The sequence below is a fragment of the Parasteatoda tepidariorum genome, chromosome 7, assembly GCF_982258835.1.
Source record: "Parasteatoda tepidariorum strain Cologne lab strain chromosome 7, Ptep-v5.0, whole genome shotgun sequence".
NCBI lineage: Eukaryota > Metazoa > Arthropoda > Arachnida > Araneae > Theridiidae > Parasteatoda > Parasteatoda tepidariorum.
Window position 1 is genome coordinate 48,998,272 of NC_141761.1, and position 144,179 is coordinate 49,142,450.

Here is a 144,179-nt window from a genome sequence, read left to right on the forward strand (position 1 = left end):
TTAAAGGAAAGTTGTATGATAATTATTTTAAAAACTAATTATACTAACATTTAAACTATAGTTTAAATTAGGGAAAACATCTTAAAATGTACTAAAATACATATGATGACCAAAATCATAACGATTGAAGTTATTAATTTGCCAATATTTTGGATTAGAGGAAAGATGAGGCAAAGAAATACGAACTACATTAAATAAAAGATGAAATTTGAAGTATGTTATCAAATTTTTATTAACAAAAGGTTCTTTTCCTGATAAATATATTTTAAAAGCAATTTTCTTTGATTAATAGTTATACTTAATGATTATTTAAAATGAACAAAAATTTATTTATTTTTCGTGAAAATATTGGCATTTTTGGAAGAAACAGTGATGAATGCTATGCAATTAATGGGGTTAGTGAGCGAAGCAAACAGGGATTGGAGTTTTCTAGCAAGGAAAACAATTATTTTAGCTTGAAAAAAAATCATGTTTTATTAATCGTTTACTGAAACTTTTTTTTAGAAAGTAAGGGAAGCAGAACGTTTATCATTGAAACATGCTAGTTTCATCTTGCAATTAAAATAGCGATAACAAAGCTGTAAGTTCTAGCGTTTCGAGAAAATTAACAAGGGAAAACTTAATGACACATTTTAATGATTGCAGCTGTTTTCAACGTTCCTCTTAAAATGAACTTATCAATGAATAAGCATTCCGACACCGAAAGTCTGTGCATGCATTTATCATCAATATCGACGCAAGATAATTATTATGTTTTAAAACATTTGTTATTACCGGGATCTAAATTATATAGTTAAACTTTCCAAGCTTTCGCACATAAAAGAGTGAAATACTTCAGAAAGTATTTTAACATTTTTTTCTTATTTTGATGTTTAATCACTTTGCGAAGCATTGGATTTTCGATTTCTAATGTATTAAACACGCGAAATTTGTGTGTCATTCTGATTTAGGAGTCATTTAGGATTAATTCTATTATTAGATTATCATTTTATTCATTTTTTCTAGGTGAACACTGCTTCTTTTTCACAATATTGTTGCAGAAATTACCATACCTATTCTAGCGTTAGTTTCAGTAATTTCATGAATTGTACCTAGTGAGTTGTAAGCTATCCTGCGAAGTTATGATAATTATATGCATCAGACTTTTTCGTAAAACTGATAGAAATCGTATCGTCAGGGCTTTAGTAATCAAAGGACGGAAAATCCACTGAGAAATATATATATTGAGAGTTTTCACTATAATATTAGAGCATATGAAAAAGCGTTTTTTTTTCAATTTGTTGCCAAATGGTCCAAACGGTTTTAACTTCTTCTTACTGCAAAATGTTTCACTATTGTTTGCATTGGTTTTATCGTTTTCTCTTATGAGTTTTAATTAAATTTATGAAGATTACTGTAATCATTTGGTTTTATGTTTTATTTCGGTTCTGTGATATGCTTAAATATTATTTCTTAAAAGATGTAGTGTGTTAATGAGGGCAAAAGTACATGTTGTAAAGTAATTAGGATTCGTTTTAAATGTTTTAGTACGCAACTATTCTTCGTATTCTTAATTTCAGTATTGAATAAAATTTATATTTACATTAATGATGTACACTGTTGATACCTTTCAACTAGTAGAAGAATATATACTGTAAATCGTTATTTAGCTTCCTTGTTTGTAGTAGATCATATGACAGAATGGAATAAGCAAGAGCAAATAAAATTTTGACAGAAACAGTTCTCACGAACAATGGAACTAAAATCTATGATAAAAGATATAGAATTAATAAGAACATTTCGTGTTTTAATCGAATGCACTATCTTAAAAAAGTTTTAAAGTGTTAACATAAATCCACGCATTCTATTCATAATTCAATATTTTTGGTTGAAATGAAGCATAAAAGCTCAACTTCAAAACTATAAATCACAAAGAATTATTTTTCATTTAAATTTCAAATATAATTGCACAGAAATAAGCAAAAATATGGCAGACACACTAAATTCTAATCTGTAGAGTGTAAGCTATTCAAATCTACTGTTTCAATGAACTGTTTCCTTTAAGTGTTCCTAGAAGGCCTGTTGAGCTAGATGATAAATAGTAGGGGGTGATAACGTCAGAATAGATTGTACTTTAGCATTATTGTTTATGCTGAGATGGAAATGTAAACTTGTAGTGTAGCTTGTGAGTATTAGATTAGAACATGATTTGCTTTTTTCATTATTTGCAAATAAATTATCTATGTTTTCTAGTATTTCTTTATAAAACTTGTCCGGTAAAATAACCCATCACATTAAAGTTAAAAGTATATATAATAGTTTTAAATATTTTTCTGAGAAGTAAATAGGTGATATCGCATTGAAATCTTAAATAGTCACCTAACTATATGCATAAACTCCTTCATTTTATGAGGCGACAGATTTATTTCATTGGGGCAATAATACTTATTTTTAGTTTTTTTAAGTAGTACTTAAAGTTTCACAATAGTAACGTCTATATCTAGATATGCACAGTAAGGAAGTCAATTTTATTAACATACAAAAAAATATAAATCACCTAATTTAGCGATTTTAAGGGTCATTCTGTTCAATGGGTCCCGTTAATAGCAACATTACCCTATTCAGTGTAATATATTTCCTGTTCATGAATGTTTACCTGTACAGGAAAATACATGACGTGAACAGGATTTTAAAAAGAGTCGCATTTATGTGTTCTATATCTTTAATAATATATATATATATATATATATATATATATATATATATATATATATATATATATATATATATATATATATATATATATATATATCCGGAAAGCAATTTAATTTATTTTCCATTAAAATATTGTGATATAATTTAAAGCTTTTTAAATTAAATAAATCTCTTGGTAGAACTATTTTTAATTATAATGATGTTAGCAAAAATTTAGGGAAAGTAAATATATCCAATTATGAATGTCATTGTAAACAAGAGAAATATTTTGATTTCGTTTATAAATATCATACTTAAACATATTATTATTAGTAGTTTGAATATTGTGGAAAACTTAGAGCTTAGGAATTTAATGACAAAAATTCTCAAAAACTAGACCCATTTACCCTATATCAATTAATAAAATTAAAAACACTTTCTTAATGATCTCGAAAACAAAATAAAATAATCTTTTGTTTAAAAATATCAAATAGATTCTCTTTACCTTTAGGTATGTTAGCAGAATGGAAATAGGCTGTTTATTATTACTTTAAAAACTTCAATAATGAGAAAAATTTATATTGCAGTAACAATTAAACACATTCTTCAAAAACTGGTCGATCAATTAAGCAGCAACAAAAACATTTTGTAATTACCCCCATAGACAAAGCTTACAGTAATTATGCTATATTTTGTAAAAAAAAAATTATCTGTTAAGCTTTTAAATACGCAGTTAAAAAATAGTAAAGATTTTAAGCTTAGTAATTTAAATAATAATATTATCATTAAAGAATTTTTTAATTTAAATAAGATGTTAAAAATTAAAATTAGAAATATGCAATTTTCTTACTTAATTATCAGTCCAAAACTTTATATAATTCCTGTAAAATTTAGAACAATCAGATGTGGGTCTAATAATTAAACTAAACAGGGCGACATTTCTTCAAACTTCTTAAATGAAATAAAAGACTGTTTTTCTCTAATAATCAACCGATTTTAGTATTTATAAAGCAAAATAAAATTAATTCTATTGCGACATTTGATTTCCAGGATCTCTTCAATAGCATTCATCTTTCTAAACTAAAAGATGCTATTTTGAGTTATTACTATGATTTTTAAAAAAAATCATAATTGTGATTTTTATTATTGAGAAATTCTAATTAGTTTTTTTTAAGTTATCTTTACAATATAAAATATATTTTTATTCAGATTGATGAAAAACCGCAAAGATCTAATTCTTCATCGCTCTTAGCTAACTTATTTTTACACTATTATGAAAAAAAATACACTAGTAATAAATTTGTTTTTCGATTTATTGATGATTTAATTATCTTTAATTTTCAAGATTACACAATTTTGTTAAATAATACTAACCTCGAGGATTTATTCTTGCTTTGTAATCATGGTGATAATATTAATTTCAATTTTTTGGATTTAAGTATTTAAAAAGAAGAAAATATCTGCTTTGTTGATTCTTACGATAAAAGAAATTATTTTAATATAACTAAACTAATTACTTAGAATTCCGATGTTTTAAACATTGTTTAAAATATTTTATTTCAATAATTTTTTCTTCTTCTCTTTCCATTAATATTTATTATTTACCATGTTTTCCCTATATTTTAAACACTTATTTTATGAGTTCTATGTGCTTACAGCTTATGCACAGGGAATGATTCCTCGTTTTTCTGTCTTTTCTTTTCATCCTTTATGTCTTTATTGTGCTACATATATATATATATATATATATATATATATATATATATATATATATATATATATATATATATATATATATATATATATATATATCATTACATTCCTAAGTTCTAAGTTTTCTATAATATGTTTAAGTATGATATATATAAACGAATTCAAAATATTTCTCTTCTTTACAGTGACATTCATAATAGGATTATTAATTTTCCTCAAATTTTTGCTAATATCATTATGATTAAAAATAGTTCTATCAGGAGATTTATTTAATTTAAAGCTTTAAATCATATCACAATATTTTAATGGAAAAGAAATTAAATTGCTTTCCGGATTTTAATATTTTTTCGTTTTTCTAAATAAATTCTTTTAAATATTTTTAAAAGCATTTCATTTTAATAATTTTTCCACTTCTTCTTTCAATAATCCTTTCATGTTTTCTCCATATTTTTGAAACTAATTTTATAAAACTTTTTAATTTTCTTAATTTTCTTCGTTTTTTTTCTTATCTTTTTATCCTTTTTGTGATATATATATATATATATATAATATTATACTATATCTGAAGGTTAGATTTATTAGAATTCAGATTTCTCTTATAACCTTATAACAATAGTTAAAGCAATAGAAAAAGAGTGTGTTATAAATATTTAAAAAGTATTTAATATTTTTGGCAGGCTAGAAACCCCAAATTGAGATTGAGCACATTAATTATTCAAATTAGTTCGAAAGTTTAATCTCAGAAGCATGGATCCAGGGAAGTATTTATAACCTAAAGCCTTAGTTTTATTCTAAAAATGCGATTAAAGATTCTTTCATTTGTAGGAAGATAAGGAATTTAGGAATTATGTTGACAACTAAAGGAGAAAATAATCGATCAGAGTTTTCCTGCTAATTACTATGTTCAGAGAACAATAGAGGACTGTTCCAGCAAAATGAATAAATTTTGTCTTTTTACCAAAATGTTCCGAACAAAGTTAGCGCTCTTATTCCATCTTTTACTTCATTCTAAGAACTCATTTACATTTCAAATAATAGCAAACCAAGATAACGGATTATTTGAAACTCAAATTGTTTAGAGTGCGTACAAACAATTCCTTAGAGACAGAAACAAATTTGAACTATAGTATACTTAGTAAAAAAAGAAACAAAATATCAGTTTGAATGTGATATGATAAATGATAGAGACAGGAGAGAATTTGAACTGTAGTGTATTCAATTAAAAAGGAGACAAATAAACAGTTAAATTTATGATTAAAAAAACAAATAAACATGTAACTATTAGTTTATATAGCTTTAGCTTTGAACTTCAAATCTTTATTTATATGCAAATATTAAATTTTGCAATAAGCTTCGTATCACAAAACAATATGTGTAAAAGGGGATTAGCACTGTTCTGGAAAATAAGCATATTTTATATGCATGCAGTATCATTTTTTTGTATAATAAGAGATACTTTTTAATGTGTTTAAATGCCTTGAATAAATCGACAAGCCTATGAATGTTTAGCAAAGATTACAAACTTTATTCTCTACTAAAAAAACACCTAAAAAGAACACCTTAAAATTATTTATATTTTCCCTTTAGAGTTAAGTTCAGTTAAGTTTACTTGTAAGTTCTTAGTTTTTTCTCAAGACCCAAAAAGGTTATATCACGTCTAACACTAGGCCTAGGTAAAAGTTGGTATTAAAAATTTTAAGAATCACCCATTGTCTTTAATTTGATCAATAAGATTTCGGTGTGGGTGTTAGCAAGTAGTTAAATGAGGTAATTCACAATTAAAATATTTGAATAATTAGATTAGAAAACTGGGTTAAGATGCGTTTGATGTTTGATGGTTAGCTGAAAATAGACAGGCTCTGGTTCATTTAAAAGATGGTGTCGATTATTGTGCATGGCCGATGAGTAGTCTGTTTATAATAACTTTTGGATGTATTTAGAGTTTAAAATAGGCAATACAAGGATTTATTTCGTGCAATTTGTTTCATTTTCTGTATTTCATTTTGTTTATAAATTGTCGGTGTTTACTTCCTCAGGGTTAAAAATAGGGCCTGTTAGAAATATTTTGAGTGGATTTTGTTAAGTAATCAGCATATTCAGTTCACGATATTCCAATATGTCTAAGGGTTTGGAAGAACAAAATTTTAACGCTTTTATCATTGAGATCGATTAAAAATTTTGCAATACGAATTGTCATTGAATGCAGTTCAGTGATATGATTTTCAATACTTCTAAGCAACTTCTAGAATCTGAATATCTGATCCAATTCCGATGATTTTGAATGGATATGTGCTCAAGAAAATAAATAGATGACGTGACATTCAGATCTGTGCTCGCAGAATGAAGTTTTTGAAAGGAAGATAATTAAAAATAAAATCCTAGTGAACAAAAACTATTATTTATCATCTTATTTCCAAAGTGTTACTTTTAATCATAGTCATTAATTTAAAATTTGTTTCTATAAGTCATTATGATGTTCAACTCGCATAATTAAAATCAATTTACTTTTTAATTTATAATTAAATTAAATTCTACTGATTTCCCTATTATTAGTTAAAATAACATAATATTTGAACTCAGAATGATTTAAGAGTTGTAATGTCAATTAAGTATTAATAAATAAATATAGCAATTCAAAAAACAATTAAAACGAATAAATCATTAGATTAAGAAACTTTATTTCAGTCACGGGAAAATTAAAAAATATTTCCAAAATTCGAGTAGAAATACTGCTGCAGTGTAATATTACACTGTTGACTGCAAATATTATAAAAACAATGTTTTCTGCTAAAAAATCATTTTACTGAATTAAGAGTACCGATAAAATGGCGACTTTGTTTCTGAAAACAGTCGTTATTTTGAAAACCTTGTTTTCAATTTTTTCTGGGTTAGCATAGCCATCTGTTTTATTCATCTGGGTTAGCAGAGCCCAACTCTCTAACTAATTTTGAAACTTAATGAGTGACTTATTAAACAAAATGCAACAAATCATGCATTTCAATCTCAGTCTGTCTTTCTATTGTTGATTTTTAAATAGTAGGTCATTTTTAAGATAACGATTACATACATAATATTTACTGGCGTTTTATTCCTTAACTTCATATTACTATAGCATTTTACAATATTACTATAGCATTTTTCAATACTTAAAAATTCAGATTACTCGTAGCCCGTCATGAACATGAGGTTTTTCTTTCTCCATTCTGCAATAGCAAAATGAAGAAAAAGAAAAAAAGTCATTGCTTTGTAAAATAATGATGAACAAAAGTTAGAACGTTGCAATAAATGTATGAATCTATAATTCATTAAAGACTCTTACAAAAAGGAAGTTTATAAATAGTTTTAATTCATTGTCCTAAACAACAAAAATTTATAGTTATTTCCTTATAGACATACGCATGTTAAAAAGTCAAACAGCCACTTATTAAGTCGTTTCCACGTTTAGAACCTTTAAAAAACGTTTCATTAAACGAAATTTCGACACACATTTCTAGTTATTTTTTATATGCAAACAGAAATCTCAGAAATATTAAATCAATGCATAATTGCTTTTGGATAAAAGTAGAAGTGTAATACTTTTACCCAAATTATGAACGAAGATATAAAGATCGATATTGCCTTTCCAGAACCTCAAGGGTGGCATTAGGATCTCTTTTCAACGTTCGCGCCAAGAGCTCTTCAGTAGAAACAGAGGTTATTATCTCTTCTCATCAACTCAGAAAAGAAGTCTCTTCTGAATGATATTTGTGCCCTTATGAAGATCTGAAAGTATGAGAATAATCTCATAGAAGCGATCATCATCAATCTGCATTATACGTAGGTTAATTACTTATTCGGAATAATTTCAAGACTCATATCTATCGGAATAATTTTAAGACTCATATCTATCGGAATAATTTCAAGACTATATAATCTCAAGACTCTTACAAGTAGAATATTAATTTGAAATATATGAAAAAAATGTAGTTTCTAAATTAATTGAAAATCTACAATGCGGAAATCTACTCTGCAATATTTTAGAGAATATTGAAAGGAAATTATTTAAAAACTCTAATTCAATATAAAACTTAAATTTTAAAATATTTCATATTACTTTTGTATTAATTATCTATTACTTGTTTACTACTATTTATTACTATTACTATTAGTATTGTATTACTATTTATGCCTTATCTATTACTTTTTTATCTAATTATTGATACTCTTTTGATTTTTGTCTAACTTTTTTTCAATTTAAAAACTGCAATTTGGTTATTATAAAAGAGAGATTCTATCTAAAAATTAGAAGAAACATATAGTTAGAGTGGAAAAAAAGTACCATAAATCTCAATATCTGCCTATGTCTTATTTTTTCACTTCCTAAATTAACTTAAAGCACAGGACATAAATGTAAAATTTGACACAAGCCAAAGTGCTTCGAATAGTCGTATAATTTTCCCTTCTTTTCTCCATGGATGTTCTCTATTCTATCACTTCTTTTAAAACATTTCATTTCTGTATTTGAAAAGTCTTATAAACATTACAAAAAATGAATCAAATTTTTTGATTTTGATGGCTAAAATATCTTTCTTCTTTTTATTCATTATGCATCAAATTAACTCTTTTGAAGGCCGTGGTAAGTATACTTACCACCACATTTTATCACTTTTAATTTAGGTTTCTATTTTTCAATAACTTCCGCTTTCTTGGAGTGAGTTTGAATAAAATTGGTAACCATTTGTCACTTTTGAAAAACGTATAAAAGTTATAAAATACATAATTCCCTTTGAAGTTTGTAGCATTTAAGGAATTTATTTTATAAATAGAAAAATAAAAGTCAAAAAGTTCCTAATAGGTCATGTTAAATATATTTACCACCAAAAAAGTGGCATTTTTACAAACTAAATGAGTTTTTTTTTAATATCAATTACTGTTCTTAAAACAATTTTAATTCCAAAAATACTTAAATTTACCTTTACTAGAAATAAAGGGCCCATTAAAGGGTTAAGCTTTTAAAAATAAGCAAAATAGTTCGATCTAATAACAACACCACTAAGAATTTACAACTACAAATCGTTCTTCTAATTTATAAGAATTCTTTAAAACAAGATGTAACACCTTAAAATAAAACTATATCTAATACATTAGAATGCTTTCTTTTCTTCCTATATTTATCTAATCGTAACTCCAAATATTTATATTTTCCTCGTAGCTTTGAAGAATATGTCCCGAAAATATTTTACAGACCATTAAATTATCTCTAATATTACTCTAAGAACACACTTACTCATAATTATTTGCTCTAAGTAAGTAGTTGAATCAAAAAATTACTACTGTGTTAGTTTTATAATATCTCTTTCTTACCATTTTAATCTGAGTTTTGATAATAAATAAAGAAAATTACTTATTTTATTCCAGAAGAAAGGTATTGCTAATACCAGATGATAAAATTAACACAATATTTTTTTTTAATTTCAAAACTGTATTTTAAAATAGTAAATAATAACAATAATAAGAAAATTAAATAAATTTAAGTTCATTTACTATGAGAAGTCTAGATAATTAAAGTATAACAGTTTGTTCAAGCTGACCTTCATTATATTAAACATGTTCAACATGACTTTCATTTAGTTAAATCATATCCAACTGAGACTTTACTGAGAAATATTACTCATGTTGAACTTTACATTCTTTTAGATTAAGCATGTTTACCTTGACCTTCATTAAAATGGAACTTGTTCAACATGAACTCAATAGATTACATTCAAATTCAAGTTCTTTTTAAGTTCAGACATTATTTTTGGTGAAATGCCACCCCTCCCCCCCCAAAAAAATTCAAAGTATAAAAAGCTCACAACCTTAGGAACTTAAAAAATTTAATGCAAATAAAAGAATCAACAAGTTGCTTTAAGCTGAAAAAAAAACTATTATATAGTTACTTTGTTGCTTCATACTAAGCAAATACATTGTTCCTTGGTAGCCTTTCTGCAAAAGAGAAACTGTATGAGCATAAATTTGCTTAATTGGATGCTACAATTAAGAAGTTAATTTAAATTTAAATAAGATATCATTGCTAGCATTATCAACAACAAATTTAATGTCGATGTCTTATAGATTATAAATCAACGTTTACTGCCAGTTTTGGTTTCTTCACTGACAACAGAAAGGCTCCTGTGTGTTTGTAAATAGTAAAGAAGCGCTGTCTTACAAACACAAACATATTTCAATTTTCCTGATTTAATGTTTGTTTGAATTTCTAAATTAAAATAAAGAAAATTTGGTTTTAGCTGCTTCAGGCGCTTTAATAGTTAATGCTTTAATAGTTAATTTACTTCTTTGTCTCTTTTTGCTGCTGTAAATTAGATTCATTTTCTGATTAAATATATTTAAACCGACAGAGTTTGCAAAAATTTTACATGGATCTCGAGCACTATGAGCATCACCTACACTCTTTCATGTTTGTTATCGAACTTTATTGAGGTTTTTTTAGAGTTATGAACTGACTTGTAAGTGGTAATTTAAATATTTGTTAAAAAAATTTTCCTTTAACGAGATTTGAAAGATTTGTTATAATTGATTAACATGGGTGTCAAATTTAACTAGTATTTTGTATTAACTTTATTGGAGTGGAACTTAAATTTAAAACAATAACCAAGATAGCTAAAATGTTTAAGAGATACACAGAAATATATTACTTTAAGGGATATGTTCAACGGAGGGGGATGTCAGTATTCCTTGATATCATAGCTTTTTTGTGATATCTCTTATCTCGAATTTATTTATTGTAAGAAAAAATTATCAGAATTTATTTCATCTCACAACCTGTTGAAGAATTGTTGATCGTTTTTTTTTCATTTATAATTTTTAATGTTAGCGTTTTTTCATTTTAGGAAAAAAAGGAAATATTAGTAAAATATTTAAGTTCGTTCACGTGAATAAAGTTTCTGATATCTAAGCCTTAAAAAGCTAAGAAAATGGAGGAAACTTATTATTAAGAAAATGCCAATTAATTTTTTCTATTTGCAAATTTTAAAATGTATGATCGAAAGTTTCATAAAAATAAAAATATAAAAATTCTCAAAATATTATCAATTGAAATCATACAAAGAGAAAAGAACTATTAATTTATTAAAAAAGATTAAAAACAAATTAATGAACTTGTGATTAAAAAAATATTTATTTAATGTTTTTTTTATATTACATATGAATTTTCATTTTGCATTTATTTTGCTGCTGTTTTTGCTGTCAAATACTGTCAAATGCTGCTTTTTTTATAAAGAAGAGTAAAAGTAGTAGAACTATTTAAATTAATTGTATGTTTTTAAATATGAGCTAGTTACACAACTATAAAATAAAAAGAATTAGTGCTTACTTTAAAATTAAAAAAGAGGAAAATTATTCTTGTACTTCTTTCAAGATATCAAAGTATGAGGATTTATTGAGTGAGGAATTAAAGATAAAGCAAATGCTTCAGATTTTTTATAATTCCAATTTTCATGCAATTCTAATATTTTCACACGGAAATATACTTTTTTTTTGCTTCACTGCGTATCTATGCAAAAAGCTGAAGATAAGCACTATTATCGTTGTATAAAAAATTTATCTGTTAAAAAAAATAATTCATTTCTCCATTCAAATTTTTTTTGGGGGAGAAACAATCACATACAAATCTAACTTTAATTTTTATTTATTTAAGTAGTGCAAGATAATGTTTCCAAGTCAAACTAACAAAATAATAGTCCATGTGAATAAAAAGTTACGTGGTTCAATGTACATTTTTTTGGTATTCTTTTGAATGTGTCTGTCTTATGATTACAATTGTTATGAAATACTTGTGAAAACCTATGTCAGTTATTTTCGTTGATTTTTATTAGATGAAATTTTTCAGTATATTGATCATTCAATACCAGCTTCCGTCATATATATATATATATATATATATATATATATATATATATATATATATATATATATATATATATATATATATATATATATATATATATATATATATATATATATATATATATATATATATATATATATATATATATATATATATATATATATATATATATATATATATATATATATATATATATATATATATATATATATATATATATATCATATATATATATATATATATATATATATATATATATATATATATATATATATAATTGTAAGCTTGAATATAGGTTCAGTTAGTCACTGTTTATTGCCTAGATATGACTGTATTGCTCCGGTGACTAGGAAAAAATATTGCACTTTTATTTACATTAATGAATAATTATATTAATGAATAGATGAATATAGTTATTTATAAATGAGATTGTGGCATATAGGGTCACTAAGTAAGGATAAAAGCTCGGGATAAAGATGCCTAAAAATGTTTTCCTCCAATATTTAGATCGTCTGCAGTCAGTTAATATGAGCTTAATGGAAATATCGACTAGATATTGGTACAGCTTGGCACAGGTTCGGCTTTCAGTAAAAGCATATGGGTGAAACGAGTATGACCAATGTATAACTTGTTAATAAAACTCTAAGTTCTGCGATCAACAGTCAATGTTTCACAGTTATCAAGATTAGGATAAATTCCATGCAATTAATTGTTTAGATTTGAATATAAAAATTATTAACGATAAAGTATTTTTATTCTGAACACTTTTAAACTTTTTTTTCTTCTAAAGAATGTATGCAAGTGAAGCATAAATTAAAAACTGCAAATCATAAAAATATATTAAGAAGGTGTGCTCAAACTTTTATAATTTTACCAGCATTATTCATTCTTTACAAGATATAGAAATAATGTTATAATAAATAATTTAAATGATTTAAACCATTAAGATTTTAAACAATTACAAAGCAAATTTATTATCGTAATTTACAGTTATTTTTCCTACTATAGTGTAAGTCTTGTTTTCTGGAAAACAATTACTAGAAAAAAATTTAAATTGTCATTACTAATCCCTAATTAAAAATGTAACTTTGCTATTAAATAGATGTCAGTAAGATACGTGACTTGAATTTCGAGAACTTCTATACTGCACTTTAAAAAAATTAAGAATATTCTCTTCTGTAACCAATTTAAATCCAGTTGAATACACCTACAAATTCATATTTAACGAAAGAAGTTTTTATTTCTTTTTTTAATAATATTATTTTTTAAAGAATATATTTTATTTTACTTACCAACACTTAACTCAAAGCTTCGTACACTCCAAAAAATTCGGGATAAAATTACGGTATAAAATACCTGCACTTAGGGTGCATTATCCGTAAAGTCTATTCTACTAAAAATCCAATTTTACCGTAATTGTTACTGTAATATGTATTGAATTAGAGCAATTCTGCGATACTACGATTATTACTACTGTAAAAATTATGGTATATCATATTTTTGTTCCTTAACATGTTCCGGTAAAAATAAATTTTACGTCAAAAAGCACCGGCACTCTGAGTGCGGGTACATTTTATAGAAATTAAAACTGGAATTTTTTACAGTGTATACTAACTTTTGCTGTGGAACCATCGATTCGTTAAGGTCACAGTTAAAATTAAAAATACTTTTCCATTAGGTTCTTAGAATTTATCAAAGTCTGTAAGTACATAAACTACTTATTTACGAGAATTACATATTTTATAAACAGATCATTTTATTAATAATGCGACTTTTTTAGATGAGCAACGTCGGATTTAACTTTTTTACATATTGTTGCTTTATGGCAAAGAAATGAAACAATAATGACAGAACTAAAAGTTTATAAAAAATAGTGAGGGACAGTGTCTTATAATTATCGTTTTACGCGTGTCTCATTGTTTGGCCAGCTCTGCTTACTACTGTTTAGAAACTGATTCTAACTCAATTTTGAAATGTATTTAATTTATTTTTTAATATTAATATAATTTCAATACAAGTTATTAAGCAGCACATTATGAAAATAATTCATATCTATTTATTTCAATCAAAATGTAAAGTGATTATTGGTGTCATAATCTTAAATTAAAAACAATTTAATTCTTTTCCATTCATAGTCATACATAAGGAAATTATATACAGCTAATATACACTTGTCAGACACACACACAAGAAAGTTAAGTTGACGCGCAATATATTTTAAAAAATTCTGGATAAAATGACGATATAAAGTACTAGTACTTAGGGTGTATCATTCGTAAAATCCATTTTACCGTAAAATTTCTTTTTTCAGTAAGATATTATACCGCAATTTTGATAGTAATATTTAGCTAGTTACGATGATTGAATATTTTTTGTTATATTTTATGTTCCGGTAAAAAGAGATTTTATGACAAAAATTACGGGCACAATGAGTGCCGGTGCTTTTTGCCGGAATTTGATCCGGAATTTTTTGCAGTGTTCTTAAAGTCTTCAGAACTAATAGAAGTTACATCGGCGTCATTTTGTGTGTTAGTTATTGTATTAAATATTGAAAACTGGTTATTAAATATTCAACGTTAGTTCATATAATAATTACCTTAGTGCAATCCTTTGAAAAAGTATTTCATCGTTTGGAAAATGAAATGCAGCAGCCGGAGGCCCCAGATATATGGTATATTTTTTCTTAACTTAATCTAACAAATGTCCCGGTATTCTCACTGAGTAACTTTCAAGGAAAGTCAATATCAATACTGGTTGGAGTAAAAGTTTGCCTATTTTTTTTTCCATTTTAACAACTCCGAAAATAAGAATTCTTCGGATCCCCGGAAATCGCATTGATTTTTTTTCCCACTCTTTTTTGACAAAAACTCTAGATTCCTGAGTCCTGAATGCAAAACAGGAATGAGAGAATCGGATTATTTATTATTTATTTGACCTCAGCTTTCATTATAAATTCTCACCACGTTTCACGACACTTCTAAATGCATTTGAGAAATTGAATAAGGAAATAAAGAATAAAAAACTTTGAAATTTCTCATTTTTCAATGTCTCCACTCAATGGTATTCCACACAAAATTTTAGAGACATGAATTTCTCAGCTTTAATCCAAAACAATAACTTCATAAAGAGGAAAAAAACAGATCAATATCTATCTAAAAAGAAAAGTTTTAAAATATTTATCCCAAAGTTATTTTAAGAGTTTCGTGGTTTACATCTCACGAAATTGTTTGACGTGTGTGAGTAACTTATTATGTAAATTTTAAAAATCTCAAACCCTTCTTTAGAACCATGGAACCTAAAGTTTTATTTAGAGATAGTAAAACTGAAATTTGTTTGAAAGTTGTCATATTTTAGGCGAGTAGTATGAACTTTTTTAAGAAAAAAATGTTTATGCTTACGCTTAAGTGCTTACTTATGCTGAAGTGCTGACTTTTCTTGGAAAATGACTTTAGAAAAATTATTTCTATCATAGATTTATAATAGATTGAATTGCCAACCTATTTTTTTTTTAAAATATGTTTTACTTTGAGGATTTTTAACACAGAAATATTCAATTGTACAAAAAAAAATACTTTAGCTATTAAATGAAAAGTTTTTGATAATGACATAAAAGCAAGCTAACTATCCCAACAATAAAATAATTTCGGTATAATAAAAATATTGAAAAAAAATGAAATTAAGAATGACATACAGATTCAAAACCCTAAAAAGGTATATCCCAAATTTCACCTAAGTTTTTGAAATTTTCACACCATTTATGAAAACAAATGTTATCAAAGGATTAAAATGTGAAAAAAGGAGAAATTTAGTTCACATTGACCTAATTTAATCATACTTAATCAAAATTGGTCTCTAAATATTTTAACTAAAATGCTCATTTGGGCCAGAAAAACCGTGACAATCATTTACTCGACATGCTATTCCATAGTTATTTCTCTATTTTACAATTATATATCAATAAATTAGAAAAAATAAATAAATAAAAAAATTATTAAAAAGCATGTTTTCTATCAAAATTACTTCAAACAAGAATTTAGAAACACTTCCCGCATGCGTAATGTCAGAGGTTTCAACTATGAAAGTTTTTGTTTTATAAATGAGGTTCAATTTAACCCTTTTTTACTTCCGTTGTCTTCGTAAAATGTTGAGGTACATTAAAGAAAATTCTTTAAATTAAGAATGATCTAGTTTGAATGACGGTCAATATGACGGTCAAATATGACGGTCAATTTGACAAATTGAATTTGATAGTGATGACCTGATTGATTTTCATTTTAAACAAATATTATTGAATAATAAAAGTGAATTAAATAAAATGTTTAATAGAACATATACTTAAAAGGATAATTTAATAGCAGCGAAAATAAAGCTATAACCCTTATTCCTGTATATAAAGTTTGATACTATTCAAAATACCTCTTCTAAGTTTTTACCAATAAAAAAGAAGAAAATCCGCCATATTTAACAAAGCTTTTCTTAAAGCCAGATAGAGAATAATTGTTTTGTTGCGATGTAACTTCAAATCATTACAAGGAGCAAACATTTCTGTTAAATTAACGTACTATGTGGTGTGACATTTTGGATAAAACAAAAACCAAAATTCTTGTAATGAAGACTACAATATACAATATTTAAACCATTCATTTGGTAATTTATCCGTTTATACAGAAATGGTTTAACTGGAAATTCCAGTTTTCATAGGAACAAGTTCTAATTACAACATATTTAATAAAATACAAAACTGTAATTGAAATTTTAACGAATAAATGGTTTTATGCTTTGTTCTAAAGTATCATAGTAAAGTTACAAATTTCACCACATTTACCGTATTTATCATATTTTATGAAACCATATTTTATTGTTAATTTATTACAATATATATTGCTAAATATTGGCAACATTTTACAATATTGGTACGTATTGTAAAATATTACCAAAGTGCTTCGGTAAAAAGTATCGACCTTTTTAGAGTTCCCATAGAGCCAAAATCATGGTTAATTTCCCAAATTCTGGCAGTTTTAACTATACTTTTTTATTCAGTGAAAATCGTTACAAATTCAATTAATATTTTAAAAATCATTAATAATAGTAATTAAATAAAAATACAAAAGTTAAATTACTCTTTTCTTAAACTTCAATACTTTAAGCATTGAAAACGAAAAATATTTTATATTATTTCAATAAATTTAAGAATCCTAAATAATTATTATTTCTTACAGTAAAGTTTAATCATGTTAAACTGTTAAAAAAAATAACTGAATAAGATGAGAATAAAGACTTAGCACAGAAAAAGTTGAAAACTGCAATTATTTGCTTCATAATTAAAAAAAATATAGCAAAATATTACAGAACTTTCATAACGCCTCTGTTCTTAATGTCTTTACTGCACCCACGGGCAAAAATACGAACGTTTATTACGTAGCTTAATGATTCACTTAATTAAAAAACTTACTTTTTTCGTTTTTCGTTCTTAATTATTTCTCTTTTAACTTAAAAAACGTTTTCGAGAAAAAAAAACCTTAAATAAGGAAAGATTAAACGAATTGTAGAAAATGGCCTCCAGAAAAGAAAAAAAAAACTAGCAGTTACCAAGAATTGATGAAATCACGACGTCTGTCTTTCGAAAACTTGCGATTAAATACATTCGGTGAGAAAAAAAGAAAAGAAAAAGAAGACACAGAAGACAGTCTGGCGGGAATGGGGCGTTGGTAGCGCCCCCGTCTTGCGCTGAAGAGAAGGGGCGACACAAGAGAAGCATTTCTCACCAACGGTGGACGTATTACTTTTCGTTGTCTGTGTGCGCCCCAGCTACCGTTAGAGTTGATGATTGTCTTTCCTTAATTATTGGGTAAGCTGATTTGAATATTAAGTTTGTGATTTAAAAAAAAGAAAATATATTTTTGTAGTTTATAATTTCAATATTATATTTATGCTGCCGTCAAAATAACATTTATTTTACTGTAAAAATAACTTAAAGTGTAACTTATGCTTCTTCTTTTATTTCTATTAGTAACACCACTATACAGTAAAGGCTACTGACAACTTTAAATTCATTTTTCATTTCACTAAAAATATTTGATGACATCATAAATTTCAACTTCTTCTTGGAAAAATAAATTACAAACAAATATAAATTATTCATAATTATCACACAATTTTCAATTTAAGTCGCTATAAATATTTCAATCTATGCATTGTTCTCGACAGTTTCTTTTAAGAAAATAATTGCGTAAGAAAATCTGATTATATTGTACTATATTATCGAATTTTTTTTTATGCTAAGAAATTCAATAAAATATAGATCAAGATATTAAAAAATGAAACACCGGTGTACCTGTAAAAAATAAACTCAATTTTCATTGTTTTAATAAAACTTTTGATAAAAATTGCAGTACTATCCAATGAATTCAATTTTAAATTTCACATTCCTTATGAACTTACATTCACTTTTTTTTAAGGTGTATTGACGCGGGTGTAATAAACCAAATTTATTTTCTGAAGAAAACGAAACTAGTAATAACCTAATTAAACGAAACGTAAATTATTAACTTTAATATTTTTATAAAAATATCGGAAATTTTATGTATTACTCAAGATTATTTAAATATCTTTGATATGAAGAATCAAAAAAAAAATGCATGTCACAAAAAATTATAGCTATTTTCACTGTTACATAAAAAGTCAAGGGAAATTTTCTCCTTGAAGTGAGTGATAGTAAAGTTAAGTAAACAAAAAATCTGATATACAGTAATTTTTACAGTAATAATTACAATGAAATCACTGAAACTCTTTAGTTAAATAAATAATACAGTAAAAAGTACAGTGTAATATTTTTTTCGGCAGAAATGTATTTTAAGATAAAATGGATTTTAACTATACATTAAGCTATATATCCCTTCCCCGAATCCTCCCTATTCCTTCACTATATATTCTTTCACACTTTTTTTGTCCTATAATACGAAATAAATATAATTCATGATACATTTAATGTTTTAAAATATCTCAGATTGAACCATTTTATATATTTACATGCATATGCTCGGTTTAAAATACGGATTGTAGAAAAAGAAAATATTGGCTGTACATAATAAATTTTATTTCAAAATACCCGAAAATATTTTTTTAAAAAATCATAAGATATAAATTCTGTAAGTCTTCGATATTGCTGTAAACAATATATTGAGCGTCGGAGCGCCATACATCACAAAGCAATTTCAACTATTTACTGTTATAATAACTGGACTTAATTACATGGATTTAAATTTCACCAAATTGGTTTAAACATTCATCTGTCACGCTCTTAAACAATTCGAGAAAATACCCTTCAATGGGCAAACATATCTAAGGAATAATCCATCCAGCTTATTCACTTCATCCGAGCAATTAAAATGATTTATTACGCATCGCATTCCAGTTGCAGAATGCGCATCAGAGACTGTTCCAGTTTCTGCATCTCCTAATACTAAATCTGTGATTCAGATGAGAATTGATGGACGGTATTTAGTGTGAAATTTCACGGAATGTAGCCTCATGCAAATAGAATCTTCCCTTAAAGGTCCTTGTCATTCCAACAAAGACTGCAATGTCTTTGGGTGTCACCATTTCAACAATGAACGCTGTATATAGCTGCTTCATATCAAGGTTTAATTCTAAAGCTTAGGATGAACTAGAAGGCCTAAACGTTTGCTAGTGATCATTTAGTTAATCCTACCATGCTCAGAGCAGCCAATTTTTATGTTTTTGCTAGTGATTGTAAAACGTATAACAACTATTATTATTTATTTACTATTTAATTCCTTAATCTCGCAGAATTTTGGTCCCGCAGTGGACTGATCGTTAAGACACGGTTCCCAGCAGATCACCGAAGTCAAGCATCACTGGCTACGGTCAGTGTGCGGGTGGGTGACCACTTTGATCAGTCTGCGTAGGGACCGAGGGTGTGCGGTATTGGTCCTCTCTGAACTGTGCTACCGTAAAGTGCTCGACTTCGCGCGCAGGTCGTCGGGCTACCGAAGCGGGGGTGCCACCCCCCCGCAGAGGATCAAAATTGTGATGGCATGTCTTCGGATCATCCTCCGGGATGTTTCCCAGACCGTCGCCAATAGTCCATTGTGCAGCTCTAGTGCGACGTAAATGAACAACAAGAACAAGAACTCGCAGAATTTTGAGCTCATTTGTAAATAAAGAAATTTGCTCTACCTCTCTCTTTGTATATATATTGTACTATACTGCATTTTATAATAAAATAAAGGCAAAAAGGATAAAACAAAGAGAAATTAACGAAGAAAATTAAGAAAAATAAAATTAATAAATCAATAATAATTAATTAATTTAATTAATAAGTAATTAATAGTATTTTATTAATATTTTCTTCTTTTCTTTTAAAAAATCTTTATATTTCTTTCCATGTTTTCTCTATATTTCTCCATATTCCTCTATATTGGTACACTGTGCCAGTTACCTTTATAATTTATTTGCATTTATTATATCTTGCGTTTTATTTAGGCTTTTATAATACGTTTTTAAAATAAAGAATATAGTTCTAACGATTTGATACGTGATGTGTAAAGTCACCGAGCAGGAATGAAAGGTCAGGATAAAAATTGCCATCGAGTTGACATTGTGAACAACTGGTGCGGCTTTCAGTAAGTTGTTATGACTAAAACGGAAATGACCGATAGTCGGCCTATTTGCTAAAACCTGGGTTTTACGATAAACGGCAATTGTTTTAAAGTTATCAGGAATAGGATAAATATCATGTAATTTGGTTTGTTATTGATTTTTGCATTCCATAATGTACCAAGGATTTACAAATTCAAAGGTCATAAGGGGTTAGGAAATTACTATTTAAAATTTTGAATTGTTTTAGCTATAGTATCGACTATAATTCTTCGAGTATGCTGACATGTGAAGGCAGTCATATTAAGAACACATAACGGAGCAATATATTTTTATCATTGAGTCCATATCAGCACACCATGAACAGTTAGTGAGGACTTTTAGAATGTTTAGCGAATGAGAGCATTTTTTTCCAATATAATTTATGTGTGATTCGACCGTTAGTTTGGAATTAAAAATCAGTTCCAGGAATTTCCTTTCATCAGCAACTGAAATGGCTTTATTATTTAGCGTAATTTAAGGCGGAAGATGTAGTTTTTGTCTACTGTAAGAATGAACACACATTAAGTTTTTTGGCGAAAAGAAAACATGAAACTATTTTCTCATTTGCTCATATTAAAATTTTATTCTCAAATAGTAGCATTTGTCATCAAATGTGTATAATATTTGTAGATCGTAATGAAATCCGAAAATAACCTTCAAAGAATTCACCATTTATTGTTGCAAAGATTTAATTTAGGAAAAATACCGTTCAATTTCAATATGAAAAGAGTATCATACTTAAAACACTTCTTCAAGGAGGGAACACCTTATTCCTCAGGAAAATTCCGTAAAATTCATCACATAAAGGAAATTTTTCTTAACCGTAAAATTTCTATTAGATAAAAGGTTTGATAAAATAAAATATATTGCCACCTAATCCACTGTTAATAACCTGTTACCTTCATGTTCTGTCATTAAACCACTCCATGTGAAGGAAAATGGAAGGCATATGTTGATTTTTTTAGAAAGACATAAAAGATACGTTTGAAGTTTCATTTAGTTGTCCATGGTGCTTCGACCATTACGAGAGTCATTTTAGTATTGAAAAAGAAGAATATGGATTTCAAGTAAAAACACAAGAAGCCGATTCATCATTTTTTCAAAAGTTTTCAAATACAGCTTGTAAAAGCAATAGGCCAGTAACTTATGTTTTCCGGATTTTATCAAGGTCTTAGAAAGGAAATCACATAGGCGGTTGGCCAGTTTTCTGAGAAAAGTCTTTCTATTCATATCCGATTTTTAACATGAAATTTTTTAATAAATGTTTCATATTTTTTTCCAATAATTTTACTGAATAAGCAATAAATCGATAGAAAAAATGTCAGAGAAAATTAAAATATTAAATCAGATATACCTTAAATATTAAATCGGAAAAAATGAAAATTCGGAAAAATATATATTCCCGTTTTCACCAGTTTCAATTGACACAAAAGTTTAAGAACAAATAAAAATGTTTGCACAAAAAAAAGAAAATATTTAATTTTAATAATTGATTTAATAAACCGTTTTTTACTCACAAGAACAAGCAGATTTATACAAAAAAAATTTATATTTTCTTGATCAATATACAACCTTGATGTTTTATTGGTTGAATATTGATCAATCTGTATATTGATCTTGGTATATTGATCAATATATATTGATCTTGGTTGCAGAATTGATCAGTACTGTTTTCCGTTCTCGTATACAGCTTGTAATACGATACATCACATACTCCAAGCATTTTCGATGGGCTTATATCAGAGCTAAGTGCAGGTAATTTTAAAATTGCTATATTTTTAAGTTCTAAGCCATTGATTTCATAACCATAGATTCATAAATACTAGCATTGTCTTCTTGAAAACACATTTCAGCCTTCTTAATATATCTCTGAACGGTACTAGATAGCTACTTTCTATGCTTTGAGAGTCAAATAAGTTTCCACGACCATTCTGAGTTTTCACTAACGTTAAACTTGTTTGTCCATTGAATTCGAAGAAACTCCAAATCGAAAGTAAAGATCCGCCATTTTGTCTGCTAAATATGTCGCTTCGTCCTTCTCTTAGATTATTCCAATAATAACAATTGTCTTCCAGAACAATAAATTACATTGTTTTTTCATCACTGAACTGCAACATTATAACATTTATAGCCGTATGACATGACTTAGCGGGTCCAATCTAGTCTCGCTTGTTTCTGATGCAATTTCAGACAAGGAATTCGACTCTTCTTCGCCTTCTGATGTACCCAGTGTCCTGAGTTTGTTGAGGAATGAGATCTTTTAAAAATATATATGATATTTGATGGCGTGAATGAATTTTGAAACAATATTTGATTTTTGATGCCTTGTGGGGATTTTATTATAGACTATGTCAACCTTCATCTATCAAAGGGTACCTCATGATAGAATCAAGTTAACATGTCTTATATACTAGTGAATTGGTATTTAATATTTATAGTGGTAGTTACGCCACATTACTCCCCTTCCAGAATTTTAACTGTGATAGAATTCGATGAACAATTACCACTAGTTGATTAATGCTGTTTATTTATTAATTTCAATTTTTGCTCATTATATATTTTTTTTTCTTCCAAGCATTTTGCTTGTTATTTTATTTTTTTTTAAATAGCTTTTTGCTATTTTTTCCCATCATTTTTTTATAGCTTTTCGCTATTATTATTTTTTTTCTAGCATTTCGCTCATTATTATTTATTAACCGGGAGACTTTATTTACTTCACCGGATTTCTTTTTCATTTCATTTTTTTTTTTTAGCAGTATATTTTTTTAAGCAAATCAACTGTTTAATGTGGATTCATCCATCAATATTGACAATTTCTTATCACGTCCGTAGGTCACCAATGTGGGGATTTTATTATAGACTATGTCAACCTTCATCTATCAAAAGGTACCTCATGATAGAAGCAAGTTAACATGTCTTATATACTAGTGAATTGGTATTTAATATTTATAGTGGTAGTTACTCCACAGCCTCTGTTAAACGAGTTTGGCTGGAAGCTGATTTTTCAATTTTTATATATTTTTAAAAGTTATCTTTCGTCACATTTCATATCATAATCGTGTTTTGTAGTTCTTACCATGGACTAAAACTCTGCATATATCACGTTTTGAGCGAGTTATATAAATTAAAATTCTCCTTGCGAATAAAATTTAAAAGTATCCTCAAGGATTCAAAAACCACTGCTGAAATGTAACAACTTTTAAACTTAGCGTTACGGGTTAAGTATCTGAATTTATCTACTTTTGGGACAAGTAAAATTTTAATTCCATTATTTGTTCTGTTTTAATTTTCAGCTATTGCTTTTCTTTTTCTTGAAATCTTGTCGTATCTGTTTATTACACTTATAGTAAAATGATTGAAGAAAAATTTGTATCATTTTGAAATTTCTAGAAAAATTTAGAAATGATTATGTGAATAATGTATTTCCATTTCTTATTTTAGTGTATAATTTTTTTAAAAATAATAAACTTAAAACAAATTTTCAAGGAATTCACCACACTTCTATGATAATTCCTTCTAATTTAATTCAAACTCTAAAAATTTATTTGCAAGTGTTTTAATTTTAATAGAAATAAGTATATCATTGATTCCGGGAAACCTTTGCATCACGTTGTGTCTACAAAACTACATAAATATCCGTATTGATTCCTTTTGCTGTCAGTTTCAATTCAGAAATAGCACCTTTAGCCCCTTTGGGGTAAAATAGCTTGAAATATGTAATGCTTGTTATATCGCGAACTAGTGTTCATTCATATTTAGATTTGAATGCTAAGGCAAGTTGAGTTGCTTTGTATCCTATCTCACACAAATTTAATACTCGGATTTTAGAAGATAGAAATTATGTTGCGTTTTGTTATGTTATAGTTATGATTTACTGGGTGAAATTCAATCTTGCAATTATTTTATGTGTGCAATGGTAACATATAGAATAAGTTCCAAAATATACAATACACATTGACAATATTATATTGGACCTTATATTCTTCACTAAAACTTAAATTTAAATAATTCCATTGATATTATATACAAGATAAACATTTGATATAGTTAAATTTTTTTGATGAAATACAAAATTATAATGTTTGAAATAAATATTTATTTTCACACAAAAGCAATTTATGAATAAGTGGGTTTAAATAACTAGTAATTTTTACTTTTCTTTTTTTTCTATTTTTAAAGCTGATTTAGAGATTAATAATGATTTATTATAGATATATGAATGATTGAAATTTAAAACTAATGTTGCTAATTCAAGCGTTTATAATAATTGTGTATTATATTGAAGTCTGAATTTGGGAACTTGAAGGTTTAATTTAACTTTTGATTGGAATTTTACATATACTGATATTTTTTAGGTTGAAACGTATACAAATTAAGTTGAAAGTGTAGAGTTTATTTGGAAATGTCATTAAAAAAGTATTTGTATTTATTTTAAATGCAATTACTAATTGCTTTTTAGTTTGTTAAAATGAATGAATCAGTTCGAGTTTTGGTTTTCACATTTGTGGATGGTTTTGCAACACGAACACTATGAGACAACAATTTTAAATCTTAAAGGAAAAGGAAAAAAATATATAGTTTCATATTTGATGCTTTGTCTGTGACATGAACATTTTTTTTTCTAATGGCAGGCACTGAATTTGAATCTTTGCCTATACTATGCCAGAATTGTTGCTCATTTCGCGTTACCCAGTAGGCACCTGTGAACCAAAGTCACGGAGGCGAGCAACATTGCCCACGCCACACTGCCGCAAACCCGTTTATAGGGTGGGCCACATTCACACATCACACGCACACACACAACAGAGGACAGCACAAAGGGAGAGAGAAACATCCATGCCCAGAGCGGGATTCGAACCCGCAGCCTATGGCTTCGCAGTCAGGCACGCTAACCGCTCGGCCACCAGGCCTGCTGCGACGTGAACATAATTGAGTGTAGAGTTTGCCGAAACAAGAGCAGTAATCGTTAAGCAAAGACAGCTTTATATTTTCAACAATCTTATGCTATGTTTGAAGCAAAAAAATTAATTAAATAGTTCATGGTAGTGATGCAAAAGCCAATAACGTTTAGGAAATATAATTGGTTTGGCGTGGGATCCGCATTTAATTAAAACGAAACTCAGAGTCGAGTGGATGAGTTTAGTAATTCCTCAACGGAAAGCGTTGGAAAATATAAGGTTCTTAATTGCTAGCTACATTGAAATGTCTTACGTACTGGTAGAGTATCTAAGACTCTAATTTGATAATTTCAAAATAATTATTGTCATTATTGTTGTTGTTGTTCTTACTTTACGTCGCACTAGAGCTGCACAATGGGCTATTGGCGACGGTCTGGGAAACATCCCGGAGGATGATCCGAAGACATGCCATCACAATTTTGATCCTCTGCGGAAGGGATGGCACCCCCGCTTCGGTAGCCCGACGACCTGCGCGCGAAGTCGAGCACTTTGCGGTAGCACAGTTTAACGAGGACCAATACCGCACACCCTCGGTCCCTACGCAGACTGATCCAAGTGGTCACCCACCCGCACACTGACCGTAGCTAGTGATGCTTGACTTCGGTGATCTGCTGGGAACCGTGTCTTAACGATCAGTCCACTGCGGGACTATTGTCATTACGACTTCTGTAGTTTTACTTCAAATATTTTTGAACTTTCACTCTTGCTACTGAAAGAAAAAATATTGCAAGTATAAGAAAGTTTTTTTTTTTTTGCCTTTTTCTTTTTTTATATACTGTCCAACGTTTTAAGCTTTCACTCAAAAATTTAAATTTTACTTTGAGCTCACACTCCAAAATGAACATCTGAAATAGACAATCTCAAATAGTTTAGTAGACTCTCTGGAGAGAATAGCGTGGTCGTCAATGTATAGAATTGCTAAAAAGAGGTTGAGATCTTTGACTGAACCAGAAACCTTTGGGCTCATAGCAGGTTCCTATAAAACCACCATGGTAAAAGTGAAGGTGAGCTAGGGAGCTTCATAAAACCGTAGTGAAAAAAGCGTATCGTTACGATTACCTTTTACAAAGCAGGTACCGTGAATTAAAACAACATAAGCAAGCTTCGCACACGAAATGTTTCTTCTTATATCATCAGGAGAAACTAATCTTTGGCAAAAAACGAGAATAATATTAAAATGCTTAAAATGTTATTGATTTTTCGATTACGTGCTTAATCTGCTTGTTTAAGGATGTGCACTTTATGTGATTTTACGGAAAATGTGGGTGGTTTTAAAAAAATAGAAATTGTCTGAAGGAATGTTAAAAATATTTTTATTTTTTAGTTTTTTGCTTCTTTAGATAATTTATATATATATATATATATATATATATATATATATATATATATATATATATATATATATATATATATATATATATAGTAGACAGACTCACAGTGATCTGCATTATGGAAAGCTGACCAAAATTTGAAAGGTTATTCATTTCTTTTCATCATTACTACATTTCGATGTTTATATTTATAGAACAATGTAATCACAAAAAATATGTTTTTTTTGTATATATATAAAAAAGAAACTTTTTTGTCAGCATGAACGAAGAAAAAACAACGAAGTTAACAAATTTGAAAGTTTTGACAGCAAAATTATTACTTGTCTTTTTTTTTAAAACTTATTAAAATATTATGTTTAGTTGTGTAAATTGTAAAATTGAAAAATGATGAGAGCAAATGAAAGTTTCAAAATTGTGTGAGGAAATTGTAAAGAAACGTTTATACAATGAAAATAAATTGGTTGCGCATATTTGCACGGAAAAAGTTAAAAGTCAAAATGTAAAACTATTCAGCGTGAGTTTTACTCGAACATTGCATTACTATCGGTAAACTCTGATACAGTTAACATATATTGGATTGACAGTGGTCTGAATCTAAAAACAGCGAAGAAAAAAGTTATTAAAATACCTATATAATTATATTGCCACAAAACACTTCTATTGGTTTTTTTCGATCTACGTAATAAGCTGACTTTAGATTTTTTCACAAATAGGAAAAAGGAAACAAAAATGAATTGGGAATTTTAACAACGACATTTTTGCTAAAAAGTATTACTTATTTATTTATTTTATGATTATTTTGTTTAAGTATTGTGTTTAACAATGCAGAAATGTAAGTAGCAAGTAAAAATTGCATTTTGCTTGCTCATATTGACAAGGATTTATTTTAATTTATGAATTTTTAGAAACTTCCCTATATTAAACAAAATGGTAAATATTGGGACTTAATTAAACATTATTCTTGTGCAGAAATGTAAATACAATAGCAAATAAAAATAATTTGCTGCTCATGAATACGCTGAAAAAATAAAAATAAAATGTTATATATATACTCAGTGTGTTTGACTCGAGTTGCACTTGTGCAGTTAAAACTTGTATATACAGTGATGAATATAGCGTGATGAATAGTTTCAGTAATTAGAAAGAAAATTTCAAGGAAGTTTCTCAAACATTTGTACCTGATATGCTTAAATCAATTACGGTTAACCCGATTTCTTAGGAAAGCTTAATTCAAAATAATATTTCACCCTCTTTTATTTATTTTTATGAAATTTGGTTTTGGTTTCACTAAATTAAAGAATAAATTTCAAAACTTTAGCCCTTTTTACTATTATCATACTTGATGACTTTAAAAATTATTAGTGACACGATATATCTATGTAGCACAATTTGTGAATAATGAAATTTCAATCTAGTGCGAATTGAAAAAGCTAATGAAAGATAATTCATTAGAAGCGGAGTAAGCTCTATACATTAAAATTATTATTTGTCAGTAAAAAAAAATGCCTTCAAATAGTGTAGATAGAACTAAAAATCTGTAAATTGTTTTTCAGCCCAACAAAATAATATTACGGTGGAGAAGATTTTATTATATATGCATAAAATGTATCGCAAAATTTATTGTTAATGCAATAAACAAAGTTATTCAAAAGTCTTGTTGTCATTCCAACTAATACATCTTAAGACTAAATGTGAGCATGAATGTTGAATGAATGTGTATATCTGAAAAATGTGTTTGGTTTACATTTTCGATAATTTACAAATAGAAAGTCAGATGTGACTAGAGAGATCCGAATTTAAATGCATTATTTATTAAGTTATTTATAATGCGCTTTGGTTGAAATACTAGTAATGGCGGTTATGGAATTAAATGGCCTTCCAGACGAGGAACCCAGATTTATCTCAAAGGCATAATAATAAATTTAATTAATTATGAATTATGATTTGGTTTGAATAAGAATAGGAAATCTAGATGAGGTGAAATATATATAAGTGCATTTAACGCTATAGATCCAAATTTATTATTTTGGTTCCTATTTGCAGGAATTTGTACAATTAGTAAAAAAAATTCAACAAACATAAACATTTGCGAACAAATATAGGATTTGAGTTAAAACGTACTATGACTACGTGGGATATTTTAAGATCGAAATAGTTAGTATTTGAGTTGAAAAACTTACATTTTAGGAGTTAATTTAGTTTTTTCTACCGAAAGAATTCCTGCCTTATACTGAGCGAAATATTATGAACCATCATAATCTTAAACCAAAAGTTAAAAGGGAAGGAAACTGCTAACAAACATAGGTAGGGGACATCTTGTATTCATCCATTTATTTATATTAGAACTATTAAATAATTATTATCATTTATGTGATAATTTTAATAAATAAATTACCGTAAAATACTCATTTTGGTTATAAATATTTAATTAATTATATCAATCTTTTGACAGCTATGTTTTCCTTTAAATTAAAGGTAATATAAATTATTTATTGTTAAAGTGAGTGACATCCATGATACTAAATTGTCTTCAAAATTGTTGGTAATATAAAATAATTATTACTAAATTGAGTAGCATTTAAATGAGTACGATATCTACTACCCTAATTTCTATTATAAACATACGAATAGATTGTTAATCGTATACAGTTATATACCTCAGTGGTGATTGCTTTTTCAAAAGAGGAATTCTATGTTCCTAATTGTCTCGTATAACTCAAATATTTACCAAAACGCTTACTCTTCATATGATTTCAGCTGCCAGAGTAAATATGTTTAAATGAACGTAAATATTTAATCATATTTTAAATCGTATTTCTTTATGTCTCTAAACCCACACACAAACAAGCCCTACATTACATTTAACTCAACTATGAGGGGAGATTTTATTTAAGCATCAATGTATTTAAAGCGAAGAGCTGATTTGGTTGTATAAACACTATGGAGCATTCAAAACTATTTATATTAGTTAAGCAATGTTTACGTAGATTAAATTAGAGTGCAATTAGAAAAAATGCGTTTTATGTTTGAATGAAACAGTGTTTTAAAGCGTAATTTTTTATCTGAACTGCATTGTGTTAAGATATCTACCGCCGTTGAACCACTCCATCATTATGAAAAGAACACTCTTGTTATCATTTTTAATGAAAAATTTAACGAAATGACGACTGTAAAAAAATGGTTTTCTTATAAATGCAAATACATGCTGCATTCGTTGTAAAACATTGCAACTAAAGAAGCATTTTTTTGGGAATGCACAATAGATTAACCCTAGATTTGTTATTGATAGGTAAAATATTGTATGAATTTAAATTCATACCATTGCAAAAGTTTTGATACGAAGTACTGCCGTTCAATTTCAGCGATCTATCTCAGATATTTATATGAATGTTTTAGTCACTAAAGAAAGATTATTTATTTACAGAAATAATTTTTGTTTATATGTGATTACTGAAAAAGACGCAATAGAAAGACCTATTTGCTGAGAAATGTATTATTTGAAAGTGACATAGCTATTGAAAATTTTTTAAACCGGATAAATATTTAATTATTTCTATTTTGATTGTTAATTTAATTAAAAATATCAACTTATATTAGTAGATTGGTCAATCTAGAGTTATGGCAGGTACAACAAGATTTATCATAGATTGTGAATGCAAGGCATTCAAGTTTATTCTATACGAGTTGTTTACAAAACGATTTTTTAACGAGTTGTTTCATAACATTACGTCGCGAACGTTTAAACTCTATATTTGATTTATTGATGCTAAATTTTTCAAATATTTTCAACAGATTAGATTAACTTTTCTTAAGGGAAAATATTGATGTGTTGCATTTAATTCTACATTTATGTTTCCTCTTGGGTTGAAAATTAGAAAGCAAGGATAAAAATATGCATTTTATATAAAATATTCCTGAAATTACAATTTTTATCAAAGCTATAATGTTTTGAATTTTTACTATCAATAATTTACGAATTTTGAATGCCAAAAATGAACTCGAAGCAGAGTATTAATACTTATTGCTTCACATAGTTTATGATAATATCTTAAATATATTTAAATTAAAATTTAATTTAATTTTATCATTTTTATTGATTACTATTTTTAAATAAAAATATTAAAAGAGACACAAAAAAGTTTAAAAGAACGAAAATCTTCTTATATAGTTGCTGTGTTTATGGTTTGGCAAAAGCGTCAGATTAACATTTCCTAGATAAGAGATTTACTGTCGCACGGGACACCAAAACAGAACAATAAAATGTTTAAAAAGTCCAAACGCTGTGATTACTTATTTTCCCTACTGTGCAGTTTTTACTCACTACGTCGGGCTGCTAAATTGAAACACGAAATGCAAATGGTCTTCATGCTAACAAAATTAAACTAATCAATAGTATTACAACTATGTCTAACAGAAAAATTGGGTTCGTGGACTAATTCTAGGAACGTAAATCCCCTCTGTGATTACTCTTCCCTTTTCAATTAATAAGTTAGTATTTTAATTTATACTATAATGCAATAAATTATTCAATTATCGAATGACTAAACAATGTTCAATCGAAATTCATAAAATGGTAAATTTTAATGGTTTGTTTGTTAATCTTGCGCAAATGTATTTTATTGGTTACAATTTACCTGCACAGAAAATCTAGATTTTCATTCTTTCGTGACGCAAATTGAAATCAAAAACTGAAAAGACATAATCATATACGAAAACCAAAATTTTTCTTTCTCTTCGAATGCGTTATGACACTTTTTTCGAACCCGCATTTGTACCAGAATAGATCCTGAAATACATTTGCATAAGATGAACAAACATCGAAAAAATACGAGAGTCCCGGTTTAAATCATTGCTTTTCCAGACCGTCATCAGAATATAACTGAAACTGTACAGCTGCATGCATCTGTGAGAGAAAGGAAAGAAACATTAAAAAACAAGTAAACAAGAAAGGCATGGAAAATAAATTTTTCAAAAAAATGCACTCATGCAGCCCTAGGCAATGGCATTTCTCCAAAAAGTGTTCAACAATAAATTGGAGGGAAAAAATGAAGATTGGAACTAAACTAAAATGAGTTTAGCATAAAAAAAATACCAATGCTAGGCAGTATATTTATATATTTTGAAAACTTATAAATCAAAATTTAATTCATCGTTCTTGCAAGTTTTTTGACCTCAATTTATTTTATTTCTTTTGTTTGCTTTAAATCATTTCAAAAATGCTTCTTTATGTAGGGACTATTTTTATTCGTAATATATATGGTTTGCAGCGCTTAAAATTATGATGCATGTTTGCTATTTTACTGCATAATTGCGTTGTTTTTTTACTTAAATTTTGTAAAATAAAGATCTCGTTAGGACTTAAATTTGCAATAAACAAATTAATTTTTCGTGGCAAAAATTGGACCACAAATTAAAATGATTCTCTCACCACAACAAATTTCATCTCTGTAGTTGCTTTTCAGAGGATTACAGATCAATGAATTGTATCCGCCCCCTTCATTTTAACTGTTAATAAATGTCGAATAAAATCCTGAATGATAATTTTTTTCTTTTTCGTCGTACTCCATGTACATTCTTCTACAACCCATGGTAATTTCAAATTTTTAAATCTTACGGATTTTGCGCAACAAAAGATAATGAAACGTGACAGAAAAAAGGGAGAAAAATTTCACAGAAAAGCACTTAAAATTGACGAATAACGACTTTCAAACGAATTAGAATTTCGAAAAAAAAAACTCTATATTAAGCTCAGAAACAAATATTGCGCCCCTTCACCATAGAAAATTTCAATTCTGTAGTTGTCTTAATATGGCCCGCAGAGCTGCCCGAATGGTATTTCTTATTTCAAATTTGACAATAACTAATTCTTGATCTAATTATCAACTTCCATCTTACTCACTGTACATTTTTTTTACAATCCATTATAATTTCAAGTCTTTAATCTTTTTAGTTTTGCGAAGAAAGAAAAAATACGATGTTAAGTTAAACATTCAAAACACAGGCGGAGTCTGGAACATTTCGACTTTTTTAATAAAGAGAGTAATTTCGCAAGTATAAACATGTACTAGGTTGTAATCTGTACTAACTAATATTTTCTTATGGAAACGAAATTATCAGTTGTTCAGTGCAAAGTTTACATATTTTAATCAATTTTTATTTGACGTATTATCAAAACAACTAAGATGAGCATGGAAGGATATTTTACAAAAAATTTTAAATTTTACAAGAAAAAAACAAAACAATACACGTTACGTATTTTGCTTAAAGTACTTGAATTTTGAGAAACTTTGTGTTATTTAGTTTCAAAATTTTGTGTTATTTAGCTTCAAAAATGATTGAAATAGTTGAGTTTTCGTGAAAGTTTTGAAATACCAAGCTGATATTATTATTTGCATAGCCAGTCACATTTGACAGATGCTCTACACCAGCATAGAGATTTCTTGCTAAGTATTGAAGAACCAATCATTGAAATGAATCAAAATTCAAACCTTACAATTTCGACAAGATTTTGTGTATTGATATTAAAAAATGTTTAATCTATTAAAAATGTACTAAAGTGTTGTCCAATTGTATTTTTTCAAGTTTTACGTCAATGATAATTCCGAAAGCTACATTCTACAATATTAAGAAATAGAGCTTTGGTAGGTCATAAGATAGAGCGTAAGCCTCCCACGATTTCGAATCCTTGCAAAATCTGGCTAATGCGAATTCCGCAGCCGGCTCGCACCGACCACAGAGCTGACATAAAAATATCCTCAATGGTAGATGTATCATGGGTTAAAGTCGCCTTTCCGTCAGGCCAACCATGGAATGTTTTCGTGGTTTTCCTCTCCATGTAACGCAAAGGTGAAACAGCTCCATTTAAAAGTCCTCCACTGGAGCAAATTTATCCCAATACTTGTGATCTTGGATTGGGTTCAAATTTACAAAGTTACGGGGTTGAAAATTGGTAGTCGCAAACTCAAAATTGGGTCTGTTGTTTAACGGCAGTCATAAAGCTAAATATTAAGAAATGAAGTCGTTGCGGTTCATGTTATAGAGCACTTACCTCCCTGTGAGGTCACCCAGGTTTAAATTCCAGTGGTGTCTGGATGATACGAATTCTGCTCCCGGCTCGCACTCACCACGGTGCTGCCTTCAAATACCCTCTGTGGTTGACGGTTCATTGATTAGAATCCTCTTGTCGTCGGGCTAACCGTGGATTTAATTTCCAGGTAAAGTAAATGCAGGTTGTTTCATCAAAAAGATCTCCACGAAGGCTAGTTTGTACCAATACGTAGTACCCTTGTCTTCTGGGCTTGAATTCAAAATTACACTGCTACTGAATTGAACATCAATAAACTCAGAATTGTGTCGTCTGCTCAGTACTGATTACAGAAAAATATTAAGAAATAAAATTTCATTTTAAGTTTTAAAAAAAAATCAAACATTTAATATCTTCACTACAATAAAAATATTAAAAAGTTATATTTCCTTTTTCTGTACTGATTACAGAAAAATATTAAGAAATAAAATTTCATTTTAAGTTTTAAAAAAAAATCAAACATTTAATATCTTCACTACAATAAAAATATTAAAAAGTTATATTTCCTTTTTCACTTTTTGAGGACATTAAAATCGATCCGACAAAATTTATAACTTTATACTCTAAAAGAAAAATTTCAAGAAGCTCTTATATTTGCATACTTATTATAATTTAAGATATATTTATTTAAACTACACATTTAAAATGTTTTGACAGATATTATTTTTTTAAAAATATTAATCAAATAATTAATTCCGATGTCTGATTAAAGTAAAGGAGAAGCAAAAAAATTTATCCTTGCATAAAACTGGGACGAAAAAATTTGAAAAGGAAGATATATCTTAGCCAACGAAGATAAATTTTAGCACTTAAATAAATTAGAAGACGAATTTCCGGGAGGGAAGTTTTTCCACATGTTTTCTCTGACAATTTGCATAATACATCTCTTCCGTTTATTTATTTATCCCGATTTATTTTTTTACATGCAAAGGTTCGTCTTTTGGAATTAAAAAAACTAATAATAATAATTCACCCAGTAACTGGTTAATTTTTTTTACAAATCAAATTATCCTTTTTCGCATTAAATCATAAATAGTCTCCTTCACAAATGAATGGTTATAGAATAAATTTCGTGTACAAGAATTATTGAAGTAACAAGATGTGAAATAGCAAATTTGTTTTGATATATTTTACCGTTATTTAAAAATACATGCTTGCAAAACATGTTAAATTGTTTCTTAAAAGCCAATTTATGCATCTTTATATCATAAAATAACAAAATTTGTCTACTGAACCTACAATTTCTTACACATGACTTTCTTAAAAAAAACTCTTAATTTATTTGAAATATAATAACAAAACTGTAAGAAATATTATATAATTACACAATATGTTCGTAGTTCATACTTTTATTTTTCACAAAAATAATTTAAATAGAGTTAGTGTGGTATTATATCGCACAAAAGTTACGATACTACTCATTCTTAAAATTTTAAATTTTTAGATAACGATTGTTAAACAATACAGGATAAAAAAAATCAAAAATGCACGAATAAAATATTTAAAAAAAAGGAATTAAATGAGAATTACTTTTTAATATTCCTTTCTTCTCAATATCATAAAAAAATCAATTAAAGTTTGTTTTTAAATACATCATTTCATTTCCCGCGTGCTTAACTTTTACGAGCTTGGATATCTTTTACTTTTCTTATTGATAACCACATTTATTTTTTTAACTCAGAGATTTAGTTTTTCATTCCATTGTAATAAAATTTGAACCTAGACATTCACATCGATGATCATTTCAGCTTTACCACCAAGCTTGTTTTTTCAAACTGTTATTTACTATTCGATAACTAAAAAAACACATTAAATAATTTTTGTTAAAAAAAGATGATTTAAAAAAAATGTAAAATGCTAATAATATTGCTTTGCAGTTCTATTTTTCTATTTTGCATTAATCATTTCAATTGCATAACATTTATTATGTTTTTTTAACATAAATTTAAATATAAACGTAAATTTAACTGATTAAAAGTAAACATAACTTATTAAACAACTAACTAAACCAAACTTTTTCACAGTTTGAAAAATGGAAAACTGTATTTAAAATTATTGTAAGGTTTATCATAAAATGTTATATAAAAAATTAATAGCATGCAATTACTTTACATTAAAATAAGGAAACAACGTTTTTATTTCAGATATTAATTTTTATTATAATTGAAATAAAAATGCTTATAATAACAGGCAATAATATTAGGAACGAGTTTAAAATAAATAATACATATAATTACCTTCAAACTAGGAATAAACAAATAATAAGTAAACTAAGCTATCATTCTTTTATAACTTTAGACTGATAACAGCCAAATAAATCTGTATCGTTTTTGTGTCTTGAAAATCATGTTCAATGAGAATGCCTGAAACGGACGTATTGAGATCTATCGTCTATTACTCTACTGAGATCTATCGGATCTATAGATAAATAATTTTCCTACAACAGGCTCTTAATTACTGAAACAATAATTTATAGGTTTTATTTTTTGTTTACAACCAAACCACTGCTGAAGCTGTCTTGTTTTTGCAATTATAGTTATTTAAACAAATTATATTTTATACCTTAATCATTAATTCAATTTTAGCTTAAATTAAAGTTCAGTCAAAGTTCAATATTTGATCTTACTACTATAAACTAATAAAATGTTATGGTTGTCAGCATTATTATTAAGTTTGCTTAGTAAAGAAACCAGTGTTCGAACTTACTTTTATAACACAGTCTAGTATTAACGTTCCTTTAGTTAACTAAAGTCAAGTAAAAGTTAGTCAATATAAAATAAAGTATAGTATATAGATATTACGAATTCGAATTTGTATAACATAGATTTATCAAGTGAAATTTTTATTGTAAGCTTAAAACTTTGGATATTTTATTCATCTTTCAAGTTGAATTCAAGATTAAAAAAATAATATATTGACATTTAGAATTACATTTTTTTAAAGTCTTCGTATTCTTCAGTTTCGATATTATTGAGAATAAAAGTTAAGATGAGAAGTGAAATTAATTTTTTCCTTATTTTCCGATAAAAAAAATTACCATTATTACTTGGATTCGAATTAAAGAAATCTTATTTAATTAGTCCTATGGCTGAGACAGAAGCAATTGATATTTTCTTCGCAAATTTTATCGATAGTTACATATTAATATCGATATTAATCTTCGCTTGAACACCAGAAGGCACCACATACACTTTCATAAGCTTCGCTCAGTTGAAGAAAGTTTTAGCTTATGCTAGAATCGATTACCACTTTTCGCACCGATGGCCAGTGTGTTGCCTATCGATTGCCAATCGTCTTCTTTTAAACTCAAGTAGCGTCGTTTTCCTTCCCTAATTATTACCATCGATCGCCCCATTCCATGAGCTGTTCATTTCCACTTCGGGAACTTTCGAATAAACCGAGAAAGAGCCTAAGCTAAAGTCAACAAACCATCTCTTTTTCAACCATTGCTGACTAGACGATAAATTACATACATCTCTTAGAAAAAAAGAAAAGTTTTGGTGAACTTTACATTGTGTGTGTGTTTTTTTTTCTGTTAAAAGAGATGGCAAAAAATATGAATTAAAACTGCCTTCATCTTTTTTATCTATTATCAGAAAGAATTTTATTTGAACTCTTTGATTTACAATTATAATCTTCCCTAGAGAAAAATAGATGGCCAAAAATTTCGGAAAGATGAACGTTAGCCGAAATTATTTTTTAATTGGAATTTTAAATACTGTATTTAAGTAGTCTGGGTAAATTTTTTTTAGTCCTTACATTATATATATATTTATATATATTGGAATGTTTTACCATTTATTAGGTAAATAATACTTGTTTTCGAATCTTTCGCGAAACATTTAAAAAATATGAAAATTAAGAGTTAAAACTTTAAATAACTTATTAATTATGTAAATATTAGCATTGTTCTTATCGAATAAAACTGAAAATATCAAAACCTTAATTTATTTTCTAAAAGTTTTGCTATTGACATTTAAAAAATGTATAATTTTGAAATTTCATATTTTTGCAATAATTAAATTATTTTTCAGCACTTTAAGTAATGAAACACTTCTATTCAAGTAAAGAATCGGTTCAATCTGTGCTGCATATAAATGATGCTGAACAAAGTTAAAAGAGTTCAAATAATACCACACACACAGAAGAGCATTTTTGTTTGTGTGGCATAATTTTTTCAATTATAACGTTGATTCGTTTTATTGAACTCTCTACATTTTCAAAATTCTTTGTGCCTCATAATTGAAAAACCTTCAAAAACTTAACGCTAAATTTATTTACTTTTTCAAAGGTTTGAAACAGTCTATCTATATTAAAACACTGATGCGCATATAAGAACAAATGCGCAGTTAAATAATTGAGTACTTGCACCTTGAGAGGAAATGAAGTGATTATGCCTAACCATGTTAGTTATATCGAATTTAAATTGATACTTGTAAGCTACTTCACGCGTGTGTGGCGAATCTGGTTAGCTTCTGGCAACGCCATGTACATTGGCAAATGCCTTAATTTACCTACGATGATGTCACGTGTAGATGTCCATTTAAAGACAATACTTTTTCACGTTGACAACAAAGGTCTGAAAAAGGAAATATTAAGAAAACGCTACACGAGGGAAGCTTTTCAGAGCAAATTCTGTTTCACCTCCAAAACTAATTTAAGATACAGAAAAAAGTTAGTTCTGACAAACATTGAATACGCCATGGCGTTTGAATTGCTGAAAAATAAAATTAAAAATGCAAGGAAATTATTGTAAGAGAACTTTCCCAATATGTAATCCTAAGTTAAGCTTTCAGATTTTGTTTCCATTTTGATATTTTGAAAATTTCTGTACTTACAGTCGGACTTCTATATAACGAACTACCATTTTGCAAATTTCTCTATTTTGCGAATTTTATCGGGACCAAGAACATTTTGGAAATTGTTTCTTAAAATAACTTCCAAATAGCGAAGTGAATTTTCTATTTAACGAACTTTTCTTTGAGATCCACTTTCCCTATTTCCCAAAATATTTCAGAACATTTTAAACTTGTTAACGCATTTTATGGGGGAAATAACCTTGAATTGAATTTCGAAGCCACTTAACTTTTAGAGAAAGCAGTAAAATCACTTTCCCTTTTTGTTCGCATTTCAAGCGACAAAATTGAAGGATTTTATCAGTAGCAATTAAACTTAAGAAAGCATGCGGCAATGTATGTTTAAAATTACTTTTATAATAAATGCAGCTACAATTTTATGCATAAATTCAGCTTTTTTTAGTTGAAAAGGCAACTAGCATGATTGTGTAACACTAGATAATGTTTTACTCTCTTCTTGCTTTCCATGCAGATTTCTTTTACGATTAAGATTTATAAAATAAATAGCAGATACTACTTTACAATATAAAGATGTATCCATTGCTATTTTAATTATGTCTTGTGTTTATGAATTTGAAACCTGTTTTGTGTCGTTTAAGTATTTCAAAAGATGATTTTCTATTTAACGAATTTCCCATATAACGAACTTACTATCAGGATTTAGCGACTTCGTTAAATAGAGGTCGGACTGTATTTATGGAGGTGAAAAAGAATTCATGCTGAAAACTTTCTCTCATGATATAGCGTCTTCTTAAGCGAGCGGTTGCACATGAGCGCTGAACACACATATTTACGAATTTCTGTATGACAAAAATATTGTTTCCCAAATGAGCAATGGAATAATAACCTGTTTTGATATTTACAAAATTAAAATTATGTATAAAAGGTTATTTTAAATTTGTAAAAGATTATTCTTTTCTCATATTTGGTGAAAAGAATCTTCTAAGGATCTAGAAAAGTTGCCTTGTGTGATTTCGCTGTTTTCCTCCCCCTTCGGCTCTGTACATTTAGTGAGATAAGGTATAACTGAAATTAACATTGTAAGAGGTCTAATTTATTTTTTTACTTTAAGTCAAAGTGATTCATTGTTTAATGATCTAAGCCATAAGTTCCGCAGAAAAGCAAATAATCTGTTTATATTTAAAAAAAATGTGTTAAACTTTATTTCAATTTTAACAATCTTCAGTTGATAATTTATAGTTAAGATAATTTATAGTGATTTAGTTAATTCATCACGAAGTTAGTGGAATTCATACTAATCAGTATATTAATCAGTGAGCTCATACTGAAGCCACAAGGACGTACACAATATAAGCTAACAGATTTGCAAACGTTCGTTGTATGGCATTATTTATTTTAGTTCAATACTGGTAAGTTGGAAAATGAATCTAATAGTTTGAGCAATAAATTAAAATTAAATGTAAAATTTTAATAGTAGCTCGCGGTGGAATTGAAAGGTTATTGCAATATCAAAGTAAGCCCATAATCATGAATAGTTGGTGAAAGCTATCTATTCAAAAAGTTAATAAATTTACGTAGTTTTACTTCATACTGCTTGCAAGGCAAAAGAATATTAATTGTACATTAATCAAGGCAGTTATGAAATCGATTGTCAAAAATTTAACAAATTGGAAAAAAATGAATTTATTTTGTTACTAGTATGAGTTCCTGAATTGTTGATGTCTATTCTGATGTTTAAAACATGCGAATGTACAAGGTGATTATAATTATGATTATAAGGTGATTATAAGTCACTGATCAGAATGGCATCAAATTTGAAGGGGATATTATTGTAAAAGGGAAAAAGCGTACTGTTACAAAATAAGCTTATTTTTCATCTAACAAAGTTTTTTGGAATTCTCTGAATGGGAAGAAAATTATTTTCAGATAAGATTTTTTTCTCCATAAAATGATGAAATGCACTTGATTGCTTACGCATCAACCTTTCTACTTTTCTGCAGATATAATTATAATGTTCTTGTCATTTAAGTCAAAATGTACTAATTTTCCAAATAGTGAATATACATAAATGTATGGTATTGCTAAAATTAGTATAAATATGGTGTATACAGACTCCAAACACAAACGGAATATCAGGTTAACTATCAAAGAAGCTGTTTCACTTGTTTACAATCAGCACAGCTAAAAGGATTTTTATTAGTATTACCTCAATTATGATTTGCAAAGTTCTTTAGTAGTTGCGAGTTTCTATCCTTTGAAGAAAATGCTAGAATTAACAATACTACACTATTTATTTTAAAGTTAATACGATATTTTATTTATAGGGGTGATGAAATCTACATATAACAATAAATTATTATTTGCTCTTAACCTTTTTGGAGGAAATTTAAAAGTGCTGTCTTTGAAGTTTTAAAAGTATTTTAATGAGCTATAGCTATAAATCCAAACAAACAATCCATAATCTAAAAAAGATAATGTTTTAGTGTCCCTTTTCCATTGAACTATCGTGACGTTTAGCTCCTAAAGCAAAATGCATATTAGTTTTTCTTAAAAATGGTCTACGAAAGTGACTTTGGCAAATTTTTTTAATTGAAAAGTTTTCTTGTCTTTTAGGTACTGCTCAAAACTTCAAACCTACTGAGTTGAAGTTTTATATTTAAGAAAATTTCAAAAGTGCTAATAACTAGATTAAAAAACATTTACTTAAAAAAAAACAAGTGTTATAAGAGTCTGTTTTAATTTAAAATTCCACATTTAAATTACTACATTATTCTTAAAAGTCAAAACTTAGTTTTTAATTTTAAAATGTAAGATACTTTCCTTCAGCATTTAAAAATGGCAACACTTTATAAATAATTTGAAGATACTGGAATTAATCCGAAGACATGTTTGACCATCCATAAAAGTCTTAGGAAACACTTTTCAATATTTGAAAATATACTTTATCTTCCTCTTAAATCCCTAATATTTTCTTTTAGCTTACGAAATCCGCAGAGATATGTTGCCACACATTCTTTATACAGTAAAAGGTAAAGGCGATCAATGTTCTAAAAATGAAATTGTAGCTTTTTTTATTATTTTAAAGCTAAATTTTTTTCCTTGAAAATGAGTTTTAGAATGCGCTGAACTTTATTTTTAAATCTTTAAACCGAATTTTTTTCTCTATAGAATGCTTTTTTTGGCGGAAGACTTTTATTCCAATGTAAGAAAACTTTTGCTTCTTTGAAAATAAAATAAAATATGTTTTACTTAAGCCGATGCGAATTTTAAAGAACATTATGCTAAGCTTAATATTTGCTTTCAAATATTTCTGTAAGTGTTTAAATACTATTTTTTTAAATAATTTTATGTGTTTATTTTATTTGAGAATGCTTCGTATTAAAATAATCTATTTTCCGTGTTTGTAAACAGTAAAAAATTTTATTGTATCTTAACACCAAAATGGTGTAATAAAACACCATTTATAACACTTGGTTACTGGTGCTTCAATATAGCAGGATAACGGCCTGTTTCATTACTTGGTGCAAAGTAGTTGCCCCAATTTTCATATTCAGCAACGCTAGAATTTACAGCTTCAGTAAGATTAGATACACATAAGAGTCGGTAAAGTTATTTTTATGATATTATGTAAAGTACGTATCATTAATATAGGTTGTATATATATGCACTAATTTGTAAAATAAAATTAGTTCATTAATCCAAAACGCGCGCATAGCAAAGAGAATATTAAGACGAATATGAACTAGGGTTAACAAAACCGAAGCGGATTAAAATTATATAATCCAAAATAACTTAAAACAGTTCACAATGATTTTAAAAAAATATTTATGTCTATATTACGCAACTTAACGTATACTTACGTAATTTAATAGCAAACTTTTATCTCTGTTCGCAGTAAACATTTTTAATCTCCAAGCCAAAAATGGTGGCAACTACTTTACAATTGTATTTACTTTTGAATCTAGTGTTTCACTTCAACAATGATATTTTTGAGGTATAAAGTGGCATCCTCTATTTTTTGTTACTCAGTAACATTAAAATAATTCATAATTATTATAATAATTCATAATTCATAATTATAGTAAGATAAGATACTCATAAGAGTCATTAAAAATATACTTACTATATAAAGTAAGAATATATATGTAAGAATGCATATTTGCTCTAATTCTTTAAATAAATAAGTTTGTAAATCAAACATGCACGAAGCACAGAAAGAATCTTTAGACGAAATCGAATAAGTATTTTCATAACGGATAAAAATTGTACATTATAGAATCAGTTAATACAGTTCTCAGAGATTTGAAATATAATTATTCTTATTACACAACTGAAAGCATTCATATTCACCCTTTAAATGATTTCAATTACACCCTTTAAATTGTAATTAAAAGCTCTATTTGGTGTTAATTTGTAATAAAGTTTCCTTTCGCACATATTTCTGGGTTGCTCATCATATTGAGAGAGAAATTACACCATAGTTTTTAATGTATACTTTTGAGGAAGCGATTAATAAATTAAGTGCTTGGAGCAATATAATGATTATCCAGAGTTTCAAATAGCTCAATAGAGTGTTTTTTGATAAAAAAAATCATTCGATTTCCATGTTGGATCTTGAAAAAACAAAATATATGGTCATGGTTATTAAACTGTTAAATATGTTCTCATCGTTTTTATTAAAATATTGAATTGTTGGATTTGAATCACAGAGGAACAGGAGTAGACAAACCATTGTTATAAGTAATTTTTTTACTAAATAAGTAATTTTTTTACCTAAAAGAGGTAAAATCCCTGAGAAAGTTTTGAATGATAAATTTTCTTATGAAAAAAAAAAGAAGAAAAAAAACATTTTTTTATAAGTTTAACCTTGAGGTGATTTGACGATTTCGTCCTGAAAGCAACGCATAAAATTAATTTTTTTTTCTTTCAAAAATATTATGTAAATATGCTTCTTCATTCCTGAAGTATCCCAGTACTAAATTTTGATGGATAAAATTATATTTTCTGACCGTCTTTATGCCAAAGCATCAACTTTTTATGTCACTGAAACTAATAAATTATGCAAGTAAATTCAAGTTACATTTACGTTCTATTGGCAGTTGATCTTACGGTATTAAAAACTAAGTCTGATGCATTAAAAAAGTAGGATTAATAATTGGAAAATCATATAAACCATGCTTAACTTAAAAAAAAAAATTTAAAAAAAAATCCACCCATAAAGGTACATACTACAAAATAAATATTTAAAAAATCTTGCTGCAATTTTGAAACATATTGAGAAATTTCAGTGCCACAAAAACAAATTTAAAATAAAATATTCGGAATCAATTCCACATTAAAACTCTTCTTGAAAATAAAATTTGTAAAATTTTCATTTTTGTTGCATTATTCATATAATGATGCAAAAAGGCATTGTAATATGTTTTATTTGTTTATAAAATCTGATCTGGGTCTAAGTACCTAATCTGCATAAAACTATCTTTGATAAAATTCCCAACGGGTATAGATATGGAAAAAGAAAACCTATTGCCATGTCAATAATCCCCTTTGATTTTCCTGAAAGGATATATATCTTTGAAAGATATCAAGGGTATCTGGGATTTCTTATTCTATGACAGATGAAATTTCTCATAGATATTTTCTGGAGCACTTTTTTTCTATATTTAGAAAAAGTAACATAAGTTACTAATCTGGTATTCTACGTTTTCTTATTTTATGGTTGAAGAACTTTAAAAATTTTAAATTTATGCAATGACGTCATTTCAGATAAGGAAGGAGGTGAATTGGATTTATTGAAAATTTAATTGTATAAAAGCCGGAATCAGTAAAGCAGCATCAAATTAGTAAAGTAAGATATGAATGTTTACACATCGGAATGATGAATAACAGATCTGACAGTCGGCTTTCAAAACCTAGTTTGTGAACTGCTAATATGGACATTATTTATACTCAAATGACATTATTATATTATCTAAAGCTTATTCAATAATGTCATTTGAGAAAAGCAGGAAAATGAATTGGGCTGATTGGAATTTAGATGGTAAAAATTCCAGGATAAAATAATAAGTGCTAAATTTTAACTCTTTTGTTACGAGCACCGTATTTCGTCACCATTTATGCAATGTATCTGAGTACGAGTGATGTATTTAGCCGGCATCCACGAGATATTCTATTTGTACTAGTGCTGCATGTAGCCGTACACACAGATATGTTTGTCTGCTTTGTTTCAAAATTTATCATACTGAATTAAATTACTAAGAATTTTTTGAATTATCCCAATTTGTATTTCTTATTTAAATACTTGCAAACTCTCCAACTAACTAACACTTAACTCATGTAACACTTAAATAAGAAAATCCGAACATCAGCTGACCTACATGTAATGTTCCCGTTTCTATGCGTGGTGCACTGTACAAAGGCGTCACTTAAGCGGAGCGCGCTGCTGTAGCGAAAGGGTTAAAGCCAATGTAAGATGAAAAACAGTACTATAATAGGACAGGGGAAAGATCACTAAGACTATAGGTCGTAGGATCTGCATTTGCCAAGAGAAGGCAACTCCCCTGAAAGAACAAGCAGAGATATAAATAGTCGATATTGAATTCAATTTTGCCCTTATTTTCTTCAACTATCTTATCTTTTTTTCCCTACTTTTTTGATAGATTTGTTTAACTTATACATGTGTATATCTCTATTCACATGTATACTATATGTCTTAATTCTTAGAGATATATCCCCTGAGGCAATAAGTAGAGATATAAATAGTCGATATTGAACTCAATTTTGCCCTTATTTTTCTCAACTATCTTGTCTTTTTCCCCCAACTTTTTTCATAAACTTATTTAACTTATATATCTGTATATCTCTATTCACATGTATACTACATATTTTAAATTCTTAACGATACATAGCAAGAAAAAACTATTGCTATGGCTTATTATTTTACACAATGTGGGACAGCTTTGTTTTTTTCCTGGTAGAACTGTCAAAAAATATCTGAAAAGTATTTTTTTTCACAAGCAATTCTTTAAAAAAATTCTAATTTTTTTAAAAAAAATTATAAGGTATATTTAATTTTTTTTGAGAGGCACAAAGTACTAAAATAATTATACCAGCTTGCTTGACTTTCGTGACTTTTCCTAACCTTTTGATACTTTTAAAAGCATTAAAGTTAAATTTTGTTAGAATATAAAATGGGTGCATAAAATGACAGTTCACCTGGAACGCCTATTTACTGTCAAAATGACCGCGATAGAGATTTGATAATATTAATTGGATTTAGGACACTGTTACTTCTCCATTGCTTATCTATATTTCATTCGAAAACGAGTAAGACCAGATTGACACTTTACAAGTTTTCTTCCTCTAAATAAATCCCCCTCCTGCCCACTACTTCTCTCCGAACCCTCTTATTTGTTTAAGTATTTGACAATTTTTTTTCTGCTCTGATCGCTTCAAGATATAATCTCCAGTAGAAATTAAAAATGTCTAACTTGTTTTACCATTCGAGAAAAGGTAAATTTTTGTAAAAAATTCAATTTTGTATTTTAAAGTGGAGGAAAACAAATAAAATTCAACAAACAGTTCTTGCCATTAAAAATTACGACTTTAAAAATTTATTCAGTGCATGGGGTAGGCTATGAAATTTGGATTAAGTTTTTGGCTGGCTGTAGAACTTAAGTTCGAACATTTTCTGATGAGTTTTAGATATCTAAAAAGTACAACGAAAGAAGTGCATTGGAGAAAATGCCATTATGTCCTCATGGACATGAATGGACATAAGGTAAAAATATGTCCTAATGGACATGATTATACATCCAAAGAACTTTTTTACTATTTAAGGGCAAAAGGAGTTTCAATAGTTTTATAGAGAAATTCCATCTATTAGCAAAGTTGCGCCAACCTTGTGTTTTTTTTTAATATTCTAGTTGAAGGATCAAAAAACTATTTTTATATATAAATGTAAACTGAAAAAAAATGTCTACATCTTTAGTACTTTGGCAGTTTTATCAAAATGTATGATTCAAAAAATGTTCTTGAAAATGTAAATTTTTAAGTTTTTTTTTTTTTTTTACGTGGATGTGTGTTCCATTTAATAAGCCAATTATAAACAACACCAATGGTTTTTAGAGTATGACCAACTTTAATTTTGCTAAGTTTACCTATTTTCCTGATATTTTAAACCTTGTAACTCTTCACGTGTTTCTAAAGTATGCTTTATTTTGAGCTTCGTCAACGAATTGAAATTGCTATATTTATTTACAAAGAAATTACCCGCTTTTCTTCACCTCTCTTGATTTTTCTGAAATTAAAAGTTATAAAAGCTCCATTGTTCCTTTTGTAGAAAAACAAAAAACAATCTTAAGCTAAAACTTTAGCAAATTTTAGTTCCTATTGATTGATTGATTGATTGATTGAATGTAGGGTTTAGTGGCACAAGGTCCAAATGAGGACATGCTGCGCCAAACAATACGGTAAAACAATTCAAAAGCCTAAGTGCATACAAAATTTTAATTGTAGTACATTTATAACTGATAAAGCAGTACTAGTATGTGAAAAAAAATAAATGGATGTCAAACCACTGCTGTAATATCTCCTCTCATATGTTTGCTTTAAACATTGATAAAGTGAGGGAAAATTTTAAAACAAAAATTTTTGATTTAAAGTAAGTTACTTTTCGTTTTGAATTAAATTAATTAAAATCTATATGAAAGTATTCAGAGTTATTTTTAAATTCCCGTAATAACAAATCCTTTTCAAAAATATTTTCTAATTTTTAAACTAGCTTTTATTTCGTTTTAAAGCATGTTTATTCATGTATTCTTTTTAAAATTGTAACCTTCAGATAAGATAATTGCATAATTAGTTACATAAAAAGTTTGAAACACAGAAATTTTCATTAAGCAAGCTTTTTTTGCGAATTTATTTTTCTCAAGTATAATCTGTGCATCATTTCATTTTCTGTAAACGTTTATTCTAAAATCTCTTGAGAAATATTTTCTATATTTTGTTGCGATAACTTCCTTGGTAAAATATCGTTACCTTCTCCAGAAGTAATGAATAGTGTATTGCTCAAAAATATTTAATAAATCTGTGAAGTTTTTAATTTTTTGTAAACCGAAGGATGGCAGAAAAATATGAAAAAGTAATTACGTTAATTTATAACGTGATGAGGAGAATTGAAAAAAAAATTCTATTTCACCTTATTAAGCGCTTAAGAAACTGCAAAATAAGCTAAAAATAAATTTGCTTGTCAACAAATTTAATTTAAAAAGCTAATTAAGAGTCTTATTAAATTGCATTTGTTCGTGGTTTTTAAAATTGCATTAGATAAAATTTACTTTTACTCTTCGAAACATTTTTAATTGTCATAAAATCTTTGCTGCTTGTTGAGATAAAATATTTGAAATATAATTAGAAAAATATTTTTTATGACATATAGAACAGTTTGATTTTTTGTAGTTAATGCACCAGCATTTAGTTGAATTGTATTTTTTTTATATTTTCAGATTGGAAGCTAATAGAAATAATTGATTTGACCTATACTCATATTAGTGTGGAATGGATGGTAAGATTCCTGTAATAATTTCTTTTCATTCTTTTCACTTCCATAAATAAGCATTCACTTTTACCTATTAATGAAATTATTTCAAATTTCATAATTTAAGCAAACACGAATGAACATCTCTGATTTCCACTTAAATGTTGTGTTTGCATCTAAAGTTCGATCTAGTTTCTAGCTAGTTTGAAGCTATTTTGGCAAAACTATAACTACAATTACGCTTATAAATAAGAATTACTTTGTAGCTTACTCATATTAAAAAGTGCTAAAAATAATTTTTCCCTCAAATCATTTAAATAGCGTAGTTTCAATCATAGTCCAACATAACATTAAATTGAAAAAAATGTTGTAACACTATTAATAATTTTGAGTATTTTATTTCCGTTATTATGTTATTGCCAAGCTTTTAGAAGTTTGGGCAAAATCCTTTATACAAGAAACTATGAAAATATAATCGTAAATACAAACATTGATATCTTTATCGAAATAAGTAATTAAAAAATTTTAACTTTATCTCTAAAACAATTTCAAAAACATAATATTAAACATTATAATGCTGTAACCACTACAATTCTGTAACCATTATAATTTTGTGCATAATCTTTAAAATTCGGCAAAAACAAGGCGAAAAGCTGACAACGTTCCTCAACCACCAACCTCAAACCACCAACCATTCTTCTAGTTAATCTATTGGGACCAAATTTTCCTGACAACGGTTGTCTTCATTATTTTAAGTAACAAGATTTGTTTTCTTAGAATCGGATTAATTTAGGAAAAAAATACATGTTTGTGCTTTACTTCATGACATAGTTTGTCATGCGCACAGTTTAATCATTATTTTTAACGCGTCATCATGAACCATTGAATAATACAAGATATAAGAAGGTATACAAGATATAAGAAGATATACAAGATATAAGAAGATATACAAGATATAAGAATACAAGATTTAATAGCACAAGAAGATATACTGTCTCAGAGAAACAATTTTAAAAAAGATCAGATCAGATTGCAAAAAATTATGAATAATTCTCCAGAACAAATGTGATTAATTAAAAATATGTAATAACTGATAATTAAATGAAAACCGATCAATCACGTCTCAATTTATTTTAGACTAGCCATCTCTGGAAACCCAATTTTCTGATAAATAGAATTTTACGATTTAATAATCGTTAAGCCAAAAATCAAGACAATATGTAAGTATAAACTGAGGTTGCACAGTGAATTGAATTTGATATTTAATAGCAGCAAGTCTAAAAGTGGAAATGCTGAGGCTAATAAATGGTTTTGAAAGAATTTAAAAGGTAAAATGAGCACTGCAAATTTCTCGTACTGACATGTGTGAAATTTACAGTTTAGTACAAATATTAAAACAAGTACATTAAAAAGTTAATTAAATCAGATTAAATTGTTAAATACGATAAACCAGTTATATACAATATAAAATATATTTATCGCGTATAAATGCAAAAATGTTAAGATGATGACTTTCATCTAACAAGTCTTTCATACATAAAAAAACTACTAAAAAAGGTAGGATGATAGTAGTTAAAACTGGATCAAATTATTAAAATGTGTTGAATTGTGAGTTAAACATTAAACGTAATGCATTTCTGAAGAGGTTTCCTAAAAAACAAATGAAAATTAGACGTTTTAGTGCGTCCTATTCGTAAGCGGGTGAGCTTGACTTCAGCTAAGCTCGTGCGTATGTGCAGACCAAGGCTGCATTGTAGGCTTAACTGAATGTTATTTGTTTTCGCTTTACGGGACACAGAGTTGCTGCCACAAAGACTGAACAAATTTTCCATTGCAATGCTCCATGCCAGACAATGGTACAGACATGGTTATTGGGGCAGAGGTAGATAGAGCAGCTGAACCGTTCAAGTATCAGCCAAGTATACCAAGTATTTCCTATAAAATTAACGTGGCTGGGAATTCAGCAAGACAAAATATCAAAACCCTTCTCGAGAAAGGTATTAAAAATGTCGGAGAAAAACTGAAATTAGTTGAACTTCGTTTTTCACATGTCTTATTTATCACACATGCTCTAACTTTCCGAATAATCACAAAAATTCCGTGCTGAATGCGTCGAAATAAGTCGTGAAGTTAAAAGTAGGACAACTGCTTCCCCAGTAAAAATGAAGCAAATGGCCGAAATGTTGAAGCTGTAAGTAAGTTCAACTACGATATTCCCTCCCCCAACATGTCCAGGTGATTCAGAACTATATGTAAAAATTGTCACTAATATTGCAGAAGTAAGCGTGGATTTATATTAGGCTCATATATGTCTCAACTTTTAAATCGGAGTTTGGAAGAAATGGGCCCCATCATGATTTTGTTATTAAAATGTTCAGTACTGTAATATGAGCTAATACTGTTTTTTGATGAATAATAAAAATCAAACTGCGAATTTATTTGCCATTATTAGTTATCGTAGTGTTAGAAATTAATACTTTCTATATGGAATAATTGAATTTTATTTTAAACCACCAAAACAAAACCAATTTTAACAGTCATAAATTTCTTTAAATTAAGAGAACACACAGATCTAGAATAGTAAAAATACAATTTAAAGAAAAATTTAGTTGAAGAAATAATAGCAATTTAACTTAATGACACTGCGGAAAAACTAAAGGTCAGTATAATTAAGTAACTGAGCTTTTACTTTAAACAGTTGAAATCAATATTAATAATTATAGGACGTGTTTAATTAGTAATTAAAATTGACCTTTGACAACCAACAAGTTTTGTTTGCCATTTCAAAACTTCGGGGAAATTAAATATTTTAAATTAAATAGATATTTAAAAAGCTTTTCTTATAATTTTAACACACAATTTGAGACTTATTTATAAATTTTATTTTTCAAACAAATAATTTATGTACATTTAAGTCATCTAGCTACTGTTGGTGAGCAACCATTTGCCTTTAAGCGTTTGAAATATTTTCATAAATTTTTATAATATTTACGTAAACGAGCAATAATATAAAAACAGAGAATTAAAATTTTTTGCTTAAGAAAGTTATTAAAAAATAATGGTTATTAATATTTAACAATACATTTTACTATTAGAATTTAATTGATTTATATGTCTTCAAATCGTAATGCCGTTTGTAGCACGGATCTCTTATTACACTGTTTGACAATATATAAGGAACAATTGATTTAGGATCTCTCCAAATAGCCGACTAATAATAGTAAAATTAAGTGCAGAGGACAAGGTAGAGCAAGACCCGTTTTCTGTGTAAAAGTCAATGCTCACAGGCTCTTAATTCATTTGAAAATTTATGCTGTTTTCGGCTTATAATTGTTAAAAAAAACAACACTAGCTGGGTTTGTAACACGCTCTGTGAGAGGCTCATGCTATACAACCATACTTCAAAATCGGGTATTTTCAGAATTGTTGGGAAATATGCACTAAAAGACACTGTATGGCTGTAAATCAGCACACCTCCACTTATTGCGTCGTTTGTTCGAAGGGTCTTAGAACAGCATCTTGGTAATCGCGTCATCTGAAACTATGGGTTCCATGATCCCCCGATCTCCCTCCTAAGAATTTCTGATTTTAGAGATATCTCAATTTTGGGGTATACATGTGCAATTCACAAACTTTGCTGGATTTGAAACACCATTAAATGTGAGATTGATAATAACCCTCATGCTATGTTACACTCGGCTACATTGTCTACAGTTTTCTTTCTGTATGCTATGTGTAATTGCCTGTATTAGCACCCATGTAGGAATTTTGTTATCCGAACTAGCTTTTCGCTTTTTTCGATTTGTGTTGTCATAATTGTCTTACCTCCTTTATATTCAAATTCCCAATGTGCGTTACGATTGCTAGCTTTGTGACCACGCTGAGAGCTGCTTTTTGAGCCCCGTGCATTAACGCGTCCGATTTTTGTTCAACATGTACAATTAAAATTCTGCTCCAGGTTTTTGCATGCCCTGAACATTTTGAGACGAAAAAAAAGTGGATACTGCTATTCGAAAAATTCGAGATTCAGTACCTATAACCATAACCGTGAGTGCCACTTTGCTGTCGATCTCAAATGTCTAGCTTATACCTCTGAAATATGCTCCGAGCTTAAATCTCATCTTGCAAGTAGGCCGATTTTTTTTTAAAATCACCCTGAATGTCTTTTGTTCACTTCTTGATACCTAGCGAGAATGATAAAAGAAAAGTGGCCAAAATTTATTTCTTAAAGCAAAGAGAAATTAACCATAATTTCTCTTAAGAAAGTAAGTATTTGGAAACTTTATTAAAATAATTACCTCAAAACTGGTTGTTGTTTAAATTAAAATGAATTTTTTAAAACTGCAATCATGCAACATTGACATTAATGTTAAACGAAAGAGCTGAGCTAAGCCTAACCTTGGAGTGAGTTGATACATTTGACAGGCTTCGCTTCTACTATTTAGGTTGTCCCGTATCAGCAATACAATAACCTATAGAGATCAATGATTTGGACGAATAAGACTTAACATTATTACGCTTAAAATTACTCGGGACTGTCAAATATTATATCTCTTTAATTTTTGATAACTTTCATTAATCTGTGTATTTGTTTCTAGCACCCGTTTTCACTTCAGCATTTAAATTTTCAAAATTTTTTTCGTAATTTTAAACCAATTTTTTGTAAAATTTTGTCTTTTATTTTTTTTAATCAGATTGTACAGGGATCGGGAGAATATTTTCTCCCTTTTCTAATCTGTGTATAAATTGGGGAAGTAGCCTAACGAATGAGTGGTTCTGTAATCTATCCGTGGGCTTTGAGCTAAGACGCATAATCACCCTTGTGGTGCTCTCTTGTCAAATGAAAGGCACACCTTCTTGACTTAATTCACAAAAAGCAGGTGGCTGGAGAGCTTGGGTTCTCCAACTGTCATTAGAAGCAACAAAGAAGTTTTTCTAGCTGTCTATTCTATATTTTTTTTTCACTTTAATGAATTTTCCGTTTATATTCATTTTAAATTATCAGTATTTATTAATTGTGACTCAGTTTAAATAAGTTATACTTAATCACGTACTGAATTGAAATACAGCTTTTTCCGGCAGCAAACATTACATCTATATTTTTTACAGCAGTAAAGTTAACATTTCAATTTAAAAAAAACGCTTTTATAGTTTTTTTTTTAAAACTATGTCAATATAAAAAATAATTTTTGGTAAAAATTATTTTTTACATATATTACACATCTATAGGAGATATAATCATTTAAGTTAATTTTTTAAGAAGTTGACATTTATACTGGGTTGTAATAAAATATAAAAAGTAAGCATATTAAAAATTTTAATATTACTCACATATATAGTTTCAATGCTTTTGATTAATAATAAAATAATATTTATTAATTTAAAAGGTTTTGCGGGGAGATAAAAAAAGTGATCCCAAATAGAAAAATAATAAATAATTATGTGGTAGTTAATGTAAAAAGAAAAATCACTTCCTAGAAAAATTATCTAAATATTTTTTAAGCATGCTGAGTAATTATTTATTCAAAAAGGAATTCCGAGTAATTAGTAGTTAATTCATTATTTTTTTTTTTTTTGAAGACATCCAATATAATCTTCAAAAATAAATTAACGAACATGGATAACAATCAGAACACTTTTTATTTCAAACCCTTAATTGCAATTATTTTCCTTTCAAAGAAAATATATTTATTTTTAAAGTAGTTGACAAGTGGGTTATTTATTTAAATGTTCTGCAGAAAAAAGCTTAGCAGTTTCAAATTATTGTAGCTCTTATAGACATAAGTTCAACTTAGTAGTACAATAACATAGTGGTATGGTGAAAATATTCTTAAAAATACTTTAGTCTGATTAAAAAGAAATATTAAGTAAGAATACTTAAAAGAAATGTTCAAAAAAGGAAATACTAAACAAAACTGCCATTTTATTATTTTCATTAATTAAACTTGATCTCATTTTATAAGTTTCCATTCATATTTTAATTCAATTTAGGAACCGATAATACATTTTCCAATCTGTAACAATGTTAATATCACGAATTTAAATTTAATAAAATGAATTTAAATTTAATTAAAAAGAAACTTCAAAATGTAATGCCTGTTGACTTCTTTTTTCAAAACTTATCGTTTGGTAAATAACAGTGATGCATTTTTATTTTATTTATTCATTTATTTTTTATTTATTTATTTGTATATATATTTTTAATTCAGTCTTAATCCGTATAAATTTTTTATACTTATACTTTTCATTATAAAAAACAAACATTCTCTGATTTTCTTATTAACTAACTTCAATATCAATTTCATCAATTGCATTTCCCTGACAATTTCAAAACTATTTTCAAAGAGATTTGTATCAATTTAAAATTTCGAAATATAAAAAAAACTTGAAAATAAATATAAAGTCTTATGAAATTTTTACTTAAAGAATTTTAACTGGGAAGAAGCGGAGTGATAGGAAATGAGAGACTTCAACTTTTTTTCTCTCTCTTTGAAACATCGGGAAAAGTTTCCTATTATACAGATAAGAATTCCCGATTGAAATGGAGTTGACGAGAAAAAAAAAGTTTTAATGAAAATCTTTTCACTAAAAAAGTTTTTGGTAAATTTGTTCTTATGAAGACTTCAAGAAAGTGAGATAGCGAAAACGAAAGAAAAAAAAACGAATGCCTGTAAAGTAAATGTTAGAAAAATAAATTTTTAGAGAAAGTTCTTATTTTATAAGGCATATAAATAATAAACATATAGCAAAAGCGTACTTTACACCAAAGCAATGTTCAGTAGAAGAATAATTCTTAAAATAAATTTAGATAGTAAATCAAGCATACGTATAGCACAAAGAAAACATTAATACAAATTCGAACTAGCCTTATAGAGTAAAATCAGATAGAAATGAAATATTTTAAACATGTTTAATTTGATAAGATTAATGTAAATCTTCTTATGAGAACTTAATTATCATAGTACGCAACTAAAATCAAACATGCATTTTGTATCATTGAACTTTGTATTCCGTGGAATGTTTCGCGGCGTGGGAAACAAGCTTAAGCTTTCTCATGCACAATTGGAAATAATTTCATTTAATGATGTTTGAAAATGGCCAAAATTGTCGTTTATGTAGGTAAAAACAGTTCAAAAATAGTGTAATTACGTGCTTTGTGTTGTAAGCATTATTTATTTGGTGTTAAATTTTAAATACACCCTTTAAAATGCGTTTGAATGTTCGATTTGGTGTTAAATTTAAAGTATTCAACAATAAAATTTTTGGATTTTTCAACACCGAATTTGGTGCGGTACCTCACCACAATTATTTCAGTGTGACGACCAGGTTAAATGTTCACATGAACATTTTTACCTATTATACGGGGTGATAAACACAAGTATTATATAAAGGAACAGTCCTATTTCGAGCACATGTTTGGCATTATTTGCTTGCAGCATTTATGTCCTTACGTTTTGAAGGCTAATTAGCTTTTTTTGGCATTTTATATTAATGATATGCGCATTTTTATCATTGTATGGTACACATTTACTTTTTTTCAGCACGGAATTAGGTGTGGTACTTCACCACAATAATTACGGTCTGGCGATCAGTTTAAATGTTCACTGGAATGTTCTTACCTATTATATGCTGAAATACGCACACATATATAATATCAGAGATCCGTTCTCTTTAGAGCACATTTTTAGCATTATTTATTTTTAGTATTTATATCCAGTATTTTCCAGTATTTTATATTTTTGAAATATTCATCTTTATCATTGCATGGTATTTTTTTTTGTACACATTGAAAACTGTGGTGTAATATTTTTCTGAAAACACAATGCTGCGCGCTTTAGATATCGTAAGTTTATAATCGAGTACGAGTTAGTATGAATCTGTTTCAAGGTTTCACGCTGCAATTCATCAACTAAAGCAAAAGTAGTTGTGTAATAAGGAAAAATATATTTTAACGCTTAAATAACTGTGAACTTATTAAATAGTTTTACACAAAAAAATTTCTGTTTCCTTTTGCTCTGTCAAGTCTAGTTTGAAATCATCTTAATATTCTCTCTATGCAAGGCATACGTTTGATTTACAAACTAATTTTCTTTTAAAAATCATTGTGGCGTATCCTAAACTAAATAGTTCGTACTTTAAATTGTCTGAAAAAGGACTTCAACGATTCCTTTGTGTTATATATCACGTATCAATGATACTTATTACAAGTTTTAGTGTTACCACAAAAAGAAAATGGGGTAATTACTTCACATCAAAAATAGTGGAATGGAACATTTCGGTATTTCACTATAGCACTTTGTACACTCATGTACTAACAATGTACGCTCATAAATCCGAATATGCAGCGCGTCACCCCGGATCGGACAGGTTCTCATAATAGTGTGCTTTATTTTCTGAGTTATAAGTAAAAATTTAAAAAAAATTTCATATATTATAAATAAAATCATGAATACATGATAATTCATACGCAAAAAGTGAACCTTCATGTAATAAGAGAAAGATAGTTAACGTTTTTTGTTGAAAATCAATTATTTTTACTCATGAATTGAGTAACAAGCTTTAGTTATCATATTGTTTCAAATTGTAACACATGCTACAGAAAATGATTTTTTTTTATTTTTAACAATTGAGTAAAGATTGAATCGAAATATTTCTTCTGTGCAGAAAGTTTGATGGTTAAATATTTCTATGTATGTAACGTATATACCATTATTTTTGTATAATTATTACGGGATAAATATATGAAATAACTAGTTTTTTTAAATAAAATATTTAAAACATTCAACATGTCAGTATAAATTGCACTATATACCATGAAATTAAATACACATCATTAATTTTTATGTAAGAAAAATTATCAGATTCAATCAGATGTTCACGGTTGGTTTCTCAGAAAAATAGATTACTATAAAGCATTGAATAGTTAACTTCTCAAAATATCGGTAGGCATATCTGTGAATTTCTTGCTAGAACAAAAGGTTTACATAGTCAATAAAGTTTCAATGTGCATTTCACCAACTAAAATTGATAACTTAGCGAAATCATAGTTAAAATAATTGTGTCTCTTAAACATTGCGTCAAGCGAATGATATTCTGCACTTTTGGTAAGTTGATTAAACTGTGTGATGAAATAAAACTAACAGAAAAACTCATTACCTTTCAAAGATTTTCCAAAAAAAGTCAAACCCACAAATAAAGAGTAGTATTTGCCTGAAGAACGCAATTGCGCTGCCATTTTTTGATTTGACATAGATATAAGAGACCAAAAAATGGGGTTTTTGAAAACTGTCGCTTGTGGATGCTTTAATAACTGCATTTATGTGAAGTGAAAAACATTTCAGTTAAACTAAAAAAAAAATCATAACGGTAAAAAGTTTCTGCGAAAAATAATTCAGTTACGAAATTCTTGCTCTTTCTGATAGAAAACTAGTGACCCTCTTCTATACATTATTTTACATTGCAAATACTTTAATGAGTTGCAAATAGACATTTAAAGCATGGCGAATCTTAGGTATTTTTTCGTGATATAACTTTAAAACTATCTTTATCCCACTGATAAAATCTTGATTAAACTACATATTTAACAGAAACTTTTTCACCAAACAATAAAAAACGCATGTGAAAAATTAGAAGAAAAAAAAACATCTAAAATAATAGAAGCTGTAACAATCTGAAGAAGTGTGTAGCTTTTTCAGGTTTCCTTAAATATTTTATTCCTTTGTATCAGCCTCGCAAAATAATCAATTCAAGGATCTTATTTGAATAAAATACCCATACACACCCTTTTGGCTGAGGAACATTCTTTTGAATCTTCTTTAAAATTTGTTGGGTGTAAGAGAATCAATTGTGGTACTTTTTTTTATTTCCACCTCACTTTAGGTCATTAGATAAATCTTTCTAGCATCCTTTATGCATGCTCTTAAGTAGAAAAGTTATTTTTACAGTTAAGAATAAAATGCGTGTTTCTGTATGTCTGGATAAGGATTAGTCTTTTAAATACGGCTATTTAGTTATCCCATTTTTTATTTAATTGCGTGTTTTTTTTTAGTTTTATATCACTTTTGCGTCTCTTTATATTTAAAAGGTTAATAAAATCTTAAGATACTGATCATCCTAAAATAATTTTCGACAGTGCATAACAATTTAAACATGATTTATTAATAAGCAATATATTTTTAGATGAATTCATTTATGCTCTTTCGAGGTATTATTGATTTCCATGGTTTATTTTTGTTTCCTGTTGTGCAAAAAAAAATTCGTTCAGTTTCTCAGATTATTTTAATAATGTTTTTCTTTTCATTTTCATTTTTTTCTGATTTAAAAATAACCTTATTTAATTATAGATGAATTTCAACTCTTAAACGCGATTGAAACCAGAATAAATTTGTCCGTAAATTCAACAGATTCTAAATAACTGTTGATAAGAAATCGTATATTTTATATTATCAACCGTCTGTTGAAACAAAATGCCGCTATGTGCTTGGTTTGCTCATGTTATCTTATAGACATAATCATTGGTTCAAGTTGACATTTTGTAGTAAAATATTTGCATGATAATTTTGCAAAAAAAATTTAGAAAATATTTTTATGCTATCGAAACAAATCTATGTCTTTCCATTTTCTAGGTTTGAAAGATAAATTTCTGGTTTTTTTTTCTATGTGAAACCAGTTGTATGAGTTTTAGAAAGTTAAAAGCGCTATTATTTTCAGACATGAATAATTAAATTGAATATCGATTGATTAGGGTATTAAAGTTTTTTGCTACATGATAATGTTTGCTTCACTGTTTTTTTTTCTTCAAGCTAAGAATAAAATACGATAATTGCTTTTACCTTTCTTTGAAATAACGAGAAATTTAAGGGTAGAAAATCAGGAATCAGTTATGTTTCAACAAATGTAACCGTCATTAAGTACTGTATGTAAGTTGATTAAATAGTATTATAAAAGAATTCAAATGGAATGAATATGAGATTTATTAGCACCAGAAAAAATTAAAATGTTTACTGTCACAAATTATACGCTATAAAATGTCTGAAAAAAAGAAAATAAGAAAAAAAAGAAGCAATAATTACAGCAAACAGCCACTTTTTTTCTCCAAATAACGTGGGCCAAAATCAGTAGTTCGATCAAATTTTGCATTTCATTACCATAAGGGGCAAAGAGATTGTCAGAGAAAGGGCAATCTCATCAGACATTTCGCTTTTAGCCAGAGAAATAGAACTCACGCCAAAGCCAGACGAAGATTCTACCCACAACACCAACTAGGCGACAAAGGAATAAATTCTACTCTAACATAATATTTTAATACGAAATAAACTCTTCCACGCCTTTCAACCAGCTTATGCAAGACTCTGACAGAAAGACTGATGTGGATAAAGCAGAAGTAATATAACCTTTGAAACCATACTTTCATTAAGGATCCTCTTTCACCATAGTTCAATTTCTCATAGACAAAGAAAAATAGTCAATAATATTTGCAAGAAAAGAAATCAGTACTGAATTATATTGAGCAAACAATTATTTATACATACTTACTTTCATTGTATTGCGCCTCTGAATCGTTTGAATTCGAAGTTGAATTTGACTAACAAAGTTGAATTTTAAATTTTATAAACTATGCAAAGACTTTACGAAGTTTTTAGCACTTAAATCTTTAATAATGCAATTTTATTTTTATTTTCAAGTCAGCTCTAGTTGTCAACTTACTTTATTTTTAACCAACTTTTAAGCGAAAAAACTAAATACGATACGAATTGGAAAAATGCAATCTTTGGCAATTCGTTGAGAAAATTGCTCAACAATACCACTATGAAGAACGGAATACGATTTCTGTATGAAAACAATTACAGTTATGTCGGATTAATGTTTTTGAATTAATTAAATTTATATATCTTAAGAAATCTGAGGTTTTTGAAACAATAACCGACCACTTAAACCTCTTAAACCATCGAAGTCTTAAGTTCCAAAAATGTGTAGTATAACCTCAAGAGTAAAGCCGAGTCTGAGAAATATTTCATATGATGCACATTATAAATTATAATTTCTATATTTTTCTTATTTTAAAATTTCTCTTTTTTTCTTATTAATTTCTTAACGTTTAGTGATTTCATTATGTTTATACAGTTTATAGAATGTTTATTTCTTCTGGATATGAAAGAATATGACTTTCATGCAATCACATTTGGGACTAATATATGTCAGGCATACATATCTATTTATGAAATATTTGTGCGATGAACAAAACAGTCAAATCATCTTTTTCTTTCTTCCTTTAAAAACAAAATAAATACTAAAAATATTGATTAAAAAATAAAAGAGAATAATATATATATGCCAAATGAAGTGAATGAATCTCACCATTCTGCTATTTGATTCTTATTTTAACGGTAAAACTAAACTGTTAAATCAAGCTTTAATTTAGCGCTTAACATGACCAAATGTGTTCTCTTTCCAGATATCTGCCAGATGAATTGGTTATTAACATAATATATGCTGACCTAGCATCCAATCAAGTTATGTCTCTTCTAAGTCACCGTCCTTATAGCCATCTAGATAATGATGATGATATATTCATCCACAGAAGACACAGAAAAGTTCACAGAAAGAAGTTACACAGGTATTTATAAAGTAATGTTTAGGTGAAATGATTGCGAGAAATCTTTCCATCCATGCTATGCATTTGCACGTGCAATAATTTTTGGCTGGCGAAAATCGACAGTATATTTCCTGTCCAAATTTTGTGGTTTATAAAAAAGAAATAAAGCTTCCTAAAGAAAGTACAGTACGGAAAGTAAAGTATTAAAGAAGTTGAATCAAACGTATTATAATGCATAAGCTAGAATTAAAGTTATTAATTGTAAGGAAATTTTACATAGAAATTACATGTTTATCAAATCAATTAATGTAAAAGATATTTATTTGAATACCAAAAAATTGAATATTAAAATTTTTAATTCTTAGATGAACCACCTTCAGCAAATCAATGTATGTCACTTATAAGCAGCAGATTCTGGACAAATTCGTACTTTTATTATATATTAAAAAAAAGATCCTACAACATCGATGTAACATTTAAAAAACTTAGTTTGAAATTACCCTTTTGAAAGATTGAGATTTCTTGGAAAGACTTTATTTTAGACATATTTTATTATAACATTTTATTTATCAGAATATACATTGCCTTATTTTGACACGTCCTTTAATTTGGGAAGTCTTCGTAGATAAAAATACAAAGTGAGAATCTTTGAGTATTTTTCGAATTAGTAACAAACAATCGTTACTTAGCTTCAGGAGTCATCTTTTTTGCCAAGAGTGCAAACGTTAAGACGCTAGCAGTTTAAAACAGTGTTCAGGTTTTATAACTTTCGATAGTTAAGATTTTATGGAAGAGAAAGTCAAAAATTTTAATTAACATACACAATCGACGCAATGCATAAACTATAAATGTTATTTACTCTTACTCACTAAACTATCACTTAAAACATGTATCCCCTCAATTCTTGGAGCTATAATTATGTACCATTTTATATCTTCCAAACAATATTTTGACAACACTCAACTTGACTGGGTCAAAAGTCATTTAAAAGTCGCAACTTGACATGAAAAGGGATCATACGAAAATAATAGAATTAGTGTATCAAACATTAAGACAATAAGAACGTTAACTTAACAGAACATTATTTTTCTTATCTGAAGTCGAAGTCTTACTATTATTCAAACATTTATTTAAATTTTATTTAACTTACTTTTTATCTTTATTTTTCAATTAAAAAATACCTATTTACAAACTACAAAATTTTACTAATTCTTATATTTTACATCTTAACCAAAATCAAGGTATCTAGTCGCATTTAGTCACAAAGTATTCTGCATAGATCCGATATGCAAAAGAGTCACTTTTCATGATTTTATGATATATTTAAAATAACCTCGTCTGGATTTTCGACAAATTTCTTACGTATATTTTACAAATTTTCTAGACATTATAGAATTTATTGTTAAATTAGAAAATTGTATATAATTCAATTGTTTGATTACATAAGAAATATATTAAATGCTTTTTTTTATTTTTGAAGGTGTTTATTAGGTGCAGTTGTTGTCCTCAGTTTATTACTAGCAGGAGTAGTAGTTGCTGCAATCCAAGTAGCTCTTTTCAGTTCAAAATCAATACCCAGTGGTCCTTCGTCCAATCATCGAGATTCGTCAGCAGCATTTGAAGATGCGCTTGTAGTTAGAACAAATTGTGGCGATTATATAGGAACCATTGAGGATGGAGCATTTGTATTTAAGGTAAATGGCTGATCTTTTATACTTTTCAGCATACGTAGTTTCTATTATTCATGATTTCGTTTTATTGAGCATTTTATTTAAAAGAAACACAAACTCTTTGAATTAAACCACATTAAATTAATTTAAGGAGCCCAATATTTCTTTAAAAAATCAACGTGTATTTTTTTGTGCTATCGTATCATTGAATATTTAAACTAATCGCAGAGACAAATCTGATCCTTCATCTTAACAGTCAGTATTGGGAATGCCGAGAGCAATGGGACTTAACATAAAGAAAATCAGTGTTGAATTTAAAGGGAAGCGACACTTAACCTTAAAAAAATATCAGTGCGGGATATAACGGGCAAATGAATACTGGGCATATGTACTTAGTCTTAAAAAATATGTTTAGAGTGATCCAGGCAAGGTAATCACATTCCTTTATTAATCAGATCATTGAAAATAATTAACAAAGATTAATATTGATTGATAATTAGGTATGATGTTTAATTTCACAAAAATAATTCGACAGTGTAAAAAATTTCTAAGAAAAAATCCTTAAATAAAATTTTTTTAAAATTATTCTACCATATCCAAACAAAACGGCCAGATAATCATAAATAAGATGGTAATTAAACTGCTAACTGTGAGAAAAACAGTTCATTAACCGTTTTCCCCTATTACGGTTAAGCAACTAGAATTTTTTCACACTAACTAAGCCCTCATTATGCGCATGCCACCTTATGCATATGCATGAGCTTGATTCAATAAGACTTTCCTTTATCCATTCTTGAAGAACATCATGATAACTGTCCAACCAATTTTCCTTAATAACCCTCATTGCCATCGCTTTCAATCTTTTACTGGCAATATCTCTGTTACTGAGCATAACATCTATATTTCTCCCCCATGGTAACTAATTTCATAACTACCATCTTGTTTTATTTTGACAGTTCTTGAAAAATGATTTATTGTTTTAGTATCAAATTCTACTGGAATAATTATTTGGCATCGATCAGATATGCCAATTATTTATAATTTCCAGAAATCAGTAACATAAGTATTTTGAATGCAGAGTGATGTTGAACAGAGTCCATTTGAACTATGCGCATGGTTCAGTTATCCCCTCACAATCCAGCTAAGGTAAGTTTCCATGGCTACCAATCCACATTCTAACTTAATAGTTAGAGTGGAATTTTTCAATGTAATCCGCTCCTCTCAAAAGTTCGATTTCTTGTGAGCCTTGCTCTACACGAGTGATTCGGATTTCTTTAATACGTAATTCAGTCATCCCCGGACCTTCCTTCAGACTTGGAATCTATCCACAAATGACCTGTTCGTCTAAAACTTCTACTTCAAACAAGTTATCCTTTTGTTTATTTCTTAATCGTAACTTCTGACATTTATGCTCCTTTCTAGAACAGGCTCCGGCAAACGCTACAAGCGTCAAAGTTTCACATATTTTGGTCACCAATCCCATTTCATTTACTGTTGATTTCAGAAGGTATGATCACTTTTATGGTGGAGGTTGCTCTCCATCAGTGGCGGCCATTTATAGTAAAGTGGATTTTACTTGGCCGTACGAAAATACATCTTGATTATGAAAATATTAAAAATGATCATGTTCAGTAAAACAATATATAAATCGTTTAGTGAAAATTTATTTTATTAAACATAATTAGTGATAGAGAATGGCCATTTCTTGACATCCAAAAAAAAATCCCTTAAAGGGATCAAATCAAAATACTCTGTATTGAGAAATCATACAGCTAGAATATCATTTCTGACGGTTAGAAATTGAGACTGGGGAGGCCCGAGAAGGACACTCCCAGTCTCCACAAATTTGAAATTAAAGGTGAATACAATTTTTCCTAACGGACAAAAGTGATGCACGGGTAGGAGATCCAAAAGTTGGCGATTTATCAAAATATAGCATAGCCAAAACAAAGCCAACCAGCATATCAATATTGGGTTTAAAAAATACCTTGATCACGAATCGCCAAGAAATTTGTGAGAATTATTACAACCATGCAGCTGAAACATATTTTCGGTTAGAAATTTTGAATAAAAAGTTATAAATAGATTTTTGTTTTCGATTAGATGCGACAGTGAATTAATAAGTCTGCATTAGTAATGAAATAAAAATTATCCGTTACGTTGATCGATGCAAAAAGGGAATAAATATTTTAATTTCGTTTTAAAAGCTTAAGTCTTTGATTTATTTTAAAGGGATAGGAAATAAATATGTAATGCCAATTGTGGCATCACAATTTTGATCCAGTGTCACATAGTACTCGTACTACTCTGCTCTATCCATTGGCCTCAATAACTATTAAAAACGTTTTCAATAATACTTCTGGGTGACTTTTATTCCGCAAGGTCATGTTCTCTTCGGCAAACGCGTCCACAAACGTTGTCTTATTTGTCTTGCGCACGTCTGAATACAATAAAGGCCAATCTGTTTTATTGCAAACAATACTTCTAATATTAACCCAGCAGTCATTCGATCTGTGTCCAACTTTTAAACATGAAAAACAGCCCTTGTGTTTCCGTATTACTTCCTGTTTTTCGTCTAATAAGATTTTTCTAGCCTTAAAACAATTTCCTGATTTGTGCTTTCTCCTGCAAAATATGCAGTTAAATTTGAAATATGATGGCATGGATTTAGTCCCAGACGACAAGTCATTTGCCGTAACCGCAGAGATGGATGTTTCAAAATCTTTGTCCCTTTTTCGAAGAAAAAAAATCATTATGCGTGAAACCAATTTTCGCCAAGGAGATACGTTCTTCGCTCTCAAATTCAGTTCCCAAAAATGATAATAATTGGGACAATTTACAGCCATAAGTATCACTTTCTTTGCTAATTATAGAATTTCGTAGCCAAACTCTTAATATATCGTCAGGAATATATGACTCTGCAAGAGGAAGCAACATGGCGACACATTTCTCTCTTGTTACACCAATACATTGCAGTGAACGCAGATAAGATTCCAATTTATCATAAAGTTGCATTATGTTCAGCTTTATTCCACAAAAGTTAATAATTCTCTTACATAATATTCGACGAGAAGTTGTTTCAGACCGAATCTTGTTTTTAAACATTCCATCACTGTGGCGTAGTCTTCAGCGGATGGTGGATAACTTTCTAAAATTTCCTTTGCTCTACTTCCCACAACCATACTCTGAATGAGGTATTGAAATTTGTCCTCGTCCTTCATAAACTGATCATCGTGTATTCGACTAAACTGACTCCAAAAACTTTACCAATCATTTACTTAATCTCTAAATTTAACTAATTCTATTTTAGGAAGATTTAATTTTGTCTTTTCAGCAATTACAGACAAATTGCTTTCATGATATGTGGAGGATGTTTCCAAATATACTTTCAATTCCATGCGAACAGTGCCAACTTTTTCCTTACACTCCTCAATTTAGTCATATTCTTCCGTTAAGTTTTCCGATTTGGCGTCAACTAATAAATTATAAACTTCATTATCTGATAGTGCGAAATCGTTTGACACACTCTTAAAAGATGAAAATCTCGATATCTTTACTTTTTTTTTGAAATCCTAGAATAGCCCACCTTTTGGCGACTTTTTTAAACTCGCCAAGTTGGCGATTATTACTGGAATCAACGTTACTTTTCGATTATTAAAAAAAATTAAATTATTACAAATCTATTAAAATATTTTTAATAGAATAAAAAATAACCTTTTTAACATTTTCAACTGGTACCGCTCAAAACAAAAATTAACAAATGAAATGATAACGGTAATAAGTAAAACAGTAAAAAAAGAGATCAGAATAAAATGAAAATCCTTGGATCCTTTTATCCCAAATTGGTGATCAACACCCAATTCTCGTATTTGCATGAAAGGGATTTGGAAAGCCACCATTCACTCCTCTGTAGGGTTCAATTCTATCAACCACTTATTTATAGATTTATTGTCACCTTTTTGATGTTCAATTGTCTTTTAATGTGCCATTGGAAATAAAAAAATAGATATTTCACTGGCCAAACTACTCACCAATATGGCGACTGTTTACCCATGTGATCGGCGACAACAAATCTGAACCGAAATCGGCAATGTGGAAAAATCGGGAAAACCGAAATCGTGGGAAAATGATTGAAGCTACTTATGCTAGATAATTCAGGGCTTCAACGCATAGGAGTCGGTAAAGTTATTTTTACGATGCAATTCAGTGTAAACACAGTTAATTTAAAGATGCTTACACACACTTATTAATTTCGATTACTGTGGGTTGAACATTACTTTACTGTAAAAAGATTTTAATACATAGTTGTCACATTTTTAGTGTCAAGGTAAATTAAATATATTGTTAAGAACAGAACTGCAGTTATCATGCAAAAAAATGCGAAATTGACATAATAATAATTGTTTAAAAGGTTTGATGTCACTAGAAATGTGCATATTTTTTGAGCAAAATAATTTCGCAATAAAACCATTGAACTAATTTCAAGGCACATGAAAATATATGTTGTCATTAAACAAGCGAATAAAATGAATAATTGAGTAAAGAAAACTATAACAGTGAGAATGTAAGTTAAAAATGCGACTACATGCTATATAAAAAATTTGGCAATTATATACAAAGGTAAGTTGCACCATTTTCAGATGAGAACAGTTAGTTTGAAATGCCTTCACCCAATAATTCTTAAATAAAATTAGTTTGTAAATCAAACATACGAACGCACAGGGTAGAATATTAAGGCGAAAATGAATTAAGCTAAACAGAAGTAGATATAAAATTAAAGATTATACAATTATTTAACAAATTTGATATACATTTAAAAATCAATATATAATTATTCTTATTAAACAACTAAAAACATGCATACATTTTGTAAGTGCGAACTTTTATTTTTGTGCATTTGTAGCAACATTTAAAACAAATTAATGATTAATAAATGTGCTTTTGTAATTTCTTAATAAATGTGTTTATTAAATAAGCCATCGAAAAGGGCAACAAATAGTAAAAAATAAATTGGCAATAATTTGTAGCAAAGATGAAAACAAAATGAATTTGTAATATCACGATATCCATCCTATTAAAAATTATTTTTGATAATAATTATTAGTATTGTGTAATGTCATAACATTAATTAACTCTTAATAATTAATCTCTCGATTAATTATTGAAGAAGTAGGACCTATTGTAAAGAAAACTCAACCCACAAAAGGCTGTAGAGCTGGAAATGAAGGGAAAAAAATACTGTTAAAAGTACTTATTTTTCCCGTTGAAATGATGAAATTTATAGCATGGCAAAAAGCTATCTCTTGTACTGTAGTATTGCTTCGTTCACTGAAAATAATTATAAAGTCGTCATATGACAAATATTTTTATATCATATTTGTATACTGTTTAGCCTTAAAATGTACATGTTTTAAAGTACATCTTCTACTAAATAATAATTTAGCAGACTAAGTTAAACTCTACAGATTTTGATTGCGTATGATTGTAAACTTTTTATTCATGAAATTGTTTTTTTTTTATCGAAGAAAAAAGTAAATGTATGTTTAAATTTCTTTTAAATGTAATGTACAATACAATTAGGGTTCACATTTATTTAATGAAAGAATATTTACTTTGCGAATAGAAATTATTTGCAGTGATTAATAAAGATTAATATAGATTTGTTTTAAGACTTTTAAATAATAGTTTTGCTACTTGATGCTTTCAATTAATTTTGTTTTCTACGTTCTAAGCAATAAGCTCGACGCAATAACATTTTTACGATTCCCTCAATTATTTATTTCTAACAGATGAAGGTAAATTCTTCTGGGTCATAAAGTTATGTCCTAAGCAATTTCATTCAATTTAAGGTCCTGCTCATCGTTAAACGAAAGACTCTAAGACTTAATTAAAACTATTTAAGTCATGAAGGAGGTACTGCATCTAAGGAAATACCATACTGGATTAAATTAAATTTGGAGTTGAGATAAAAGAAAGTAATTTATGGAAAACGAGTCCAAAAGTACTTGCTAAGCAAAACCATTCGTTTGGAAACAAATAAGAAAGCAAAGTATTATCTGTTACCATAACTTTATAAGACCCTTAATTTCTAACAGTATACCAACCCAGCGGGAAAGTGTAAAGATGTTAGTACAACTTACTATCACATCCATAGACTAATATAACAAAAGAAGCATTTAACGTATAAAAAATTTTAAAATATTTGAATTGCATTCAAACGTGCATTATGTTGGGTAAAAATTAAAAAAAAAGAATTATGACAAATTTAACAATCTCAAGAGAGTGTTAAATTGAACCATAATATCGTGCAAGCATAACGATATGGTTCAACTTGAAATGGTAACAGCAAATTAAATTGGTTTTACAGTTTAACTTTTTCTATAATTTAAAACAGAATACCAATTTTGTGAAGAAAACACACAAAAATGTGTGCCTGATAGGTTCCATCTATAAACATAAAAAGGGAAAAACAAAAATGGTATTCAACATAGAAACGTTGAGAACGTGTGAACTGCGTGAATCTGGTTGGTTGGTTCTAATGCCGCTTGCCATGCGGGCAAGCCTGCTTGGTGAAACCGAGCAAATTTAAGGCAGAGTGTGCGATTCTTGTTTTTCAGTGGCGCCATCTATGGCCAAAAATTCGACTTCTGCCACATCATACGTCACACCTGTTTATAAGGCAGATCCATTCATTCATCCACAGATCGTAATTTTGACCTAAATCAGAGAACGATCGATCTCCAATCCAGTACCCCCAGAGGTATTGATTTGCTATGCGTAAATCTAAAACAGAGTAATGATGGGTGAAAATTATAACTAACATAAAACAGTTGTTAACAATTTAAAATGTGCTCATTCTCAAATTTTTTTTTTTAAAAACGGAGCAACGAAGCGTAATATTAATAGCTTAAACCTATAATTTAAAATTGATGCAAACTTAAGAGATAGTTAAATTGAACTATGTTTACATTCGAAATGAACTATATCATTTTGTCAACTTCATGAAGTAAATAGTTTCTCATAATAAAATGCTTCAACTTGTGTTATGGTAGCAGCAAATCAAACTGTCATTTTGTTCAACTCGCCCATAACTTCAAACAGAATACTAATACAGCAGCAAAATGCAATGATAGGTTCCAAACATGAAGTAGATATATCAGAAAAGGTAAAACAATATCCGTTTCACCATTATTCGAAAAAAATTGATTAAAGTACAGGTAATTGTACAGGTATTGCTTCATTGTACTGGAGAAATTGTTCTCGGAATTGTACAGGAGAAATGATTACAGCAGAAAGCTAATTAATGTGGGCTAGCCAGGTGTGACTAATACGATTTAAGTAACATTTTCTTACTTAGTTGAATCCATTAATATTATCAAGATTAATAAATCTTCTAAACATTTTCCTAGACGAAATAATAATTTACTATGCAGTTTGAGTCTTGTTTTAAACTGTGAAGAAAATAATTTTTTTAGTTTATTCTGATTTGGTACAAAGAAACCACATTTTTACAACATACGTTTTTTTATTAAACTATCAATGAATTTGCCTACGTTTCATGCAGTTCATACTGTATTTTTTTTCCATACCTCTCATACACTCTCAGAAAAATTGGTATACTATTGGACCAGAATGTATTAAAGTTTATTGAGTCCTTTTTAAGGAGTTTAATTGGACCATATTTCCGTCTAAATTGAACAACAGTACCGTATAATCTGATTACGATGCATGAAAACATGGTTCAACTTATCATGAAGTTTTGCAGTAGATTTGAACGATATTATGGTACAACTCGCTCTTAAATTTCTTAACAGTGTAATATGCACAGATATTTTTAAATTCGAAAATTCCAATATTTTATGTGAAGAGTTGAAAATTTTCTCCAGACGCCATTAATCGAACCATCGAAACATTATTTAGAACTTACACATAAGCATTTTTTTTTCAAAAATTTTAATTGTATACTCTTGTTTAATGCATAATATGTATACTGATATGATGGATTTCTGTTTGAAAATTTCTTGAGATTTGAAAGCTCATATCAGGTATTATTTCATTTAAGTAGAATTTTCCTTTTCTTCCTTTAATTTGTTGGTAATGTAACGTAGCATTCATATTTTAACAAAATAGAGATCAGAACATATTTTATTAAAAATTTTCTCGAGCTAGGGAAAGAAAATTTGATGGAGTTAAGCACGATCTACAAGTATGATATTATTTTTCTTAGTTATAGCTAGTTCGCTTTTTTCCTTTTAAGAATTTGCACATTAAGTTTTGAAATAAATTTTTAGAATTCATGCCGTGTTTTCTGTTTGTTGTGACACTACAGAATTATTAGTGGTGGCAGTGCTGTGGATTTTGGAAAAGTTTAGTTGGTTTCTTTTAGAAGGTTTGAACTCCTTAAATTATATTACAAGATAATAAATTACTTGAAAATATACTGAGACACCGTAGTTCATCCATTATAATGCTGTAAGAGTTATGGCCTTTCTTGATAAATGAAAAAAAATCAGATCTCATTGGTCTAGTCGAGGAATTAGTTGAAACAATTCTTCAACAAGTATATGTGTTTGAAATAAAGAAAATAATTCAGAGGAGTAAAAGTTATGATATTGAGAATGCCAAAATATCATTGACTAGAATTATAGAGGAGAGAGTTAGGCATAAAGAATTTGAACGACAAGAATGTCAACGGCGTATTTTCAGTTTGTTTTGACACTACAGTAATAGATTGCAAAATTTCAAGGAAAATAAACTAAAATAAATATTTTTGAAACTAAAATTCTACAGGTATATGTGTCATATTTATTCTGACTCTTTTGTCCTCTCGTGTTTTTCTAAATGTTCTTTAAAATATACAATCATTAATTTAATAACAATAGCTAAACAATGTAATAAGGGACACGTTTCAAATGAAAGTTTTTAATTCATGCTCGCAACTGAAACAAAAGTATCTCGGGACATTCTAGCACTTTTAGTATCTCTAAAATGCTGAGATGGGGTTGATGATTAAATCTTGCCAGAAGGAACTATTGTACTGCTCTGAAATATTAAATAACTTGTTTCTACAATTTTCTTTTGTTTAAAAGCCATCTGCATTGTTGAAGTCTTCCATATTGTTCTCTTATTTTAAGATTAAAGAAATAATTTTAAAACAACAATGTTAGAAATTTCCCTGCAGTAAGTTCCATTGAACGTGAATCACAGTATTCTTCTTTATTTTAGAAATTTACATTGCACGTACTTGTCATATTCTTTCATTAGAACAGTTAAAGATAAAATTAATCCATATCATTATTTGTTTATAATTTTTGAACTATTATATATAACTATTTATAAGTTGCAATTTATGAAGTTAATTTATTATAAATTATTATTTACTATTTATAATTATAATTAATAAGATGATTACTAATTATAATTATAATTAATTAAGGCGATTACTAATTATAATTATAATTAATTAAGAAGATTACTAATTATAATTATGATAAATTAAGATGATTACTAATTATAATTATGATTAAGATGATTATTAATTATAATTATATTTAATTAAGATGATTACTAATTATTGTTTACTAATTAATGTTCATCATTTGTGAACTCTATTGTACACATGGTATTCATTATTTTCAACCCAAATTCAAAATTATTTCACAATATTTTGCTTACAGGGTGTACCATACGCAAAAGCACCAATTGGTCACTTGAGGTGGAAAAAACCGATCTCATGGTGGTCAGATGGTGAATGGTGTGGTCGAGAAGAACGAAGAAGAGCTCACAAATACGCCAAACCTTGCTTTCATGTGGACCCCGTTACTCGCCAAACAAAAGGAACCGAGGACTGCTTATATCTAAATGTATGGTCACCGCGGCTCGATACATCGGTAAGATTTTCTTTCTTGATACATTATTTTTTTATGTTTATGTCAATATTATTTAGAAATAAGCGGAAACTCGGCATCTAACAAAATGAAATGTCAAATCCTTTTTTTTTTGAAGAGCGATTAATAAATTATTAATGAAGTATAAAATCGATGATTATTGCTGCTATTTCTAACTAGTACAAAACGCTCATACAATCAGAGTATTTGTAAGACTTCCGATTAGAGAGCGAAGAAATCAGTCGTAATTCTAAAAGGATAGTAACAGCTTCTGCAGTGAAGACGAAACATGTAGCTATAAGTATAACCAGCGGTGATGACACCACAGCCTACGTATCCCGCCGATTTTGAATCGTCAGTAAAACAGGCACATACTCAGAATATTGGTGACGATGAGAAGTGAATAATTGTTAATAAATGATGGGTGTAACGTTCAATTTATTGTAAATCATAAAAGGGAAATAAAACTGTTATGGCGTAATGGTCCATGGTGGTATGAGAAGGGGATACACTAATTGCGATGGTAATTCACAAATGTCGAATACTTGTATAAATGAGCATGAAATGGAATGATGTGAGAAGGTTTAGCTTTATACAGTCACCCCAAACATGATGAAGTAACACAATGCATTAGAGGATGTGATTTACAGGACATGACGCTATAAAAATAGGTTTGAGAAAATTGTATGCGACGTAAATTGAGAGATGATTGGATACAAATTACATATAAACTCTCAACTGGTAAAGTGCGAAAAGAGCCACTATTAATATGTAAAGCAGTATGATGCATTGTGTCTAAACACCTCAGGCTGGATGCAGTAGCTGTGCCATAGACTGCACAATCATGATCTATACGTGATAGTATTAACGCTTTGTATAGTCTGAGTAGGACGATACGATCTGCACCCCTAACGGCATTCGACAGAACACTTAACAGGCTCAAAGTTTTTTCACACTATTTCCTTAGATGTAAAATATGAGGCATAAAAATTCTGATCAAATATGACACCTAAATATGACACATAAAGTGGGTGTGGTAATGTTGTGAATAGATCGAACAGGATTAAAATGCATTCTGCTCAATCTACAAAACCTTTTACAGGAGCTTTTAGCAGGTGAAAGACTATGACTATTTTGCTCACACCATTCTACAATTTTATTCACGGTAAACTGCAATTGACGCTCTATGACGCGCATGTCAGATCCTATACATGACATGCTTAGATTGTCAACATAAAGTGAACGAAATATGGACGTTGGCAATACGTTCAAGATGAGCGAAACATGAATAATGAAAAGTAGGACACTTAGGATACTGCAGTGAGGAACGTCTTCAGCCTGAATGAAGGGATCGGAAAATGCAGCTCCCAGTTTTACTCAAAATACCGCTTCGACAGAAAGTTTCAGAGAAGGAATGGTAAGTTTCCACAAAGTCCCATGTCGTAAAGTGTCAACAAAATTCCGTATTACCATGCCCGATGTCAAATAACAAATGGAGGACAGATCACTAGGGTACTCCAGAGGCGTGACTCCGAGAGTTTACCTAAAGAAAGTAAACCCCTGTGAGGTGAAATTATTTATCATCACTTACATGATTCATAACTTGTATGCAAGTTCCAATGGAATTATTTATCGGTGTTATTCTAGGTGTTCCATAAGTAAAAGTAAAAAAAAACAACATACCATCTGTTTAAAAATATCGCATTTATGGTTACCTCATTGATGAGATTTGTACAGATATTGTATCAAAGGTATTTTGAGTTTTCGAGGCATTATGTTATGAAAACAAATGTTAACCACACAGCCATCTTAAGAATGATATCAGATTCCTTACAGCGTTTATAGTGCGTAATTTGTACAGACGATATAACAGGGTTACCTTGAGTTGTGTCAGTTCTCTTTTAAGAAAGCGATGCAAAATATAGTTGGTGCTGAATCTAAGTAGTAACTCTAATTGTTTCTTAAAGTAATAACAAACAAAATGCTACTCAACCTTTTATTGGAAGTTTAATTTCAAAAATAAAAAATCCTGGGATGTATAATCTCCTAAATTACTTTTATATATCACTCATGGGCTGCAATAACGACACAACTCAAAAAATCATGTTTTGAGATAAGTGGATTTAAAGTTTTCATTGCTGAGAAAAATGCATAAGAAATGCTATAGTTCGCTTAAACGAAGATTACCTTCAGCTGGAATTGTGAGTTGTGCTAGTATTGCTGCTGAAGAGAATGTTTATTTTCATAGTTACACCTGTTCTTAGGCCAAAACGCGTGCTTTCTGAGTCGTGCCACTATTGTAGCCCATGAGCCATATTATTATTAGTAGTAAACATCCACGCAATTTCTTGGTAATTGCAGCACAGAAAACAAACCTTACAATTTTTTTTAAATAGCTATTACCATAACTCAATTATTGCTTTCAAGAAACTTTCAGCAAATTACATCTAAGATCAGCAAGCTCTCTTTAACTCTCTCATAATATTCAAACTAAAAAGCCTGCAACTAATTACAAATAGCATTAAACAATTTGAAGTCATTTAATATAAGTAATTTGCCAAAGTTTTCCTTGTTAATCTCAAACTCAAAGAGTTATGTATCAAGAGACCTAGCACACCCTGGAATACATTTTCCAAACATTAACAAAACATTGGCGCTGTTGAACATTTCCCCAAAGATGAATTAACTCGTTTAAAAGTTGTCTCAAATCCCTGATCATTAATCAAAATCCTCGTATTGTATTCAAATCAAGCCATTTATTACTCCTGGTCAGGGGTAGAGATCATTTTTCTAACCACCACCGCCTGTCATAGGCATAGTGACAAGGGAATATGTATGCACGGGGTGCATTGGAGGATTAAAAGGGGTTTGGTCGAACTTCGATGTTCAATAATCTGAAAAGCGTTCTATTTAATACCGTTGAATTTTTTATGCAATGAATTCTGGGAAAGTATTATTGGATTTTCAGTTTGCTTATTTTCTCTGTTGTAGATCCGTTTGACACTGCTAAATAAATTGAAATATTTTAATTTGAACATTGCTGTTTAAAAACAGTAATGATTTTAAACTTTTTTATTGTGTTTTTAGTATTTACACTCTGCATTTAACTTGATATTTGATCTAATTTAAAAAAAAGTTAATTTGAATTATAATTTCATCGGTGTATATTTTATAAACATTTGAAATGACTGGATTTAAAATAAAAATTAAACTTTTTACGAATCTCGTTTTTAAATAAATTCTAACTACTGTAATGGAACGCATTTGAGTATTTTTTTCATACTGTTAAACACTTTATAAATAATGTAAAAATGCATCTATATTTTTTCAACAAAGATTGCAAAACGCTAATTTAATATGATTAGAGAAGGTGATTTTGTGCTTCAATGTCTTCGGTTAATATTTTTATATAATTTAAAATACCTTTTATATAATTTAAAAATATAATTGACACTTTATTCGGATAAATTTTAAAATCACAACTAATTATTGAAGCAGATTTCATTATTTTTTTAATTTAGCTAAATTCTAATCATGCTTTCAAATGTTTTAAGTTTTTCACTCAGATTAATACTTCAAAACCATTCGGGCTATACAGAAAACTGTATAAAGTAAATTGATACTATACTAAGCATGTAGTTATGGGATTTTTCATGTAATAACACTATTGCATGGTCTATTCAGTTAGTTTAAGCGATTGTCTTAATAATATATTGTTTTCTATTGGTTAGATACCTTAGAAAGAATGATGAGGATTTTTTCTTCATGAGGTTGTAATGAATATATATTATTCCAAATATATGGTAATTGTTTTCAATGTAACATTTTGGAAAATTTAGCAATTTTCTCACTGATATATAGTCTTTTATGGTTATAAATACTTTTAATATCCAAGTAAAAGTTACGATTAATTTATAGTTATAGATTAAATTTATATATTTTCAAATAAAAATAAAAGAATAAAAAAAATTTCAATCATAGAATTAACATAATGAACACAGTATGATTAAGTATTTATGCTAAAATTTGTATTGCATGACTAAATATTCCTTATGAGTGTGACCAAAAGAGAATATATATAATAAATACTTCGACAACTATTTATATAATGTCATTTGTGCCCATACGATTATCTTCTCTGATATTTTTTCAATAGAATTTCGTGTTATTATCTCTTTTGTATCCATAGTGCCTATTAGTAAATCTATGTTTGATTCACTACAGGCTGGATTAGATGTACTTGTATGGATTCATGGTGGATTTCTTCAATGGGGGAGCGGGCATGAACCAGGAATTTGCCCCTCCGGAAGAGTTGCAAAGCGTCTAAATTCTGTGTTCGTTTCCTTCAACTATAGGCTCGGGGCATTCGGTTTTATGGCATTGGATATGCTATCTCAAATGCCCCAAGATGCTCGTGGTAATTACGGGCTTTGGGATCAAATCATTGCCTTAGAATGGATACAGCATAATATTAGAGCTTTTGGAGGAGATCCAGACAAGGTATTAGGTTTTCTTTTTCAAACATTACTATGCTTATTTAAATTTCCTTCCAACACATGATAGAAAACGCAAAAACATTATAATAAGACAGTTAATTATGCATAATTCAATAAATGATGTTAACTGTCTTGGTAACCTAAAGTAACATTGTGAGTAATGAACCATAGTAAATATAACGAAAGTTAAACTATAGTTCACATAAATCTTCATAGCGTTTTTTTATAATGTCATAATTAAAATGTTTAAATAATCCAATAACGTTAGTCAATTTTTTAGCTGTAAAAAGACTTTTATTATTAGGCTTGTTTAGAATTATTTAAAACATTAGTTTTCGATAAAGTTTTCGATAGTTTTTTTAAAAGGCGGAGTAGATTAGAATATAACGTTCAATGGCTCAAGAACCAGAATCGCACGGTAAGATGTGAGTCAAATTGAGGTACAAAGTACTAAAACCCCGAGTACAGCTTTCAAACGTGCATAATTTATTATTAAACGTAAGGCAACAAAATACTTCATTTGGAACATTGCCATATAAAGTATACTTTTCGATGCAAACGTTTGTGAGTTTACACTTTATATCACACATGCCGAGTCATTTCATGTTTGATTAACTCACCTGCCATTAAATTTTTCAATTAAACATAATAATTTATGTAAATTGAGATGCAAATTTTTAAAGTTGAATAAAGTTGTAAAAGTTACTTAACATTTATATATCAAAAAACCACTGAGTGATTTCGGATAAAATCTCTTAATATCGATACTCTATTAACACCGACATTTCACAAGCACAACACCTCACATTTGAAAAAGTGAAAGAAACTGTTTTTTGTTTTAAAAATAAAAAACTGCTCAATCGGGTAAAAATAGCAACTTATGCAAAATATGCGTAATTAAGTAACACATTTCTTATCATCAGCAAAAATCGTTTCAGAACTTTTAATCAAAATAGAATATTAAAAACTTAGCAAATAACCATGCATTAATGTTATGACCCTTACCAAATCGAAATCTAGAATCTTATACAAATTCATCACGAAACTTTTACGGGGCAAAAACCGCGGGAAGAAAAGTAAATACCAATTAGTGTCAAATTACTTCAAATTACTTTTTTCTAACTGTATATAGAAATCTAATGATGATGTCTCAGGTTTCCAATATTGTCGGTACATTTTTACAAGCTGGAAAATCGCATGGTAGGGTCAAGTCACTTCTCATTAATGTCCATATTTCTTTTGGTTGTCATCTGTAAAAAAATGATGAGGAACATATTGTTTTCTCTTAAAATACTTTTGTATCCTAAATTTAAATGCATGTCCTGTAATATTTTTCTTCTTATTCTACTACATCTATCTAATATAATATATATCTTATTCGCTTTTAATTTTGATTGTTTTCTAAATTACAGGCTTAAAACTAAAAGAGTTGCTTCTTTATTTTAACTTAATTTCATAACTTTAGCTTATTACGATACATTTTAAAATAAGCTTATTTAAATAAGTGCTTATTAACCGTTTCATAATTATAATTTTTGGAGCAAATTACTTTATTTACTATGAGTTACAGATAGAGCGATTCATTAAATGATTTATAACTTATAGATCAACTTCCTGCACACAGTGATGCATGCGCAAATTGTTTTTGATGCATGAGCTGCAATAGTGGCACAACTCAAAAAATCATGTTTTGAGATAAGTAAGAGCAAATTTTTCATTGCTAAGGAAAATGCATAAGAAATGCCCTAGTTTGCTTAAACGAAGATTATCTTCAAGTTGAATTATGAGTTTTGTTGGAATTGTTGCTGAACAGAATGTGTATTTTCATATTTACGCATGTTCTTAGTCCAAAAACGTGTTTTTTGAGTTGTGCAGCCCATGAGCGATATATCATTCTGTTAGATAAGCAAAAGTATTGAATGTCAGTTGTAAACTCAGCAAATATTGTTAAGACATTATACCTTTAATTTTAAAATATTATCGTTAAAAAAATCATTTATGTTTACCAATAAATCTTAATAAGGAAATATTTGGACATGAAAAGTAGAGGCACAGGCGTAAGTTAACAGAATTTGTTTCACTACATATATTAAGCGGATTATTTCAACTGTTGTAAAAAAATTGAATCATTATCATTGAATTGTCAAGATTAATTTAAGGTTTATTTGAAGTTGATTTCAAAAGCTACCTTAAAAGATAAACCTCTTAAGGTGTAGAATCAAGGTGTATGAAACTGTTTTATTCACACTTGGCGTTGTTGAAAATATACTTTTGAGCAACCAGCTTAGAGAGGTTATTTTTGAGGTATAGAGGCTATTTTTTCCATACTTCAAGCAAATAAGTATAGCTGAGGTATGAATGATCTCCCTCAATCTCAACTAAAAGTATTGATTAGTTATATATGAGGAGTAAATGGGGTATAAATGAGGTGGAAATTGATGTTTGTTTATGAGGTTATTTTTGGTGCAAAACATAACCTCATTTTAAGTGTATTTTTTTACATTTGTCAACCTCAAAACAACCTCTAAAACACCTTACTTTTTTCTAAGGGTTGTATCAAGATTAAAGTGAAAGAAGAAACAATTCTGTTGCATTTAACATACCCATATCAAGACAACTAATAATTTATGTTCACTGATTCATGAATTCCGCTAAAAATGGCACTTACCGGATTCTTCCACTAATCTCCTCAATGGTGTCGGTATACGCGTTTTTAGATTTGTGCATGATTTTGTAGTGCTGTTCAGTACTGATTAATTAATAACACGTGTTCAACTAGCTCTAAATATAGTGCAATAATGCATTTGCTACATTTTTATAGCATAAATTTAATGTTTAGTTACCGTTTTAAATCCTGGCAACTTTCATTGTTTTCAGGTCACAGTATTTGGTGCCGATGCTGGAGCTGCGTCAATAATGGCCCTCCGGTCTACAGAAGCAGCCAGAGGATTATTTCGGACAGCGTGGCTTTTAGGCCCGGCATTTACATTTAACAGAACTTTCGAGGATTTATCGCAACACAATCACGCCTTTTTCCTTGCCCGCACTGATTGCAAAAACGATACGTGTTTGCGCCAAATGACGGCAAAAGCTGTTGCTGAGGCCTTTTTGGGAAAAGATGAGCCATCCTTCCGAATAAGAGATCAGAATGACTTACCAATTCAAGGCATTTACCCTGAACAACTAATTGTTCTTGATGGTGAGTATATTCTAAACACAAAGACAAATCTATATCAGATTGACAAATCTCCTCAAATATTTTATATTATGTTAAAGAACTAATATAATAGCACATTTTATCTCAACATTTAGACATTTAATTAAAATACAGGGTGTCTATAAAAGAACTCCGGGGTTTTGAGGCAAAATATTTTAATGAAACAAAAAACATACATACATGTTTTATACATGACTGAAAAGCTTACATTTTCAAGTTTTTTTTAACACTTAGTAAAGTTCTATATAAGCCCCGTTAGCGGCACGGCAGACGTCTAAACGGTATTCTACCTCTTCCCATGTCCTGGCGAGCATGTGTGGGGGGACGGTTGCCACACAATTGACTATTCGTTCCCTGAGATGTTGAACATGACGAATTTTCTCTGCACTGTGTACGGTAACTAAAGACTTCGTTTCTATGAGCCAAATAACACATTAAACCTTTTGTTGCGGAGTCGCCATCATTTCAAATTTCGCGATGCCATTTCAAGGTCAACGCCCTGCAGCGCCGCCAACAGTTGATACAAACATTCCCAATTGGTATGAGTAAAACTTTTTGAGCTACTCTTTTCAGAGAAATCGACTAAATTTTGCTATCTTTTATAGTTAGTGAGATATGAATTTTTAAAATCCCGGAGCTCTTTTATAGACACCCTGTATTTAGTTTTAACTATTCATCATGGAGATCGTTTACATTTCAAACAAAGACAAATCTTGAATAAAATATAAATATTTTTCTGAAATGAATTTAACTCACCTGAAACATTGAAAATTTTCACATTGGTCACTTAATTTAACGACACATTTCCACAAATCATTTAGGGAGAAATGAACGCTTTTCTCAATGAAATTATATTATTTTATCATTAAATTTGTCATTTGAGCACAAATAATCAGTAAACCATCAATAAGAAAAGAAAAGTATTTACGAAAATTATAGCCTATTGAAAACAATAAAAACGTAAGAGTTTTGATGCGTCTGCGTGAATTTCATTAACTTAAAAAAGAATAAGCTACAAAATTATTCTTTTTGCTAATTTTGTAGGTGAATTGCTTGTACAGCCTCCAGTAGATGCACTTATTGATGGTGAAGTGGAAGAAATACCAACTCTGGTAGGTGAGTATACCAATAGATATAAATCATTTTATTTATACGTTGTTGTCTCTATATTAATGTAATATTACTCTAAATAAGATAATATTATTATTATAAAATTGTTAATCTTTTAATTAAAACAGTTTTACTTTTTGCTTTGTGTTGTGGTTGTTTTATCTTTTTATATTAAAATTATTTGATATTTAAATGTTGTATTATTAATTTATTTAAAAAAAATATTTTATTGCATTAGCTTCAATTCATTTATTTGCATTATTTTAATACCGTTTTTTTCATATTTTTGAAATAAATTGAATTAATGACGCAATGTTAAAAAGAAAGGCATACTGAGTTTAAAAAAAAGGACCATTAAACATATTGAAGGAATGCAAATGCAATAAATCTAAGTTAGTTATAAAAAAATGTTGAAATAGTGTACGTGTAGCAAACTGTATAAAAATAAGTAAAAATCGCAATTACGATTAAAAAAAAAGTTCAAAGTCCTGAATAAGCACTAAAGCAGTATTTATTTGGAGCTCTGATAGATATCATAACTAATGTTGTCTAGCATTGAATTAAATGTGACATTAATTGGTACTAAGTGTTATATTTTTCTCAATTGTGAATGTTATTTAATGTATGACACGATTATAAATTATATGACTTGATTTTTAGTTTTAAGGCAAATTTGTTTTATTTCAAATTTAAAAAGAAGATAAAAGTAAGTAAATAAATAAAAATAAATTTAAAAAATTCCACACAAAAACCGATTTTATCCACCCGATTTGATGCAAGATTTAATTTTTATAATTCATAATTAAATATTTAAATCTCTGATATATACTCCCTCAGGGATAAATAAAAGTTTTCAACTTACATAAGTTAATGCAAATTTAATTCAAAAGAAACTTATAAACTGTGTCTTTTTTTTAAAATAGGCTTTAATTTTTATTAACTTTGTAAATTTTTAACATTTCATTATTATTACAATTTAAATCATTATTTTTGAACTGATAATGAAAATATACATATTTGTCTTTCTTGTGTTATTTACTATAATTATGAAATATGTTTTTTCAGGTACAACCGCTCAAGCGACAGATGCTTGGCCAGGACCTGATGATCTTTATAAGTGGGATTGGAATCAATTAACCAAATATGTAGTGACAAGTTTAGGAAGTTTTGATCCAAAAATTAGCCATGATGCTCTACAAAAGTACAACTCGTCTCAACATAACGGTAAGTTTTAGCATATTTAATAAACTTCCAAACAAACCTCTGAATACAAAAAAAAAAAAAAAACTATTTTAAAAAAATCTAACATAAAACATATTTTTTCTCTACGTTAAGAGATCGATATGACAAGCATTTTCTCTACATTAAAATATCGAATAAAATATAATGTCAATTCACATTTTCAAACAGCAATATTACAGAAATATACAATTAACGTTTCTTCAGATCAATATGAAAATTGAAAATTCCATATTGTTCCCAAATATGCATCTTACAAAGGCTAGATGTTTTAAGACGAGACTGGTAATGGAAGATTAACAAAGAAACAACCAATGATTCGTATTTATAAAATCTTAAAGCATTTGGATTCCATTTTAAAAGATTTGATTGAATGTACATTTTATTGTTACTAGAGCCAGATGCGGTAATACTGCGCTTACACGCTCAATGTGAAAAAACCAAGAGCGAAATGAGCTCAGCCAAAGGCTGAAATCATCTTTAAGGAATTGCGTGATTGTAAAATGAATTGATAAAAGAACTGGATACACACTCTGCCAAATTCTAATGTCGTTACGTAGTTAATGTGAAGAAATAGAACTGTGGTCAACAGAAAAAAATGCTGTTAATAACGACAAGAAAAGATTACTTGAGTGCCTTTGATGTATAAGACAATTTATTGGTGGAGTGGTCGAGTTTAATTCCATGACTGGAGAAATTATAATTACTTTAAGACGTCAAACACGAACAATATTACGTATTAAATTGATCGAAACTCGGTATATAAACATATGTCGTACAAAAGCAGAACATTTTTATCACAGGAAATCATAAGACCACTAGCTCAAAAAAATATATATATTTGTTCATAACTAAGAAATACGAGACTAATTTTTTCTAAAGAATTCCTTACTTAAAAAGGAATGAGAATTCTATCATAATTCATATTGATGATTTTCTTTCCGTATAGACTAAAAAACACAATACAGTCATTATTGTTAAATAGCATTCGTCTTGATGACTGCAAATACCATGATTTTCAAATCAATAACAATTCTTCTAAGGAAATAAATTGCTTACAATTTCAAAACAATAAAAATAAAATTTATTACCTTTATAAAAGAAATTTTCGATTTAATTATATATCAAACAAAAATAATCTATAAAAAAGAAATTTGTAAAGATTGTAAATTCATTACTTAAGTCTAATGAAGACCAACCGGAATGTATACCGTTTTCGCCCTCAGGTGCAAAAAACTCTTTTAATTATCTGCCTGAAGTAATCCATATTTCTCTTTCTTTGTGATCATAGATCGCAACCACTTAGAATAAAAATCAAAGAAAAAATTTAATTTCATCCTACGTTCAAAAAGAATTCAAAATGTTTTATCTTTTCCCATCACAACGCACAACACCAAAATAAATAGTGGTTAATATAATTTCTTTGAAAAAACTTAAAACCTTTTTGAACTTTTATTACATCAAACGACATATTGACAACAAAAGAATTTCTGTTCGATTGTGCAAAGATATTTGACACTTATTTTTGAAGTAATTTCCATGGAAATTGTAAACATCTCGTGAAAAAACTTATTAGCATCATTAAATATTACGAAATTATGGGTGTCAGTTAAAGTACACGATATTTTGAAAAATCCCATTACAACTGAACAAAAAGATACTGTAGAACCAAACAGATCTTGCTTATATGACTCACAATGTACTTAAAAATATTTATAGATTTTAAATCTAAAATCAAGCTATGTTAGAGTTACGTATCCTTGTCCTAAGTAATGAGAAAACCTCTGAGTCCTTAATTCTTCAAATACGTAAGCTTTTAAAAATTTTCCTTCTTTAATGTTTAAATTTTAAGAATTTAATAATTGTGTTTACTTCATTTTTTATCTTTTGTTATGCTATTATGGCGTTATTTGTACTTTTCCTTATGTAATTTGCATATAAATTGAAATTTTCTCAGCAACTAATTTTGCTTCCCGAATTCATTTACATCTTTACCATTTAAAAGAAATTATTTCTTCCTTTAATACTTTTAATAACGTACTCTTAAATGTTTTCTGCCATAGTTTAAAATTCTTGACGATAGAATGACTAATAAGCTTATTACATAAATAATGAGACTAGAACGAGAAAGTTAAATAATTATTTGGTACTTTTAAACTGAATTCGCAAACAACAAGGAAAAAAATACCTTACAGCTTTGACACTTCTTATACATACATATACACACACACACACACATATATATATATATATATATATATATATATATATATATATATATATATATATATATATATATATATATATATATATATATAAAATAGCGAAGATTATGAAATAAATTTTAATTCATTAGTATTTTACAAGAATTAAGAGTTTTAGTAAGGCCTACTAGTCTATAAGCCTATCTTTTCAATTTCACTTGAAGATGATATTTACTATTTGGAGGTATGGACGTAGTGTATTGTGAATCTTAATTATAAAGTTGTTAATTCAATTTTAATATTGTATTTTCGCGCTTATGAAAGTTATACTCCTAATGACTATCTTGTATTATTTATATTGAATTAAACTAGGGAAAAAAAATTTTGCTTTCATACAAATATTTGATATTGCCTAATTCACGTGTGGGGATAACAAATCTAAAATTAGTTTTTCTTCTAGAGTTAAAATGACATTTATAGTCTATTTTTCGTCGAAATGTATAAGATGAAACGTTCCACGTGACATAGGCTTTTATTTTTTTATTTTATTTCATATCCCTCGTTGAACAGCAGACCCAGTTTTGAGTTTACGACTACTAAAACTCGACTCCATAGCCATGCAATTTTGAGCCAATCCAGAAAAATAGGAAGTTCCTGGAACAGTATCCCCAGAAGTACTGATTTGCTTTGGGAGCATGGAGGACTTAGCTACTCGACAGATTTAGCGTGCACCAGTCTCCATTTACTACACGAGGAACCCATGAACTCTTGGACATGGGCCCAGTGCCCTATCAGTTAGGTTATCCCGGCCCAGGAAACAGAGGTTCGCATAAATGTTGCGACAAACTTCTGCGGGAGTAAGAAAGTATCATCAGGATAATTATTGCGCGGAAACCCGTTTCCGAAACTTCGTTATATGCCGCAAGAGGCTCTTTCTTATTATGAACTGTTTCTTCGTGTGCTTCTGAACAAGTGATAATATGGAAACTATTCTATGATATGTAGCGTATGTCGATATTTCCTATAATGAACTGTTCCTATAACCATTTTGGGACATGGGTTCATATGCAATTTAAATCATGACTATGTTTCTTAACTCTCCTAGAAGTTTGGCACAACATTTGTGCTATCCTCTGCTATATAGAGCGTTTATAAATTTGTACATTTCTTCAGAAAAGACTAAAAATAACTTTAAAACTTGAATCTTGGAGAGAGAAACTGATTACAGATTTGAAATCAGCGATACAAAAGTATCTAAGAACTGTTAAAAAGAATGTCTGGGGAAGGAAATTCCCCAGTTTTAACAACTATAACCTTTTAAAATAATAATTCAGTTATGTTATGTTGCTACTACAAATTATAGTAATACATGAAATTCAAATTCTGTCCTGTTAAAATAATCATAAAACTCACAAAAACAGTAGAAATAATGAATGAAACATTCTCAGAAAACATCAAAGTAATAGTGACGTACATAAGAAAATAATGGAATAGATACATAAAAAATGCACATAATAAAACTTTATGCATAGCAGCATTAAGTGAAGCATAACCACAAAACTTCGCTACATTTTGTATTATTTTTTTTCCAAGCCAAGCACATAACATATTCAATTCATTACTTGTCAATACACATGCACTGACATATATGGGATGCCTACAAGTTGCGTAGTGGGTATCTTGATCCTGATTGGTTGTTGAAACGCGGAATTTATTTACGTTAGCAGCTGTTCTTTCCATTCAATTTCGAGTAAGCCAAGCCCATCAAGTATCAATTATCTTAAGTGACGCATTGTGTATTCTTTCACAAGGATTTCAATTCTTCCACTATTTCTTACTTTACTTAAAAACAGGTATGAAGCCATGTAATGCTAAAATAAACTACTTATGAATCGAAGTTGCCATGTACACAAAAAAAAATATATCATGATAACAAAAAAAATCATTAAAAAGTAATAAATCTAAATTAAGTAAAAGATGTAAACGAGAAATGATTATATTTCACCAAATTTGTTGTGCGATACGTTGTTGTATTTAGTAAACTTCATGTTAATTAACATTCTAACTTATGTGGAGAAACTTAGATCAACTTTAGCACGCCATTTTGTGTTTAAACGATCAACTACAGCTGACGTCATAGGTCATATGAATGGTTATCTGTGATCTTCTTCTTTTTCTTATTGCAAGTACCCAATCGTTAAAAATTTAGTAATAAAAAGCATGCAGAAATGCTACTGCAGCTTTGAAATTGCGCCTGCTGACAGGGCTGTTTTTGTTTAAGAGCTTCAAAAGAATGTTTCGTAAGATATTACAATTTTAAATGCATTTTTTGACATTTTTTTTCTTTAAATATTTGACCATTTATGCTATCTTCAATTATTGAAAGAAAATTTATTCATCGGGCTAGTGGTCTTTATTTTTATAAACTGGCCTATCTCATTGAGAATTACTACTTTTCCTCTACTTTTGAGAACTGCTTGTTCTCAAAAGTAGGGGGAGAATTATAAATCAGATATAAATCTAAACATCTTCATTGAAACTTCTTTTTAAATATAAAAAGCTCAATTCAAAAGAGATAAAAGCCATTTCCTATCAAAATTACTTTTTATGTCACATATTCAGCACTCTTGAATTTAATAATTTTCAAGCACAGGTGAATATTTTTCGAATCCAGGTGGTCAATCATTTCATTACGCAAACAAAACGCATTGTACAAAATGCTGTTACACAAAACTACATAGGTTATATATTTTATTAACAAACGTTTCCCTGTTTTTCTAGAAAATATCTTATGATAAAAAAAAACAGTGACAAAGGCCATCATTAGAGTTAGAGAGTTAAGCTTTCCAGTTCTTAAAAAATCATTCATATCTTTGTTAACAATGTATAATTTAATATAATTATGAGCAGTATATTTCATACTAGGGGAAAATCTAAGATTCAGGCATTAATTTACTTGAAATGTATGTCCATATTTTATAAGCATACGATTTTTTTATATATTTATTTATCAATCTTTATTTCTTTGTATATTCACTAGACTTCCTGACAGCAGAGGAAGTGTATAGCAGTATGGTCACTGATCTCAGACAAACTTGCCCAATTGACAGAATGATAAAGAAGTTAGTTAATTCAACATCATCTCCTTTTTACAGATACGTTGTTACATCTACTCCTTCCATTTCAGTAAGTATTTTCCTTTTAACATTTTTAGTGAATGTAAAAAATATTTAAAGCAAAACAATATTTAAAGCGAAACAATATTTATAGCAAAATATATTTATAGCAAAAAGATAAATAAATGTATGACGTACTCGATTATCATGTCGAAATGCAGATTAAAGCAAGTTTACACCAAGGACAAATTATAAAAAATAATTAAATTGGATGTAGGATTTAAGGACACAGATTGCACCAAACGTATTATAAAATTATTTTAGTAACTACGTCATCCAATAAGGAATTAAAAGTTAAGCATTGAAACAATTATAATTAAATCGGAATTTTCTATACCTAAAGTTAATCACGAAAACTCGAACACAGGTTTACTAATATTATTATAAAAATTTACTTCAGACTAACAAATTATTAATAACACTACAACCATATGCATGCCCAAATGAATTAAAAGTCCCGAAACAGATTGTTTAAACTTCCAATTTATTCCCACATTAACCATAAAGTATTTATGTTTGAAAAATATTGTTTTAAAAATATATATATTTTTTAATCATAAATAAAAGAATAGAAATAGAAATGGCGGTAGTAGTCATCAGCATGTAGTTTCAAATATTATATTATGAAAAAACGTTTTATATATATATATATATATATATATATATATATATATATATATATATATATATATATATATATATATATATATATATATATATATATATATATATATATATATATGCATGCATTTTTTTATTAATTTACATTGCAATTTTCATGATAACATTTCTAATTGTTTATTAGTTTTCCAAAAACTTAAATTATTCAGTATTAAGTAATTGAACACAAAAAAGATATAATAAATAAAGAAAATTGCAAAAATGTCTCTATGTCTTAAACTACACTGAAAAATATTCCGGATCAAATTATGGTACCGACATTCAGAGTGCTGGTACTTTTTATCGTGAAATAAATTTTTACCGGAACATGTTACGGGACAAAAGATCTGATATACTGTAAATTTTACAGTAACAATTTACTTAAAATCACTGAATCACACTCTGTATTACTTCAAAAATTATAGTATATTTTATGAATAAACGGATTTGGGCCGAAAGTACTGGTACTTTGAACTGTAATTTCATCTGGAATTTTTTACAGTGTACTTTTCAAAAAATTATCGAATCATGTTAAAATTAAATTGAGGGCAATTATTATAAATTTACGGGAAAAATACTGAATTTTGTGAAGTTATTCATACTAACATTGCAATTTTCCAATCATTGAAACAAAAGTTAATGATTGATTGAGTAAAGCATATAGAGTTAATTCTATGGAATATCTTTTAAACGAGAAAAAATATTTATAAGTTAACCAAAAGAACTAAGATTTTAACTGAAAAATTACTAAATCTTCAATTTATGAAATTTAGGACATAAAAAACTCACCAAAAGTTTTGCTAATCTTTATGAGAGTTGAAAGCTAGCAAGCAACATTTTATTCTATTTTTAAACAAGACGGATTGCGAAGAATGAAACAAATTAGTAAAAAATAAAAAAAGATACAATTGTGATGAAAGAGCAGCGTTAAATTTTATCAATTGAAGCAGTGGCTGTAAGCACTGCCGTTTTCGGGCAATTGGGAAGAATACTTACTTACTACAGATTAGAAGCTAGATTTATAAGAACAATAATTCTCTTTTATTACCGACATTTTCTTTAGAAACAAGATCGATGAAATTGGTATAAAATTAAAGTTAAAAAGAAAATGTGCTGCCCAGTTTCTCTTTATTTTGCGCGACATATTTTTAAAGTATTGATTAAGCAGATTATTAAGAAAATTTTAAGAAAATTTAAGAAAATTTTAATATAAATCAGAAAATAACGAAATTAAATTTATCAATGAATTATTCAAAACTTGCATCCTTAAATCTTGCTGATATTTCCATAGTAAGATATTTCAAAATTGGTTAGGATTGACTTCTATGTGAAGTTTGAGGATACATTATCCATAAAACGATATAGTTCTCCATTGTGCAGGTTATGAAATAGTTCACAACCAAACTATCAGTAATTGAGTTATTACCAACTTAATATACTCAAAGAAAAAAATTCGGGTTAAATAACCATACTATATAGTAAACTAACTTCTGGTTTAAAATAAGCATAATTCTGTTTCATAAAATTAAAATATATAGTAATTTTCCATAGATTCATGTAACATTCATAAAAAATTAGGTTTACCAAAAATTCTAGTTCTTAAAATTATTGATCTCACTTCCACACATATAGTAAAAAATGCGAAACTGAGAAATAAATTTAACCAAATAAATGGTTTTAATGCCATGCTCTAGGGTGTGATAAATAACCAAATTTTGCTATATCTATCAAATTTTATCACATATTACAAAACCATATTTTATTGTTAATTTTACCAAAATCCTTACCGAAGCGCTTCATTTAAAATTACCTAACTCTTTGGTTTTCTCATAGTGCCGGAAACACGCTAAATTTTACCATACTCTGATAGTTTTGACTACACTTTCTTTCTGAATGTACATTGATAGAATTTTTTTTGACGCTTGAGTCAATAGTGCTAACCATATTTGGTTTATTAAAAAAATATTTCGTTAAGAATTAAAAACTTAACTAATGTAGCATAGTCAACTTTTTAAAACAGATGAGGCAAATTTAAAATTACAGTCGAATTCTGTAATATCGATTTCAATAATAGTTAATGTCATTTGCAGCAATAAAAACCAGCTTTCTAGATCTATACAATTTATTGTTGTATAGTAATTTCTTTCTCAAAAACATTCTTGGCGTATCTAAATGTAGTCAAGAGCCGAAATTGTTAATTAATACTAGAAGTCATAGGTCATTTTTTACAATGGAGTAAGTCCCAATCTATACTGTTTTAACCTGACGCAAGCTTTACTTGTTTTATGTAGAATGAGGATATTACAAGTAAGGTGTACTATAAAAACAAAGATGAGTTTTTAATTGCCACACTACTTAAACTGGTCAAGATTTGAACAAATTTTAAAACGAAAACTGATTATTTTTTTATTTGTTATAATGGATGAAAAAATTTACTTAAATTATTTTGTAGTACTTGTCTTTTTCGTTCGGAAACACACAAGCAAGTTTAAGATTTTTTTCTTCTTTTTGTCGTATGCCTGTTTTTTTAGACAGTGGGGGTGCGATTGTTCCTGTTTTTCAGTGGCGCTATCTATGGCCAGGAATTCGAATTCTGCCACGCCATTCACACAACCACAACCCGTTTATAGGGCGGATCATATTCACACACAAAGGAGAAGGGACATAGAACACAGAAAGAGAGAAAGAAACATCCATGCCTTGCCCGGGATTCGAACCCATGACTTTTCTGATGCAAGGACAGTTCCCTGCCCCCTACTCAGGCCGGTCGGCAAGTTTAAGAATTAAATTATTTAAAAAGAACCAAAAAGGCAACTCTTAAATTTGAAAAGAATTGAATTTAGTTTAAATCTCATGATATTATCAGTTAATTTGAATTAAAGCATTTACCGAATGCCATTATTTTAAAAATGGACAATTTGTTGCGTGCAGCAAATGTGAAATATTATTTGCTTATGTACTTATTGAATCTAATAAAAAGTGTCCTTAAAACCAAGTGCTAATCAATTAAATAAATTATATCCGTATGTTCCTGGAGTATTTCATTAGATCCCACAAAAATGCTTTGGGATAACAAAAGATATTTCAATGCATGCTACCTTAAATATTCTAAAGATAGGATGATATTGCTTACTTTCTTTACCTATTCTTCTGCAAGAAATACTTCTTTATGATAAGTTATTTCTTCATAACCTGAAAGTTTGGCATAAAAGGTTTCATTATGTCTTGTTCCTTCTTATTTTATGCATTCGCCAAAGCAATAGCTATAGTGATTACGACTTCAGGAAAAAGATATTTTTTGAAGTTATTGTTCTCGAGATACGAAATTTCCTAAATTACGAGAGATTTTGTTCTCGGTAAAATGTTATTACAAAACAAATGATATAGCTTAAGGACGTTTCATAATTTAAATATATTAAACATGTTGCAGCAAAATATCAATGAAAATTTTTAATTCTCATTTATAATCTGAACATTTATAATGTATAGACTTTCTTTTACCTAGCGAATTCTATACTCTTTATACATAATTATTTTTACGTACTATTAAAAACATTTGTAGTTTTAAATTAATTTTTGTTTCAGAAAAAAATGTAAAATAGATTGAAGTTTCTGCAGAATACGTTATTACATGCGCATTTTTTTTAAAGAATATATCATTCATTTTGAACAGTTATAAGTTATAAAAGTTCTGGTATGGTTTTTATTCAACGTGGAAATGCAACAGAGAAAAATGTAGTTTCGTTCCTCTCATAATAATAAACAACCTTCACGTTGCCCAAACGCAAATGAACAACATTTTTGGCAAGCAAATATTTTTTAAGAAGAATTAAAAAATTTATTTGTTATAAAAAAGATACATTTCGTAGGATTTTTTTCAAAATTAAATGAGTGGTTTGATAGTATAAGTTAAAAATTACATTTGTATTCACAAAAAACTTAACTTGTTTCTAAGACGTGCAGAAACAGCAATGAACCATCGATTTATTTGTTCTAAATGTTTCAAATTTGTTTTTATATTTACTATTATACCATTTCAAACTTATAAAATAATTTTAAAATATACACTTTAGAAAAAAACATAAAATATGCTTCTAGTTATATGTTAAAATATTTTAAAATTTAGCTTTTTTTTTTAAATAATTTCCCGATGATTTTTTTTGAAGAGGGGGATTTCTGAGAATTAGCCTACATGCCTGCTATATATTGTAATGTTTTTATTATTTTATCTTGCGACGTGAAGTTCTCTCCATCGTATTTGGATGCTTAATTTATGTGTTTCGGTTCCCTTTCGTTATTAATAATTATTTTTGGTGTACCTAGTGAGCGAAGACTTATAAATCTTCAATCAGGGATTATTTTCGTTAATTAGCTCGGAGTTAATTTAACGCAAGATTCAGTTGTGGAGATTCAGATAATGCAAGATTCTGTTTACTGCGGTCGTAACTAGGTGTAAATTATACAACTAGGTTTATATTATACAACTAGGTTGACGATTCTCCTGTGAGCTGAGAGCTAGGTGGCCGTATAGAAAACAGTATCTTTCTGATATGAAAAAAAGTTATTATGGTGGCTATCATCAATTAGTAAAACCAATGTAAGATTGAGAATATGAAGCTTTTTTTGATTTTTAATTTATTGCGCAGAGTAAAAAAGGTAAAAATATCTTTATACGTAAGCGGTTCCTTTCAATTGGAACATAATAAGGTCCAATTAACAAGAGGCGTTTATGGGTTGTGCGAGTGTGGCATATACACATGTGATTTAGAAGTACTTCAAGTTTCCGATAAATATTGAGGTTTGTGAGAGGCTTTGTAGTAAACTAATATCATGTAATTTATTATATGCTTCATTTTTACAGTTAATTTAACAGCGATAATACAAATTTTAGTCAATAGAATTAAGCTGAAACTAAAGAGGTGCGGGTATGAAGGTTCTGCGTGAATTATTTTGAATTTTATAATAATTAAATTTTGAGTTTTTTAAATTGGCACTAAGCATTTTATCTCGCCTTCAGTTCTTATCCACAAGCTTTCCATTAACAGAAACTATCAATCTCAAACACCTATTCAAACTTCTCGTGCCGTAGTGCGAGCAGTTTTATAGTTGTTCAATCCTACAGTTTTATAGTTGTCCAATCCTACAGTTTTATAGTTGTCCAATCCTAGCGTTTTAATTTGCTGTCAAGAGACAGTTTTCTAGATTAATCTATTGATTGTTGACAAATGCGCTTACAATCTTTTTTCCATTTCAAACACATTTAATGCGTTCACGCCGGGAAAAGTGAAAATACTGATACGGGAAAAAAGAAAATACTGGTAGAAGAACTATTTCAATATTATATAATATTCGGGAGGAGTATTATCCTCAACATTATTCATTATTCTCAACGTTATTCTCAACTAGCTATTCTCAACAATAACAATTCACTGTAAGGAAATTTATCACGGCGAAGAAGCAATTCAATATAAAAATTGCATCCGTTAAAAACAATTGGTAGTTATGGATTTTTATTATTCCCGGATTAAAACTAAAAAATGAAATTTATTGTTACCAGTTTTTACTCTGGTGCGCTGCCAGATGAGACAATCTAGCGCGACCCACCGGTGGGTCACCCCGGCGTGAACGTGTTAAAGATCTCCAAAATTTTACGATTTTTCAAAATAAATTCTTGTTGTGTAGAAAATTAAAACTATAATTATCTTTTTCCCCTGAAATTTCAATTTAGTTTTCACAAATGAAACATTCTTTAATTTCTTCAGTTAAATATTCCCTTTCTGCTTATGTTTATTTTCAAATATGATTTAATGTTTTTGTATTATCACTTTCAGATAAAAACTCTTGGTTACCCATCATCATTCTCATTTCATCCTTGGGATGCCATTGCTTTCTTTGACCATATGGAGCACTACATAGAAGCTCCTACTCAAAGTGATTTCGCATTCAGAGATGAACTGCACCGCCTGGTCAAGGCTTTCATTCATTCGGCAGGGTATCATTCACCCATTCCAGGGTGGGAAACGTACCCAAACAACATAGCCCTGATCGAAAGAGACAACGTTACAATCATTCCCAGTTACCATCAAGACAAGTGTGATTTTTGGAAGGACAAGGGGTTTGAAGACTATGCATGGGTCAGTTAAGCAAGGTTATTTCTTTCATTGGAACAGACAGTCCCAAACAGTATCTGAAGCATTGATGTGAGATTCACGGATAAAAATGGCAACATTTTAAGTGGCGTCAGGCTAATTCTTGCTTACACAGTATTATTTATCCACAAATGGATATTACCATTAACTGCACAATGTTGGATACCATTGCAGAATGTGGTCGTTACTGAGTGCCAAATTATTTTGATGCATTACAGTAGTACATTGTAAAATATTCATTTGCATCATTTTAAGATCCGTTCTTATGAATTACCTCATAAGTGAGAAATGATTTAAATTGCGTCCTTGATTAAAATGAAGACTATGTTTTAAGAGACTAGAAGCTCTATTCAGAGAAAAAAAATATATGTATATAATTCTGTGAGTCGAAAAGTGTTAATATATTTATTTTCCTGAAAGACTACAATTACTAAGTTTTTGTTGTTACTTAATATGTATGATACTGTGTGTTTGTATAACAAATCTGTTTTATTCTGGAAAGCAGAACGACTTTTATAAATTTGGTTACAGAATTCTTTCCTTTTAAATTATCTAAATATACTTTATTCCTAAATGAAAAGCGTGGTTAGGAAAAAGGACTTTTTTTTTAAAGATTAAACTTAACAATTTATCTGTAAATAATAAAAAACTTCTTACACCATTTAATTTTTAAATAAATCTTTCAAGGTAATATTCTTATGATCAAAACTAGTTGTCTGAATTTTTTTATTCTTCAAATGAGTTAGTGTTCTAATTCATGTCAGTTTGTCGAGTCAGTCGTAATCAGTGAATCAATTCAATATTGTTTCGCGTGTAGAGACTCCAATGCTTTCTAATAACAAAATGTCATTTAAATACTCATTTTGATATAGTAACAAACTGTTACTATATCGGACTATAAAATCAGGTCCGAAATAATCATTAAAGAGTCAGTCAGAATCTATTTCATAAAAATTATTAAATGAAATTAAAAAGGTTTTGACTACAGATGATTAATCATTTGTCACTATTGTGCAAATACTTGCACAATGCCAAGCTCTGAAAACAATCAGAGCTCTGAAAACTTACCGACCTTGACTTTTTCATCCTATTGTCCCATGTTCTTGCTGAAGCACTTTTGAGCTCATGGAAGATAGAGGACAGATCTGGATCATATGGTGGGTGATTTGGTATTGTCTTTTGAGTTTCTACAAAAATCCCTTTGCTGTTAAATAATATCTTTATTTTAAAAATCTTAAAACTTTTTACTATCAAAATGGCTTATAATTATGTCAGAGAAAATATTTTTCAAATAATGTGCCAAAATGAAACATCTATCAATAAATACAACAATTACGTACTTTTATTTTATGTGAATTTTGCATTTATCTCTACAGAAAAAAAATATATCAGTGGAATAATACTGTAAGTAGTTATTTGTTTTCTTTCTAATAAAGTAAAACTTCAGCTGCAAGTGGAAAAAATTCCTTTTTTAATAATAAAGTTGAGAGTTGAAGATAATTATTTAATTTCTTCTTACTGCACCTGTTTTCACTTAATTTTATACACTTGATTTTAATGAAACTTTATTTAGTGAACATAATTTATCTTGACAATCATTTAAAAAATATATTATATAAAAGTAATACATTACTGCTCATTATCTCATAAGAAGTAATAATTGTAATTGCATTGTAGACTATAAGCAGTTACAGTAATTAAAGAAAAAAACTTTTCGAAAGCCGTATGTATTGATATTAAGGAATTGAAACTATATAGTCGCATATCTTTATTTTATTTTTGAATTGCAACTAGTAGGAATTTATTAGATCTCTTAAGTTTGACTCCAACCGGAGGACGAGTTGAATTAATTAATTTCAAAATTCAAAGCATTTTATGATAAATGGAGCGGACAAAACAGAGCTCATTTTATCATGTTGCTCTTAACATTATATTCATTGGTGGCAGCTTTGTTATACAATTTTATTTACATAAATTTCTGAATATTGTTCAGAAAAAATGTATTTGTACTTTTGACTTTTAAATCCCTTAAAATTCAATATTTTTATGTCTATAACATAATTACGTAATCATTAATATACTTTAGTGAAAATAAGGAGAGAGAAAAAAACAAGGAATTGTTTGTTTTATGCAAAACTATAAGAGACCTTTTTATGCTAACTAAGGAAAGTTCTGCACTTTGAAACTGGGTTAAAGTAAATTTTTCTTAAATATTGTTATTAATTAGAACAAAAAAAACTACCAGAGAAAATAGGATAATTTTCACCCCTAAGCTTTATTACTAAATTGTATAAAAAATAACATACAAAGTAATTTACTATTTGTTCATATTCAGTAAAAATATTTTTTTAATAATTTTATGACAACTGTAGCTTGGACTTGCTCAAATATATCTGTTAGTGTAATATAAAAAAATTGTCTTTCAAGCTTCATTTATATATTAATTTATTACTAGACATCATTTAATGATATTTTTTGCTTTTTTCAATTTGTGTCGAAAGATTTCGCATGCAAAGAATTTGTGTATATATATTTTTATAGAGTTTTTCTTAATTTTGTATTCAGTTAACAGCTAAATATTTTATTTATAATGATGTTTATTAAGAAAATTATTTCTTGGCTACAATTAATTAAATTATTCATGACATTGACTTCTTTTTTTGAAAAAAATCTTTGTAATGAAAGCAAATTCTGTATTTTTTTCTAATGATTAAGAAAAGCTTAATCATACTTGTAAAATATTACGTCTTTTATTATTCTGTACTATAAAGGATTTTGTTAAATTATATGCCTTTATAAATATATGGCATGTGCTAAATAAATAAGTGTTGTAAAAAATGTAGTCTTTTTATGTTTCTTCTTCGATTTTATCAAGCAAAAAAAGCATTTTGAATATTCAAATATCAAACTTGCGACCCATTCAAAGACTTAAAGTATTAAATTCAATTCAAAACATAACCCGGAAAAAAACAAAATAAATATTTCGTAAATATATAGCTTAAAAAAATTAAGTTTTCGGAGAAACATACTCGAAATAAAAGATAAATATTAATGCTTTAAATAAAGCTTAAATAAATTATAAGATGGAACCGAGATTTATGAAAGAAGTAAAACAATATTTGGTCTATTAAACGCATTTGAATCGATTTAAAATTTGGCAACACTCCAAACGAAATAGTTTCCCAAGAATGCTTTAGAATTAAGCGAAGAGAAAAAACTACATACATGGAAGCAAAAAGAACATACAAAAGCTTAATTTAAAAAAAGTAATAAAATATGAAGAATTTTTAGGCCAATTTTTATATTTAGTATAATTTACAATACATAAAACTGATAAATAAAAAAATGAGAAATGGTTTTATATTACTTAAGAGCAATTCTAACATTAGATCAAAATTGGAAATAATCTATACAATAAACAGGTTTTTTTTCATAGAAAAATCAAAGAAAATATTTTAATTCGTGAAAATTTGGTACATAAATATTTCTGACATATATAAGCATTTACAAAATATTTTTGAATAAAGTATAATTATTTGTTTGTATCACGTGTTAGACAACTTATGGGAATAGCCCTTAAGGATACGTTATTTTCTTAGAACTTCTTGTCTCCATTAACTTCAGAATCTTATTCCCAAATGGATTAATACATTTAAAACAGTTAACTGCATTGTTTATTACATGAAATTATACTATGTACTAATGAGTAAGATCCTGATTATTACAGAAGAAATTAAAACTTTAACCGAAGGAACTAAAAGGAATTTAATGAAACAAATCGCATTATTGTAAAAGTCATTAAATTATTGATTGAATAAAATACGCTAGATATATTTCGCCTAACTCAGGCATCAGAACTCTAATATAGATAATAAATCCAAAGTTGTTTTGTAATAAATATGCTGCATTACTCATGGTTTCAATAGACCAAATGTAATTTTTTAGTAATTTTAAAAGCATTTCAAAACTTTTCAATTTTCTTTTCTTTATTTGTGTTTAGAAATCTATTCATATCTCGAATAAAACTCCAAGTCTGAAATATCTCTTTTTTACATTACTCATAATAAGTATTTCAAAGCTAACATCCTAATTTTTTCTTCTCTTATGGTATTTCGAAAACGGTTGAAAAAATTAGATAAGAGTGAATAGTAAAATAGGTTTTGGGAAAATGTTTCCAAACTGTAATATACACTAAGTATAAAGCAAAATGAAAGGTAATCCCAATGGTGGTCCCAAATCTCATCCCGAACATTTTCAAAATATTTTTTTAATATTTCCTGATAAGTGACAATATTGGGAATATATACTGAAAGTGTAGATTTCGAATAAAAATGCCAATACTCAAATTATATTTCAGGTTTTTTTTATGAATAAATTAAATTCAAATAAATTTTGAAACAAAATTTTTAAAAGAAATGTATTTAATATAACTGGGAACATTGCATTTTTTGTTTTGTTATAATTTTATTGCTCTGCATTTTATTGAAATATTCAATTGAAATATTCTTAAGCAGCCGATCTATGGCCCGAGAAAGTTGATATATATATATATATATATATATATATATATATAGAAAGAAATAGTTAAAAATATATAGTTAGTATATATAGAAAGAAAAAGCTAGAAATATCTAGAAAGCAGGGGGAAAAAATAAGATTTTTTAAGGGAGAAGAAGAAATTATTAAAAAATGTTTTTAAAAATATTCTCAGATTTACAAAGCAAATTTACAAATTAACAAGGGAAAATAAATAAACTCCTCCCATAGCATGCATATCGAAAAGAGGATGATGCCCATCCTATGCAAAATGCCAGAGATCTTTTATTTGAAATTGATGAACAAATTACATAAGCGTATTAGACTTGACAAAGTGGTACTGGCAAATAGTTATGAAGGAGGAAGCTAAACATCTTACTGCATTTGTAACTCATTCTGAACATTACAAATGGAAGGTTCTACCATTCGACATGAAAAACAGTGGAAGTACTTTTCGAGAGATAAAAATCGAGGGATAAAGTCCTATTGCCTCATCGGAAATATTGCCTATCATATATGGACGATGTTGAAATATTTTCTGAAGCTTGGGAAGATCACCTTTATCATATTGACCATGTGTTCAGAACATCGAACAAAACAGGGCTGAAAGTGAATCTTTAAAAATGTGACTTTGGAAAAAGACTCTAAAATTTTCTGGTCATTTTCTCGGATCCCGACAGCATTCCCCCGATCCCGAAAAGATTGAGGCAGTACGAAAAGTAAGCCGATTATCTACTACAAAGGAAGTTAGATGTCTTCTGGGTTTTGGCTAACTACTATAGAAATAATATTCCGAACTTTTCACATAAAATGTTACCTAGAACTAACTTTACCAAGAAAAACGATCCGAAAAACATTCTTTGGGACGACTCAGCTGAACAGTCGTCTTTTTAAGCTCAAAGAGCTGCTAATTAAAATGATTTCTCCGTACACTTCCAATATGAAGCGGCCGCTTCAACACTTTACTGTAGGTAGTGCAACTGCCGTGGGAGCCTGTTTATCCCAAACTGATGAATATAGAAAAAAATGTCTATTGCATTCATTAGAAAGGTGTTATTGGGAAGCGAAAAAATTGTCTACTATCGAACGAGAGGCTTTTTCAGTGTTGGAGGTATTAAAGCAGTTCGATACATGGATTTTTGATTCACAAATTGAAGTAATTTCTGATCATGACCCACACACATATTCGACGCTCAGTGTCCCACATAGTGCAAAGCTAACAAAGTGGGCACTAGCACTCCAAAGATATAATATTATAATTACATATAGGAAAAGAAGTGCACATGGCAATGCATGTGCCTTATCAAGATTACCTGTCATGTGAAATATTGGGAGTACAAATTAGTTCGGTCCGCTTTTTTGTGGTCAAAAATGGATTTATTTCAGAACAAAATGAATGAGCAGATTAATCAAAGTATTGTCCATCGCTGGCTACTACTTTTTCCTACCTCTCAGGCAATTTTTGAATTCCACCTCGAAAGAATATCTCGTCTTTTGAGGCGATCCAAGTTGGGAGCCAATTTTCAATTTCTGCGAAAGAAGGGAACTGGTGACCTGCCAAATCGTGCTGCATCTGTCGGAACAACCAGTAATCAGAAGGAGCCATGTCCAGCGAATACAGCGGGTGCAGTAAAATATCCCACTTGAGCGTTTCCAAATAATTTTTCACGACTTTTGCGACATTAGGTCGACCGTTATTATGCAGAAGAATAACTTTGTCATGTCTTTCCTCGTATTCCGGCTATTTTTCTCGTAATGCACAACTCAAACGAATCAATTGTAGCCTATTCCGATTGCCCGTAATGGAATCGCCAGGTTGTAGCAGCTCATAGTATACAACACTATTCACCATTTTTCATTCACCTTTCTTGAAATGTCGATACCAGTCCCTACAGATTTATTAGTTGGAATATTGTCATCATAAACTTTTACAAGCATTCGATGCGCTTCAGCTGCACTTTTCTTCCAATAAAAGCAGAAATATAAAACATCCCGCAAATGCTGCTTAGTTACCACAGAATTTGACATATTCAACAAAGTAAAAAGCAGGGTTTTTGTATGAAACTCAAAGCGATATAAACTGAATATTATTGACAGATGTTTAACCTCTCTGAAACCACCGAAACCAGCTGTCACTATGAAACATTCATAACAACCAGAGCCATGTTTTGAAAATGGATCGAACTAATATATACTCCCAATAATATAAGTACAATGAATTTAGTTTTCCTTGTTTAAATGTTTATAGTATTGTCTTTAAATACCATAATCTGTGGTGTAAATTTGAATGTTCTTTTAGTGTTTTCAGAATATTTCACTGGGCTCTTACTTTTATGTGAAAATAGTTAACTTTTTTCTACGTATATTTCTTTGTTGTTTCGTTTTTCGTTGTTGTATTTTCAGTTAGACGCATCGTCTTCTTCCGAAGACAGTTCCTTGTCCGGAGGACAGAGGAGTGAGATTTGGAGTGAGAACTGTGGTCAGAACTTATCATGAAGATAAAAAAAAGGAAAAAGGATTCGTTGACCTGACAGCTACTGTCGTTTCAGAATCTAAGCCGAATCAGAGAATACTGCAGTATTATTAGCTAAAAACTTAAAAAAACTGCCTTGTTGTTGTTGACGTATGCCTGTTTAGGCAGAGGGGGTGCTAATGTTCTTGTTTTCCAGTGGCGCCATCTATGACCAAGAATTCGACTTCTTCCACACCATACGTCGCACCCGTTTATAGGGCGGACCCATTCATACATCTATTCACAGATCGTAATTTTGACCTGAATCAGAGAACGATCGATCTCCAATCCAGTATCCCCAGAGGTATTAATTTGTTATGGGAACATGAAGGACTTTTGCGACTCGACAGATTTAACGTGCATCAGTCACTTTACTACACGGGGAGTCTTCGGCCGGCGGGGTTCGAACCCACAAACTCTCGGACATGGGATCAGCGCCCTACCGACCAGGCTATCCCGGCCCAAAAAACTGCCTTAAAAACACTTATTTTAATATTAGTTAACGTCATATAAAAAAAAGACATATCATGCCTTTGCATAGTTAAAATTTAATTTATATTCAAGCATATATCCATATTTAAACATGTTTCATTAAAACATGTTTGAACAAATCCCTAATACATACAGTCACATATAATAAACCTTGTTGATAATTATATTGTTACATTTAACCATATTACGAGCTCTTTCAAAAAGAAGGTAGAGAAAAACTAAGAGTTCTTTTATTTATTTTCTATATTTGAATTGCATTTCTACGAAATAACAATAACCTGCAGTGCGGTTTTGAATCCAATAAACAATAACCCACGAGAAATAATAAATTTTTCTTACTTAATATTGGATGTAAGTCGCAACGAACTATTTAATAGAAAAATAAAATTCGGAAAATGCAAATGCTTGTATGTTCCCTTCTGCTGCTCAAAATTCAATGCTTGTGGTTTATCAGAATTGGAAACAAAAATGCACTTTTATACCTACTGCAAATCCAAAATTGCATTTTGATGTCTAGGCGAAAACAAATATTGTTATTATGGTACAACTCCTATTTCGAATAGTAAGAGGAAATGACTTTATTGAAAAAAAAATGACTTTTCCTTTCAGATAGGAAAATAAATTCTTGATATGGAATGTCTTTTGTGGCTTGTGTGCGTTGTATATTACTACAGAAAACTTTTGTGGTTGTTTTAGTAAATGCGCAGAGTAGGCTACTTTAAAGAAGATAGGTTTTTTGGATTACTAGGTTGAGGGCTTAGAGATATTATAGTTTTTATGCCTGCGCGGTTTTGCTGAGGTAATTATTTGCGCTGGGAAAGTAGTAAATTAAAAATGTAATTTTTACTTGCTGTTTTTTAATTAAGTCACAACGCTTAATTAAAAAGTTTTAAGTACACAGCCTATTATCACAAAAAAATACCTATTATCCCAAAATAGCAAGCAAACTCAATGATAAAAACTAACACAATCTTTCGGTTTAGCAAAACTCAATGATCTAATGACTATCATTGAGATAGATCATTGAGTTTTGCTAAACCGAAAGATTGTGTTAGTTTTTAAATGTCACGCATTGTTTTCATTGAGGTTTGCTAAACCGAAAGATTGTGTTAGTTTTTAAATGTCACGCATTGTTTTCATTGAGTTTTGCTAAACCGAAAGATTGTGTTAATTTTTAAATGTCACGCATTGTTGTCATTGAGTTTTGCTAAACCGAAAGATTGTGTTAGTTTTTAAATGTCAGGCATATGCAAGTTTTGGCACAACGAGAATGTGACTCTGAGATCTTATTGCTGCAACTCTTAAAGCTCCAATAAGTGCGGCATATTTCAGAGCTGGTAAAGGGCCTGGTGGCTAGGTGTTAAAAATCTATCTGTACGATAACTACTCTAATGGGCAATTTTTTTTCCTGTTGTATGAGATCTCTTTTACAGATCATAGATACTTTTGTATCACTGATTTCTAATCTGCAATCGGTTTCACACTTCACGCAACACATTTTTAATGACATTTTTAGTCTATTTTTTTGTCGAAATAAACAAATTTAAAAACATTATATGTAACAGGGGTCGCATAAATGTTGCTAAAAACATTGGGGTGTTAAGGCACAACATCATGATTAAAAATGCTTTGTAAATTATGCCCGGAAATGTCATCGTACGTAGCTAGGAGTGCTTCCTGACTATGAACTGTTTCTTCGCGTGCTTCTTAACAAGTCATAATAGAGCAGTGACCCTAGCCGCGTATGACGACAGTTTTGGGCATTTGTTTCTATGTAGTGTAATTCTGATGATGTACCCTAATTCTCCTAGGCGTTTGTTGCAACATTTATGCAACCCCTTATTAAATATATCGCTTTTAAATTTGGTCCTTTCGACAAAAATCAGACTAGAAATGTTATTTAAAAAAATCTGTATCATTAGGAGAGAACGAATTTCAGATTTAAAATTCCCATTCCTGAATTATAAAATTTAAAGTATTTGTTTGCATAAGTACAACAATAAATTTGTTCCCTTCAGTTGCTAATACAAACCCTGATCATTTTAGTAAAATATTGCATACTAATTATTGCATTCTAAATTCTCCCATTCCATGGAGGTGGAGTCTAACCATTTTTCATGTCACCAATAAGTTATTAAAAAGTTTAAAAAAATAAATTTCAATTGTCTAGACATGTTTAATAAACAGATGGCAAAAATTTAACAATTTTTTTGTATGTAATTTCAAAACAAAATTTCTAACATTTATACCACAAAAAATATGCAATAAAACATGACTTCTTTTAGGTTTTTACCACTAGATTGTGTACTTTTGCAACAACAACAAAAAAATCCGAATAGACTAATTTCAATCTAATTAATTAAATTACTTCTAAAAAAATACCGTAAAATTTTAAAACTACTGCTTGATGAAAAAGAATTCAATGAACATTTTCAGGAAAATTTAAGTTAAACTAGTAAAACTAAAATAATTTGCTAGTTTGAAGTGTTGTTTTATCACCTTTATACAACTGAGACTTATTCAGAAGGTTAGAAAAATATTTTATTCACCATAACTGTTCTATTTTCCATCCAGACTGCTACCATCCAACATATGAGAAATAATTTGTAATCATCCTGCTTAATCGATTCATTATATATTAAGAATAATACTGCAAGTTAATAATTAAATTGATGCATAAAAGCAATTTCTTTGTGATATGAGGTAATAAAAACCAATGGTAGCATTTTAAAATAGGAACAAAATTTAATTACTAAGTTCTAGTAATTTTCATTGCAATAAATACAAGTATAAAAAATTAATGGTTTTGAAAATGAAGTGGATTATACTAATGTCCTTCGTGAATTAAAAATTACTTATCATATTTCGCGGATCGGAATATCGTTCAGTCGAAATTGCTTTCCATGTATTTATAAATTTATTCACATTGTGAGACAACTCCTGCAAGATAAATTAACAAGTATGAAAGTTGTCTGGAAACAGTGGCAATTAATCAAATCTTTTGCATTGTGTTTAAATCAAGCCATTTATTATTCGTAGTCAAAAAGGGAGAACATTTTTAACCTCTCCCACCAGCTCGGGGTTTTGAGACAAGGAAATAAATATGCGTAATAAAAAATCGGGAAATTTAAAAGTATTTATGACAGTTGGATGCTTCGATGCCTGGAAGCCATTCATTTATCATTATTAATCTGAGAGTTTCTTAAGAAAAATCAAATTATTGCTTTAAAATCACTTTTTTCTTCTTATATGGTAATCAATAACGGTAATTACAGCAAGAGAGAGAATAGGACATTTAGTTCATTTTTTTAATGTAATTGATAAATATTGCTGTTTATTTAGCAGCACTGTTTATTGTTAAATAGTTGAAAACAGTCTTTTCAATTTAATACTAGCCAAATTTGGAGACCAACTTGGTCACTTTTCAGAATGATCTAGTACAACACACAAACTTAAGGAACGATGACGAAGCTGAATGCACAGCACAACTGTATTCAAATATTCTAATTATTCAACCCCTGTACCGATTAAAACACCTTAATCAGTTTTAAGCCATATATTTACCAACTTTTTGCACCTTTTGGCTGTTGCCTGAAAGGAAATACTTTGATTTCAATTGCAACAGTTTACAAGAGTTGCCCGCGGCTGTTTCTAATTTTTTTACGTATTGAATTTTAGTTTTATTTTAACCATTAAAATGCCAGAAACCAGAACGCTTGAAATTTTTATAAAATTCACCACTAAAGATCAACTCAAAGAAATAGAAAAAACCAAATAGGTTAAAAAAAATTTATGTGCATTTTTAGCGATGTTCCATTTTTGGTTGGAACATTGGCGTTTGACAGGAGCTGTTTTTGCTGATGGTGGTTGTGGCTTCCACTGAATTCCAGTACATATCTTCTGTCGGAACAATATGCTATCTAATTCGAAAATCATGAAAATTTAAAATATCAATTTGAGAAATATATTAACAGTTTAAACGTTTTTAACGCATAAACTTATAATAGATTAACGAGACATTCGAGATATTTTCCAGGAATTGTTTTTTAAATAAATGCATCAGGAGGAACACTGTATTTATTGGTTCATGATATTTTTTTTTAAAAATTGCTTCCCGTTTTCTCTATTATGTTTGGCACATCAAATTTCTCTTTCGATTTTATAATAGGAATTTCCCTTTTTCGTTTTTTATTTGCGTTTGACTCTAGGATTTTATTTCCATTTCATCTTAACCGATAATACTTTTTGAAACAATATTATACAGACATAGAAGGGCATAAGAGGGTCTAAATTATTTTTATCTATGTTTTCGCAAAAATCAAAACTCTTAGTTCATCAGGTTCTAGCTGAAAAATATCGATAATAAATATTGATAATAAATCAAAATCGGAAATTAAATAAAAATAGGAGAAAATATCAATAGCAAAAATTTTTATTATTGTTAGGTACAAATTGGAACTCCTTTGATGTTAAATTTTAACTTTATGATTGTCAAATACCGTAAAAGAATATAACGGGCCCCTGATGGTCATCACTTCATCAGAAAGAATTTTTTTCAATTTCAACAAAAGAAAAAACATTGAGTATAAGAGAGATATCGCTCATGGGCTGCAATAGTGGCACAACTCAAAAAACAAGTGTTTTGGACTAAGAACAGGTATAAATGTGAAAATACACATTCTTTCAGCAGCAATATTACTAGCACAGCTCATAATTTAACTTGAAGGTAATCTTTGTTTAAGCAAACTGAAGCATTTCTTATCCTTAGCAATGAAATATTTAAACCCCTTTATCTCAAAACTTGATTTTTTGAGTTGTGCAGTTATTGCAGCCCATGAGCGATATATTGCTATTTTCTAAGTATTCTGCCCCTGTCATTACGTTATCAGTCACTTGAAAATTCACGTGAAAAGAGTCACTTGCATCACGTCTTTTTCTATTCAAACATCATTCTTTATCTTGAATATGAGTCATTATACCAATTGAATGAAATTCACACAACCAAACTCAATGCATCACTTGCAATTTGAAAATAGAACTCTTAAGACACCGATGTTCCAAAAATAAGACATTAAGATTTAAACTATTGCTTTGACTTTAAAATTTTTTATTAAAATTTCGAATATGATGCCTAACTTTATTCTCTATTTAATAGCTTGCAAGTTACGTAGTAGTACTGTAAAAATTAGATTTGATTTGTGGCGAATCATATTACACGCATGATAAAACTTTACGAACTACATCTCATTTCTAAAATTCATAAAATAATTATGGAAACAGAACCAAAATAAATGGAAAGAAAATCCACACCGTAAATTTTAAATGTATGAAAAATGATACTTTTTGGACTTTAAATGCTCATTAAATTCAAATTCGAAGTCCATGTTCCCATTTTGGAACATTGGCATTGGTTAAAATCTGTTAGTGAGTCATGAAATCACTCAAGCTACAGTAAGTATGAGTTCAGGATATTTCAGCATAGTACAGAGTGGAGTGTAGGCATTTGTATTAACTTTATTTCCGTCTCTGTCATGAGATAAGATAGAAAATTCATCCCTAACTTCCATTTTTTGCAGTACTACAGGCTCACGCACCTCTCGAGCCACAGCTTGAGTATCGTAGAATATTTAAACTATTGTTGAAAAAAAAACAATTTGAGTGGTATGGCAGTATGTGACACCATATCACTATTCATGCTTAAAATTTCTGCAATAACTTTAAAAAGGATTCACAATAAATCTAACTAATAACTTCGTAATTACGTTTTTATTCCTATAAAAAAAAACACAATTAACGAAAATTCAACAAAAAAAAAATACTTAGCACGTACAACTGCTGTTCAACATAGGTAGAGATAAATACCTGAGTTTATGATGCATCATATGCAAGTGAACTTTAAATTTTAAAATGTAAGTGCCACAAAATGTAAATCTATCACTTCCCTCCCTGCCAATATTTGCTTAAATATAAATGAGTTTCATTTTATTCCCTTTGTTTAAACTGTAAAATGACGATAGATAAGTTTTGAACTATAAAGCAACAAACTAGACATGAAGCATGAAGTAAACTAAAAATAATTTTTATAGAAATACTAAAGTAAAGTATGGAACAGGCAATCATCAACTAACTGATCGGGCAGATACAATTTAAAAAACAATGGTGGAAACGAAGTCAGAATTGTGTGCTGGTCGATCTGAAGTTGGTTGGGTTTCAAGCAATATTTCTGAGAGAAAAACCCTAAATCTCCATAACAAGATCTCAATGATTTAGTTTTGTACCACAAATATATTAAATAAGAGGAAAAAAAGCAGTTAATAAAATGGTACTTAAAATATTACAATTTATTCTACGTAACCTAAACATTATGCTATATATCATGCTTTTTTTCAAAGCAAATATAGAGCCTTAAAATTCGACAGCCATATAATAAAAGAACAAATGTATACGTGAGAAACCCTCCAGAGCATTATTGTAAAATGATAGTGAAATTTACCAAACTTTTTCATTTAACTTTTAGCTAAAATAGACGGAATACAGCATTGAATGGGCTTGAATAGAGAGTTAGAAGATCCAATAATTTGAATTAATTCAAACACGTGAAAGTCTGACTATATTACAACGTTATCTAGTATATTTGGAAAAAAAATTGGGAGATCACTGAGGTATCTTGGGGTTTTGGAGCTCATGTATTCTTTAAGAAAAGCGAACTCTCTTAGTGGCACTTCAAAAAGAAATCTACAATGCCTATTATACATAAAATCGTTATCCTCCATGAATTTGTTTACATTTGAATGATCCATATGAGGCGAAGTAAGTTATTGATTTCAACGTTTATCTGGAAAACTCCCTCCTGATTTAAAAATAAAATCTTAAAAAATTGGTTAATGAGTAATAAAACAGCATGCAATATTAATTACTACCTCGTAATTCCTTTTTTTTCACTTTGTAATTGAGGAAATTCCTATGAATCCAACTTTAAATTACATTTATTATCGAACATATTCCTTAAAATTTCTTAAAATTAATATTTATGTTAAATCGAATCGCGATTATCAAGACTTATTGAGAAGAAAAATGAAAAATATATTTAATCTTCTTTATCAATTTACATGAGAAAATTTAGAATAATGCCTTATATTTCACATTATTTTTGTTAATCTAATTTTAGATCACAAGTAAAAAGGCAATTTTTCCTTTTGCACAATTTAAATTCTCTTTTCTTTTGAATTTTACTCTCTTGAAGTTGGTTGCTGTACGACAAACGTTAAAATAAGTTGCATACCTCTAAAATGTAAACATACGATATCACAAATTAGTTTTATTGGGGGAAAATTTTAAAAAAAGTCATAAGGTATCCGGTATTATGGAATCAGAGAAAATATTAGCCAAGGTAGAAGGGCATAGAAATAAATTAAAAGTGACATTTAATCTAACTAGGAAACGGGACATACAGTGCCAAATTATAGGTTTTAAAAAAGATCTGAAGGTTAAGTACGTACTACAAATTTACCCGCATAAATGGCATGAAATTAATGAGAAAAAAAAGGTAAATAGCGTGGCAAGTACATGGAATGACACGGAATCTCCATGAATTTATGAACATATTTTGTATAAATTAATTGATTATGCATTTTCTACTATCGTATTTAAATCACTTACCTAAAATCAAACATCAAAGTGGCATCAATTAAAAATGCGAAAATTAATAAGGAATAATCAATAAATTATCCAATTTTTAAGAAAAGTCTCTTTTAAAAATCCAGATACTATTAATACTCAATGTAAAAAAAATATATAAAAAATATTTATAGATACATTTTGAAAGTCATTATTTCTTTGATAAATTACCCATTTCTAGCATGATTGAGAAAACTGGAGTTGAAAGCTTTCATTTTAAGGTTTACTTAAGCAATTCGCTTTCTTAAACTTTTTCTTCAATACAAGTTTTACTTCATTTTTAGAAATATTCTTTATTGAAATATCAGATTTTTTTCTGTCATGAAGATCGTTAAATTTGTTAAATGAGCCAGCTGAAAGCGACGTCATTGAATTCTTTTCAAGCCTACTTCATACCCTTTAGTCACTCTAGAATACTTTTAGAAACTAGAACTTTTTGAATTTACTGGAAAAATCACTTCTGTTTCTCGTCAATGAAATTTGAAAATGTAAAAAAAGGCATTAGAGTCATTAACTTTTTAAAATAGCTTGTATTATTTTAATTTTTTTTTTGTTATAAATGGATAAAGAGTTAGTTTTAAAGGTAAAGAGAAACAGCAATTTTAAGCATTTCAGCTATTTTATTCAAGGATAGTACTTTAATGTATTTTTGAAATAGAAATAGTTCAATGTCTCTTAATATTTAAAGTAGAAAGATTCTAATGTAACTCTAGCGTCATTACCGTCGATTTTAATGTAATTGACTCAATTTCGATGAAATAAATTTAGACATGAGTCGACTAAAAGAGAAAAAGAAATTCTCTATTTTTAACTTTTAAAGATCTATACGGAATGGAGATCTATACGGATGGCTCTAGGATGGATACAGAACAACCTAATCACTATAAGACAGCCTTTGCAATGATTATTAAACAGAATGGTATCACAATACATAAGGTCTCCACCAGAGTCACCGACAACACAAATATCTTTTTAGCAGAACTCATGGCAATTAAAACAGCTCTAGCATGGATCAATCAACAACATATCGAATATGTAACAATCTATACTGATTCCATGTCCTCCTTACAGGCCCTGGCTGATCCAGAACCCAGTTCAAAAATTATTGAAGAAACAAAAAAACTATGGCATAACAACATTAAATTGAACTGGGTCAAAGCACATGTGGGGATCCAGGGCAATGAGGAGGCAGATGAGGCAGCCAAAAACGCCATTTGTTCTAGCACAATAGATCTCCAGGTACTGAGGACCCCCAAACAGGTTAAAACAAACATTAGAAATATCTTAACTTCAATATGGAAGAATCAATGGGAGAGCAGTAATAAGGGCCGTCAAACATTTAAATTTATTAAGACCCCGTCAGTTAAAAGATTACAAACAAATTTTTATCTGAACCAATATTTGACGGGGCACGGAGTGTTCGGGGTCTACCAAAAAAAGTTTTTTAATAAAAGTGATACTTGCAATAACTGTGAAGATATTCAAACGATTGAGCACCTACTCTTTCACTGCGACAGATTCCGGACACTCAGACAAAACCACTTCCTCGGGAGAAATGAACAACAAATTTTCACGAGTAATACTTGCAAATCCATTATTAAAGAGATCATTAAAATGACTCTCGAGGAGACGCTGGCCCAATTTAACAACTAATTTGCTCTCCCCAATAAATATAGTTAAATACTCCTTGGACCACTTCGTTTAATAATTTTACTCGTAGTATTTTAAATTTCAAACTTTTAATATATCATATTTTAAATTTTAGATCTTGTATTTACATTTTTTTATGTTTTAGACATCACTTTCCCTTTTACTCAACACTTTTTAATTGTTGCTCGGCTGGTTGTTTTACACTGGTCTGTTATTGATTTTAACTGTTAATTATTCAACTTTTAAATGATTTTCTTTTTAATTTTTATACACAATTAGCTTTTATCCTTGATTCTGCATACCACCATTTTTTAGTATTTTTAAAAACACGCTTTTAAATTTTGATTTGCAAATATTTTAAAATTTTAAATGAATTTTTACGTCCCTTTTGGACGAATATATTTTAATGATTTTAATCTTAGGGTATATTTTATCTATACTTGTTATTTTATCAATTTTGTCTTTTTACATCTTTATCCTATCTTTTATCCACAAATAATTTTATATCTTGAAATTTTATGCATGTAAACGGCTTTGTACAGTCAATTTTTATTTTTAAACATAATGTTTTAAAATTGTAACGTTTTTAAAATTTTCATTTTACTGATTTATACAAATTTTATGTTCTTTAGGACAGGCTAGTGCTAATGTGTACTTATATCTTGTGTGTAATTCTTAACTTTTTCCTTTTACCCAGCAACTAGCTCTAGCTCTCAATTCGATCCTATTGATACCTTTATTCAACTGTAGTATCTAGTAAGTAAAAATGAGTTCGTGATGTTACAAACATTTCGTTAATATAAGGGTCTGTTGGCCTGAACGGTACAACACCAAGCACGATCAATATTGTTTTAATTTGTTTTTATGTTAAATTGTTGAACGATATGTTAAATTTTAAGGGTCCGTTGACCTTCTTTCTGATGTGTTTCAATGTTTTCGAGGCTTGTTGCCATCGCTGTTACTGTAAAATTTTTAACATTTTATTTCTATATAATTGTTGTCAAATTAAAAATTGTTGTTCCACTGCATTCGGCGAATGGGCATATAGGCCTAGGCCGCTGTAAAATTTCCTTAACTTTTAAAGAAGTATAAACAAAATATAAAGTGTTGATATATTTTTCAATTTGGGAAATGCAAACGTCACGTGGGGGTGTTGAATCTCATTGACTGGTAAATTCATCAGATAATCAAGTTTGACACCAACGCATGTTTTCACTTGAAGGTAGCCAATTAGATATTACTAGGAGGCTCCGCCCCCTGCTCGCTAAAGCTCGCCAACCCCCGAGAATTGCTACGCAATCCTATGTGGTTCACGCCGTGAACCATGGCTCGCTGCACTCGCTCGCCAATGAACACAATGTTCTAGCACAAAGACATAATATATTATCATCAAAGACATACTATTTTATCATCAAAGACATACTATTTTATCATCAAAGACATAGTATTGTACTTATGTAGAAGAATTCTACCACTGTTCTTATTGGCTTTTAAAAAAGTATATTAGCTATTTAGATTGTACATGGTGAAAAAATCAAAACATTAGCTAAATAAGAAACATATTAGCAAAATAAATTATCAAATATTGCTTCACTAATATTCTGCATTTTAAAGCGTGAAAATTCAATGCATAAATAAACGTGAAATACAAAAAAATTCAATGCATTCAATACAAACACTTAAACGTTTTTTAGACGTTAAGGTAGCTCCCAGTAGAAAAATATCAATTCAACAGCGGCCTTTTAAAGCATTCTCACTTCAATTAATTAATTAATTCCTAATTGGGTATAATATGAAAAAAACACAACTACTTCGATTTAGTAGGAACAACATATGACGCAATGCTAAACGAATGGAATTTAGTTGTTGTTTATTTAGTTATTGTTATTAGTAGTTGTTGTTATTTGTTTTAGTTGTTGTTTATTTAGTTGTATTTAGTTTCAATAATTTTTCTTTATAATGCAATAAAATCTGGCGAGCAGCTATTTAAACGATCGAACACTTCGTTTGTTTATTTGTGGCTTGAAGTTAGGCTCGCAGAAAATGCCGTTCATGGGTTAAATTTAGTAGGAACAACACAACCTGTGACGTAGGCTATATTATACCCAATTGAGTTTAAATTAAATATTGTCATGTTTTTAGTGCATGAATCTGAATTGAACAACCAGATAATGCTCACTCTGGTTATTGTTATCTGGTTGCTCACTACGTGCTCTTGCGCGCCGAATCCAATCAATTAAAAATGAAAACTGTTGCGAGCGCGAGAAAAGAAATATCATCGGTTTTACTGATACATACATACGTACGTATTAGCGTTTTATACAATATAGATTTGAAAATAGATTCAACTTGATAACCAAACCTTATTCCTTTAAAGCTAACATGCTATGCGCAACTATGTATTTTTAAATGCCATTCTTTTTTCGAGTTGCAGATTCCCAATTTAGATTTAATTCACTAGATTAAAAAGCAACTTTGAGGTATTTAGAAGATTTTTGGAAATAAAAATAAATTTTATGCTTAACAGTAGAAAGACTGAAACTTAGTATATACCTATATTGCCCAAAAGCAGTCAAAATGACTGGATTGTAAAAGAATAAATAGTGTGTAAAGAAATTTGTTAAAATTAATTTGCAATATTTTTTATATTATTTACAGTTATATTACTAGTTATTAGTAAATATTAACAATAAAAAAGTTATATGTTGTACAACATTGTAAGAAATTGTGTCATTATATGCATCTTTGTTTTTCTAATTGAAATTAATAGCAGTCAAAATGGCTTCCTTGGGCAATTTAGTGTTAATGCATATATACATATTCGTTTTCACTCCGAATTGAAGCATACGGCCTCCATTATATCTCTCCAACTCATTCTGTGGCCACATATTTTACCTCTCTCCATGTCTCTACCATTGTTTTTATACTTAATACTATTGCGAAAAAAACCCATAAGAAATCAGGTATTCCCTCTCTAATTTGGCAACAATAATGCCATACGTAAAAGTGCTGGATCCTATTGTTAACTTTTAAAAGACACCAGAAAAACAGCAACATTTTTATTTTAAAAATGAAAATGTCTTTGGATTATGACTTTAACTTCGCGTATTCGAAACACACTTATTGTCAAAATTTGTAATCATAAATTTTTGAAGTTAAATAGAATTTTGATGTTAAATTCAGGGTGTGTCACAGTTTTCTTCGGGGTTTGGAAGGCGCATAACAAACGAAACATTGCTGATACAAATCTTTCTTTATCAGATATAGAAATGCCAAAAGGCTTTTTTTTTCCATGGATGCTTACTAAGTGAACATTTGGATAGGCGGCAGACTTCAAGTCTAAAGTCAATTTGCAGTTAATGGCGCTATTTACTTCGATGTGTTGCAAATGTGATTAATATCACATTAACAGGAAGATTATTCATGCATAATTTTTTCAACAAGACTGGGAACTCCTCCCTACTTATCTGACAGGTGTTTGTGATTTCCTACCTAACGAGCTTTCTCTTCATTGGATTGGTTGCGGATAGGACGCTGACATGGATATTACGCTCTCCAGACTTAATTCCTAGCAATTTCTATGGAGCTACATCCAAGATTATGTATTCGTGCCCCTATGCCAGATCACTTAAGAGAATTAAGACTGGTGATCACAACCACTTTCCTCACAAATGATCGTGTCATGTCTCATCGAGCGTGGCAAGAATTTGACTACAGACTAATAATCTGCTGCATCATCAAAAGATCACTTTTTTAACGTTTACTCAGCTACTCAGCACTTTTTCAAAATTCAGTTGATTATTTTCGTCAAAACCAATAATGGCATCCGTACTTATTTGTAGTGATTTCAAATATCATTAGAAAGTTTTGGACACCAGCATAATAGTATTATTTTACAGTTAACTAGTAAATATACTTAAAGAGATTTCTCTGAGACATTGCCATAGTACTTCATAATCTGATCAACTATTTAAAAACCATAAAGGTGATCCTTGCTTTTGCAGATTGTGTATAGTTATTGAATATATTAGAAACTTGATGCACTAGTGCAGAAATAAAGAATTAAAAACATTTATATAAAAGAATAGTAAGTAATCTTTTTAAATGCTGCCACATGGAAAAAAATATAATTTGATATAAGCGAATTCTGTTATATTATCAGACAATTCAGTTCACCGTTAAAGTTTGCTAATTTGAATTCCAATATGGTGCAAGCATGCGTCATCGTAAGAAGTTACAGTAAATGTTTCAGTTAAGGTTGATTCATAGTATCTTGCAATCCAGCCCTAAATGGATACGATAATTGGATAGAATCTAGAGCCAAATTAAGATCGTAGAAAATCTGAAGGATCTTACTTTTTAATAAGCTCCAAAATTTTCAAGCTGATAAGATAATGCATGGCGCAAGAAAAAAAGAAAAGAACCTAAATTATATATCATCAGTGTGCCTTACTGTTTCTAAGCCTCTATTTACCTTAGAAATTTTTAATCCCTTGCAGAATCGTGTAACTCGTATAATATATATGAAAAACTGCTCATTTCGTATAATATCCGCCGTGCATGAAGACCTGCACATTTCGTAGAATATCTATGAATCGCTGTGTTTTTAGTATAATATCCATAAAGAACTGTGCATTTCGCTTAAAATTCATTATTTAGCAATTAGCATTAAATTTGACATTTACTGGGGAGTTGAAACCATATAATCAGAAACGTTTTGAAACTTTATCTGACAATCAATCAATGTTTTGATGAATTTCAGGGAAACGAGAAACAAAATCCATCCAGGGAAACAAAAACGTCATCGGTTTGCAAGAAATCATTAATTAAATAGAACTGAAAGAACGGAAATAACTGTGGAATTGAAGCGTTATAATAAGAAACAATTTCAAACTTTATCTAACAATCAATCAATGTTAGGAAGAAATTAATACTTTCAACCCAGGAAAACAAAAACACCATTGAATTGCAAGGAATTATTAGTTAAATAGGACTGAAATGAAGAAAAGTAAACTTTAAAATACAACATCATACATAAAATACAACATCATCATTCGGTACTGACAATACATCAATGTTATGATGAATTGCAGGAAAGCAAAAAGCAAAATCCCTCCTAGAAAACAAACAAAAAAAACACTGAATTGCAAGGAATAATTAATTAAATAACCCATTTATCTGGAAATCAATCAATGTTATGATGAATTGCAGGAAAACTAAAAGCAAAATCATTCCAGGAAAACGAAAAGTACTATCGAATTGCAAGGAATCATTAGTTAAATAACCCTTTTATCTGAAAATCAGGCAATGCTATGATGAAATTAATACTAAACCCAGGAAAACAAAAGCGTCATCGAATTATTAGAAATCATCAGTTAAAATAGAACTGAAATAAACAAAAGTAACTGTGGAGTTGAAACGTTACAATAAGAAACACTTTCAAACTTTATCCGACAATCAATCAATCTTATTAGATATTAATACTTAACCCATAAAAACAAAAACACCATTGAATTGCAAAGAATTATTAGTTAAATTGAATGAACAAAATAAAATGAGCAAAATGAACGAAAGTTAGCTTTCAAACTTTATCTGACAATGAATCAATGTTATGATGAATTGCAGGGAAACAGAAAACAAAATCCCTCCAGGAAGACAAAAAACACCATCGAATTGCAAGGAATCATTAGTAAAATAACCCCTTTATCAGAAAATCAGTCAATGTTATAATGAAATTATTACTAAACCCAGGAAAACAAAAACGCCATTGAATTGTTAGAATTCATTACTTAAATAGAGCTGAAATAAACAAAAGTAACTATAAAGTTGAAACGTTATAATAACAAAAGCTTTCAAGCTTTATCTGACAATCCAATAACGTGATGAAATCAATATCTAACCCAAGAAAAAAAAACACCATCAGATTGTTATTAGTCAATTAGAACTGAAATCAACAAAATAAACTGTGGACTTAAAACATTATAATAAGAAACACCCCCAATCCTTACCTCACAATGAATTTGCTTATAGGATTTCAAACCCAACTCTCTTAGTTACCGTTCATTAGTTTTTGACATCGTTTTTTGCTCCTTTATTTCTTTCTTATGTCTTTTTGGCATTAATTTTATCACGCATTTAAAAAATATACACTATGCTAAGCCATGATGAGTTAAACAATATTTAGCAAACAGTAAGTCCTGTAGCCTGTCTAAGGATTTGATTTGATTGTTTTCTTAGTTCCCTAGATTTTAGAAACCTCTGATTCTCCTATTTCTATATAGTTTCCAATAAAAATAGACTCAAAATAAATCTTGTTGGAAAAGAATAATTAACAAAAGCTTTGTTGGCAAAAAAATGTTTAAATGAGAATACTTTCATCAATGGTATTTATTGTGAATCCTTCTAAAAATAAATCAAATTCAAAAAGTAAATTAAATTACCAAATGATATAAAAGAATCATAGAAAGTTAAAAGGAAACTCTCTTCCAGAAATTAAATTTCCTTTCAGTTATTTTTCTTCATAGTTTTTTTTTCAACTTCTTTTTTTCACAAAATATATTCGTTACCAACATGTTTTTTTTTCATTCTGACCTGCCTCGAAAGGTGTTTAAAAGTTTATTAATGAAAAATTCAATAATGAAAAACTATAAAATGAATGGTTAAAATTAGTTTTTAACTTATTTTTCAAATAAAAACCTTTAAAAGTATTTTAATATTTCAAAATAGTATTTTTTATCGCTTATAAGATTTAATTATATTTTGCCTCATCAAATGAAAATCATTTTCATAGTTTTAAGTAAAAAGATTGTGCCCTTAAAGATTTTGCATTTTAGCAAAAACCTTATTCAACCATTTATATACAAAATCTATATTGCAGTTGTACAAATAAGTCAAAATGATTTGCATTGGGTTTTAACGAAAGAAAGCGTGTTTAATGAAATGAAATAAATTTGCATTTTACAAGCAATATCTCGTATTTGCTTTTTTTTTAAAAAAAACTACATTAATTTGCAGGTTATTGCTTTTAAAATATTATTGCTGAGTTACGAAAATACATGAAAACGTTATCTATTAAAAACATCAGGTCAAGAAATACTAGTAAAATTACAAATACAAACAATACAGGTAATTACTATTTTTAAACTGTGTTAGGGAAAATTGTATAAATTGACAAAACAAAAAGGTAATGATGCTTAAACAGTTTTAAAGAACAATGTATGAAGTGAATTGAAGTAACATAAACTGTTATTAAAAGAGGTGAAAATAATTAAGAGGATAATAATAAAGAATCAAAATATTTTCCAGTTGAAGATTTATATATAACATATTATTTAACGTTATTATTTAATCAAGAAAACTTAAGTATCTAAACGTGAGTATGCTCAGCTTGCTGCGAACATGTGTTAAGAAATAAAATTAAAATTTTATACTAGCTTTAGAAGTCTTAGCTTTATACTTGAAGTATGAAAAGAATTATCGTTGTATATTGATTTTAAGCCCAAAATTTTAACCAGTACGTGACGCAAGACATTCAGTAATATATTTGTCTTAGCACCAAATTTAAATACATAAAAATAATTTTATCGTATTCATAAAAAAAAAACCATGTAAGAGAATAATTTGGAAATGCCCACTAGTAAATGATTAAATATTTGTTCTTTTATGCTATAGAAAGATTAATGCATATTTATTTTTTTGGCATTTTCTTGTCAAGCAAAGCAGTTTACATTATTGTAATTTGGTGGCATTTTTTTAGCGACTGCAACTAACCTATTCAATTCTATGAGGGTACAGGTCAATCAATAAGTCTTTCTCGACTCTATGAAGAAGAGCTTCATTTTAAGGTTTTTAGGTTTTAGTGCAATAACGATGTTCTTTTTCTGAAGCTTTTGAAGTGAACGAGAGATCTAAAGCATGCTTATTTTTGATCTTGAAGAATATTTCAATGCAAATTTTGTGTGTTTATAAGAAGCTTGCCAAACACGAATAGCGAAATTTATTTCATTTAAATAGTATGTAATTATGACTTAAGTTAGAGAGAATGTTGAATATTACAGCAACTGTCGTTTAAAATAATACGATTTGAAATTTTCTGAAAATTTTTCAATGTAAATAGTAACTGGAAAATATGATATTTAGGCAATACATTTATAAAAGAAATTATAAAAAGTAACTATTACTTTGGACAATTTCGTTACAAATACTTGTACTTTTTCCCCGAGCACAGAGTATCGAAATAAGCTTATAAGTTTAAATAAAATGTTATGAAAGTAAACTAAAAGTTTCTTATGTCATAATAAATCTTACGTATTAAGAAATTGAATTGAATCACATTCTAGTTTTGTGGGTTCTTAAAACCATGAAATTAAAATAAATAATTAAATAAAAATGAAAAACATTATCCAATGATTTAATTTAAACAGATGTATTGCTGTCATTTCAGTTTTTAATACACTTCAACTAAGAATATTACATGAACTTGAAAATGATTGGTAACAATAGCTATTTTCTCAAACAAACTTACGAATGTTATATCCAAAACTATGAAATGATTAGAATCCAGATACCTGTTAAGTTTATTATCAAGCAACAATAATTGAAGACCAAGAACGGCCATTTTACGCAAAAATTACGATTGTATTGCCATCTGTTAAACTTTCAGAATTGTTAAATAGTGATTTCAGTTTTGAAATCAGTTCTCCTCAAGATTTATTACACAGTGAAGATTGGCCATTCTGTGACAAAAATCCATCCTTTCCCCTGCAATCGAATCAGTTTCTCTTCGCATCACCTATTAATAGCATAGACCATATTTCCTCCGAGGTCTTCAATTATTAATGTCATCGGAAATTACTACAAGTACTACAAAAAAAGTAAATACTTGAAGTTATAATTAGTTAAGCCTCTGATAAACTAACGCGTTTCGCGTCTTCTTAAATCAAATATTTATAATAGATCTTCATTTCTGTTGTAAATGTTATTCTAGTGGGAAAATAAATGCATATTTATCTTTAGAAAATTAAACACTGGCAAGAATTTTTATAAATATTTTGAAAATATTCAAATGCATTTTTTCGCCTTATTCAAAAACAATTGAATAAGTTTTACGAATTATGGTGAATATATTCCTCCAAATGAAGAGCAAGAAGATTACGCTAAGTATGCATCATTCGAAATATTTCTAGAAAATTAGCAATATCTATGCATTTATTCATTTAGAAGTGCAAAGAAACACTTATTTAAAATTGGGACATGTATTTGTTGTGAATTATATTAAAATTTCCTTTGAAAACTTAAGATTTTGGATTGGATTTTAATAAGATATGTACCTGGCTGTTAAGTTTTATAAAACATTAGATTTTTTCGTATAGATTTTGACTTTTAGTAAAACTGGCAGTAATAGTATAAATGTAAACAGTCTAATATGCTTCAAAGTTCCTTGTTAATATTACTTGCAACTGTACAAAAAAAAATTGCTTAAATTTTTGTCTGGAAATTTTTATCACTGTAAATTGTAGTTTAAGTTGAATTTTATCACATTCCCTTAAAGAGAATCAGTAGGGCATATACAAATAATGCTAAAACTGGCATTTTTCGATGTTCCTGTTCTCAGCATATAAACAAGATATTGCTTTGTCACAGAATATTTACACAAACACATTTACACTGTGATAACTGTTTACATATTTCTTCGGTAGAACTATTTTTAAAAAAATTTTGAACTGAGTACTTTCAATTTTTTTAAAAATTTCCTCATTTTTTGGCAATAAATCGTTAATAACTCAAAAAGTATCCCCGTCATCGCTAAAACATTATCACAATTGATATAATCTCAAATATCCCCAAAAACTATCAAACCGATATCATAAGTAGTTTCTTAGAAAAAGTATATTGAAAAATGTCTCCATTTTAGCATAATTGATTGACCGACTTCTCTCAAGCTACGATTTAGTGGTTTGTAATTACAGCTAAACGACAACAATTAAATTTTAAGTCATATAAATATCGATACCATGCTGTAACTGAACAAAACTAATTAATTCCTCTCATTTTAACATAGTTTCTTTAAGTTTTTGAGAACCAAACCGACACGTGCATAATTTTTGTTCGCACACATGAACTTTTTAAAGAAAAAAAAGAAAGAAAGAAAGAAATAAGCAACTAAAAAACTGATTTCGGTAAATTGTCGCAAATGAAGAAATCAATTGAATTGATGGATTAACAGCGAAATGATGTTAGTTTAATTTGTAAATATATGTGATCATGAATATTTTTTTTTATATATAAAATTGAATTAGTTATTATTTCGAGTGCAAAAACCATATTAGGCATTTATAAAATTTACACATAGTCTGAGTGTTATTGCATTTTAAGTTTCAACAAGACTTGTAAGAATCATTCAGCATTGCATTAGAAGTCTATAAATGGTTTTATTTTTACTTATTAAGGTATTTCAGCTGGAGTATCTGAAAACTGCAGATAGTTTTAGCATTAACTAATTGTAATAGTTTCGTATTTCATCCTAACAAAGCTATTTTTATACGAACACAAACCTAAAAAAAAGATGCATTGGTTGTTGTCAGTGTTATGTATGATTTTTGAGCGAATGGCTAAACTTTTATGCTTTTTAAATACATTTTTTTCGACAATTTTGATTTAAATGATGTGGATCACTAAATCGTGTCAAATAATAATAATTGTTATTTAATTATTTATTGTTGTTTTTTTTAAAACAACTTGAAACTGGTTTTAAAGTAAAATGTGTAAAAAACGTAACTCACATGGATTAAATAGTTGTAATAGCTTCAATTTGGGAAAAGTGGCTGGAGACTTTTGTTATTTATTTAGAGAGATTTTCAAAATGAATTGCCTATTTAAAATGTTAGAATTAGTCTACGAATATAAAACAAAATTAAGATGAAATTTTTGATCAAAATTCTTTACTGACATTGTTGTGGCGAATCATTATTTTCCTAATGCGTAAAAATTATTTAAACTAATATCTATGTAACTTGTAAGAACTTTTTTACTTTGGCTTGTGCTTGTTAAATAACTTTACACACTTTTACTCAGCTTGATATTAGTTTACTCACTTACCGGTGTGAATAAATTGGTTAACGCATCCATGCGTTAAAGACCATTGGTCTTAATGCATGGTGCAAAATAAAAGAAACATGTCACACCAAAATCAAGTTTTAAATTATGCTACACGGAGAAAAAAAATCTGGTAAAATTACTGTACTGTATGGTAATGAGATTTCGGGACCAAAATAAATATATGAATAGGTGGAAAAAAAACCAGAAAATACGCCGACAAATAATTAGCTGATATGAATAGCAAGAAGAAAGTTATGAGTCCACTTAACTCCACTCAATAAGGGATTGAATCACCTCTCAATACTGGTTTTTTTAAACAACCTACCCAAAAATAAATTCTAATAAATGATAAAACTATGCATAATTCTTTGTACTTATATTTAATTACATATATTTTATTATTTTTTAAGTTAAAAAAATATCGGAAATTATGCTTCATATTTATTCTACTTCAATTGTTTTATCTTATACAACTTCATACATGTCACATTTAAAATCAAAATGATACTTCATTGTCTAAGCAGTAATTGAATTTTCAACTTAATAGTTAAAAACATTCAAAATATAAGGGGATGTAAAGCATGAGGCAGAATTTTTTTAGCTTAATAAAGTATAATTTTCGTTTAATGTGAAAAAAAACATAATGCAGAAACAAAATTTAATTTTACTTTAAAATCAATGTTTTGTTACAGTGTAAGTTCCGTTTTATGCTGCAGTCATAATCATGTCATGTTTTTCTGTAAACTTTCAACGATTCTCAGTCAAAACTATGCCGACATAGTAGAGGAAACTATAGGGAGCATTTTATGAAGCAAAATGGGGCTTTATTCAATTTAGTCTGAAACAACTAGAGAGCTTTTTGAGCTACTTTATAGTTGTATTTTTTAAACCTTAGTTTGGTAAGAAACATTTTTTAAGCCTCCCTTACATCATTTTGTGTGATAAATGGTCTTTCAAGCTATAAATAATGCAGAAACATTTTAAGCTGTTTTAGCTTTTTCAAGAAAGTAAAATATTTTAAATATATTATCTTAATATGCAAAACTTTTTTTTTCTCCTAAACAAAAAAATAGAGTTTAAAGAGAATAGAAAATAAAATCTTTTGCCTTTTTGACAAACTTAAATCATATTTTAGTATTCAATTATGCACTATGTTGCAATTAATTCAGACAACTCAGTTATCGGAAATTTATTATATTTTTAATTTGGTTATTATAGCGAAAGAAAAAATAGTCTCAATTATTATCGTTTATACATATTTTTTGCAGTAGTTTTTTTATATATGTATAAAGAGGGAGAGAGAGGGGGGGCTTTTTTAAATGATTGTTTTTGGAGTATTATTGTTTTTTTGTTTTTTTTTAATGTTTAGTGTTTGCATATAGATCATTATTGCTATGCTATACAAAATTCCGGATTAAATTACGGTAAAAAGTACCGGTACTTCAGATGCATGATCCGTAAAATCCATTTTACCTTAAAACATTATACCATACTTTTAGAATAATATTTATTTAATTAGAGTGAGTCAGTGATTTTACGGTAATTATTACTGTATGAATTACAGTATATCAGATTTTTTTGTTCCGTAACATGTTCCGGTAAAAATGAAGTTAATGATGGAAATAACTGGCACTTACCGTTTATTGATTCGGATTTTTTTTACAGTGTAGTTTTATTCATTGGACATTGACTTAATATGATATTTAAATCTTTACTCTGACGATTTTTATAAACTGGAGTTTCTATTATAATGATTGGGTATACAGTATGTTTTTATAGTACATACAAGAATCGAGCTCCACCTCTGATGTAAAGAAATATAAAATGAAGCACAGCAGAGAGCACAAGCCATTATACTTAGTGAAAAAGAATCACGTTTCCATATAGCTATGTTCTTTTTCATACAAAATTGAGAAATCAAGAAAATTTCCTTTATAATATGTAAATGTAATGATTTTTCCTCAACTCAAAATAAGTTTCTAATAATTACATACAAAAATTTAAAACAGCGCTATCATTTATCAGCTATAATTTATCCTTAAAAAACTGAAATTTACGTATTTTTAATTGTTTGGTATTCTGCGAGAGCTATCAATGCCAGTGTTAGGCGAATTGTTATTTAATATCATAAAAAGTATCGCCAGAATTCATCACTGAGAATGGACACTTGACTTTAAAAAAAGCGACTAAGTATCTCATATAGAATTGTCACACAATACAGTTGCTAAATTAAAATAAAGTGGTTCAATATAAGTAATAGATATCAATCACTATACAAAGCTACTTTATTGCCCGTACTTTGCTATCCATGTAATTATCATAAAGATGAAATTTTATAGTGCATAAACTGTTTTTCGATACCCATATTAAACAGAATGTAATATTTCTAAACATATACTTGGAGAAAGATATTTTTAACAACAATGCAACATTTATGAATAGAAATGATCTGCTTTTTCTGTAAATAGCTTTTAAAACAACTTCAATAAGTCACTTAGCGGGAGTTTTTACTCATCTATACACTGCTTTCGACTAGAAAACTACTTATAGAAAGAGTTTTAGGGTCGGCTTGATCGTTTTTCTTCGACTTTCTCTATTCACTTCAAATCCCTTGGCTAGACTTTCAGACGACGTTGTGGAAAAAAATAAGATCCACCACTAGTACTTTTTTTTATAAATTGCAAGAAGGATGGGGTTTTTAAAAGTTTCTTCCATTTCCAAGCAAAATGAATCTTCGAAATGAGCTAAACAGTCTAGAAAAGGAAAGGAAATGTGAAGAAAGGACAGTACTGAATTTTATTGGTTTCAGAATCGCAGACTTTGTAGTATATGTTGAGTATTTTCAAATGTTCTAGTGTTGATCAAAGAATTGATTCATGAGGCTTTTAACTTTGTTTATAGAGAGAATGTTTTTGCTGGGTAACAACATGGCTTCATATACAAACATAAAATGGAAGCCAATATAGTTTCTTCCTTGCCTTCGTATTGTTGAAATATATACCAAACACCCTTATACTAAGAATGTTTTCTTTTTCTTTTAAGCTTTAACGTATATGCCCATCACAGAAAATATGTTACATACACAACTAAAGCTTTAAATTTTATTTGTTTCTTTAATGGAGTCAGTTTTAATACTTCTTTAACATTCAACAACTACAAGGTATTAAATTGTTTTGTTAGATGAATAGACGATTTCCTACTTAGTGCTATTTTTGTTGACATGACCATTTAAAGTTGTCTTTACGATACAATCCCAACTGGTGGAATGAATATCTGATTGTGATTCTCATAGGAAGGGTATTTAAAATGGTATTTTTAAATTTGCAAATAAATAAATATTATTTTAGCTTTAATTACAACTATTGATGTTAAGAGATTAACAGTGTCAGGGGATTAAAAAAAGAACTTCTTTAAGTGAAAGGTGAGACTGAAAATATATTGTATGTAAGTGGATATTAATACATTAAAAATAGATCCTTGGCAAAGAAAGTAAATTTTGAATGTCAGAAATATGATTACAATACGAAAAATACTGATGAATCTTGGGGCATGATATCAGTATACATACTCGAAGAAAAGAAAAATCATCAGGGGTAGTCAAGTAAAAGATAATGCTTCCGATGCCACGAGTTCTTCGAGTAACAAACACAAAACAATATAATATTTGGAAAAAAGCAGTTTTTTTCACAATTGGACACCGTTTTAAGTATTGATTCGACATAATTCAACCTTATATTCAGAACACTTTTTTCAAAACGAAAACTTGGTAGTTCTGCTTGCAGAATAATGACAGGTCATTTTATTATCCTTATGGAGTTTGATTTTTTCCAAAGTTCAGGTACAGCCTATTATTAAAATTAATTTCGGGCGAAAGTTCAAACGGTTCGAAACTTATAAGAGATTTTTTTATCTACCATTAATATGTGGCATTTTGAGCATTATTATGTCAGAAACATTTCTCAGAATGCATAAATAATACGTTATGTTTCCGGGAAGCAAAACGCTCGCCCAAAATGTAAAGATAACATTTCTTTCAGAATATATAAAATACTGTTGGGTTATTATTATGTAGTATGTGTGTGTATTATTTTATTATGTATGGGATGTAGTATTACTTCAGCTGTGATTCCGATATTATGTATTTTTAAATATTCATCTTTTACATCATTGGGTTTTGTAACTATTTTAATACGAATAATAATCTGTTAGCGGCTCAAATTTTAGAGTTAAATTTCAAATTTACATGTTACAATACAAATTAAATATAAAATATTAGAAAAAAAATGTCAAAAGAACTCTTTCACGTTAATTTGGATCGTAACTCGTTTTAAAATTAATGCAGTATAAAACATCAATAGCTAATCTAGAAAAGTTACTTCTGGTAGAAAATTGTATCGTAATATAAAACTCTTATTGTATCAAAAAATACGTTTTTAATTATTTTAATTGTATAAAAAAACAGCTGTAATAATTTAGATGCAATTTATTTGTAAGAAGTGTGGATACAATACCAGTCAGCTACAATATCAATTGTTTTAAGGTTTGGTTTTTACAAAATACTCGTATTTGTACCGAATAAATTTTAATGACACTTAAGAGCTGATGATTTATACTGAAATTCATCCCGAATATTTTACTAACTTTAAAATATTAAAATTGTTCTGAAGTAAATCAAAAACAGTCGCGTCTCTGTTATGATTGAAGAAATGACGAAATTTTTTATAGTTGTAGTATTAGCAGTATATAAAACAACAAAGTAATGCTATTCTTCGAATAATTTTACAATGAAAAATGAATATTCACAGTTTATTCTCGAAAGCACAGAATAAGGTATTATTTATTAAATTCTGTCTCTGATCTTACTTCTTATCCCTAATTGTATTATTATTATTAATTGTCAATTTAGACTCAAAAACTCTTAAGAAATTAGATAAGTTTTAGAAAGTGTTATCAACGTTCACCCCCAGTTCCAAATATTGATCACGGTATTTTTCCACAAAATGTGTTTTCAAAATTATTTTTTATCTTTAAAGCTGTCTTCATTGATCATTTTATCAATAATAATCTTTTTTTTGCTACTAAACAATTCGTACTATCAGTGGTGCTGTCAATATACTTTTACATACATTGTGTTTAGTCTTATTATGTGAAGGAATGTATAAAATCCAAAACTGGTCAAAACTGGATGAAACAATTTTTAGTCCTTTTAAGCAGTTGTTTTAAAGTAAATAAATACTTAGTAAATTAAAAGGAAAATTTTAATTTTAATTTCCCCATTTATCTTAATGCTCAATACATAATTTATATTAAAAGTTAGTCGACTCACATAATTATTAAATACGTTTATAATGAAGCGGCTTGAAGCAATATAGTGAGAAGCCACACCAATTCCAAAGTTGCTATTTTCACCAAATTGCCCTTTATTTATTCTAGATAGGTTCTTTACAGGTGTTTATAATTTCTACTTAATGACAGCGAAATACATCTCATGATCTATTTGATGGCGGTGTGTGACAAAAAAAAATCTATTTAACCATTTGAAAATTTAACTAAACATTATATTGTCCAGCAAAAAAAACTATTTTATTTCTGCATTGCTAAATTAGCAAACTGTTACTGTAAAAGCGCTGCCTTTAAGTTGCTTTTGAGATTTTTCAAACAAAGTCTTTTCATATAGAATACTTTAGGTAACTTTTTTGGACAACTTAAAAGTACACAGACACTTCAAAAAAGAATCCTTAGAAGCGTACTGGGTTTCACAAAAATTAAGAGAATTTTAAAAAATCAGTTTAAAAAAATCGAGGACTCTGGAAATTTTAGAGTTCTGGAAATTTAGCTGCATTTTACTTAAGAGACATGGAACATCTACTTAGGAAACATTTTAACCAACTTTAAAAAATTAGTTACGAAGTTCATCAATGGAGCGTTTTATTCGAAAAAAAACAAACTCTAGAAGAGTGCTTGCTGCTATCTATTACATGTCTGTGTAAACTGCGCCATGTTTATTTATTAGTTAATAACTCAATGTGCAAATAAATATTTTAACTAATTTTAAAACATGCAAATAGTAAATAAGCTGACTTCCTGAGGAGAACGAAACGAACAGTGGATTTCTATTTTTGTCAGTTTTCCTTTAATTTATTTTTCAAAATGCAGATTGTATTTTTTAAAACCCAGGTATAATTTTTTGCAAAAATGATTCTATAATATGAAAATATGTCATTAGCATAAACACATACTTCTGAAATTTTATTGCAATTGTGCATACGATTAGATTTAACTGGAAAGTTTATACCAAATGATAGAAATTAAATAATTAGTCTATCTATATAATTTCTAAGTTTCGTTTTGAATAAAAAAATACATATCTTTGAAAATATTTAGTCTAGTCTTAAAATTTAATACTTCTTTAAAGCTATATATTTTAATTGGTTGGGCAAAATTTTCTAAACAGAAACGTTTAGTGCAGCAGTCCATACCATTAATATTAACCAATATTTACGAAAACATTTTGTTTTCTAATGTATAACGGTTATTTGCTCTTCAAACTGAAAAGTCCAAATTGCAGTTTTTTCTTATCTATCTATTTTTAAAATGTATCTTTAAAATAATCAAGAACATGCAGAAAGATCAATTTGAAATAAGTAAGCGAAAGGCTCCTCATATGGAAAATTATTTAATAAAAGGAAATAGTTTTAATTTTTTTTTTTCAGATTACAGCAAAAACCATGCACAATTTAGATATCGGATTATGCCTCTGCATAGCATTTGCTAAAGTATCTTCCTTATAGAAACATTTCAAACAATTTCACCAAGGAAATTAAGTCGGACTCTTTTTCCTGCCCATTAAACCCATGGATATTGTCAGCACTAGTAAAGTTTCTTAGTTCGGAATCTGTACCTTTGCCTCTGTTTAGAAAGGGATTTTATGTTCAGCAGGATTTATGTTCACTGTTTATGAGATCAGAACGTCAGAAGGAATATCTAGGTTGGGAGATTTGCTCTGATTGTTAAAGTAGTTTTCGTTACTGGTACTTGTTTTAGTACTGCTATAACGAAAGAAATGTTCTCAGTTTTATATGTAATTTCCTGGAAAAGCGAGATATCTTTCCAAAGATATTAGATATTTAGATAAGATGTGATTTTTTTTCTAGTTTGTTTTCCTTTTCATTCCACTTGCATATACCAATTTTAAGGAGAAAAAAAAGTTTTTTTTAAGCATATTTAAGAGAAATTACTAATTGAAAATGCAAAGAAACTTTGAAACATTTATTTAAAAATTTATGAAACTAATAAAACCTTATGTATTATTTAAAATGTGCAACTATTTTAGCAATAAATTGCTGGTATACAGTATTTAAAATTTTTGAGTAAATTATTTTAATCTAATATGAAGGAAAAATAAACATTTATTTAAATTTTCACATTTTGCGCGTAATTAATATGTGTGCACACATGTTTTAAATTTAATTTCAAAAGCATTCCCGCAACAGCCCGTTGTGTGCCAGAGGGCTCCACAATTTCCTGACATACGACTTGACTCTGGAAAGGGGCGTAAGAGCCACCTTTACTTCACAGTCTGTCTGGTACCCATCGATTGGAAGTTTGTTGGGCTGCAAGCCACCACTAGGGATCAAACCCCAGGTCTTCACAATGACAATTAACCAGCTATAACTACTGAGCCATTACGGTTTTCAAATTTAGTATTGAATAACAGAAAAGTGTCTACAACAATATGTTTGTAGGAAATTTTATACCAGAGAAAGAAAATCATTTATACCATACTCTAAGCCAGTGGTATACTCCAGGGATCAAACCTCAAGTTTAGGGATCAAATCCCAGGTCTTCACAATGACAATTAACCAGTCATAACCACTGAGCCATCACGGCTTTCAAATCTAGTATTAAATTACAGAAAAATGTCTACAGCAATATGTTAGTAGGAAATTTTATACCCGAGAAATAAAAACATTTATACTATATCCTAAGCCATAACAGTCTTTTCCAATTACTGTAATTCATCAATTAAAGTAACTTTAATTGCCATTCCAAGGTACATGCACAGTTGAAATTAAATTATTGTTTTACATTAGTTATAGTAACAATGAACAGACCCGTCTCTAACAGACAAGTATACGCTAATCTTTTTCAAGTAAGAATTTTACTTAAGAAATTTGTTTTCCGTTACACAAGAGAGTGACTTTAATGTATGCCGAGATTTATGTTTTCAGTTTATGAGGTAAGATCGTCGGCAAGAATATCGAATATGAAGCTCTACTCTCTTTGTTAGAGCAACCTCGAAACTACAGTTTGGTTTACTGCTGCCATAAAGTCACTTTATAAAAATTTACGTCCTTGTTTTCTGCGAAATTTTTCAATTTGATACAAAAACTAGCTTGTTGTCTGGGATTTCAAATTGCTGTACATCTCGCAAAAATGTGCTATAAATTATTTTAACAGACTCGTTATCATGAAATATTAAATTGTTTAGAAAAAAAATCACTAATATGAAACAAAAAATCTGGTGTAATGTTGCAATTGAGTATCTAAAATAGAAGACGAAAAAGTTAAACTCCACTATAAACCACCTTTTATGTTAATTCTTATTAATAAATATCACAAGTAATTACAAATGTTTTAACTCGCTTCATGCATGTAAATTTAGGCAATGAATGTTATGAATAAGGGAATGCATAATTTGCACAATCATACAAATTTTTTTAAATGTCTAATTTGTGAGGATAAAATAAGCCAACAGGATTTATATTGTATATAAATAATAATTCTACTAGAACTTGAATCGGCTGTACTGTGCTAAACATTATAAAGAGTTGAGTTAGCTCATCGATTACTGTTTGAAGCTGAGAGTAGTACTAAATTATTAAAAAAAAGAAAGATCTGTACTGACCTTATGAAATGGTTGAACCCGTATTTAACTAAGGAAAGTCACTCTCTTGAAGGACAATTTTACTTGAAAGTCTAAAAAAATTAATTGCAGTTTATCTAAATGATTATTGCTGAAATATTATTACATTTGTAGTTAGCATGTTTGCTGGTAAGCACAGTTATTAAAATATAGAATTCAACTAGCTAATGATCAATGAGGCTACCAATACTTGGTCTTTGAACGAACCGCATTTTAATATGTAATAATATGTGACCATAAAGTCTACTTTATAATTATGAGTTAAGATTTGTAGTTTTTCAAAAAAATACTGTTCAAGTAAAAAAAGAAAAAAATATTTTATTAATTCATTAGCATTTATTTTTGCTATGGCAAAAATACTTTTTTTTCCAAGCTTATGTTGCATACATTTCTTATTTATCACCTGTCGTTTTGGCCAACTAAAATTCATAAAGAATCTATAAATAATGAGCAATTGAAATATTAATGATCTAAGAATAGCATAACTAAGCTTAAATTTGAAATTTAAAAGCATCAACCATTATTTAAATTGGAACAAAGGCATAATTAGTTCATGTTAGTTCGCTCTGACTAAACTGAGTTTAGGTTGGACAAAACGACAGGTGATAAATAAGAAACGTATGCAACATAAGCTTGGGAAAAAAAGTATTTTTGCCATAGTAAAAATAAATGCAAATGAATTAATAAAATTAAAAAAATATTTTATTTATTCATTTGCATTTATTTTTACTATGGCGAAAATACTTTTTTTTCCAAGCTTATGTTGCATATATTTCTTATTTAGCACCTGTCGTTTTGTCCAACCAAAATTCATAAAGAATCTAGAAATAATGAGCAATTGAAATATTAATGATCTAAGAATAGCATAACTAAGCTTAAATTTGAAATTTAAAAGCATCAACCATTATTTAAATTGGAACAAAGGCATAATTAGTTCATGTTAGTTCGCTCTGACTAAACTGAGTTTAGGTTGGACAAAACGACAGGTGATAAATAAGAAACGTATGCAACATAAGCTTGGGAAAAAAAGTATTTTTGCCATAGTAAAAATAAATGCAAATGAATTAATAAAATTAAAAAAATATTTTATTTATTCATTTGCATTTATTTTTACTATGGCGAAAATACTTTTTTTTCCAAGCTTATGTTGCATATATTTCTTATTTAGCACCTGTCGTTTTGTCCAACCAAAATTCATAAAGAATCTAGAAATAATGAGCAATTGAAATATTAATGATCTAAGAATAGCATAACTAAGCTTAAATTTGAAATTTAAAAGCATCAACCATTATTTAAATTGGAACAAAGGCATAATTAGTTCATGTTAGTTCGCTCTGACTAAACTGAGTTTAGGTTGGACAAAACGACAGGTGATAAATAAGAAACGTATGCAACATAAGCTTGGGAAAAAAAGTATTTTTGCCATAGTAAAAATAAATGCAAATGAATTAATAAAATTAAAAAAATATTTTATTTATTCATTTGCATTTATTTTTACTATGGCGAAAATACTTTTTTTTCCAAGCTTATGTTGCATATATTTCTTATTTAGCACCTGTCGTTTTGTCCAACCAAAATTCATAAAGAATCTAGAAATAATGAGCAATTGAAATATTAATGATCTAAGAATAGCATAACTAAGCTTAAATTTGAAATTTAAAAGCATCAACCATTATTTAAATTGGAACAAAGGCATAATTAGTTCATGTTAGTTCGCTCTGACTAAACTGAGTTTAGGTATCCGACTGAGTCATATACATGTTTGTTTTTAAAAGACATACTTAATAAAGATTTTATTTTTGCCTTCAATAAGCAAAATTTTTAAAATAATAAATCTAAGGTAAACATTACAAATCTTCAAAAAATTTTTTCAAAACACGTGCAAATTTTAGAATAATTGTTTTTTACATGCAAACAGCTCTACAACAAATTATAATGCATAAAGAAGATAGTCTTTTTTTCTCTGTCAATAATGTAGTTACTAGTGATTTAAAGTAAAATTTTACATACAGAATAACGAATAATGCATAAAAATAACGAATAATACATAAAAATAACGAATTTATACTTAGACCTCCTTAACTATTAGTTCAAAACATAGAGCAAAACTATAAGTTAAAATCTACCTACAAAGTTTCAAGGAATTTTAAAGTTATTTTTTTTTTGTTAATATGTGTTATCGTAAAGATATTTTCTCAAAATCAGCTTTTAACCAAAATCAACGTGTCCCTTAGTGTTATTAAACATCATGTATTTTCAAAGTGTTAATATTCCAAATGTTGATACCCAAAGTGTTAATATCCAAAGTGTTAATATCCTAAAACTTACATAAAATTATAATAATTATATATTTTAGAGAAAAAAAATGATATTTTAATGACTAAATTATTGCCCTTGACTTTTTAGTCTTAATTGCATAAAATTATGAAATTTGTTATGCCAAAGATAACTTTATGAATAGTTATATCAATAATATTTCCAATAATTAAAATAATTATTGTTAGATATTTTTATAGCCTTAAACTATTATTTTACACTGTAAATATGATACAGATTTGATAGTACTTTTAAAAGAACATTATCATTTCAATTATGCAGTTTTAATGTAAATATCTACGAAATTTTAACGAAATCGGTTGAATTATCAACTTAACCAACCTACTAATAATGATTGTGCATTCTATGAACTATAAGTTCATTATAAAAATAAAATGTGAGAAGAATTATTTTTTTAAAAGAACTATCCGAAAGTGTTTCATGAACGTTTATCATATTCCTTAGCTAAAGCATTATTTAAAAATATTATTTCTATGTCTTAAAACTAAAACTTCGTCGGTGATTTATTAATTTTAAATGCTCAAGCATAGGTAAGATATAATCATTCTAATTAAAGTACATAAATAGATGTTTGACGCTGGAATATATTAACCAAGTTTTTAAAAGTCAAATAAGTTCGGTACTAGATAAATATTGAAGTCAGTAAATTTTAACTTTGAACGCCAAGAGCAAAATAAATAACTGTTAAAAATGCTGTAGTTGTTCAAACATCGCATTTTAAGTTCTCAATAATTGTGTAATGCTCTAGTCTTTAAAAGCTTTAAATAATAATGAATTTAAATTTTTGAATATCCATATTAAAGTTAATATTTGATTCATTTATTGCAAATAACTAAACCTTCGTGTTTTCCTTTTTTACCTAATGTAGAAAATATTCTACTAGAAAATTTATACAATAATAATAGTAATAAATAATTAAGAACGAAAGAAAAGAGATAGTAGAGTTTTAATAATTGAACATAAGCTGCAAGTCCGTAAAACATTTAATGTAAGAAAATTGCATGAAGGAAAAAAGAAAAAAAACGTTAATGTGTTATGAAAAATTTTAAATGATTATTAATAAAAGAAAAAATAATTAATTAAAAAAATAAAAATATAGAAAAAATTATCTTTTTGAAAATTGAGTTTTCTAAATTATGTTTTAAATTTTTCGTAATTGCTATTATTTTCAAAATTTCATCCTTTTTATGTTTTATGATTAACAATCGTATCTATCTATCTATCTATAGATATATATATATATACAGCATAAAAGATAAATACAAAAAGGAGAAAAAGAAAAAAGAATAATAATTAAAATAATAAAAGAAATCCTGAAAAATATATTCCGAAAAACGGGAAAAAAATTTAAAAATCCGCAAAATATATTTTACTTTGGCTATATTTATACTATATTAGAAAGCACGCCTTTTTGCGGGTATAATCGTGTGAGCTCATAAAAAGATTATATATTTTTCCTTTTTCGGAATATTTTTTACGGATTTTTTTATTATTTTTGTTATTACTTTATTTTTTTCCTTTTTTCACTGCTCTGTAATTTTTAATTTTTCCATGTTTTCTCTACATTTTGGATACCTCAGAGGATCATTCTTGAGTAAAAGATTAGATGGGTCCGTAGCAATCTTTCACGTCTTATTTGCGACTGTCCTGTTTTAAGCTTCACACTTTCCTCCAACTAAGTACTTTTAAATAGTGAGCAAAATTCGTTTAATTTACTTTTAAATACTGACAATGATTTAAAGGTTTTGGATTTTCCATTTACTGTTTTGTTTTCGCTTTCCTGGACTGAGAGTCTGATTTCTTAATTTTGCTTTTCAAATCTTTATTTAAAAGTAACAAATTCACTAAAGTTAAACAGACTAACAAAAATAGCTTCTGCTGAGTAGCATGTTTGCCAAGCGTTGCGTCTCGAAAAGCGGAAAAGAGAATTCTGAATAAGTTTGTCCATCTATACTCATACGAATGTGGAATCTTAAGGGTCAAATTCATTTCATAGTCAGCAAGCTCAGAGATCTTTTGTCTTTGTTTCACTGTTGACGAGTGGACAGAGATTAAGTGCCCGACTCTTTCAACCGGCCTGAAGGGCATACTTTACACCTTTAAGATAGTATGAACCAGGGCTCGAAAAACCGCCCGTCTGCCCGTCCTCGGTGGTCAAAAATTCCCCGCGGACCGAACGTCCGAATCCAACGGCCACGCGGACGGCACTTTTCCGGTTAATGTTCGTGATGCAGTTTCACTTTTTATTATCTTACAAGAGTCTAGCTGCTCACTTCTAAAATGACCCTCTAATCTAGAAATACAGCAACATACTGCGCATGGTGGAATTGATGTTTTCTCTGTCTGAGAGAACTGCAGTGATTGAAAGGGGTTTTTCAGCAATGAACTTACAAAAAAGTTCCATGCAGGAGTTCATTGGATCCAGGAGTTCACCGGATCCTGGATCCTCTTGTCTTCTAGATTGGGTTCCAAATTAAAAGGCTATGGAGTTGAACATTAGAAGTCATGTTCCCAAAAAATTGGGTTGGCTGTTCAACGACGCTTATAATCTAGATCCAGGAGTTCCTTTGTGTTCTGAATTGGACTTAAAATTGCAAGGCTACTGAGTTGAACATTAGTAGTCATAAACCCAAAAAAATTGGGTCAGCTGTTCAACGACGGTTATAAAATAATATAAAAATAAAATATCCTTTACATCACCCGGCTCGCACCAACCCCAGCGCTGACATAATATTATCCTCATTGGTAGACAGATTATTTGTCAGAGTCCCCCGGCCTTCAGGCTAAGCGTAGGGGTTTTCCAAGTTTTCCTTTCAATGAAAAGCAAATGCGAGTCATCCTATCAAAAGTCTCCCATCAAAAGTCTCCCGCCAAAGTACTCCCACCAAAAAGTCCTCCATGCATGCAAATTTCTCCCAATACTTGATCCAGGAGTTCTCTTGTCTTCTGGATTGGGCTCAAATTTACAAGGCTACGAAGTTGAACATTGATAGTCGTAAACTCAAATGATTCAACAAAAGAAAAATTCAATAACGGATATGAAATTATAAAATACATCCTTAAAATTTTTTTACGTACTTAAATGCCGTTTTTTTTTTCAAAAATAAAAATATAGGATATTGCAATACAGTTGATGTTCACGATGTTTTTTTACTGTTATAAGCATAAATCTTGTTCTCTTCTCCTTTAATTATTTTTTTAATTGTAAAATAACCGGACATTCTCTAAATGGTTTACCATCTGTTTCTCACGTCATTTCGGTTTGCCACGTCAAAAAGTAATATACAATACTAAAATACTTTTTTCCATAAATGAATATACTTTATCAATATTATTTATATAAAAACACTATTAACAATATTAATAAAAAATAATTTATTAGTTACATTAGTACAAAGCTTACCAATTATCGAATTTTGTGTTTTAATTAACACAGATTTAAGCAGAAACAATTCTTGTGTTATGATGAAAAAGTTTGAAGAAAATATATGGAAAAAAAAAGCACATGGTATTTGAATTTTTTTATTGTAGATGTGCGCAGTTCTTTTCTTAAATAGCTGCGAAACAACTTCGATAAGTTTCTTACAGGGTAAAAACTTCCGTGAGAATGGTTCTCGAGATATAGAACTTTTAGATGGTGCTTTAGTTGCACCCCCTGGAGCTATAAAATGGCAACTTGATCATTCTTCTTCGACTTCTTTCTTTCGCTTCAAATCCCAACGCTAGATTTGCAGACGAAAAAGAACCCTAGTGCCTACTTCTTTTTAAACAATGAGAAAAATGGACCTTCATGAGATATCCGCCTATTTTCAGGGGGGGGGGAGAAACACAGTAGAAAACGAGCCAATACGAAGAAAAGAGAAAACGGGGGAAAGAGAAGGTGACGAAAAAAACAATATCATGGTTTATTGGTTTTAGTTTTTGTCGTGAATAGGAATTTGAAACAAAAATAGGATTTATTATTTTTATCTATTTATATCTTTTGTTTAAAAAGCATAAGGTTTGCATTTGTATATCATTGTTATTAAAAATCTTTTAGAAAAAGAGTAAATAACAAACAATATTAATGATAGTCGGCTGCATTTTTTTTATTTGTTTACGCTGCCATTATCAATTAAACAAGTTTGATTCATTTTAGCCCTTTCGGGGATGAATACTGAAATGTGAAAATAAAAATCAATGACTGATTAGATACACTGTACTATATTTTATTACCGTCACTGAACATTTGATCCAATTTCGGGTTAACGATCTACAAATGTTCATCTCCGTAGCCTTGTTATTTTTAACCTATTCCAGAAGACAAGGGAACTCCTGGATAAAGTATTGGGAGAAATTTGCCTTCGTGGAGGACTTTTTGAGTGGAACTAACTTGTATTTGCATAACATGGAGAAGAAATTCACGAAAACCTCCTATGGTTAACCTGACGTCAAGGGGGCTCTAACCTCAGATCCGTCTATCACTGTGTATATTATGCGCCAGCACTGTGGTCAGTGCAAGCTGGGTGCGGAATTCAAATCGATCCATGGGATTCGAACCCGGTTCACCTCCTTGGAAGGCGAGCGCTCTATCCCCTGAGCCACACACTGTACTATATATAATAATAGTAAATATTAAATCTTACAACATTTTGCCAATTACCGAACTAATTAAATTCTAACAGTAGGACATTAAGTTTTACAGTTAAAACTCTTAAAAATAAGGAATATAGAGTAATTTAAAGTGTTCTAATACTCAAACGCTAGGACCGAAGGGGTTAAAATAAATATAAAACGCATTTTACATTTAAAAGGGAAAGATAAATAAAATAGTCAATGTGTTTTGAGGATTTTAAAAGTACGCGAAACACTTAATAATAATTTTATTGAAAACTTTCCTTTTTTAACAGTTTACCTCACAAATTTAAATCTTACTGATATTAAAGTGTCTTTCAAATAATTTCTATCCAATGGAATGAAATATTTCTTAACGAAATTCGAATTTTTTAGTTCTGTATTGACGTCATAAGGATCGTTAAATATGTTAAATGAGCCAGTCGAGAACTAAATCATTGAAATCTCTTCTAGCATTTATGATACGCAGTTTTCGATTCTGAATGCTCTCAATCAGTATTCCGAAATTTATTGAAATCATTTCTTTCATTTCTTGAAAATGATTTTGAGAGAGTATGAATAAAATTGTGCAATAAATAACTTCTGAAAAGCAAATGCATTAGATGCAAATATTTTTCCAGCTGTTTGAAACCGTAATAAATGTCTGAGTAAATTATTATAATTTGGAAAGTTAGAAACACAAATCAAGAAAAAAAAAGAAATTCAAAATGTAACAAAAACAGCTCTTCATCAAGAGAAACATTGCCTGCACACAGGAGTCCTTTTGTCGTCAGTGGTAATACCAAAAACTGATTGTGCTCCGAGGCCCCATGATGGATAAATTAAATAAGAAAAAGCAATAAAAATAAATAATTATTATTATTTATTTTTAATGTGTGTTAGCAGACAGTGTGTCCCCTGACTAAGTGCTGTTTATGCTAACATAGGGTAAACTAGCCAGTGAAGGAACACTTAAGTTTCTTTTGCCTTTTAAAAAATCATATTAATTTCAAAATTCGTAATTTTAGTTAAATAACAGTGTCAACATATTTTTTACTAATTGCAAATTATGTAAAAAAAATTGTAGAGAACTTACATAATATTGTTTTAAAGTTTTGGAGGTTCAAATAACAAGAAGTAAGAAGACCAAGTGAAGGAACAGCTCTTACCAGTGAATGAACATCCAGTAAAAGAACACTTAATTTTGGTTATTTTTTAATGCTCTTTATGAATTTATGAGCCATACAAATATTTAAAAACAAGCCTATTCTTGAAATTATGACATATGAATACTTGGAAAATGTTAACTTTTTTTCAATCTAAAGAAGCACTTTCAAATTCTTATTTTTAATCAATCAAATGTTCCTTCACTGGGAAGTGTTCCTTCACTGGTTGGTTTACCCTACATATCTTTAGAATTTCTTATTTTTTAGCTTGATTTGTGTTTCTAACTTTCGAAATTTTTTAAAAACTACAAATTCGGCTTTAGCTGCTTAGCGCTTTTCCATTTTGACTAATTATTATTTTAAATCTTATTTTCTTAATATGCCTTTTTTCTTAATTTGATTAACTCAGTTTCATTCTTTGATTAAATTATTATAATATAATCTATTATAAAATGGGGTAACTTTGGGACACTGAAGATAACTTTGTGCTTCACAAGATTTTATAGAATTAAATGCCATCTAACGATAACTAGAATATTGAAAATATCTCAGAAGAAAAATTAAATAGCGAAACAGATGACATTTATGTGATTAACATGGTGTTCTAAAGCTTTGCGCCACAGAAAATTTTTAAAAAAAAATTTTTTAAATGCCTTATACTTGAAGTAAAGATAAACTCTTCAACTTCAATAATGAATCTTACAGTGAATAATTATCTGGGAGTTAGTATAGACAAATAACTTAAATACTTTAAAAGTTTTAATTTTTTTTAATAATTGCCAATTTGGTTATATTTTTCCACCTAGATAAAATTATCAAAATCGCTACCTTATTCTCAGATTTTGCTAATTTTTATGATCCTAGATCATGCATCATTAGAGAAAGTTTCTAAATATTAAAAAGTTAGACCGCAGACGCCTTTCATTTTCACAAAACTGTGGCTTTTCTTCTTATTACCGATTTAAGTAACACTTCAAGAATAAGCAAAGTGAGAGTATAGGTGACTGTATAGGTTAAACTTGAACTTATTATGAGCTATGAGTAACTGTTGCAAGCTCATAGCAATTACGAAAATGGCATGTTATTCGCAAAGAAAAGCATCTTTCCTTATGACGACAGAGCCGTCTAAAAACTGTCTTAACTGATCCGTGGTGATCAAGAAATATTTGTCATTAGCTACCTACGTCAAATCTATGGGATATACATTATGGAATCGATAAAGTAAGCTTATATTAAGATTTCTAACATAATGAGCATATTTATAATTAGAAGATATTCTGTTATTTATTTCTGGTATATGTCATGGTAACCTAGAATATTGCCCTTGGGGTGCAGATTTAGAGCAAGATTTGGTTATGTGTTGATCAACAGTAAGGGCAGTAATTTCGAATATAAAATCGAAACTGTTGTGGATAATGTTTGTTCCTACGTCACATAACCAGTGAAAGAAGTTAAGGTAATGAAAAATCCAGAGACGATAATGAAACAACAAGAACTTATTATGTGTGCTACATTGTTCTGTATTCCAACAAATAAAATACCATAAGAGTTGCCCCATTTTGCAGTATCAGGGAGAAAAATATTTTCTCTCTATAAAATTTTGTAAGTAATTGAAGTAGTCGGTATTTAAATATTTTATACACTTGTAGAGTAACTATTTCATCAAGGAAATGAATTGATTTGGATGGTGTATATTTTTGACTACATCCAGGCTATTTCACGCCTAAATCTAAGTTAAAATCAATTGACTAAAATTTAGAACTCTTGGTAAAAATTTGAACAACTTGGTTAAAACTGAATTAGTTTGGATGCTGAATTTCGTGGCAAAATATCCTATGTCCAAATAGGGCGTATTATTTTACCTATAGAGATCATTAGCAATTTTATTTTAGAAATATTATTTGTTATGGGTACAAATAAAACTCATATTTAAAAAAAAACGGTTGAACGGAAATACCCTTGTACCGTTATTAATATCAGTAAATTTTAGTTTTAGAATAACTTTTTCCTTTTGTTTTGAGCCATTTATAAAATGACCAAAAACACATGCTTAAATTTGAATATTCTTTAAAAAAAATATATCAAAAAGCGAAAGAAAGTAAGAACAGATCATTTATCGAAATCAGAAATGACCAAATGATCATGCAGTTTAATTTTTAAAATATTTAGTACTTTGGTATAAATTGCATTATCTTGTTATCTAAATAGTAATGATTATCTTTATAAGATCTTTTAATCTTCTCCTCGAAATATAACCATATTTTAAACTCTTTTAAACGACTGCATTCTCATATCTTAAAAGCATTTTAAATAATTGGTTTACCTTTTTGTCCATAATGTTTAAAACTAAATGAATTATATTTCACCAAGCTATGGTAAATCAAACTGTTTCCGCACACTCTAGAGAATATTAGTTGCTGCGGCAATCTCTCAGAATAAATTAACTTGTACGAAAGTTATCTGGAAATACTGATCATTTTTCAAAATCCTCGTATTGTATTCAAATCAAACCATTAATTTCCTCTATCCAAAGACAGGGATCATTTTTCTAACAGCCACGTGAACTTGGAAAAGTGACAAGGAAGCGCAGTAAGTGATGGAAAATTTAAAAAGCAATCGGTGGAACCCTATGTTTCCCTACATCCCTACTTCCTGAGGCAGTTGATTCCATTAAATGTCGCTTATTATTTATAGAAATTTTAAGTTTAAATGCTTTCATAAGTATTTCGAACTATTCTAAGCATAAACACACGGTACAAAATTTCATGAAATGGATTCCATGCGAGTTTAACTGCTAAAAGCTGAATAAAATGTTTAGAAAATATTGTGAAATGAAAATTTATTTATGTAATTAATATACTTAATTATATATAGGCTAGTGAATAAATGTTTGATACTGTCATATTAATGAGACAATTTGGTGAAAACAGGAATTAAAATATATGATGTCCATACTTAAACGACGCTACTTAAATTTAATTAAAATCAGAAGAAATTTTGTGTATAGGTTATACTGAAGAAATCGAAACTGCACTTAGCTAGTGAAAACTAATTTAACATTTTGCCACTAGACCATTTGAATGATCTTCTGGACAATTGAATCAGACATTCAATTGTTTGCTTCAGAAAAACTGTGCGATGTGCCTGCATGTTAAAAACCTTTTATATTTTTAACTTAAAATAAAGTATCATAATTTGAAAGTCACTTTTTTTCGCTTGTTTCTACTGGAATGTTTAAAAGACTCACTTAAACTAAGAAAATCTTATTCCGTAAGTCTTGTTTAAATTTTTATGAAAGAGACAGGTTTTTAATTTGATATGCGAAACATTTTAATTTAAAACCCTAAAGGGTTTCCTCAATTATTTATCTCTTAAAAGCTCACTTTAAGCGGTTACACTTGACAAATGCATAAGAAATATTAAGATCTCTAGTTTCATCTAAATTGGATAAATGAATATAAACGAGGTGGTAATAATGGCGTCAAAGGAACATTTCATTGTTTAGTAGCTTCTAGATAGTAGCCAAAAGTTTACAAATAATTGAGTGCAATTTAATATTTGCGTTTTTAAGTAATATACCATACAAATTAAACTTGAATTATGATTTACAATTTAAAGCAAATAGAATAAAAATAAATTATTTGTACAGATATTTAATTAAAAATTATGCATAAACACAAAACTTCACTTGTGCTGATTGATTTGTATACCTTTAAAGATTTTATCACCAAATTCAAGGCTGAAATTTTAAAAGAATTTTAAATATTTAATATCGTTTGCAACTAATTAAGATTACGAATGGATTGTTTGCAAAATATGTTTCGATGCAATTGTAGGTTATTTTAAAATAAAACGGAAAGTTGTCTAAAATCGAAACTCTCCTAAATCCTACGACCTCTGATTTCTAAAAAACAACGCTCTAGCTAATAGAAAAGGAAGCCTTTCTTATGTGGATATTCATACAGAAGAATCGATTGATTGATTGAATGTAGAAGTTTTATGGCACAAGATCCAAAGGAGGATATACTGCGCCAAACAATTTGTTGAGTTAGATCTAATGGTAAATTGCACATAATAGTTTCATTGACATAAAATAAATGTAATAAAATTGTTTATCTCAAGACACGTAT

At 28.7% G+C, this 144,179-nt stretch overlaps 1 protein-coding gene across 1 annotated transcript; it reads left to right on the forward strand.

Annotated features, from left to right (window-relative positions):
• Positions 1-17,995: 17,995 nt before the first annotated feature.
• LOC107439320 (uncharacterized) lies at positions 17,996-96,658 on the forward strand. The gene is made up of 11 exons (XM_043042697.3): positions 17,996-18,119; positions 48,629-48,687; positions 61,115-61,276; positions 62,736-62,949; positions 72,603-72,815; positions 77,037-77,312; positions 80,186-80,507; positions 81,570-81,641; positions 82,701-82,859; positions 88,119-88,264; positions 94,746-96,658. The coding sequence occupies exons 3-11, from the start codon at positions 61,176-61,178 to the stop codon at positions 95,055-95,057; spliced, it is 1,815 nt and encodes a 604-aa protein (XP_042898631.1). The 5' UTR covers positions 17,996-18,119; positions 48,629-48,687; positions 61,115-61,175; the 3' UTR covers positions 95,058-96,658.
• The last annotated feature ends 47,521 nt before the right edge of the window (positions 96,659-144,179 follow it).

What these genes read in the sequence shown, in the direction of transcription:
- LOC107439320 (XM_043042697.3), top strand. Translation starts at nt 61,176, where the DNA reads ATGTCTCTTCTAAGTCACCGTCCTTATAGCCATCTAGATAATGATGAT. An exon ending in CACCGCGGCTCGATACATCG is followed by an intron (nt 72,816 to 77,036) that starts GTAAGATTTTCT and finishes GATTCACTACAG; the next exon opens with GCTGGATTAGATGTACTTGT. An exon ending in AGAAATACCAACTCTGGTAG is followed by an intron (nt 81,642 to 82,700) that starts GTGAGTATACCA and finishes ATGTTTTTTCAG; the next exon opens with GTACAACCGCTCAAGCGACA.